The following is a 133,282-nucleotide window of genomic DNA, read 5'->3' as shown; positions in this document are numbered from 1 at the left end:
CTGCCTTTTTGTTGAGTCAGATATGCAGCAGATTTTGCAGAAATGGAATATGATCCTACTTTTCTTGTTAATTTTTTTTTGTTTGGAAAAGAATTATTTTTTCATAAATATATGTTACCTATTATAACATGCAACGAGTTCATTGTTTTAAATGTAAAAAGAAATGGTTTCGGGGTGCCCAGCTTGCTCAAGTCAGTAGACCACACGACTCTTGATCTCAGGGTTGTAAGTTCAAGCTTCACATTGGGTGTGAAAACTACTTAAAAATAGAATCTTCTTAAAAACACAAAACAAACAAAAAAAGCAGAAACAGATCTATAAATGCAGAGAACAAACTGATAGTTACCAGAGGGAAGCGGGTGGGGGGAATGGACAAAATGAGCAAAGGGGAGTGGGAGATACATACTTCCAGTTATGGAATGAATAAGTCACGAGAATAAAAGGTATAGCATAGAGAAGATAGTCAAGGATAGTGAAATAGTGTTGTGTTGTGACAGATGGGAGCTCTGATTGTGGTGAGCACAGCGTAGTATATAAAGATGTTGAACCCCCATGCTGTACACCTGAAACTAATGTAACATTGTGGGTCAACTATATTACAGTAAATTAATAAATAGCTTTAAAATTTATTAATTTTAATTTATAGGAATGTTAAATATCAAAGATATAATCCATAAAAAGGAAAGCCCTAGTAGAGTTTTAACTAATACCTTATTTATTTACTTTTAAATATACACACATATCCTTTTAATACTCTGACAGAATGTGGAAGGATGCATAAAATTCATGCTTTTGGGTGTGAAGTTCCATGAATTTTGACACAAGCGTGAAGTTACACAACCATTCTGTAATGCTTCCCACACCCAAAGAATTCCCTGTGCCTCAGCATTTTGGTCAACCCCTTGGTCCACCACAAACCTCCAGCAAGCACTAATCTAGTCTTGTCATTTTAAGAATGTCACGTAAATGGAATCGTGCTAGAAACAGCCTTCTGAATCTGGCTCTTTTCACTCAGCACAATGCATTTGGACTTCATCCTTGTAGCTGTCTATATCCATAGTACATTCCTTTTTCAGTTCTGAGTAGTATTCTGTTGTACAGATGTGCCACAGTTTATCCATTTACAGTTGAAGGACATTGGGTTGTTTCCTAAATAGTTTTTTCAGGGTGTAAAATCATCCTGAGACCAAAAAATTTTTTTTTAAGATTTTATTTATTTATTTGACAGACAGAGACCACAAGTAGGCAGAGAAGCAGGCAGAGAGAGGGGGGAAGCAGGCTCTCCACTGAGCAGAAAGCCTGACTTGGGGCTCGATCCCAGGACCCTAGGCTTGATCCCAGTACCCTGGGATCATGACCTGAGCCAAAGACAGAGGCTTTAACCCACTGAGCCACCCAGGTGCCCCTTGAGACCACAAATCTTGAGAGATGATCGTAAGAAAAGGTAATGGAGGTATCATTTTTTTAAAAAGATTTTATTTATTTATTTGACAGATAGAGATCACAAGTAGGCAGAGAGGCAGGCAGAGAGAGAGAGAGAGAGAGAGAGAGAGTGGAGGAAGCAGGCTCCCCACCAAGCAGAAAGCCTGATGTGGGACTTGATTCCAGGATCCTGGGATCATGACCCGAGCCGAAGGCAGAGGCTTCAACCCACTGAGCCACCCAGGTGCCCTGGAGGTATCATTTTTCCATGGGAAACCAGTAGATGGAAAGAGCCATATACTGCATGTAGAATGGAAAGGATTTGCAGATGAGATGGGGGTATGGAGGGCCAGAGAAAGAAGAACGAAATTAAGTCTAACTCTGAGGTTCCTGACTTAAAATGCCTTTCGCAGATGGAGAAGACTGAGGTTTTAGTTCAAAGGGAATGAAGGATACAGTTTTGGAGATGTTGAGGTTGAGATGATTTTCAGTTATCCAACTGGAGATGTCAGTATATAGGGGTCTGGATTTCAGAGGGAAATGGCAATTTGGAAGTCATCTGAGTACAGGAGAGATAAATGGGACCTCCAAGAGTGGGAATGCACAGCAAGAAGAGAGGGAGAACTAGGTCCGGCTCCTGAGGAACACGGCTTTCTTGGAGTCTAGCAAAGGAGGAGGAGTCAATGAAGAAGTAAGCCAGAGATAGGAGAACTCTTGTTGTATCACAGAGGCTGAGAGAAGCGAGGGCAAAGTGATCCTGGACACTGAATTCCACCTAGGGGTCAAGGAAGTTAGGGACTGAATAGTGCCCATCAGGGGCGCCTGGGTGGCTCAGCCCGTGAAGCATCTGCCTTTAGCTTGGCCCCTGATCTCAGCGGCCTGGGATGGAGCCCTGCATTGGGCTCTCTGCTCCCCAGGGAGTCTGAATCTCCCTCTTCCCTTTGGGTTCTCTCTCTCTCAAATAAATAAATAAAGTCTTTTAAAAGAATTTCTTTTAATTAAAAAAATGGAAAATGCCCACGGGATTTGGTGACATGACATGGGGTGGGCGGTGGAGTCATTTGTGACCTTTATGAAAATTTCTTGGATTGGTGAAAGCACAGGGATATAATGTCTCAAATCTTCTCTCTGCCCGAGGTCCTAACTCCTCCCGTACATAGTCTTCTCATCCCTGCCCCTCTTGCCTGGAGAATCTCTTATTTCTCCTTCTAGACTTCTCTTCGTAGCACCTTCTCCTCCCTTTCCCTAAAGACCTTGCTTTATACAGACCTCTCTTAGATTTGGTTCCGCCAAGACCTGTCTCCTACCTGTCCTTCCACTCTCTTTCCTAACCCATCCCTACCCTCATTGTCCTCCCTTTATGATGTTCTGGCTCATTCCTCTCCTTAAGCGGAGGCTGCCTTACCTGGACTGCTCTTTTTTCAGGCCCCTCTCCATCCCCCCCACCCATCTAGGTTCACCAGCTCTCAGCAGGGGTCTTAGTTTGGTGACCAAGATACCTCACAGACTCGACACGGAGGAGTCATATGCTCTGGCAGGATTCCACCAGGATCTGACAGTGCTGACCTGTAGGAAACACGGCGTTAAAACCAAGTCCTTGAATGACTGCCAATCTGCTAACCACATCCTGCCAACACAATGCCCTCATCCGCCCTGGCACCTGCCACTGAGATTCTGCCTTTTCCTATTCCCAGTTGAATAGAGTCACCTCGAGCTGATAAGGTGCCCCTCTCCTCCAAATTCTTTCTCGCACCCCACTGAGGTTTTTCGCTTAGAGAATGCTTTCATATTCATTAGTCTGGCCTTGGGAAGTCAGCAGGGTGAAGTCTGGAGAAAGAAGATGTGAAGACTTGCCCTGGGTCTCCCAGCTGGTTAGAGGATTAGCCTGCTACCCCTCCCACCGCCTTCGGTTTTGCTTGCTTTCATGTTCCCCAAACATCCCCTACTCTGGGCCTGAGCTCAGGCATGGCTGCCCTTTTAGCCTGTTGCAGCCTGCCAAGAGGTACCCCTTGGAGAGACCCCTGCTCGGGAGCACTGCCAGGGAGCAGGACCCCAGTCACACTTTGCACTACAGTTCTAGGCCTCCTTGGGAAAGAGGATAATTGCTAGTTTGCTTCACTGAATTCACAGTAGGCAACACATTTGACTATTTGCTTTGAAATGACTTAAAAAATGGAGTAGAGTAATAATTAAGAGTCAAGGGCCAGGGGTGGCTGGATTTGGTGTCCAGGCCTGGCTCAGCTCTGCAATACCCCAGTGAGACAATGTATATGAAAACCCTTCACAGAGTTCCTGACACAAAGCAAGTGTTCAATGAAGAGCGGCCACTAGTCTTACCATTTTTTCATAGGAATCCTTGGGAGGCAGTCAGTGTAGCGCACTGGAAAATTTACTGAACCAGACACCTAGGGACGCAGATTCCAGGTCTAATCATTACTGCTCAGCTCGCGATGCTGGGCGATTCATTCATTTCATCTCATCGGGCCTAGACTTTCTCATCCGCACAATACATTGTATTAGCCTTTAAAGCTCATTCTGTATGTACAAAGAGGTTAGGTTATGGTGGAAACATGGAAATAACAAAAATGCCTACTAGTGAATGGTTAAATAAATTACATTTCCAGACGACAGAAGACAATGCAGCCATAATGAATGAAGACAATCCGTTGTTTGATGGACATGGAAATATCATTGCCTACATGTCATATCATTGCATTACTTAGAAATGATAGAAGGTTACAGAACTGTAGGGTATAATGCGATTCAATTGTGGAAAAATACTTCTACTTGTGTCTTCTACAGTACGTCAAAATGTAAACATGATTAGCAGTACATCCCTGGCCGGTGGTATTATGAGAACCTTTATTTTCCTCTTTATATTTTATTTTCTGAGTTCTTTGCAGTAACATCTAGTATGTTTCTAAATAAGAAAACGACAGCAAACAGAGAAATTTTCTCTTGCTCCAGTCAGAGAGGCAACCCAATCATGGCTCTCAGCTCCACAGAAATTTCGAGGTCCCTAAACAGCATGCGTCGGGTATGGTACTGCTGTGTATGGGACAAAGGGGAGGGAGGCCCATAGTAATCCTGGCTGCTTCAGTCCCAACTTATAGGGAACTGCTCTTTTGAACCCACCAGAGTCTGAACCCAGAGTCCACATGTTCGCCTTTGCACTTTGGGGCTCAACCGCAGGGGTGGGGTAGGGCTGGGAGCTTGCTGGAGAACTGAGCTGGGTGGACGAGTCCATGCGGCCGTTCGAAGCGCAGGGCTGCTTGGGCACTGGCTCACCAGGGCTGTGTTTATGAGACTTACTTCCTGCTGGGCCTCAGGGCCCATAGCCAGGGACACCTAATGGGCCTCACAGAGCCCCCTCCTCTCCCCACCCCCAAAGCTGGAATGTTCCGAATTCTTCCTTCGGCCAAAACCCTCTCCCCCAAAGGCCTCTCCTGGGCTCACAGAGGTCACCACACAAAAGCCCAGCTGGAGTTTTTGACAGGAAAAACACAAAACTCACCAAACTTTTTTTTTTAAGTACCTCAATCTTCCAGACTCCAAGGGTTTAATTCTGATCTGTAATAAGTCTCTGACCCAAGGCTGAGATTTGCAGATGGATTTTGCAAAGCTGTGGCTAACAATTAGAAATCCTTTATCACCTCAGCCTGGGGCCCCTTGCACCTTGCTCCCCTCCCTCGGGATCCTCTCCTCATTCTCCAGGGCCATACATCTCCTCCAAGACTCTGCAAAAGAACTGCCTCGTAAGTGTCTTAATTCTGATTTATTGGCTCCCTCTTAAATTCACCTGTGGGCTCTTGTTTCCTAGTTGCTATCAGTTTGGCCCGTGGCGTCGCCAGCCTCGGCCATCTTGGGTTTCTGAGGGAAGGGCACGGGAGGGAAAGTTCAGGTGGCACCTGGGTGGGGAGCATTTGTTTCCTCAAGGCTACCACAAACTTTCCAGTGTTTGAAACTATGGCGCCAGAGGAAGCACTCTCCAAATCAGATAATACATTCTGAATGGAGCTTTTGAGGACAGAAGGACTGAGCTACCAGGATGGAAGGAAAGGAGCTACAGTTTACCCCTGTGCCCAACTGGAGGGAGGCTGAGGGGGACTGGAAGGGGATGCTTCCCCCCCCCCCCACCCCCAGCCAGCTTCAGTGCCTGAAGCTTTAGGGGGTCCTCGGAAGGTGGATTTCTGAGTGAAGTCCTGGTCTCCTCCTTAACCTCTTAAATAACCCTTCCCCCACCGGTCTGTAAGTCTGTCAGAAATTCCTTCTTTGAAGGAAATCCTGCCATTTGTGACAAAATGGATGGGCCCTGAGGGCACTGTGCTAAACTAGATAAGTCTGGCCGGGAAACCAAATACTGCATGAGCTCTCTCTTGCCTCTCCGGGGCAATCTGAAAAAACAACACAAAACAAAACAAACCCCGATAGATACTCTGTATCTGTGTCTTAGATACCGAGAATTGACTGGTGGTTGTCAGAGGTGGGGGTGGCCGGTGGTGGGTGGGTAAAATGGGTGAGGGAGCCAAAAAGTACCAACTTCCAGCTGGAAGATAAAGAAATCCTGGGACTGTAACACACAGCGTGAATATTGTGTATTTGAAGGTGGCTGAGAGCGGTAGAAAGTTCTCATCAAAAAAGAAAAAGAATGTGTGGCTATGTGCGGTGAGGGATGTGACCTAAACTTACTGTCGAGATCACTTTGCCATGCAGACTTATAACAAGTCATTCTATTGGTAGCCCTGAAATTAATATAAGGTTATATGCTAATTACATCTCAATACAAAAAGAAATTTCTTTAGACTGAGACGTTATTCTCCTCAAGCATCCTCTTGGAAAATGGAGCTGGAAACAAAACATTAACTCCGTTTATAGCTAGAGAGATTGGAGACGCTATGTTTTCAAAATTTGGCCTGTGTTTTCTAGCAGGGTAAAGTGGGAGCGCTTTACTTTGATGGTCAGGACAAAAAAAAAAAAATGAACTTCTTTTTAAAGCAATTAGAAAATCCCTCAATCCCGTTGTAGTTCCCTGAGCTGTCATCCGTCAACCGCTGCAGAAGGAAAGGCAAACTGCTCTGAAGACACACCTTCCAGAAAGTAGGGCTTCAGGGGGATGGCTTTGCCACTTACTAGAGCCCTCAGCAGCTAGAGGGGAGGTGCAGAGAGGAGAGCATGTCTCTCAGAGTCCTGGGAGAGGCTGTCAGATCAGGTGATGGAGAAATGAGGTTCACTGGCAGAAGAGGGCTGTGGGGACCTCCATCTCCCCTCCGCTAGGATCTCATGTCAGCTCCTTCCTTGAGCCTGAGAACCCCACCTGTCTTATCCCGCTTGGTCTTACAAGGTCCCAAAGAAGGGGCACGAGACACAATACCCTTGGGGCAAGAACTCAGGAAAGGCAGAGCAAGTACCCAGGCAAGAAGGAGTTAATTCAGGAGCCCTGTCAGTCCTGACCCTTCTAATCCTCTCTGGCAGTCCAATCCCTCTGCTAAGGAAGATTAGGTAAGGATCCTAAATGAAGCCTTCTTGCCCAGCCCTTGGGCCATGGAGTGTGTTGGCCTCATGCCCAGAAGACAAATTCAACTGTCAAGGCCTAGAGTTTTCTGTTCCTCCCAAGCTGCCAAGGCTGGACTTTTAGGAGGATCCCGGAAAGAGAGGAGTTTCCTTTAAAGCTGGCTGCTTCTAGAAACAGCTGTTCAGTCCTCCTATATTTGTCAACATGGTTTCCTGTCCCCATTACCTTAACTGAGACCCAAAGCCTTAGAGATGAGCAGACTAGCACCTGGAGAAGTTAGGGGATCTTCTCACCAGGTTCCAGGGAGGTCTGAGACTCAAAGTCAGTCTTCTGATTCTCACTCGGGTCGGGACTCTTTCTCTAAACCATCTACTGCCTCATCACACAAACAAAAACAGAATCCAGCCTGACACACTCTGACACACTAATTTGTCCATCCCTGCTTTCCTGACCCTGCTGAAATCTGACCTCCTTCAGGCCATCTCTCCCGACTGAATAAACTCGATTAATGGGTTCTCCCTCTTGTCCAGTCTCCCCAGTACAGCCCAGTCTCTCCAGTACAGACTCCAGAGACTCCCAGCCTCACTGGTGGCCTTTTTTAAATTTTGCCTTCCCCAAACTACTCTTCCTACTTAGGCCTACTGAGTCAGGACTGACCCTGGGGAGAGGCCCTCATCTTGGGAACACTGCTGACTCTCATGGGAAACTCACGCTGGGCTCTTCTGCCGGCTTCCCAACAAGGCTGAAGCGGGAGCTTCTCTTCTTGGAGGCAGCGGGTCCGCTCCCTAAAAACATCAAGGTAGCTCACCAACACTCACGGGGGACCCATAAATAGATCATAAATACTAAGGAAAAGTATGTGACCCAACCTGAGCTGACGGAAGGAGTCCAAAGAAGTTTTCAAGGGGAGGATGAGTCCTGAAGGATGATCAGCAATTAGCCAAGCAAATGTTGGGTAGTAGAATATCATACTCAAGGCCTTAGAGACAGAGAGAAAGGCAAATTCAGGGAAATACACCTGTATAGCCATGGCCGGATTGTGTGTGTGTGTGTGTGTGTGTGTGTGTGTGTGTGTGTGTGAGTATAAAGCTTGAGATTGGAGATTATTGGTGGGAAACGAGGCTGAAAAGGAAATCAGAAGCTAGACAAAGAGGGGCATTCCTGATTTCCTGTGCTAGAGAGTTTGAACTTTGTCTTGAAAGCAATTAAGAGGCCCTGAAGTTTTTAAAGCATGGCAAGGGGGTAGGGTGGTACTTAAGATTAGCTTTCCTATTTAGAAAGAACGCTGGCTACCACATGGGTAATTGATTGCAGATGTGGAACTAAAGAGACCAATTTGAGATGCCCATGAGAGAAGTGGATGCATTCAGAACATATTTTGGAGGTATATTTGATAAGACTTTATAATTGATCACATGTCAAGAAAAGGGGAGGAATCAAGGATGCCTGGCTTGAGTTGCTGGATGAGGGATGGTCCTAGTGAGATGGGAAACACCATGTGAGAAATCACGTGAAGGTAGAGAAAGAGAGCAGATGATTTCAGCTTTTCAAATGTTGAGTTTGAGGTGCCATGAAAAAATTCAGATGGGGTCATTCCAAATGTAGTTGATTATACAAATCTTGAGTTCATGAGAGAGATCTGTGCCGGAAGTATGGATTCAGGGGGCATTGTCATAGGATGTGAAGAATGAGAAGTCCGAAAGTCCCAATGAAACCCTACAGGGAACAGTCAGTATTGTACAGAGGGCTCAAGAAGAAAAACTTATAAAGAAGACTTAGAAGGGGGGGCGCCTGGGTGGCTCAGTGGATTAAAGCCTCTGCCTTCGGCTCAGTTCATGATCCCAGGGTCCTGGGATCGAGCCCCACGTCGGGGCTCTCTGCTCAGCAGGGAACCTGCTTCCTCCTCTCTCTGCCTGCCTCTCTGCCTGCTTGTGATCTCTGTCTGTCAAATAAATAAATAAAATCTTAAAAAAAAAAAAAGATGACTTAGAAGGGGACTCCCAGGGGACTCAGTTAAGTGTCAGCCTGCAGCTCAGGTCAGGATCCCAGGGTCCTGGGGTCAAGTTCCTGTACTGGACTCCCTGCTCTGTGGAGAGACTGCTTCTCCCTCTCCTTCTGCTGCTCCCCCTACTTGCCCTCTTTCATTCTCTCCCTCTGCATGTGTCGAGTAAATAAAATCTTAAAAAAAAAAAAGACTTAGAATCACAGAAAACAAGGGAGAAGACAGTTTTAGGAAAGAGAGGGGCAAAGTGAAATGACAGCTATATGACCATTGGATCTGGGGACAAAACAAATTGTGGACAACCTTAGTTTCAGAGGAAGGCTAATGGCTGGAGCCAGACTGAAGAGGATTGAGCAGTGGGTTGGATGGGGAAGAAGTAGCGACATCAACATGAAACGGTTTGTATAGGAATCTTAATTGTAAGGAAATGATGAGGAGAGAGTAGTAGTTGCATAGCGAGAAGGTCGGGAAAGGGGCTCAAAAAAAAAAAAAAAAGTGGTGTTTGAAGCAGTCACCAGGAGATGCTCGCCAGGGAGAAGCAGAAGGTGCCATTGAGATGAAAGGTCATGATCAGGATAGGGTAGAATCCTGCCAGCTTAATGGTAAGAAAACCAATGCGTGGAAAGGAGTGGTGCAGTGACACACCTGGTGAGCGCCAGAACCAGGATTCAAACTAGATTTCCCTCCCCCTCCCATCAGGTGTGTATTGGCCCCTGTTCCACGCTGCTTGGCATCCACATGGGCCTTGTCAACCTCATCACTGAGGAATAGTGTTGACTGGCAACTCTGTCTGATGCTGCCGAGATCCAATGGACGTGTAATCGAGGTTTACAATATTGAATAATTAACAAGCTTAATGTGTTTCTTCCCTCAAGTGGTTTAGAATTGGAAGAGACAAGCTATTCAGCAAAGGCATATACACAGAAAATAGGAAACCCTGTTTCTTTCACTCTCTCTCTCTCTCTGGCTCTCTTTCTCTGTGTTTGTCTCTCTGTCTCTCTGTTTTCTCTCTGTGTCTCTCTCCCTTTCTGTCTCTCTTCTCTCTGTCTGTCTCTCTCCATATCCCTCCATCCTCTGATTCCCTCTCCCAACTTTCTTTCCCAACAGCAGGCAGCTCTCATCCATTACACTGAAGTCATTGGCTCCTTTAGAAAGCCCACATCTTATAGTCCCTCAAACCCCTTTAACACTTCACTCATTAAGAAGATATTTTCTTAAAGATTTATTTATTTATTTATTTATTTATTTGTTTGTTTGTTTATTTATTTGAGAGAGGGAAAGAGAGCAAGACAGAAAGAGAGAGGGAGAAGCCGGGTCCCTGCTGAGCAGAGAGCCCGATGCGGGACTCAATCCCAGGAGCCTGAGATCACGACCTGAGCCGAAGGCAGACGCTCAACCAACTGAGCCACCCAGGTGCCCCAAGAAGATATTTTTGAACACCTGCTCTGGGTGTCATACTCTGCAAGGCACTTGAGATCCAGAGATGAATACAATACAGTCCTTGCCCTTATGTAGTTCATAGATAAGTGGGGGAGGAATAAGGGTTTAAAGAGGAAATTGCAGTACAGGGCAGTAACTCCTCTTCATCGCTCAGTTTCCTCATCTGTACCATAGGGATGATTAGCACCTACCACAAAACATTGCTATGATGATTAAGTGAATTAACACATATAGAAGGCTTATAATTTATACATAGGTCACGTCGGAAACACTAGATAAGTGTTGCTATTATTATTATTATTATTATTATTATTACTGTTGTTATTATTACTATACTACCATGATGCGGGTAAGGAAACACAGAAAATGCTGCAAGAACACAGAGGAGGTGAACTTGATCCGAGCCCGAGGAAGAGACATAAGAGCGGAACACTAAGTGGTGAGCAAGCACTAAACAGAGAGAAAAGAATGCCAGGCATCTTGCATAGAAGGAACAGCTTGCCCTTGGGTTTGGAAGCAAAAGACAATATGGCATGATTGAGAAACCAAGAGTAATTTAGCTCAGCAAGAATATGAGGAGGACAATGGCAAGAGATGAAGCTTGAGAGGTCATAGAGCACACACAAGTTTGGACTTTATCCTTTAGCCAATGGGGAGCCACTGGAAAGTTTCATGTAGATACTTGATCAGATTAATGTGTTGAAAGATCACCTTGGCAACAACATGGAGAATGAACCGTGGGAGACAAGACCGGAAATAAGACCAGTGAGCAAGTCATTGCTACAGTCTGGGGGAAGGAGGACTGACCCTGGCAAGTAACGGTAGGGATGGGGAGAAGGGTGCCATGAATTTGAGGTATATGCAAGAGAGAGAGTTGGTGAGACATTGACCATGGAAAGTGAGGAGTCAGCATGAAAATAATGCCAAGAATCACTCTCGGAATTTTGGTCTGGCACAAGGGGATGGATAGAGGGACCGTTTAGCGATCTCAGGGGGCCCAGGGAAGAACTGTTTGGGGAAAGGTATGATAAAAGAGATGATGAGTTCTCTTTTGAACCTGTCAAATTTGAGGTGCCTGTGGCATTTCCAGGTGGACATTTTATTCATTCATTCATTCATTCATTCATTTAGTTTTTTTTTTTTTTAAAGATTTTATTTATTTATTTGACAGACAGAGATCACAAGCAGGCAGAGAGGCAGGCAGAGAGAGAGAGAGAGGAGGAAGCAGGCTCCCCGCCAAGCAGAGAGCCCGATGCGGGGCTGGATCCCAGGACCCTGGGATCATGACCTGAGCCGAAGGCAGAGGCTTTAACCCACTGAGCCACCCAGGCGCCCCTCATTCATTTAGTTTTAAAGATAGATTTATATATTTATTTGAGAGAGAGAGAGTGGGGGGAGGGGCAAAGGAGAGGGAGAGAGAGAATCTCAAGCAGACTCCCTGCTGAGTGCAGAGCCCGACGCCCAGCTCAGTCTTATGACCCTGAGATCATGAGTTGGATGCTTAAGCGACTGAGCCAACCACGCTTGAGCACTGCAACATCCTAGACAGCTCTGAGTTTCTCAAGGATAGGCTCAGATACCTTCCTCTTACAAAGCTTTCTACAGTAGAAGAGCTTCCTTTTCCTCTGCCCATCCTAGGTCATCTGTTAGGAGATAGCCTGGGGAATTTCAGGGCTCCCCCCCGCCCCCGGGCCTTGGCAGAACTTTCGCTCCAAAAATCCTTCCCCATTATCGCCGAAGCTGGGGTTGGTAGGGAATCTATTAAGAAAACAGACAGGAAGTGTCCTTAGTCGTGCCTGGTGGAGGGAATTGGGGCAGGGCTGGGTGGATCTGAACTCTCAGCGTGTGGACAGAAGTCTTCTTCGCCGACCCCAGTCGGCTCTGGTGTAGATTACCACATGTGAGGATGATGACCTAGGGCCAGACCCCTGCTCTCTAGGCCCCTGGAGATTCAAGAGGCCTCTAGCAAGCCGGAGTCCAAAGCTGTATCCTAGGACCTGTTCCTCCTGTTCCAGGCTCCTGGAGTTTGGCCTTAGTGTGCAGCTGAGGGCCCCGTGGCAGTGTTGCCGGGCAGTGCATTCAACATCAGGCTCCGGAGACAGAAGCGTGCCAGGTGAGAGCCTGACCCGGAGCTACTGCGGCCAGCATAACCACCACTGTCACCACTACCTTCTCGGAAAGGAGCCACCCGTCTGGCCCCTGGCTTTGTCTGGCTGCCAACCCAACCCAAGGCATGTGCCTACGCAGGAGGCGATGACATTTTGGCTCCACTTTCAAAGTTCTTTTTTTCTTTCTCATGTGTTATTTCTAAAGATAACAAAGGTCAAAAGGCATCCAGCATTTTCTGGTTTCTCATAAGCTTCTGGTCAATATTTAATCTGGTTTATGGATTTTTTTTAGGTCTTCTAGATGCCTTCTTGAGCCTGCTTGTGGCCACCCACAGACACTTGTAAGGAGGAGAGAAATCGGCTTGGGAGAGGCACTCTGAAATGAGGGATTAGAGGCCAGGATCCAAAGAGCAAGCACTGCAGCCTGAAGGCAAGGGAGCAGGCCCCGACGACGCCCCCACTGCCGAGAGGTCTGCAATGGCCTCCCTCGGCCTCCAACTTGTAGGCTACGTCCTGGGCCTCCTGGGGCTGTTGGGCACCCTGGTGGCCATGCTACTTCCCAGCTGGCGAACAAGCTCCTACGTCGGTACAAGCATCGTCACAGCCGTCGGCTTCTCCAAGGGCCTCTGGATGGAGTGTGCCACGCACAGCACAGGCATCACACAGTGTGACATCTACAGCACCCTCCTAGGCCTGCCCGCTGACATCCAGGCTGCCCAGGCCATGATGGTGACATCCAGTGCGCTCTCTTCTTTGGCCTGCATAGTCTCTGTGGTGGGCATGAGATGCACAGTCTTCTGCCAGGACTCCCGAGCCAAGGACAGGTTGGCTGTGGTGGGCGGAGTCTTCTTCATCCTCGGAGGCCTTCTGGGCTTCATTCCTGTTGCCTGGAATCTTCATGGGATCCTGCGGGACTTCTACTCCCCACTGGTACCTGACAGCATGAAATTTGAGATCGGAGAGGCTCTTTACCTGGGCATTATTTCCTCCCTGTTCTCCCTGGTAGCTGGAATCATCCTCTGCTTTTCCTGCCCATTCCAGGGAAATCGCTCCAACTACTATGATTCCTACCAGGCCCAGCCCCTCGCAACTAGGAGCTCCCCAAGGGCCAGCCAACCGCCCAAAGTCAAGAGTGAGTTTAACTCCTACAGCCTGACAGGGTATGTGTGAAGAACCAGGGGCCAGAGCTGGGGGCGGGTGGCTGGGTCTGTGAAAACCAGCGGACAGTGCCCCCCCCCCACACCCAGGGCCACAGGTGAGGGACACTGGCACTGGGTCATGTCAGAAGGTGCTGAGGATAGACTGACTTTGGCCGCTGGATCAAGCGAAGGCAGAAACGGGAACTGGTGTGACAGCTTGCAGGCGGGATTGTCAAGATGCTTGCCAAGCCAGCCTTTCTGTTCCCTTCAACTTGCCCACGGCCCTGCCACCTCCCCCCACCCCCACCCCGGCCCGAGTCCCCAACCCTCAACTCCAAACTCCGCCCCCTAGTCTAGGCCATACCACAGAGTCTCCCCTCTGCCTTTCAGGTGACCTGCGAATCCACCCCCAAACCCACTCATTAATGACATCCCACTGACTAACCGCTTCTGTGCTCAAAGACCCTCCCTCTGGCTCAGGTTGGCTCTGAGCTCATTGCTGGGGGGTGGCGGGGAGGAGGACTGGTGGTTTTTATGGTCACGGCTCTCACCAACTTCCCAAACTTCTCTCCGAAGAAACTGTTTGGCCAGTAATGGAGCCCAGCGCCTCCATCCCATTGTTGTTATGACTCCACAGTGTTCAGACCGGTTTGTGCGTGGACTGAAATAAAACCACCCTGTGGTACCGAGGGAGCAGAGAGCAACTGGGTACAGGATGAGAGGGAGGGAAGGCAGTCGAGGACCCAAAAAAGACCCGACTCACTTCCCAGGGCATTTCCCGGAATTCCCTCCCACTGTGGGCTGGGGATCTAGCCCCCCTCCCACTAGGGGAAATCACGAAGAAAGAAGATATGGTGGAAAAGCTCAAGGCAGCAGTGGACGCTGATTCCACTGAGGAACTGCCTCCAAGCTGCAGCTCCAACTTTCACTGAAGCTCCTGCCTCCCTCTGACCTGGCCTCCTGCTAAGAAACAAGGCTACAGGTCTCCTGAGTCCTGCACAGTGGTTTCCTTAGGAGGGGGAACATGTCCTTTCTCAAGATGGCTCTGGGCTGGGGGATGACAGCGTGGGAGGCTTGGGGTTCCAAAGAAGAGACCGCTCCTTGATGCTGCCCCAGAAAGAATAAGAACTTCTTTGGTCTCTAAGAAGCTGGGGGGAGGGCATGTGAGGTGGCTCCAGTGGGAGTTTCTATCAAGCCAGAGAGAGGCGGCTTCCCCAGGGAGTCTGCAAGCCTAATGGAAAATCAGCCCGAAGTCTGCGATCCATTCCCAGGGGTCTCTCCACAGAGCGCCAGAGAGCCTCTGAAAGACAACAGCCCCCCAGCTCTCCCACCTCCGTCACCCTTCAGAAGCACCCGCCATCCATCGCCAGACATCTCAGAGTTGCCAGAAGGCATCTGAGGGCTTTGGCATGGAACGACAATGCCCAAGGATCTGGGCCCCGATCTGAGCGAAAGATGAGCCACCGCCTGGGATTTCAGTTGGGGAGGGACTGAGGAGAACGTCTCCCCGGCAGTCTCCCCGGCAGACCCTTCCACCTCCAAGGTGTGGAAATGCTCCATTTCCCCTGGGGTGGGGGTGGGAGTCACAGATAGACCAAAGGCCTTTTCTCTCACACACCACCCTACAAGTACACCCGGCTTCGGACAAACTGCAGTCCACCTTCCCAGACCTCAGTACCAGCAGAAGGGGCTCACTCGTCTCTAACACGCCTCTCGCCTCTCCACCTTCTTGCTTATGATTAAGCTCTTCTCCCAAGCTGGAAGGCCCTGTCCCCTTAGCCGAGTCCTCCTGTTGTCTGGAGAACTTGCTCAGCACCAACTCCTACACTGAGTCTCCTCTGACCACTCTGTCCCTCTCCTGCCCTCCCTCCTCCACCCCCTCAGCATATAATTATTGCTTCTTTAATGCTTGTAATTCACAATTTTTGATGGATAGCTATCTTTTCGTGTGCGCCTATCTGATTTCACAAATACGTTATAAACTCTTGGAGGGTAGGGGCCATACCCGAGACCTCTCTGTATCCCCCCAGACTATCTGTAAGAGTGCTGGGCACACAGTAGGTGATCAATAAATACTTGTTGATTGAGTAATTTTGTTACTGTTTTATTCATTCAAAAGGGGCCTTGGCAGGCATGGCAGGTGTGAGAGAGAATTGGGCCAGGGGGAGGGTAGAACGGAAACTGGCTTTTCTTCCCACCGGCTGGATAAAAAAAATTCTTGACTTTATGGGAGACATTAGGAAAACAAGACACCCCCCCTACCACATTCCCAGGGAAACTTCACTTTTTCATTGTGCCCAGGGCTCCTCCCTCTTCACAATTCTTTCATCGAAGTTATTTACTGAATGGCTATGTGTTTATTCCTTTCGCTCTCTGAACCAGCACTGTGAAGAAGGAAAAGTCAATCTGACAATCTCCATTCAGCAGATGGGGAAACCAAGGCCCATGTGAATAAAGAGATTGTTTTTCCCAGAGCTACATTGCTGGTGTTGGTGCCCCAGACTCTAGACTCCCCAAATAGAACTCTGCTGATCCACTCATTGGGAGAGCCTGCCAGGGGTCCCCCCAAGCTGCCGGAGGAGAGCAATTTATGGCCAACAAAGACACATTGGGCACACACACAGTTCTGGAGATCTCCCTTGGAGATGATCTGGGGGAGCAGGACCAATTCACATTTGAAAGAGATGTAATACCTCCGTACTAATTTCCCAAACTCTGGAGGTGTGAGAGTTTGGGAGGCCAATGATTCAGCCGGCCGTTGTTTGAACTTCCTGGGGGAATGAACAAAGCCTAGTTCATAAAGAAGTTAGCTGTGGCAACACTGATGATAACAGCTCCCCCCTGCTTCCCTACCCCCGACCCAGCAAGATTCAACTTACACAGCCCCTGGAGAGAGTGGGTCGCAGAGCACAGGAACCTGTTACAACAGGCCCTGCCTTGCACTTCCCACGTAGGCCTTCTCTGGTGCAGAGGTGAGGACCCCGCCACCGGAGCCCATTTAGAGGGAATGGAGGTGGGCAGGAGTAGGTGTGGAGAGAAGAGGCTCTCTGAGCAGAAGTTGTGCAAGGGGTCCGGTCTCTGGCCTGGCACCAGGAACTCCAGAGTGCTTGACTCCGGTGGGGGGCAGTAGAGGCCGGAAGAAGGGGTCGCTTTGCGGACTGTGTTGTGCTGAGGGGGCAGCCGTCTGGTCTGGGCTCTGAGGACCCACCACAGGGCCACAAAAGCACTTTCAGATCCACAATTGCCTTGCGTTCTCCAAATACCCCAAACGAAGCAGGTCTTTGTACCAGAGACAAAATGGAGGCCTCCCTAAAGTCACAGTGTCAGAGTCTGACTCGAAGCTTAGAAATTCTTCCCCCAGCAATGTGGGTCTGTGATTCTGCCTGGGAAGGTGTAAGAGTGGCTTCTGCTCTTCAGACGGCCGCAGCCCTCCTCTCCCTGTCTGCGCCTGGGCTAGAAGGGCCTTCGAGGGAAATAGGGCCCAGGGCTTCTGTTCATCTTAGGATGAGGCTGCCCGGGGACATCCTCCTTCCCTGTAATCTGGGAAGAGTCTACTGAGGAAGTTAGAATTTCATCCTTAACTAGAAAAACCGGGGCAGAGCCGATAAGGAGCAACTGTTCCCTTTGGCTGAGTGTGCAAGGAAAGCTTTGCTCTAAATAATTTCCTCGAAATATCCCGGTGTCTGAGTTCAAGCTGAATGGCTTTCAGCTCACCCCATTGCCTTCCATCATAAAGTAATTTAGATTAGCCACAACCAAGGGGATAGTGGAGGCCATTGTGTTTATGCCCCAGACTGATGGCTCTGACCCTTGCACAAGGGGAGATGTTTCTGCCCTCCCTCCTTCCTCTGATAATAGTGTGACTCATGTTTTCTCCCCCTCAGGGCCCTAGTGACCTACTGCTATGTGATCATTAATAGGGGAGGGGGAGGCTGAAACTGGCTTCTTGGGGGAAAGGTGAGCTCCAGCTTCTTGAGAGACCTTCATGCAGCCCGTCCGACAGCCATTCAGTAGGCTCCGCAGCCAGGCAGCCCACGCGGCCTGCACCCTCACTCCATGTCGGACGATGAGCGGAAGGCTTCGAGGGCAACAAGTGCAATGAGAGTGAACAGCAAGGTAAAGTCTGTGCCTTGCAGGAGTTGACAGCTGATGCAGGGCCAGATAAGACATGCACACCGAAGCGTGGTGCAACGCATGATACGGTGTGTCCTATGAGAGATAGGAGGTAGGAGGGAAGTTCCAGAAGGTGGGGTCTCAGGGGCTACTTCAGAAAGGCTTGTACGTCCCCTCAAATCCCAATCCATATGAAGGAAGGGTCTGGCATCCCTTGAGCTTCGGTGCAGGGGAGGGGGCGGGCGGGGAGAATGATCCAAAGAAACTGCCTCCTGTAGCTAAAGGACCATGGGAAACAGAGCAAAAAGGTGGAGAGCAGCGCTGAGGAGGAAACACGGTTATACCGCACAGCTCAGCCAGAACCCCTCTGAGTTTGCCTCACAGGCTTCCTGAGTGGCTCCAGTGGAAAGAGTGCCCCTAGGGCCCGGCCCCTTCTCCCTCATCTGCTTCTCTTGGGCAGCTTTTCTGGAAATTGGTGGGGGCAGTGGAGGCAGTGCCCATCCGAGTAACCTGAGACCTTTTGGCCCCGGACCAGAGGAGAAACAGCTGTGGGAGAAGGGAGAGAGGACAGAGAAGGGCACAGTGCTAAAGGCGGGCAGATGGGGCCTGGGCAGAGCCAACTGTTCCCTCCCACTCAGCCCTGGGTCCACAGACAGGAGATTCTTCTGTGCTTGTCGCTAACCACTCTGGGACACAGAGGCCCTCGGCAGGGAAGCGCATGTGCTGCTCCACTGGCTGAAGCCTGGCCTTTGCCCAGCCTGGTCTGCCTGCCCCAGCGGCTGCGGACTTTGATGAGAACTCCTGTTATCTCCCTGACAGAGAAAACCTCAAACAGGAAGTCCAGCAGGTTATCTCTCTCTTTTGCCCTAAGTGGTGGCTCCTCCACGCTGCGATGTGATCGCTGATAAAATATTAACAGGTTGTTATCAGGCCTGGCACTGCGGAAGCTGTAATGGGACCACCCCTCTGCCTCCTACAAGCTGCCGCTTTCCGGAGACCGGCTGCTCAGGAATTCCTAGCTAACTCTTGCCTAACAGTTCCCTGCTCTGGGCCTCATGTCTCCACAAAACAGGTGACGGTGGTGTTGGACTTAACAAAGCAGGAGGTCACTCCACAAGTGCAGACCATCAGGTTGCACTTCCCCATTATTCCTGAAGTCCCAATCCTCCAGAATGGCACCCTTGCTGCTTCACAAGTCACCTCTGAGGAAGGCTTCGAAGAACTTTCTATTTGCAAACATGGCCTCGTGGAGGGAACACTGAGAAAGCTCACATGCTTTCAGACAGATACGTACAATGCAATGGGAAACAAGGTGCTCAATGAGTCTCATAGCGTGGCAGGCAACCCCGAGTTTCAGCGGGGGCCCCTTTCCTCCAACAGCACTTCGTGAGCCTGTGACATTTGACAAAGTTCGTGTGGGTTGCTCAGGAGAAAGGCCACTCCCATCAAAATCACAAGCAGCCTCTTTGTTTGCTTTTATGTAGAATCACAACGGGAGGCAAAAAGGTGGATCAGCATCCCCCACAAAGGCTATCTGCTGACATTGCCCAGACTCTGCTCCCTTGGTTTAAAGGCACTAAGTGCCTTGATGGGAGAAAAAAAAGCACGTATATTTTTCTAGCAAGAGAAACCCCTTCAGTCATAGATTAGCCACTGACGTCAGAATTTGTACTAGTTTCTCAGTTTAGTGCTTTTTTTTAAGAGCCAGAATGAGAAGACAAGCCCAGTGGGCTTAAGAAAAAATAGAACATCAACTCAGAGGCAGTGGACGCTGGAATCACAGGAAGCAGGGGCCTTCTCTAAGTAACGCATGCACTCTTCAACTAAATGATTCAATAGGCTTTGATGGAGATGAAGGAGAAATCAAGAAAGAGGCAGACAGGATGAGAAAGGTGGTGCCATCTTTTTCTCAGCAATTCCAGAGGCACCTCCTGTGGTTAATTTTACTCTTCTGTGTGTAATAATAAACCAGCATGTTCTCAAGAGTCACTTTCTCACTGCCGGAGAAACTTGCCCACCTCAGCACTGTCTGGGGTGGGGGTGGGGTAGCAAGGAGCCAGTGAGAACCCTCACAGGCAGAGGCTAACAAGTCCAAGACCTCCTGGAGTGTAAGAATAAGATTTTGATGGCTGTTTTGATATCAGGAAAGCTGCCAAGTGACAGCCCTGCGTGAAAAACCCAGTCAAGAGGAAATGAATTTCCACATTGTTTGGAGGGATATTCGTTACATAAGTGAACGATTTCCTGATCATGAGGGCAGTTAAACATTGTGTGGGATTGTGGAACTTTCTTCCTTGGAAATTCCTATTAGCGTGGGCTGGCTTTAGCTTTTTCTTATCAAAAGGAAGAAGACAAGACTAATCGTTTTTAAGACAGGCCATACTGTGTTGTGGGCAAAGAGCCTGGGCTTTGGAGTCAGACAAACTTGGGTTTGGTTTGGCGTCTGCACGCTCTCTAGCTGTGTGGCCTGGGAGGGGCACTTCAATTCTCTATGCTTTAGTTCCTACATATGTCAGGTGGAAATGATGCCTGCCTCGTAGTATGGTCATGGCATATGGTAGGTCCTCAACAAGGGGTTAACTATGTTCCAAACATATTGGTGACCCAAAAGGTAGTGTCAAAGTCACACCAAAATGTGTGTCTGTGGGGAGTGGGGGCAGATGACAAAGTCTATTTCCCACTACAGATCTGAATCTACATCAAGGGATATTCTTGCCCAGGTCAAAACTTCTCCAGATTCTTCCCCAAAGTCTAGATTCATAGGATTCACAGGAATCATTCAGATTCCATTAGTAGAGGCCAGAGGAAAAGCAGACTTGAGAAGTTGGAGAATAAAGGAGGGGTGTTGGCTCTTTGCCCTTTATCCAGATCTGTGAAAATCTGAGGGGGAACAGAACCATCATCAATAAGGTCCTACTTCTAGAGAAAATTTTAGTCCAGGGGAACTGCAAACTGAGGTTAATTCCCCCAACTCTCGGACAACTGGGGAGATACAACAAACACTTTCCTAGTTTGTAACCTACAAGGGCGCCACTGGTAGGCAGATTTAGCATAGCCCCTGTCTTGCTGGTATTCCCCAACCCTTGGTCCCTTCTGTTCCTTATGCTTCAAGTTAAAGAATTCAATATTCCTCAGACACACTTGGGTGTTTCTTTATTCACAACCCCTCCTCCCACATAGTCTTGTGACTTTACTTACACTCTTCCCTACAACCTGGAAAATCCTCTCTACCTCAACCTCCACCTTTCCGATCATTACCAGTTTCCAAAGCTTTCTGGAAAATCAGGACTTTGGGGAACACCTTCCTGAGCGTCTGCCTAAAGTCATCTTGCCTCTGTCTCTGAGGACTCAATGGTCAGACACATGCGTTTGGTGAGTAGAAGGCCCCCAAAACATGTGGACTAATCTCCTCTAAAAGGGGGTTGTGTTTTCTGATGACTCACATCAAGACTTTGGACTTGGGGATGGAGGCAAGTAACAAAACACATTCCTTCTGCAAAAAATGAATGCTGCATATGTCTCCATGACTAAGGCTTCAATCTACCCAAGACGATCTAGGTTCGTTCTTTCCAACTGTCTGGTTTATTACCCAACCATGTGCCGTGACTGAATTCACAAGTATGGTTCCTGAATTTCCTCTCTAAGAGAAGTCGTAAGTTAGGGATGTCCTTGTCTTCAAGAACAAGGATTCTTTGGGGGGAAATTACCCTTGACTGGGCCTTAGCTCACCCCTGGATTTCCTGAACATACCCTCATGCTTCACTCCTAACCCCATACTACAGAAAGAACTTTTAATTCATAGTATACAACTCTGAAACATGTTCTATCTGAGGATTGCTCTTTGGGAATAGAGAACCTGCCGATTAAGCCTTTGCTTTTAAATTATTGAAGCAAATCATCTGTAATCACTGGATGTGGACAACTATATCTTTCTGCTCCCCCCTGGGACCACCAAGTCTCCAACTTGGTCCTCTGCTAGGAGCCCATTTGTTCATCCCACAGTACTGACTTCCTCACACATGCCAGGAACTTATTTTCTTGAGGCTTGCTCTGTCTACTCTGTTTATGGATAGCTCCCTTCTCTTTTTTTTTAAATTTTAAAAATTATTTATTTAAAGATTTATTTATTTTTAGAGAGAGAGAGAGCATGATCAGGAGTGGCAGAGGGAGAGGGAGAATCTCAAGCACACTCCACGCCAAGCATGGAGCCCAATGCGGGGCTTGATGCTGAGACCCTGAGATCCTGGCCTGAGCAGAAACAGAGTTGGACGCTCAAGCAACTGGGCCACACATGCATCCCTGTTTCTTTTTCTGAAAGATTCAATCACTGCTCTTGGCAAAAAGGAACAGGAGACCCTTCAGAAATTTTTTTTTCCTCCTTTTAGTTTTCACACTCAACATCTGTTCTCTAGGCTTCTGATTGTATTCTGTAATTCTCAGTATTTTAAAATTGCATGCTAGGGAACTTCCTTTTGATAACATTTGGAGTCTGTGGGAAAGAACACCCATATTCTCCCCCGCCCCCCCCGGGTAGTCTCTTCAAATATTCAAGTGAAAATTCAGATACAGAGAAATGCTGGGTCACCCCAGCTCCCACTGCCTGCCCCCGACCCCCGCCCCCGCAACCTGAAGGACTTATGGTCTGCTTGGCATTCTTAGACTTTAATGTCCAGCACTGTTGTTTCCCTCACTCAGACTGATCTAGCCAGCCCCTTCCACAAATGAGCCACTACTATAGGCTCTCGAGGGAGATGGAAATACGGACAACTTCCCATCATTGACTCATTCAGTAAGAATTATTGATTGATTGCCTACTATATACCAGGTACTACGATAAAAGGGATTGGCCATCACGGGCATGGCCCTTCCCCTCATAGAAGCTTGTTAGGCAGAGGCAGACAGACATCAAGCAGGCTGTGCTCCCTGCTGTCTATCACAGCACACAGTAGGTAGCCGGTGAGTATTTGCTGAACGAGTGAGTGCAAGTCAACAGCCGAATACATAACAGCAAACTGTGAGAAGTGCCAGGAATTGAAAACAGGAAATGACGGCAGAATAAGGTAGAGGGAGAAGAAAGGCTGCACAGAAGGCCTTTCCGAGAAAGTTGAGACTTACACAGACACCTGAAGGATGAGGACTAGGCAGCCATGCCCAAACTGGAGGTGTGATCATTCTAGAGGAGTGGAACAGTGTAGGTAAAGGCTCGGAGGGAAGGAAGAGCCTGACATGTTTCTGTGGGAAGACCACAGCGAGCGAGGGGAAAAGTAAAATATGATGAAAAATTGCAATGAGAAGTCATGCAAGGGCTTTTAGCAGGGAGTTACGTAATCGGACTTGTATTTTTTTCTTTTTAAATCTGGCTGACATGATAAGACAGTTGTGGGAACGAGAGTGGAAGCAAGGACACCAGTTAGGAGTTGCAAAAATGTCTATGGGAGTTGATGGTTGTTTAGACTAAGGAGGCTGTGGTAAAAGTCAGTGAAGACAAGATATACTTTGGTGATAGAACTGGCAGACTTTCTGACAGACTGGATGTGGGGGACTACGAAAGAGGAAGATTAAGGATGACTTCCAGGTTTCTAGCTTATGTGACTGAGTGGGTGGAGGTGCCATTTTCTAAAATGAGAAAACTGGGGGAAGGAACAGTCCCAGGGTGTGTGTGTCACTGTTTATTTTTAACACATTTTATTTGAAATGCCTGTGAGACATGTAAATGTAAATGCCAAGTAGGCAGCTATATATTCGAATCTAGGGCTAATAGGAAGACAGGACAAGGAAGTTTGTGATAAAAATCCTTGTGACACAAAACTTACGTGATCAAAGAAAACATTATGCCTTGCCTGGGTTAACTGGGGGAATTTGGGGTGGGGCGGGGTTGGGGGGGTGCTGGCATTTGAGCCAAAGGAAAGATGATGAAGGAGGATGTTCCAGGTAAAGGGAAGGTTCGAACAGTAAAGGTGCAGGAGGAAACCTCCAGGCAGGTTCGGAAACTGAAAAACAGTTCAGCTTGGATCGAATGAGGTTTGTGTTTGGAATGTTAGAGGACTCTGGAGAGCACAGGAATGGCCACGGGGGGGGGGGGGGAGGGGGGGGGGGGGGGGCGGTGGGTGGGGGGGGGGGGGGGGGACGGGGGGGGGTCGGTACTGTACTTGCGTGGTAACTGGGAGCACTAGTGGGTCTTTGAGCAGAGGCATAACCTGAGGAGGTCATTCAGCGCAATTTCGTGACAGTGAGAAGAGTGGATGGAAGGAGTGAGAACAGGAGGAAAAGGAAGCCAGTTAAGAGTTGATTTCAATTTTCCAGGCATGAGATAATAAGGGCCTAAATGTTGATTGTGGAAATGAAAACCTAAAGGGTAAACAGGAGAGACATTTGAAAGGAGAGTTACGATCTTGTTAGCCCAACAGGACGACCAGGAGCGGGCACCCACTTTTTTCTTCCAATGTCTTTTACCTCCACACTATATACGCTCTGGTTAAGGCTGGGGGACACTTGCGAATCTCTCCACTGTGGCTTTTAACATTGGCTCCAGGGGCCTCACACTGGTGTGGTCTCACTGCAAACAGGTAATATAGGGGCAACTGTGGCATCATAGCAGACAGACTCACAGACCTAACTGTTGCTGGAAGAAGCGGTATGGGGTTGGGTCTAGGAAATGGGTGCAGAGGAAGCACTAGTAAAGAGGAGTTACATTTTCCAACTCCCCCCCCAACATCTTTCTTTTTAAAGCCCAATTGCCCATATTCTCTCCTACTTTGCCCTACACACACACACACACACACACCACTCACACACGCTCACTCTCCTCCCAAAAGGCTGAACCTTCAATGCTCTGAATTTTCTTCCGACACCACCTTCCATCCATATTGTCCATACCTGTGCCAAGTCCCAGCTTTTAACAGCCCCCACCTGAAGAGTAAGTATCACTGAGAGGATAGCTAAAAATGCGCCCCCAGCCCCACTTCTCAGTACTATTTATATTTATTTAGACAATGGGGGCCTTCAATAACCTAGTCCCAATGTCTCCATGAAAACCAACCAGGCTGCAGGCTAGAGGTACGGTGTGGTGAGGGCCTGGGGCCGGGTGTGTGTGTGTGCACGCGCACAAGCGAGCATGCACGTGACTGTCAGCACTCCTTCTGATGCTGAAGCCTGGCTTGGGCCTCCCCCCAGGCCTTCTGGTCTCCCTGGAGTACTTGTGCCGGACCTCCTCGCCAAGGAGGCAAAATAAGCTTGGGAGAGACTTCCAAAGTCGCTCTGCAGGGAAACCAGAACAAATACCCCAAACATCCCTCTGCACCTCCTAATCCTTACTGCGAGGGCTTGAGCCCATTCCACCATCCCCTTCGGTTCCTTCTCCTTTACTTGTTTTTCACTGCTGGCATCGTTTAAGTGTTCATTGTTCAATGTTTTGTGAGGAGTACCTTGAACTCGTTGGAGAGTAGGCGCTATACAAATACAATAAAGCAATGGATAAACAAAACAGCTACTTTTACAAGAGTGTAGGTTTTACTATTTCTGATAATATGAGACCAGCCCCTTACTCAAGCACTAGGCTGAGGAGCAGGTGGGTGGTGAATTCTGAGGGTTGGCAGACAGACCTTTGTGCTCTAAAAGGGCTTCCCCACTTCCTGAAATCCCAGTTCGGTGGTACATATTTTTTGAATCTGAGCATGCATGGACGTGTAAATATCACGTGAGAGTGAGTAGGTGGGTCACGATTTAACCTTAGTTCTGTTCACATTAACCCATCACTGCTATCACATGTCCTTTTCACGTTCCGGCTTTTTTGTTCATGCTATTCTTCCAGAGGTAATGCTGAATGACATGAACTGTAAATATAAAATTACCTTATACATTCAACAGGGTCTCTCATCTGATATCTATATCCAAACCTACTCATTCTTTTTTAAAACAATTTATTTTTTTCCAATGTAAGAAGAATAATGGGTTTATATAGAAAATTTGAAAAAGGCAGGAAGATAGCGAGAAGAAAAAAAAAATATCAACCGTAGTCCTACCCCTAGAGGACAACCATTGTTGCCATTGTTGACAGTGTGGTCATGCTCGTTCTTTAAACAAATCTTAGTTTAGGTCCCATTTCTGATGTGATGCCTGCCTCATCTTCCTCCCCCAGAACTTCTCTATCCATTTGTATCCCTCACTTGTACCAGTTAGTGAACCTGGCGTGTGTCCTGCACTTCCGACTAGGTTGTTGGACGCTCGAAGGCTGCAGCCATGAATTCTACTTCTTAATTTATCCCCAAACACCTACCACATTGGACCCAGTATTTGCTGGCTGATTTAACCTAAATGAATACAAACCACTTCAGAAAGGATATAAAACAGGCCAGTATCTACATCATGAAAATTAAAGCTTTCAGGTCACCTGGCTTGGTGATTACTGTTTTTCTGTTCCTGGAACTCCTGAAAGCCTATTAACTAGCCTCTTTCTCCACATCAAAACTGAATAAGAAGCAGAATGAGTGACAGCCAGGATTTACTCAAAGATTCTCTATATAAGGCATAAAAAGGTGGGGGGGGGGGGAGGGAGAGAGAGGGGGAGAGGGAAGGAGGAGGAAGAAGGGAATGAAGAAGAGAAGAAAAGAAAAGAGAAGACAAGAGAAGAGTAGAGTAGGGTAGGGTAGAGTAGAGTAGGGTAGGGTAGAGTAGGGTAGAGTAGGGTAGGGTACAGAAGGGTATATAGAGTGTATAGTCCGGTGCTCAATCCAGTATGTGATTTGCCTCCAGCACCGTATACAGGATCCCATCCACTTGCTCTGAGTCAAACCCGATCTCACGAAGCTCCAAGTGAGGGAGGACAGAAGTAAGGAGATAGCTGACGTGGATACGCAGCCGCGTAAGCTTTGCCAAAGCCCTGTATGATGGAGTGAGGGGGCAGAAGAGATGACATGAAGTCATTAGCCAACAGAACAAAATGAAGCTCCTTAAAAATGGGCCTACATCTCTCAACAATGACGTGTCCATTAGCTAGACAGAAAGAAGAAAGCACGGTGCCACCAAACACAGGGAGACTGCAGCTCTCTAAGTAATTCCTCGCTCCTTGGTGGCCTCTAAATTAATTAAGGCTTCCTCCCTTAGCTACGGCCAATAACTGGGGGTCCTAAGGGATGCTTCCCGTTAGCACTCACAAGCTGATAACTAAACCCTAGTAATTAACCTTTCTAGGTCATCTCCCTCTGGGGTCCGGTAGGAGACCTGAGCCTTCTGCAGCACTTCCAGGTGCATCTCTGTCTCCTTCAGTTTCTCTTTGAGTTCCTGCTTTTCTTCCTTGGTTCTCTCCAGCTCGGCTTTCAGAATTTGGAATTCAGCTTGGCGATAGCCCATGTGTTTCTTGCTCCAATACAAGCCTTCCGTCTCCTGGGTGGTGTAGGTCACCAATTCACTCTGGACTTTCTTGAATTCAGAATGCCAGTGATTCCTCTCCTGTTCCAGCTCCTCCACCTGCAGTCCAAGAAACAGAAATTCAATGACCCCCACATGCTAGGAGTGCACCAAAATGTGTCCCTAATACATTCCTCCATACACGTTCCACTGAGGGACCTTCTCAATCCCCAGATAGGGGCGGGAAGCCCACTCGGGTTCATTCAGTCTGAGACACGGCACAGAATGAGTCGATGGCTTCTGTTGTGGAAAGGCCTCAGAACGGGAAATCGTCAAGAGCCGCGACTCTCTGGTCTCTTGGTTACATGGATCTCTTATTCCTAGTGGGAAGGTGATGCCCTAACCTTTTGCTGGAACAAGTTCCGCTCAGCCAAAACACGTTCCAGTTTTTCTGTGGTTCTTTTCAGTTCTTCCAGTTCTCTTTGGTTCTTCATCTTTGGCGAACTGCGACCTCCGCCCTCCTCAGAACCTCGGCCCTTCTCCCCAGCGGCTGCGGCAGGGGTGGGACCAGAGGCCACGGAGGGGTAAGGCACGGGGCTCCAGGATTCCACTGCTTTTCTCCTCTCAGCCAGCTCCTCTCTGTTGAAAGGGATCAGTTGAATGGGAGCTCCTGAATCTCTAACACCTTTTGCAACACCGACAACAGCTACAAAAGGTCCCTTGTTTACTTCCTCTTTGTTTATATTTGTGCTGCCTCTGTTAGATTCTTCTGCTACCAATCTTGGCATCTGATCTTCTAATTCTTCAGGGAGCAGGGACCCCTGGTGTTGGTCTTGGGCCCCTGAATACAGGACTGACACCTCCCTACTCTGACTGGGATTCTTGTTTGCATCTGGGTATTCTGGAGAAAGGTACGGTGGTGTGCTTCTCTCTGAACTGGATTTATCATGGCTGTTCTCCCCTTCTGGGTAGGAGACAGCTGCCTCCACCCTCCTATAAGGGCCAGGCATGGAATAATCTAGAGGAAGTGTTGTCATCTCATTCTGGAGCCTTCTTCGTTTCTCCACCGGCTCCTCTCCTAGGATCCATTTGTACTTACTGCAAGAAGAAGAGGGAATTAAATGTTAAGCTGTCAAAATACAAGCTAGGTGTATTCTTATCCCATGGAGCCTCTCTCCAAACTTCCTGCTTTAGAACTGACTCTAGCTGTTATCCACAGATCACTTCAGGTTAGGAAAACACAACTCTACCCCTGAACTCCAAATCCTTCACTCATGCACCTTGCTGAGCTAGCAACCAGTCTGAATGGAGAGATGAAATCAAAAAGTATGAGAGTCAGTATCTGGATATAACAAGACCAAGTTGATCTTGGTAAGAATTCTGAAAACAGGATTGAAAGCAGCCTGACTCCAAAATGCAAGGAAAGGGAGAAACACACACACACACACACACACACACACACACACACACACACACAAATACACATGCAAAATCCCCTAACACGAGAATGGAAAAAAAGGTCATAAAAAGCCTAGTAGAGTATGTGGAGGAAAGCTGAGCCAGCTCGTTAATTTTCAAGTGTCACAAAATGCTCCCAGTATCAAAGACTTAGGCACATTTTTTATATTGCAACAGAACACCATGCAGTTCCTTTGCCAGCCAACTGGATTGTGGCTATAGCCCATTATTCACTTATAAAAGTTAATTAAAACACAGGGCCCTAGTCAGAAACAAACAAGTGGAATCGGCCACTTCAAATCATTTCCCTCTTCGGGTAAAAGAACTGCCCTCTGTCAGGGCAAACAGGCACTCCCTCACTTCTTCAGGAAAGTGCAGGAGAGTAATCGCACCATCGCCTTCCATTTCTGGCTTCTATTTGCACTAAGTGGTGAAGGAGCTAAGGAAATGACTGGCACCCGTGAAATCCACAGGCAATTTAAAATCCTGCAGTAGGACAGGACACCTCCCCCACCCCCGGCACGCCAGCTCATTTTTACCCCATAATTATTTTGTCCTCCCTGCAGAAAATGCAGAAATTTCTAAGTAAATATCAAATTCCAAATTTTCAATGAGAAAGAATCAGGTCATCAGTCACCTTACAGTGTTTCAAGGTTGCCCACTTTTCTTTGCAAGTTCTGAGAACGTTTGTAAGACATCTCAAACCTTAGCTTCTTACAGCGCCCTGAACATTCTTTGAAACTAGTGTTCACCCAGAAAGAAAACTGGTCTGCCTCTTAATAGGTCTTGCTGTGTCAACCTTAGGGGGAAAGCAAAAATATTTAGGGGCAATGTGAGACCAAATGCATTCATCTAGAACCTGCATAAAGGGCCACTGCAGAGGGCCCATTTAGCTGTGGTAGGGAGGAAGAGTCAGTCTCTCAGTACAGAGGGAGGAAGGAAGGATACACGATCCCAGATAGCAAGACCACACTTCTATGAAAGGCAATTAGTCAAATGATATGCTTTCTCTTCCTTTTGCTGCCTCCAAGGGTTCTATCTTTATCTCTCTCCCTGTATTTCTTTTCTTTGGTAATCTCAGACCACCTCTAGGCTATAACCTCTGGTCATTCCCCCAGCCCTGATCTCTAGTATGGAATTTCCAATCACCCAGCACACCCCTTCCTGCCTGTCCCACTGGTGTCTCAGGGTGTAGAAAACTGGCCTTCTGTTGTCAAGGTCAAACCCATTCCCTCTCCTATGTCTGATTTGTGTTATGACACCAGCAAACTCTCAGTAATTTTATATAGTTCAGTAGTATACTCAGGTTTGAGCTCACATTCCCTGTCCTGAGCTACTGCAATGGCTTCCTCCAGTCTCCCCTTCTCTCACTGACAGACCACCTGCTGCCAAGCTACTAATCTTCCTAAGGTGCTGTCCTGTTTATGTTACACCCTTAATTGAAATCTTTATTTATTGCTACCCACAACATAAAAACTCAAATGCCTTAGTTTGGTATTCCATTCCAAAACCCAAGAAACCTTTATTGAGCACTTACTCCATGCCAGACAGTATGGTAAGTGCTTAATGTGCATGGTCTCATTCAGTTTTCCCAAAAACCCTGAGGTAAATGGTATGTTTATCTGCATTGGTTAAAGAGGATGCTCAAATGTAGAGAAGTTAACTTTGTCAGGGTCATGTAGCTAGTCAGGGGGAGGGGTGGGACATTACTTGGCCCCAGCTTTCTCTCTCATTACTTCCCTTCAAAAACACCAGCCAAAAGAAATGCCCATGATTTCTTATGCTGCTTCGTTTGATTGGAATGCCCTTCTCCTACCCAATACTGCACGTCTAAGTCTGGCTCAAATACTACCTCTGAATTCCTACAGCACCTTAGCACTCAATTATAACATATTATCTCTTTTTTACCGTGTGTGTGTGTGTGTGTGTGTGTGTGTGTGTGTGTATGTGTGTGTGTGTCTTGTAAATTCCCTACTAAAGTACTAAAGTATAAGCTCCTTGACAGAAGAGAGCTTAACTAGCTGTGCTAGATGGGAAGGAAGGGACAAAACCTGGCACATAAGAGGAAATAAAAATGAAACTATTATGTGAGAGAAAAATAAGTGGATCTAGAACTTAGTGGTTCTAGAAGTACTTAGCAGTTCTGTAAGTAAAGGTCTGATCTTCCCCTTAGGGAATGATTCTTATTCCAGACCTGTATTCACTCATTTAGTAAGGACTAATTGAGGGTTTATCCACCAGGAATTCTTTTCAAACTACATAGCTAGTTTCTTCTCATTTTCTTTTCTTTTTCTTAAGATTTTATTTATTTATTTGAGAGAGAGAGAGAGAGAGAGCACAAGCAGGGGAAGTTGCAGTGGGAGAGAGAGAAGCAGGCTCCCTGCTGAACAGCGAGCCCCATGCCGATGCAGGGCTCGATTCCAGAACTCCTGAGCTGAAGGCAGACGCTTAACCAAATGAACCAGCCAGGCGCCCCATCTTCTCCTTTTTTTTTTTTTTTTTTTTTGGTCATACTCCTCAACTGTCTGCCTGCAGAGGAGCCAGCTGATATTTTGATAGGGGACTGCATCAAATCTGTAGCTCAATTTGGGGAATATGGCCATCTTAACAACAGCAAATCTTCTAATCCATAAACACGACATGTCTTTCCATTTACTCAGGTCTTCTTTAATCGCATCCAAAAATATTTTGCAGTTCTCAGTTTACAAGGCTTACTTGCACTTCTGTTAAATTTATTCCTAAAGACTATTTTTGAAGCCACTGTAAATTAAATCACTTTACTGTTTTCTTCAAGTTTTTAGTGGCTACTTATGTATTTGAAGTACAGTTAACATACAGTGTTATGTCAGCTTCAGGTGTAAAATATAGTGATGCAGCAATTCCATACAGTACTCAGTGCTCCTCCAGATAAGTGTGCTCTTAATCTATTTCACCCATTCCCCCCCATCACCCATCTGGCAACCACCAGTTTGTTCTTTATATTTAAGAGTCCATTTTATCATTTGATTTTTTTTCCCTCTGCTTGTTTTTTTGTTTGTTTTGTTTCTTAAATTTCACATAGGCGTGAAATCACACAATATTTGTCTTTTTTTATTTGACTTATTTCACTTAGCATTATACCCTATCCTGTTGCAAATGGCAAGATCTCATTTTTTGTGGTAATATTCCACTGTGTGTGTGTGTGTGTACCCCATCTTCTTTATCTAGTTATCTACCAACAAACACTTGGGCTGCTTCCATGTCTTGGCTACCGTAAATAACATTGCAATGAACACAGGGCTGCATATGACCTATTCAAATTAGTCTTTTCATTTCCTTTGGATAAATACCAACAGTGCAATTACTGGATCAAATGGTCATTCTATTTCTAACATTTTGAGGAACCTCCATACTGTTTTCAAGAGTGGCTGCACCAGCTTGCATTCCCACCAACAATGAAGGGGTTCCCCTTTCTCCACATCCTCCCCAACACCTGTTGTTTCTTGTGTTGTTGACTTTAGCCATTCTGGTAGGTGTGAGGTGATAGCTCATTACGGTTTTGATTTGTTTTTTTCCTGGTATGAGTGATTTTGAATATCTTTTCATGTGTCTGCTGGCCATTTGCATGTCTTCTTGAGAAATGTCTGTTCAGGCCCTTTGCCCATTTTTTAGCCAAATTTTTTTGTGGGTTTTTTTTTGATGTTGTGTTAAGTTCTTTATATATTTTGGATATTAAGCCCTTATTGGATATAAAATTGGCAAACATCTTCTCCCATTCAGTGGGTTACTTTGGTTTTTTTGTCAATGGTCTCCTTCACTATGCAAAAGCTTTTTAGTCTGTTATTTAATTTCCACATATTTGTGAATTTCCCAAATTTCTTCTGTTGTTGATTTCTACCTGAATTCCATTGGGATTGGACTACATTTTTTGCATGTTATTAATCCTTTCAATTTACTGAGGCTTGTTTTCGGGTCTAACATAGGTTCTTATCCTGGATAATACTCCATGTACACTTCAGAAGAATATAAAGTGTTCTATACATTTCTGTCAGGTCCAGTTGGTTTATGGCATTCTTCAACTCTTCTGTTTCCTTGCTGATCTACCCATAATGGAAGGTGGGCCATTGAAGTTTTCAAGTATTATTGATATCCATTTCTTCCTTCAATTCTGTCTGCTTTTGCTTCATATATTTGGGGGGGCTCTGTTATTAGGTCCACATATAGGTATAATTACTACATCTTCCTGATGAACTCTGTCATGAAATATTCCTCCTAAAATCTAGTAACATCTTTTTGTTTGAAGTCAACTTTGTCTGATATTAGCATAAGTACTCTAGCTCTCTTATGGTTGCTTTTGCATGGTATATCTGCTTCTGCTTCCACTCTTTTATTTTCAACCTATTTATATCTCTGATTATAAAGTGTTTCTCCTGTATATTTGGATTTTTTAAAAAATCCAATCTTGATATTTTCTGATTGGATAGTTTGAACTAGTCATATTTACTGTTATTATGGAAATGACAGAATTTATATCTGCTATTTAGCTTGCTGTATTCTATATGTGCCATGCCTTCTTTGTTCCTTTCTTCTTCTACTGTTCCTTTTTCACGTTATATGGATATTTTCTGGTTTAACACTTATAAATCTAACAACACATTGCTGTAACTATTACTTTATGTAATGTTACGCCTTTTGAGGAAGTGGAGAGAAGAAAGAGCAACTGCATATTTATAATGTTTATAGAGTCTGCTAATCAACCTTATTTTTCCATTTGAAATTTTCTTCATTTCTTACTATGGTGTTATCTCTTTACTCCAGTACTTCTTTGCTTCCACTCACCTCCTTTGTGCTGTTATTGTCAAACATTTCACATCTGTGGATGAGCCCAACAACGAAGTTATACACATATATAAAATTATATACATATATACACTTAATTTTATGAAATTATTCTTTAAGTTAACTTAGTTAAGAATAAAACAGTAAGGGTGCCTGGGTGGCTCAGTCAGTTAAGCACCTGCCTTTGGCTCAGGTCATCATCCCAAGGTCCTAGGATTGACCCCACGTTGGGCTCCCTGCTCAGCAGGGAGTCTGCTTCTCCCTCTGCCCCTCCCCCTGCTCAGGCTCTTTCTCTCTCAAATACATAAATGAATAAAAGAATGACTAAATGAATGAATGAATGAATGAATGAATAAATAGAAACAGGAAAAAAAGCCATTATATTGTCTTTTATAATGAATTAGTTATCATTTCCAGCACTCTTATTTTTCATGTGAATTTGAATTACTATCTGGTATCACTTGCTTTCATCCTAAAGAACTCCCTTCAGTATTCCTTTTTTTTTTTTTTAAGATTTATTTTATTTATTTGACAGAGAGAAAGATGGCAAGACAAGGAACACAAACAGGGGGAGTGGGAGAGGGAGAAACAGGCTCCCGCTGAGCAGGGAGCACAATGTGGGGCTCGATCCCAACACCCTGGGATAATGACCAGAGCCAAAGGCAGACAATTAATGACTGAGCCACCCAGGCATCCCCTTCAGTATTTCTTTTTTTTTAAATTTTTTAAAAATTATTTATTTGACAGATCACAAGTAGGCAGAGAGGCAGGCAGAGAGTGAGAGAGGAGGAAGCAGGCTCCCTGCTGAGCAGAGAGCCCGATGTGGGGCTCCATCCCAGGACCCTGGGATCATGACCTGAGCCGAAGGCAGAGGCTTTTACCCACTGAGCCACCCAGGCGCCCCCCTTCAGTATTTCTTGAAAGGGATTTTTACTAGAAACAAATTCCATCTGCTTTTGTTTAATGGGAAATGTATTATTTCACCTTCATTTTCTAAAGATAGTTTTACTGGATTTAAGATTCTTGCTTGATACTTTTTCTTCTTTTACTACCATGAATATGTGATGTGACTGCCCTGTGGTCTCCATTATTTGTGTTGGTTGGTTGGTTGGTTGGTTGTAGTTTCCGAGGTAGGGTTTAGTGATTCATCAGTTGCGTATCACACCCAGTGCTCATTCTATCACATGCCCGCCTTCATGCCCATCACCCAGGTATGCCTTCCTTAAAATGGCTGCCTTGAAGTCTGTGTCTACTAAATCCAAAATTTGGGTCTCTTTATGAGCACTTTCTATTATCTTCTTCTTCCCCCCCCCCCCCCCCCTATGTCCAGGTCCCACTTTCCTATTTCTTTGCATGCCTCATGATTTTTTCCTGACAATTGACTATTTTCATTTTTAAAGATTTTTTTTTTTTAATTTTAAAGTAATCTCCACAGCCAACGGAGGGCTTAAACTGACAACCGTGAGATCAAGAGTCACACACTCCACCAACCAAGCCAGCCAGGCGCCGAGAGTTGGGTATTTTTAATAACAGAACAGCAACTCTGGACACTGCTCCCATATGCCTGAGTGGTTGATGTTGTTGTCTGCTTGGTTGTTTAGTGACTTGGCTGAAGAAATCTGAGCAGAATAAATCTGAACAGAAGTATCAGAGGCTGTTCACTGTAGAACAAATTGATTTCTTCTTGGTTTTTCTCTCTTACCTGGCCATGCAGGAGTCACCCCTGGGTCAGCATAGGCCAGTTACTGGTCACAGATTGTGCTTAAGCCCCCACAGCCAGTTAGCTTTTGACCCTCTCCCATTGGGTGTTATGTATGGCATGGAGGCTGCTATCACAGTTCAAGGAATCTGTTTTGGCCCCACTTCCGGCCTGGTAGTAGCAGCTTGGATTTTCCCTCTCGAATCACCTCTGGGAGGGCACGACTTTGAGCATGCACACAGTCTTCCAGTCTGCCAGGATACGTGTGATTTCTTTTTAAGCCTGGTTTCTTAGGAATTGCCCCTGGGTCCGAAAAGCTTATTAATTGGCCAGTGGTTAGACAGAGGCTGTACTTAAGTCCCTAGTGCCACTGAGGGCCCTGTCCTTTTGTTGCTTGATCTGCGTGAGACTCAAGGACTGCCTTAAAGTTCACCTCTTGTCCTAGCCTGACTGCTTCCGGGGAAATGGAGTCTCGTGTATGTGCAGCCTTCCTAATCCCAGGGCTGACTGTGATGCCAGGAGAGGTCTTTCTTGACTGTCTTTCTCCTTGGTTCTCTCTGTTAGCAAACTTCTGACTGCTCAGCCATTTCGCTTGTTGTAACGTGTTATCACAGAGCTACGAGAGCCCTCTTAATTACTGCTTGCCAAGATTTCCAGTATTTTTGACAGTGCTTTTACGAATGGAATTCTCCATGATCTGTTCCGCATAAAAGTCAGGTCCTTCCGGTAGAGTGAAGGAGTTCTTCATCTTTCAGGCCCCTTGACCTAAGCAGAACCTTGGTGCCACTGTCCAAAAGTGGCATAAAAGAAAATTTTCTTTATGAATGTGGATGCCAGGATGTTTTTTGGGGGCTTGCTACTTTAGGCATGAACCTCTGCCCTGTAAGCAAGCTGGAGCTAGAGCAGCAGGAGTCCAGTACTGTCAGCACGCTGTCCTGAGGGGAGGGCTTCCACCCTGAGTGGGGGCTGCATGGGAGAAGAGAGACCTAGTATTCTGGGTTGGCCTGGAATAGAGTTTTTGCAAGACAGAACTAGGGCACTTGAGAAAAGCCGGAGGCCTGTCCAACCCAGGTGAGACCACAGCTCCACACTGGGAGCTAGGGAAAGAAGGAGCCCCCACCTTTTTGACCATACCCATTTGGATTAGAACTCCCTGAGAAGTTTTTGTAAAATACAGCTTGAAGAGGGATGGGAGCAAAGCTGAAGGCTGAAGACCCTTGCAGTTGTCTCTGAGATTTCATAGATTTTCTTCAGTGAATGTTTTTTTGCTGTATGCCTCTAGGACAATTTCAAGGAGCTTCAGATGCTTGTTTTGTTTTGCTTAATAATATTTTCCAGTTAATGAGGTTATTTGTTGGTGAAATAGTCTATCACACTCCTCATTTCTCCATTCTGGAAGTCTCTCCCATTAAAATGTTAACACTGGCTGCTGAATCCATTTTATTCACTTATAAAATTGTTCCTCTCTTTCTCCCTTGTGTTTGTTGTTTCAAATATTCCTTTAAACATATCAGAATGTCTGTCTTCCTCTCCTTCAACTATTACAGTGTAATTTGGATGGTTTCTTTTTGTTATCCTTTTAAAACATGAACTATTTATAATTAGCCTTCGATATATAGTTTATTCAAGGGGTCTCTAAACAACTAAATAAATTATAGCTACTAATTGCCTCCTGTGTCTATATGCTAATGGATACCTTGGACCTTAAGTTTGTAACTGCACATATGAAACCTAGCATGTATTGGGGATACTTACATACAGAACTCTGACTGCCATAAAATTCTTCATTTTTGAGTCCATCACTGCCTTAGAACATTGCCTTTCATACAGCAAGCACTCAAAATATATGCAGTATAAATGAAGAAAAAGGACTATTTCCTTTAACAGAAATAAGCTAAATGATTATGCCCACTTGCATCCTGGCTGAACCCATTCCTCACCGCGTGTCCTCCCATCCCCTTGGCTAGTTTGTGAAACTCACAAAGCTATTTCCAATGACCCCTCGGGAGCCCCTGCTAGGTCAAATAACTTATTCCGCTAAAACTTTAAAAAAGTCTCTTGGATAGTATGGGCTTAATTTTATCTAGTGTTGGAAAGCTGTACTACATGACCCAAGGACCCTTATTAGCTTCAGGTTTTGATAAATAACACAAGAGACCTTTGTAACTGCTGACTAAACCTATTACCTCATTAACATTGTTTTACCAAGAAAGCCATGTATATTTTACCAAACCCCTGCATACCTTCACTTCTCCCTATAATAAGGCAGACTCTTTGCACTCAATCTGAATCCCCTTATCCACGTCGCTTAAAATGACAGCCTCAGCTTACTGACCCTATATAAAACAGGACATTAGCAATATCACGGATCACGTTATCGTTTTCCCTTGAAAGAATAGTATTCTCAAATTAAAATTACACACGAATGATGTACTTTGCCTGTCCTTTATAGCCAAAACCCAAACCTGGATAAGGCTGTTCTATAAATAATTCATACAACAACCTCATTAAAGCCTGATGAAGTGCGCCACCCAATGGCCGTACTGCCATACTGCACTCATTAAATACACAAACACGTATCTGCGTCTATAACTTCCTTTCAGGGACCGGAAACCACTCAGGGTAACAAAAGAAACACTGCAGAAAAAGGAAAAGGCAGTGGTTGCAGCAGGGAAAGGATAGCCTTCAAGAGCTACGACACCTTGAAATGCCAATGGCAATTTGGATGTGTGGCCAACTCAAGGAGATCAAAGCAGAGAGGCAACAATGTGCTTAAAAATTATGCAGCACTCTACTGTATGTCCCTCTTCACCTACAATGGGAGTTGGAAAACTATGGGTGGGAACAGAGTCAAATGAGACTCAAGGCCATGAGACGGACTGGACTCTATTTTGCCACACAGTTCAATCTTAGAAATGGCTCCTGTTGCAGGGCTCTGATTTCACATTAATTACTCAGGGCCTCCTAGCTCCCAAGGCACTGTTCTAGGTGATCTACTGATTCTCATTTAATTCCTTTAGAGTTTTAATAGTGTCACTCCTAAAATAGCTTACTCCCTCTCGAGACCTTCTGTTCATGTTCAGGGGGGTCATGGGGTTCTTCGAATATCTACAGGGCTTAATTGTGGAAGAATCACAGAAGAGGGGACTTGAACACATATGGAGATGTTTGCCTAGATGAGAAACTGAAAAGACCCACCTATGAAGCAAGACACAAGGAAAAGACTCAGTACCATTAGTGGGAAAAGCCAAGAGTCATTTTTGTTTGTTTTTTTACCCTGTTATGTATATACCATTGCTTCTATCCTAAAATATATTAAGAAGATACCCCAAATGAAGAGGGTCAATGAGAAGTTCACAACCCACGATAAAACAGTCACATTACTGACAACTGCAGAAGTTTCTACTTTTAAAGGGCAACCCTGTACCTGCCTTATGGTTTGGCCTTGCCAGAAGGGAGAAGTATAGCGATAGGAGAAGGCAAGTCCTAATTAGGAGTCCTGAGTTCCAGTCTCATGGTAGTGGAGGGGCAGTCATATCTCTCAGCACTTCAAATACTCCTGCTATTTCAGAAAAAGAAGAGTTATGCTCCTTCCTGTTAGAAAGACTAATGAAATCATACCAACTAGGTGCTAGGAGATGGACAAGTGAAGCCCCAAACGACACTCACACTCACAACTGACTCTAGGAGACAATGGGTGAGAAGGCTTGCCTAATGGCACAAACTTCTAATAGTTGTTCTTTGTATGTGGCCAACATGTGCTAGACCTATGGGGCCCCACAGGACCTCAATATTCCTACGGTTAAGGAAAGAAGTAACACTTACCTATGTTACATTACCTTACATTTGGATTGCATATTATGCTTTTCAAAGAGTTTTCACATCCATTATTTCACTTAACACAGTTCCCAACATAATGGGGATACAAAATACATAAAAGTATTTGTCAATTGACTGCCTCAAAAGAGAGACAGACAAACTCGACACAGCAGTTGTAATGCTGAAAAATTGCAAGTACACTCAACACACAATTCTGTTACCCCCGAATCGTGTTTCTCCAACTGAAGTCCATGCTAGGCCTTAGGAGAAGCATAAATATGATAACCATCCCGGCTTACTTCACAGGAAAATGGACCCCGAGGCTTACTACTGAAGGCAGACTATATTCTCTACCCACCTGGAAAGCTGAAAAACACTGGAATCCAGAGGCTTAAGCTGAAGAGAGGGTGTCTTGCTTTCTTCTCCAACAGATGGAGGCCGGCTAGGACTATCCTTTCCCTCATATTCAATTGTCTTATTGTTCAAGTCATCCATATCTCGACTAGCAGGGATCTTCAGCGGATTGGCAAATACCTAGAGCAAAGAAAGAAGTGATTCATAAAAATCCCAATTTCAATAAAATATCAAAAGGATGAGTCAAATCCTTCTGATGCTAGGAGAAAACACTTGGCCAAATAAAAAGAAACTGGTTTCCTACACGAAACAAAAAGCGCGCAGTAACGTACACTAGACCACTGAACCTAGTTCAGTTATAACCTTATCGGCTGGACACCAACAGACCTCCCCAACTCACTTATTGGCTCCTAGATTCACCCCACCCACAACACACACCCAGGCCCCCGAATCACCATCTAATTCTCTCCTGTGACCCAGTTGAGGGCTGGGGGGTCACTCCTCTGAGATCTGTGATGCGGGCAGGGGTGGAGGGAGTAAGCATCGCAGCAAATGTCAGGGCTGGTTTTGGAGAAATGCATGCAAGAGACGAACGCATATTCCCAGTGCACACACACAGAGACATGCATCTAAGATCTCGTGGGAGAGCCAGCTGAGGAAGAGAGTAGAAACGATGAAGGTAGAGGAATATAAAGGGGAGGTAAACTGAATGAGGACAGGGCGGTCCCAGGACATCTCCCAATCTCTAGATCAGATGATTAAGCCAAGACATTAGGGTATGAAACCTGGTTATTCATATGCCTGGGTCTCAGTAGGATGTCAGAAGATTAGTATCGAATTGCCTCTATCCTCACCAGTCTGACCTACCCTGATTGGGAGGGGAGAAGGAGAATCTAACATGCTACTAGCAGATATCTCTGGGAAAGAGGGTCAAGAGGAAGATCATGCAGAAAGGCAAGGTTGGGTGGGGAAGAGACTTGGGTGCTATGGTGGCTGTCAGGAAAGGAGTGTCCCTGAGAGGACGGCCAACCTTATTGCACCCTTCAGCGTCCGGAGCTGGGCAACCATGTCCGAGAGACAGTGCTCCTGAAAATTCAAAACAGCAGAGTCTTTATAAAGCCAGCCAGCCTGAAAGCAGGGATAGGGGAGGGGCAGAGAGAACCACCCCTTCTTCCCAAGAGGAAGGAGGAAGGAATCACCCTTGAATCCTGGAAGAAAGGAGATTGAGGAAAAACTAGACACTCAATAGGAGCAGCCTGTATGAGGATGGAACACAGCCTTGAATATTCTGGGACACTGAACGTGACATTCACACTGTCCAGAATCAGTATGAAATCCAAATCTGAGAAATAAAAGATTTGGCTCTTCTATTTTTGGTGATCTGAACATCAGTAACAGCAGATCAAGGCAAAATCAAAAGATCCAATGGAAAAAAAGATCACCAGAAGAAATGGTTTGTTATTTCTACGCAGCTTTCAAGACTGCTGCTTTCTTCAACCTATGTCCTCTGTTGGGGAAAATTTTCTGTGAGAAAACAAAGATGGCGGACTGTCTCTCACCTGGTTGTTCTCACTGTCCACCAGCAGCTTCTTCTTCTCAACCACTTGATCCCTAGGAGAAGATAAAAGTGTTATTTAGTTCACTCATGAAATTTCTTCATCTGAAATGGATTACCAATTGTAGATTTAGGTTATAAGGTTCCTTCTGAGTTGAGTAACTGAGGGTGCCTTCCTAAACTCTGCCACTGAAGAGAGAGGTCCAATGCCCCATCAAAAGAGAGAGAGGGGGAAAGGAAGGTGAGAGACAGAAGACAATCATGTGTTAGACACTCAGGAGATGATTAGAAGGAAGAAAGAATTAGGAGAACAGAAGTGAGAGGGAAATCATTCAAAGCCAAAAAAGAAAGATAGGTCCTCTCTCTTCTTAAAACTCCCCCTGTCCTGCTAGGAAGGGTCAAGTCCCCTCTACTGTATGATCTAAAACCTTAGGTATACTCAACTGTTTTTTAGCTTTGTTCAAGTACAGGTCTTCATCGATGAGTTCTTGTTCCTCTGGAACAGAGCATCTCCTGCAGTGCAGAGAAGAAATCATCTTTGGGAAACAAAATGTGCCCTTTGGTTTTACCCTTTGCTTTCCTTACAGCTATAATGAGGCAGGTCATAGAGGTTCACAACCCTTTGGCACTACAGAGTTCAGATTCCACCCACATTACAAAACCTGTGTGCCATGTTACCATGCATCAATTCTTTTTCGTTGTTGTTTTAAAAGATTTTGTTTATTTGAGAAAAAGTGAGAGGGAGAGAGAGTGCATATGAGCACGAGCACAAACCAGGGAGGGGGGCACAGGCAGAGGGAGAAGCAGACTCCCTGCTGAGCAGGAAGCCAGATGCAGGACTCAATCCCAAGACCCTGGGATCATGACCTGAGCCAAATGCAGATGCTTTACCGACTGAGGGCACCTAGATGTCCAACATGTAGCAATTCTTACTTCAAGGCATACCATCATCTAATTTTTGGTGCATATGTACCTTTCCCCCAGGACATACAAAGTACTTGACAGCTACAAAATTCCTATGATGGGGCATGGCAAGAAGCATAATCTCTATTTTTACACAATGGATTTCAAGGATGAGAGAGACCTGCCTGAGGTTCCACACACAGAGATGATTGCTGAGACCAGAACCTGGGTCATACGCCTCATGTTTATGAAGAAAGTAATTCCCAAGGTGCAGTCTAGAAGCATGAGACTCCCTAAACTAAGTGATGATACCTGAAGAAGAAAATCAGAGGTGATGACAGAGGGAAGCAATAAGGGATTAGGAGCTTACATTGTAAAAGCAAAATAGTGGAGACTAGAGCAAAAAGAGGATTCTATAAATGGAAATACATCTGTTATATGTAGAGCACAAGAAGAGAATCTTAGGAGTAAACACTAAAAGGAGTACTAGAAAATGTATTCAGTGATCTAAAGCAATCCTAGAACAAATAAACAGAAATCCGTAATGACTGGAAACCCTATGTTATACCCATTTTATAAGGAGGTATTTCTTAGAAGGCTATGTCTCCTGAACTAAAGTGTAAACTGACAGAAGATCCAGGCTTCAAAAATGAGACTCCTGAGCACTTAGTCCCATGTTCTAGTCCTACCATCCTGGTTACTGTCCAGGGAGAGGGGCTTAGGTACATCTGCAGATGATGGGGGAATGCTTACTCATCACACACCTAGACCTCACTTACTTAATTTCCTCCATTTTGAACACTTTTCCTAAAATGCATACCGTGTTTTAGTACCTTTTTTACTATCAGCATTTATCCCACAGGGGGAAAACAATATTAAGAAAGTCAGAGCTGAAGTGAAGCAAACCGTACTATTATTTTAAACCTGTGTGACTACTGAGTCAAATCGGAGTATCTGTTAAACCGAAAGGAATGCTCACGGATATGCCAGGCAGTATCCAGATGTTAGATGCTGCAAGGGACATGTGCACAGACGGCATTAAATGCACAACAGGTATCATGATAGATTTAGGCAGCGGAAGGGAAGCATATGAAGAAAATCATCAACTCCACCTGAAGTGTAAAGCCCTTGTTCTCAAGTAGTTTACAATCATTTGGAGAGCCAAAGTATATACATATGAACACTATCTAAAGAATACAAAACAGTATGTGAACAAATGTCAAGAATTAAACACCACAGGAAGCCAGCATAAAATCACTGTAAACTATTGTCAACAGGAGAAGTACCACACAAGAATACTTTAGCTTCCCAGATGGATAAGATTTCGACAGGCAGATGGAATGCAGAAACACAGTAAGCAAGGAGAATGACACTCTCAAGTCATGGAGGAGGGAACAAGTATGGCGTGTGCAGGGAACACTGGTGCCACAGGCCTAGCGAAAGCATACAATTTGTGTTAAGCTACAGTGAAAACTAAGGCTGGATAGGTAAGGTGGGATCAGTTAGCAAGGGGCTCGGATGCCAGGCTGCAGAGTGTAGACTTGAGATCAAGTGTTTTAAGTGGGCAAAATGAACGTAAGGGAGTGGGGTTCCGGTTATGGAGTAAGTCCTGGGAATGAAAGCTACAGCAAGGGGAATATGGTCACTGATCCTGACATAGTGCTATATGGGGACAAATGGGAGCCACACTCGTGACAGCAGAATGGATAGACTTGTTGAATTACTATGCTTGTGTCAGACATCTGAAACCAATGTAACGTTATAGGTCAACTATACTCAGAAAAACTTTTTTAAAAAGTGTTTTAGAATATAGAGACAAATCAGGAATGTTCCCTAACACAGTACTGAGTCCCAACCTTACCTGTACTTTGGATGGGAATTATAGTAACAAAACCATCTTGCAGGTAATGTAGACGGATCAACCTTGCCAGGAAGCTTCCTCCATTTAAGACACTCGTCACACTGTACCCATGTCTGGTCAGGAATCTTCCTGAAAGAAGGAAAACAGAAATATGACTGCATATATCCTAGATCTGTGCCCTTACGTTAGAAAGTCACACCCCAAAAGTGAAAGAACAAAATTTTATATAGGAAATGCGTTAGAACTGTTATGTTATGGTCAGGGTGTCTAAAATATGCATCTTGGGGGCAGCTGGGAGGCTCAGAGGGTTAAGCCTCTGCCTTCAGCTCAGGTCATGATCTCAGGGTCCTGGGACAGAGCCCCATATTGGGCTCTCTGCTCAGCAGGGAGCCTGCTCCTCGCCCTCTCTCTGCCTGCTTGTGATCTCTTTCTCTCTCTGTGTTAAATAAATAAAATCTTTAAAAAATATGCATCTTGAACTTCACAAATAAAATAATAATAGAACTATATCAGATATGGAGATGAAAAATTATAACAAGTATTAAGAAGGTAAGCTACCATTATTTTTGGAAGTAAATAATATTTATCCAGAATCACTTGTTTTAAACAAACAAGATGATAATTTTAACTCTAAAATTATTAGGAAAAAATCTATATACACATCAATATATAAATATATATATTATATGTTAAATATATATATATATAATATGTTAAATATATATATTTAACAATATTACCAAGAACCAAAACCCACAGAAATCATTTTATTTGCTTCTATCCAGCTGTGCAACAGGCTTAAAGTGCATTTGTAGGAGTCACAGAAGAAACATCATCACAAAATCTCCCCCATTTCCCTACAGACTCCCTAGTCCTCTCTTTTTTCTGTTCAAAAGTCTTTGTTTATACCTCAGTCAAAACTTTATTAGGTTGGTATTCCCAACATTCATCTTAAAAACATCCTATAAATGTGATTAAATTTCCTAACTAGATATGGTAGCTCCAGTCCAACAACTGGTTGAATTAAGGTAATATCCTTCCAGAGTTGTACACAAAGCCACTCCCATCCCTGCCAGGAAGCTTAACCCAGTGAACTATATCGCATTGTGAATGTGTTTCTCTGTGAAAGGAGGTGGTCTGTGTATAGGAGCAGTCAGCATCCAAGGAATGTAAAGCAGACTAGAGGGAAATGACTGGAGAAAAGAAGCAGAAAGAGGGCAGAGGGGCATCAAGGGCTGATTTGAGAAACATGTAAATGTTAGCCTAGAGCAAGATGTGTGTATATTACATTTATACCATTCTTCTAATAGCCATTTCAACAAAGTGATACGGTTCTTTTATGTCTTAGTTCAATGTTCTCCTTATCTTTTTTTTTTTTTTTAAGAGAGAGAGCGCGTAGCACACGTGCAAGCAGGAGGTGGTAGGGAGGGGAAGGGGCAGAGGCAGAGGGAGAGACTCTTAAGCAGGTTCCATGCCCAGCACAGAGCCTTATGTGGGGCTCGATCTCACAACCCTGAGCTCATGACCTGAGCTGAAATTGAGAGTCAGATGCTTAACCAAATGAGCCACCCAGGTGCCCCTTCCTTATGTTTTTAAATGATGCTTTTTTTCTTTCTTTTTTTTTTTTTTAAAGATTTTATTTATTTATTTGAGAGAGAGACAGTGAGAGAGAGCATGAGCGAGGAGAAGGTCAGAGAGCGAAGCAGACTCCCCGTGGAGCTGGGAGCCTGATATGGGACTCGATCCCGGGACTCCGGGATCATGACCTGAGCCAAAGGCAGTCGTCCAACCAACTGAGCCACCCAGGCGTCCCAATGATGCTTTTTTTCTAGCTATAAAAATACAAGATGAGGGCACCTGGGTGGCTCAGTGGGTTAAGCCGCTGCCTTCGGCTCAGGTCATGATCTCAGGGTCCTGGGATCGAGTCCCGCATCGGGCTCTCTGCTCAGCAGGGAGCCTGCTTCCTTCTCTCTCTGCCTGCCTCTCAGTGTACTTGTGATTTCTCTCTGTCAAATAAATAAATAAAATCTTTAAAAAAAAATACAAGATGATAGAAAAACTGGAAAATACATAAAGATATAAAAAAGAAAAGACACTCTTATTTCTACAACTCAAAGACAATGTCCTCTTCTTGTTTAAAACTCTGTTTTAACGAAGAGAGTTCATACACATTTCTGGATATACAGCTTCCTATCTCCTGGTTCCAGGCTGCCCCAGCCTTGTAACCTCTGAGCTCTAAGCTCAGGCCTGACCTCTGGTGTCCATATATTTCCACACAGCCACTGTTTTTGCAAAAAGCACTTCTAGCAGGAGTGGTGGGCAGAGGAAAGGTCCTATTAACTTTGGTTTTACATGGAGGTGCACAGAAGAGCTGCTTGCAGAAGCACGTCAATATTACTGCCTTGGAGGCAAGCATTAGAGACAGCAACTCCTTGCCTCAGGTTATATCAAACCATGGTAGATCCTTCCACCCAGGCAGACAGGAGAGGCATTTAGTTTGTGCTTGCAATAAATGGGTAGTTAAAGGGGTTAGACCATATTTCCCTCACTGCATCCTTCCAGAAGAGTGTCATGGCTAAAAACTTGGGTTTGGGGGGCTGACTGCCTATATTTGAGCCTTGTATCTACCACTTTCTACTTGTTTCATCTTGAGCAAGTTATTTAAGCTCTCAGTGTACCAGTGTCTGCATTAGTAAACAGGTAAAAGTATGATTCTGTCTCCCTCATAGGGTTGTTGTAATGACCAAATAAATGAAACTACATGTAAAGAACTTAGACCAGGGCCTGGCATATAAGTACTCAATAAATAATAGTAATTATTACGATTCTGCCTCCAGAAAAGTTGTGTAACACATACACACACACTCCAGCAATATATGAACATCTGCTTCATTGCATTAATCACCACTTATGTGAAAGGCAAAAAAAAAAAAAGGCATCTTGTCTAGGTTGGCATTTCTTTGAAAACCACAGAGTTAGGACATGAGCAGAGATCTTCAGAATAAGACAGTGATTTACACAATAGCCGATCATGTTGCCTTCAGAAGGAAATTCTGTATCATTCATTTACCTGATAACTTCCATTTAAAAAACCCCCCACAGGTGACAATCCCCAAAATGAACTTCTAACACTCTAATCTTTGTCATGATGGTGGTGTAACTGATTACGTACGTGTTGTTACACATTCTATCCTCTGTTTTATGCTCCCATGCTGGCTCACTGAGGCATGTCATCCTGATCCAAAGTTCTGTAACTCCCTATCTTTGATTCAATAAATTCTACCTTTTTCTGGTATGCTGGGTTCTTTACTTCTACTCTCAAATTCCTTGGTACAGGCCCAACAATGTTCCCTAAGATTAAAGAGAAAGGAAGTTTGCTAACACTTCTGAACACGTACTATATGCCAGGTACTATGCTAAAAATGTTATGCTACCTAATTTCATATTCTCAGGGAGGTGAAGTGTGACTTACTTACCCAAACTCACCAAACCATTAAGAACTAGATCCAGATTTTCAACCCACAAGTGTCTCATTTAAATGGCTTCATCTTCCACTATATCACACTGCCTGTAGGATAAACTCACAGTCCTAAACTCTTCACATTAATGAGCCGAACCACACATGTGTTCAACCAGAATGAAGAGGTCTAGAGAATGATGGAATTAGTACCTGTGGTTTCCTATTATTAGTTCATTAAAGTTGCATATGTGAAAAGCACCATCTTACCCTTGTCCCTTCCACTCGCTCTATCGACATCACCCCTAATACTTTTTATATTCGTATTTACTACTCACGATATTGGCCTGGTGATGGCTGAGGTCTCAAAATTCTCTTGGGATGTCTTTTCCTTCCAATAAGAATTGAGCTTCTGGGCAAGGGCATTTATTGTCAAGCTGAAAGAAAAAGCAAGTAGAAGGACATCAATGCTGAGGATCTGTCAAACAATTTCATGATCTTTGAGATGCTCCCATTTAAGAGAAGCTGACAATGTAGACTATTCAGTCTAAGTCTGAACAACTATACTTCCAGAAACTAGGATGGGAATCCACGGCCTTTGCAAATTACATGTATAAAATGACAGTCATCATGTTGAGTGGTCACGTTGGTTGCAAAGGTAAAATGGCCACAAGTCCTAAAAAGTACTGTGTTCTCCAGATATTCAGGGTTTTGAGAATCATGAGGTGGGAGAGCTGACATTATTGACAATGATGGAAGACTAAATTGCAGAGCGAGGACAGAGCCATACTGATAAGTTGATGGGGAGCTGCTCCAACGGTCCGATAACTCCAGGTAAACAATTTAGGACCCAGTTGAAAGTTAGAGGATCACATATCAAATACTGCACCCTACTTATTACAAATCAATCCAATCCTAACTTAGAAATGTGTATATAGCTCTTCACTCAAATGTTGATCACAGAAGTTAGGGCACCAATGGACAACAAAGCCCCCTTCAACCCTCCACTGAGCATTTGTTAGTGGAGGCTGGACCCCAGCTCTGGCTCTGGCTCTTTCTCCTTTATCCCTCCTCCCCAATGAACAACAGTAAACCTAGGGTCAAACGATGTTATGTGTATAAGTCAAAACCTGAATTTTACTTTTAAAAACTGCCAATTTAAAATGGCTGCTCTATATTTAATTCTATAACCTAGTGTTACACCTAACTGTAGAGCTGTACACACCTGAAATACTACAAATATAGTATTTTTTTAAAAAAATCTCTGGACTCCATGCATCATTCCCAAAGGTATTATAGACCTCTTCTCTCCTTAAGAGGTATTCTTCCTTACTTCCACCTTACTAATATTGTTAAATTCTTTTTTTAAATTTTTTTTAAAGATTTTATTTATTTATTTGACAGAGAGAGATCACAGTAGACAGAGAGGCAGGCAGAGAGAGAGAGAGGGAAGCAGGCTCCCTGCTGAGCAGAGAGCCCAATGAGGGACTCGATCCCAGGACCCTGAGATCATGACCTGAGCCAAAGGCAGCGGCTTAACCCACTGAGCCACCCAGGTGCCCTTAAGTTAGATTCTGACTACACAGAGAAGAGTAATCATTTGTGAGCTCCCCTATAAACACTTACTCCCCTCCAAGCTACTAAAAACTCACACTTCTCTGTCTGTATCTTTCCTTCAAGTCACAGATGAAGAATTATTCCTTGTTTTCTCTTACAATGCTATTTTAAAACTATTTTTTAAAAGATTTTATTTATTTGTCAGAGAGAGAGAGAGGGAATGCATGCATGCATAAGCAGAAGGAGCAGGAGGCAGAGGAAGAAGCAGCAGAGGGAGAAGCAGGCTCCCCACTGAACAGTGAGCCTGACGCGGGTCTCGGTCGCAGGATCCAGGGATCATGACCTGATCTGAAGGCAGACACTTAACTGACTGAGCCACCCAGGTGCCTCTTAAAACTATTTTTAAAAGGAGATTAGATGGGATTCTGGAAAGATGATGGAGTAGGAAGCACCAGGAATCTATCCCCCCACCTAGACAGCCACTGCACTAGCAGAACTGCCTGAACTATTTGGAACTCTAGAGTCTACTGATGGCTTGCAACTTTTGGGAGAAGCCTTGAACAGTACATGGGCAAATTTCAGCTCTCAGAACAGGAATAGCTACCATCTCCCATCCACAGACCCATGGCAGGCAGCTGTGCACACATTTTAGGAGCAACCTGCAGGATCCAGGATAGGCAAAAACAGACTGCCCTCCAAATATTGGGGATATGGACTCTGATAGCTATTTGCTGCTCCTGATCACAGATCATGTAATCCCATGGTTGCCACAAAGAGAACAGCTATAAAATGTACACAAAAAGAAATGAGGAATAAATTTTCACTACAAAACAAATAAACAATACAAAATAAGACAGTAATACAGGAAATGAAGGACAAAAAGAAAATCTTCTAAGCCATACAGAAAACAGAGCAAAATGCAAGAAGTCCTTCCTTATCCCTAAGTGCTTTAAATGTAAATGGTTAAACTCTCCAATCAAAAACAGAGAGTGGTGGAATGGGTCAAAAAACAAACACAAAAAAAGACATGATGTCAATATATGCTGCCCACAGGAGATGAACTTCAGATTAAAAAAGACACAAATAGATTGAAAGTGAAAGGATGTTCCGTGTAAATACTAACCAAAAGAGAAAATGGTGGCTATACTAATGTCCAATGAAACAGACTATAAGTCACAAAGGGCTAGAATGTGGAAAACAACCTAAGTGTCTGCCAATGGATGAATGGATAAACAAAATGTATTGTGTGTGTGCATGTTTGTACACGTATAGATATACACACAGACACACACACAGACACTAGGCCATTATACATCCTTAAAAAGAGGAAATTCTGACACATGCTACAACAGGCATGAAGCTTGAGGACATTATGTTAAAGGAAGCCAGTCTCAAAAAGACAAATTACTATATGATTTCACTTAAATGAGGTAGTCAGAGTAGTCAAAATCATAGAGACAGAAAGGAGAACGGGGGCTGCTTGGGGCTGAGGGAAGTGGAATGGGACTTACTGTTTAATAGGCACAGAGTTTCCATTTTACAAGATGACAACAGTTCTGGGGCTGGATGGTGGTGATGGTTGTAAAACAGTGTGAATGTTCTTTTTTTAAAACATTTTATTTATTTATTTGATAGACAGAGATCACAAGTAGGCAGAGAAGCAGGTAGAGAGGGAGAGGAGGAAGCAGGCTCCCCGCTGAGCAGAGATCCCGATGTGGGGCTCGATCCTAGGACCCTGAGATCATGACCTGAGCTGAAGACAGAGGCTTAACCACTGAGCCACCCAGGTGCTCCACAGTGTGAATGTTCTTAATGCCACTTAACAATACACTTAAAAATGGTTAGGATGGTAAATTTTATGGTACATGTATTTTTCCACAATTAAAAAAAAAAACTGGAGGAAAAAAGGGAAAAGATTATGTGACTGCCAGGGACTGGGGTGACTGCTAATGGACAAGAGGTCACTTTTTGGGATGGTAGAAATGTTCTGGAGTTCAATGGTGGTGATGACTGCACAGGTTATGAATATACTAAAACCACTATAGTGTTCACTTAATAATGGTGACATTTATAGTATGCGAATTATACTTTTACCAAAAAGAAAAATAAAAGTCTGTTCTCATGTATTCAGGTAAAATTTACACAGAGTAAAAATAATCTTGTTAAATGTGTAGTTCTAACAGTTTCGACAAACGTATACAGTCACGTAACCGCCATCTCAACCAAGATACTGTTACCATGTATTCTAAAATCCCTTTTCTTCTCAAAAAACCCTGGCTTGACTCTACAGTTCTATTCATCTCCATCCTTTTACTTCTCCAATCCTGGTATATGTGGCCTACACCCACTAGCCCCTCTTCATTCTCCTGTCTTAACCCGCTATGGTCTAGTTTCCACCATCGTCACTCCACAAGACTGTTCCTTTTCCCAAAGTAGAGTCATTACTCTATCAATGATCCTGCCAATGTCTCAGTGTACTCAATTTGAGTCCTTGCAATGATCTTGGACTCTGCCCTCTCCTTTATATGTCTTACATAGTACGTCACCAAAATCACTTGAACTTTTCTTCACATCTGTCCTATACTTTTCTTCACAGCTACTCTTATTTCAGACATTCATCTCAGACCTATGTTACTCCAAGAGCCTTTAATCCTTCCTTCAATCCATCCTGGGCCCTGTTTCCTGATTTATCAGCTGACGTAATTCATGTAAAGCACCTTAAAAACCATAAAGCAGTATATAGTTATAACATAGTATATCCTTAAGATAGAAGGGTTTCAAGTCATTCCACCATTCAAGAATACACAATGGAGTCTCACTGTCTACGGTATCAGCTACTCTACCCAACAGTCCTGTAAGACAGAAGTTCTCAAACCTTCTCAGTTCGTGGCACCCTTTGTGTCTCAAGTTTTTCACGGCATCCTCAGGTCAAAAGCAATATGTACCAGTTCCAGTTACTAAACAGTTAGGTCCAAACAATTTAATATCGATTTGAAAAAATAATACATATAAATTGAAAAGGAAATTTTTATTTCATTCTTAAACAGCCACAATTACTACTGGGATGGATATGTGTGCATGCCTGTTGGGCAGTGTACCACTGCTCAAACCTTGGAATGAAACGACACGGCTTCCCTCACTTTTTCTTCAATGTTGACTTGCCTATATTACTTTTTATCACAACAACCGCTGAACACCCAGACTTGCAAAGATATGATATAATCAAAAGGAATGCAACAGATTTTGTTATCTGGCAATGGGGTGGTGCTGTAACAAATACCCACAAATGTGGAAGCAGCTTTAGATCTGAGCGGTAGGCAGAGGCTGGAAGAATTTGAGGACCCAGACTGAAATGGCCGAGACTATAGAACCTAGATTCTAGATTGAGCAGATGGTTAGTAGAAATATGGATGTTAAACAGCCATCCCCCTGGTGAGGGCTCATAAGGAAGGAGGGGTGTGGTGGAGAAAATGCAAATTTCCTCAGAATACCTTCATCACTGGGAACCGACCGTTAGCAGAATCACGGATGATAAGATAGGTGCTGCTGCTGAAGGCCCAGGAGGAAATGAGGAACATGCTACTGAGAAATTTGAGGGAACGTGATCCTTGTTACATCGCAGCAGAGAGCTCAGCAGAACTGTGTCCAACAGTTCTGTGGAAAGCAGGACTTGTAAATGGTGACACTGGACATTTAGCTGAGGAGATTTCCAAGCAAAGTGTTGGAAGTGTGGCCTAGTGTCTTCTTGCTGCTTACATAAAAAGGTGGGGAGAAAACAAATATATTGAGAGAGAACTATTGGACAAAAAGGAACCAGGACTTCATGATTTTGGAAATCCTCAGCCTATCCAGACTGAAGAAGATGCTAAAATTGAGACATTCACTGTCAGGAAAGCCTGCTCTAGAGAAAAAGCCAAGGCTGTGCCTAGAAAACCTTTTGCTAATATCTTGGATCAAAAGGTCAGTGTATTCAGTCACACAAAAAGCTCTTTGAAAAGCTTAAAAATGTGACTCAGATCTTCACAGCCATCTCAGCAGAAGCCAAGAATAGAAATAGGATGATCTAGGAAAGACCCGTCAAGAGCTTCTAGTCTGACTGAACGAATATCCACAACATACGTGGGAGACCCACAAGGGAATTGAGGTTGGCATACTGGCACTCACACTGCCCCACTGGACTGAAGGGATGGAGAGAGTATAACACTGAAAGAAGGCTGGTGGACCTCCAAAACTCTAGAGTCAGGAAACAGGCTGATGAGGCTCCTGAGCTGCACAGACATGCTCCCTTTCCTGAAAAAGTTAAGAGGACTCCAAGGGTGCAGCCATGAGCCCAGAGGGTAGAGCATGAGGTCTGCAGGATGAAGATGCAAGCCCTAGATTTGTCACAGGACTTGAAATCCAATGGAATTAGTTTGGCTGGACTTTGAAGTGGTTTGAGACCTGTGGCTCCGCTTTCCTTCCATTTTCCTCCATTTGAGCTGGAATATCTGTAACTGGTATCCTATGCCTGTATCACCATTATATTTTAGAGGGAAATACAAAAACAAATAAAGGACACAGCTGCAGAGGGAGAGGAATTTTGCCACAGGATGCATCAGACCCATATCTGATTTAGATGATGAGATTTGGGGATTGTGAGGTGCTGACATTAAGATGAGGGTTTAGACTTGAGTCACTGTAACAGTTGAGAGTTTGGGGATGTTGGGATGGGGCAAATATATTCTGCAGGTGAGGTATAAGTGGATCTTTGGAGGCCAGGGAGCAGGCTGTGGTAAGTGGAATGATGGTCCTCCAAAGACGCCTATGTCCTAGTCCTGGGAACCTGTGACTGTATCAGGTTACCTGGCAAAGGGGAATTAAGGTTGCAGATGGAATTAAGGTTACTTACTTACCAGTTGACCTTAAAAGAGGGAGATTATCCTGAATTATCCAGTGTAATCACAAGGGGCCTTAAAAGGAGAAGAGTGAAGGGGAAGAGTCAGAAGCAGAGGAGCAGATGTGATGACAGATAGAAGCAAGTCATCGGAGAGATGTGATGTGAGAGGGACTCCACCCACCACTGATGGCTCTGAAGATGCAGGAAGAGGGCCACGTACAGGCCAAGGAATGCCAGCCCTCTCGAAGTTGGAAATGGCAAGGGAATGGATTCTCCCCTTGAGTCCCCAGGAAGGAATGCAGCCCTGCTAACACCTTAAGTTTAGCCTAGTGAGATTTGCATTGGACTTCTAAACTACAGAACTCGAAGACAATAAATGAGCATTGTCTTAAGCAGCGAAGTGAGTAGTGATTTATTCTAGCAGAAAGAGGAAACAACTTCTAGGATTTATAGGCAGAAGTCAAGTATCACTGTAGTTCCCTCAAAATTTTCAAATATCCTATGAATCCTCTGTGACTTCTTTAAGTGCAGCTTGACATGCTGTTTGGGAACTGTGGCTCTAGGACAGGGCTCAGCGTACAGCCTGTAGGCCAAATTCAGGCCATTGCCTGCTTTTGTAAAAAAAACAAAAATAAAACCAAAACACTGTACTGGACACAGTTCATTCCTTTACTTCTTGTCTAGCGCTGCTTTTATAGGACAGCAGAACTGAGCAGTTGTGACAGAGACCATATGGCCCACAAACCCTCAAATACTTATTTCCTGGCCCTTCACAGGAAAAGGATGTCAACTCCTGCTCTAGGAAGACGGCTCTGCTCTATCTAGTAGACTATATTTTCCTTCCCTCTAGCTGTCTCCTCTTAGCCCCACTCCCTATACTCTCAGCATTCTAAGTTCCTGTCATTACTTTAGATCATGCTGTAGCCCCATCCTGGAATTCCCTTCCTCCTGTTTCTAAGTCCTATATCTTTTCAGACAAATCTCAAATCACACCTTCCACCTAAAACCTTCCCTATCTGCTCTATCAGGGCATTTTTTTCCCATACCATATAAGGTTTTGGCTGATGACACGGCCATTTTATTGCTCTCCAAATTGTTTTATGTATGTGACAACTCATTTTTCTTAATTTTTATTTTTTAAATTTCTTTTCAGTGTTCCAGGATTTATTGTTTATGCACTTTTTAAAATTTTTATTTTTTTAATTTCTTTTCAGTGTTCCAGAATTTATTGTTTATGCACCACACCCAGTGCTTCATGCAATTCGTGCCCTTCACAATACCCACCACCAGGCTCACCCAACCTCCCATCCCCGACAATTCATCATTATAAATTGACTGTAAGCTCCTCAAAGACAGCAACCATGTCTTGAATTTCTCTGGAAAATTCCACAAAGCCCAGCCACTGTGCCATGCACCGGGGAGGTGCTCAGTGGTGTTCATTTATTTCTTAAGCTGAAATTCATTCTAAAAATGTTGTCAGTTTGAGCCCTGGTAGTTGCAACTGAAATCTGATATCCACAACTATTAAGAGTGATATTACAGTTGATTTATTTGTAGACATTCCAGCACTGTGATGGCTGGTATCTCTTTTAGCATTTGCAGGTTTTTTTATTTATAATGATTCTTTAGTATTATCACAGAGCTAGTCTCTATTCAAATATCCTCAAATGTCATGCATTTGCAGTTTTAATATCTATAATACTCAGGATGAATTTCTGATAGCAGACAGCTTTCTCTAATCCCCTTCTCAAAGTTCCCTAATTTTTTTTTTAACTAAACATCTTTTCTTTTACATAAAATACAGTAAAAAAGAATCATGATGCCAGAACTGGAATAAAAGTAATGCAAATTTATTATCCTCAAAAGACTGTATATAGCATAGTATACTAGTTTACTGTTTTTAATAAAATGTGTAGCAGATATTAAGCTACTTGAGGCAAAAATCCTAGATGTTTATAGTCAAATAAACCTACTGTCTATAGACTATCTCTGTTTGAATGCCCTGCAACCACCTCAAGCTCATCGTGCTAAAATGAAACATCACAAGCCAAGGTTTAATATCTCTAAAATTTCAAAAGTAGATGGGGGTGTGTGACAGAGAGGATATAAAAGAATGTTAAGTGATGTTTAGTATCTAATATTTGGATGTCACAAGTCTTAACTATTTGGTTAATCAATAGAAAGTCACTGTTCCTTTCACTCAAGAGAAATAGAATGACTTAGCTCTGAGACTTGTCAAACTGACGTCATTTCTAAACTTTCACCCTCAAGAGTCAAGTTCTACTCAAAGATCTCTGTTCTGGACCAGACTCACATTCAAAAGGCCATTTTACTTATATGGAGGGCAGGCAGTTACCATACCCACTGAGTAGCCCTAGAGATCAAGAACCAATTGCCCTGAATTAATTTAGGGTTGCCATCCAAACAGCTGTCTCTTTTTCAAGCACTAAACCTAAAATTCCTATGGTTTCTGACAAATTGGAGCAGAAGAGTTAACTAATTTTGTTACAGTTTTTTTTTGTGTGTGTGTATGCCAAAAGAGATTTGGGGAAATACTTTCCCCCCACTCTAAAATTTGCTACTGAGCCTTCAAGGAGAGCAGCACCAAATGTCCTCATACCTTCTCTCTCCTTATTCCCAGAACATCACTTGCCCCTTCATGCCTATTCTTCCTGGTCCTTAGAATGTCCCTGCCCTATTTGTCCACCTAGCCAACTCCAATTTCTCCCTCAAGTTTAAGCTCAAATAGGATCTGCTTTGTGATGAATGACTCCTTTAGGTGTATTTAAAGGCTCTTCCCATTTTGCATGTATCCTCCATTGAAGCAATTATTTTATAGGTATGTGAGTTTCTTATTTGCATATATCTCATGCCATTTGTTCACAGACATCAAGGATTCTTACCTTTCATTCTTCTGTCCCTAGTACCTAGCACATTGGAGATATCTCATACTTGATGAAAAAGGAATGAATGACCCATCCCTCCTGAAAAGTTTTACAATAAACTATTTTATCCTGGCTTTATTGATTCCTTTTTTTGTCTTCTAAAAATATCCTTGCTGCTTCAGCCTCAACATCAAGTTCCTTTCTGATTCTTTTCTCGTCTCACCTATGAAATCTAGATGCGTCTATGAAAACACATATCTTTCCCGCTGCTTTCCTCTCAATCTGTTCACTGGCTTCAAGAAACTCTTTGGAACAAATTTCAAACTGCGGCTTTTTTCCCCCCAACATATTCGATACCTGCAGATCCTTTCATCCCTTTTCATTAAGATCAATCCCAACTCTTTGTTTCACTACAAGTATTTTAGGAAATGACTCCCATATTCTCTCTGTACTTTTTAAAGGTAAGGTTTATCTCTAGTGGGCGCTCTCTATCAGGTATCAGTAAGTTTTAATTGAAAAGTCAAATCATTTTATCTCTAATCTTGGAAGAGAGATTTGAAGGAGTTCTTAGTTAACTCATCTTGCTGGCTTTTAGAGATGATTTTAGAAGTTTCAGAGAATAGAAGAGAATTTTATCTGAAGAAACTATCAGAAACATGTCAGGCTGGGAGTGACTCACCGGTACTCTTTGGTGTACTCAAAGTCTTGTTTGTTGTAGGCGGGTTTTAAGAAATTGCACTCGATGACTCCAATTACTCCCACACCTTCTCCATGAGTTGGCTTCGAAAAAAATATTAATTTCAACACTTACATTACTGTTGATGGTCTGGAGACATTTCCTTTTTATTTTAGGCAGTAATAGAAAGGTTACATAACTTTCAAAGGCAAGGAAAGTACAGCAACATCTAGAGAAATACTCAGAATGTACTTCAACAAACTGCAAGTATTAGACTGAACTGGCACCTTTGACCAATTCTAAGGCAAAGATTTTCAAACTATGATCCATAGAATCTCTAGGATTTTCCAGGGATTAATTGCCATCTCTACTTAATACACACTATTTCTACCTTCATCCGTTTTATATTATGGGATGGCCATAAGATTTCTTTGAACAAAGAATGACAATGCTAAAAAAACAGAACAAAACAAAACAAAACAAAATCAAGGCCACGTACTACTGTTCTAGGGAATGGAAACCAAACTTCACGTGAAAAACGATTTTAAGGATGCTGCGGGAACATGACACTCTATTAAAAGAAGTAATTTTTATATACATAGGTTACCGAACAGTTACTAAAAGGAGTCTGACTTGCAGTGGTTTTTAATGGGAAGCTGATACAAGAGATTTTTGGATTTACAAAGTCAGGGTGTAATGAGACTGGCATACAAATATGAGTTGCACATATGATAGAACAAGGAAAAGCAGCACAGGCTGTAAACTAGCTGTCCTGAGTCGTCTTTAACTTTGTCCTACTGTGTAATACAAAGTGTTTTATCATTCTTCATGCTTTAGAAATCTTACCTGTAAAACAGGAATGAATAGGATACTTGTGGACATTACTACTTTAAATTGCCAATAAAACATTAAAGATGATGATATTTACACAGTTCAGTTTTTAAAGTATTTTCACATACTTTATCCTATTTAAGTCTCTCAACCCTGTAAGCTGTAGTATAGGCAAAGCAGGAACAATTATTACTGTTTTTTCTATTTTACAGGGAAGGAAAGGGATCCTCAGAGAAATTAAACAATGAAGTGAAAGTTACACAGCTTCTACATGGAAAAGTCAGAACTCGAAACCTGGTCATTAACAACTAAATTTTATGCTTCTTCTATGCTTTACAGTCTCCCAATAATTAGAAAGAGCTACCTTAAACACTAATAAACTGATACACACTGCAAAGTTGCTGGTGTTCTAATACTATCTCTTCTCTATGGCTACCTAGAAAACGCACTGAGTAAAGCTCCTGGATTGATCAACATCTGTGAAGAATGAGAAGTAGAAACCGCTTTTCAACAAAACACAGCTCACTAGTAACACAGAGTTCCAGGATCAGATTTAACAACTATCATTAAGATGGGAGTAAAAGCCATTCATGAGTCTATTCCGTTTGCAAATTTTAAATCCTCTTCCTCCTCTTTTCAGCTTTTTATGGCAAAGAAACATTAACTACTCACCTTCACCTGGCATCCCACCTTCTCAAAAGACTTTATGAGTCGGTTGTTATGATACATCATCATTCCAAACTGGTTATTATTCTTGCAAGAGAACCCAAAAGTTATTTTCACCTGCTTATTCTGAGAAGAAAATCATTAAGGAGACAAATGCCAGGGGATTTAACAGAGAACCTTCTGTACTATGCTATAACAAAAATCATCCAATACCATGGGACAGAAATCGGTATGACCTTTCTATGGGACATTAAAAAATATGTAGAGTAGTTTAAAAAATATTCTTAATCTGTGACCAAGTAATTCTCTTTCCAGGAATTTATCCTAGAGAAACAGTCAGGAAAGTCCATAAAGGTTAATGAGTTAGAGATTTATCAATTAGTTATGACAGAAAAACAAATAATTCAAATGTCTGACAATGAGGGAATGACTAAAAAAATATTGGTATAGTCAGATGGTCTATTATCTACCTCTTAAAATTGTGTCCTTGAAAAATATTTGGGACCATTAGGAAATGTTCAGAACATAGCAATGATCATTATCTAAAAATATGTATATATAAATACATGCATAGAAAAGAGTGTAGGAAAATACATCAAAATACCATCAGTGGTTTGAAATTCATTAACAATCACAAAACATTCCTTAACCTTTGCTAAGTTGCTCAGTTTGCTGTTGCATAAGACAAGAGTCATAACTAGTACAACTCAAATCCACACAATTCCAGTTGATGCTTGAACAGCATGGGTTTGAACTGCACAGATCTACCTGCACATGGATGTTTTTCAATAAATACATCAGAAAAGTTTTTAGAGATTTGTGACAACTTTTAAAGACTCACAAACTGTGTAGCCCAGAAGTACCAAATAAAATAATAAAAAGTTATTATTCTAAGAATGCAGTATTTAGAATCATACAAAATGTATGTCAACTGTCTATGGTATCAGTTAAGGCCTCCAACCACCAGTAGGCTATCAGTAGTTAAGATTTTGGGGAGTCAAAAGTTATACCAGATTTCGACCGTGTAGGAGGTAGGTGCCCTAACTACCCCTGCCCCCGCACTGTTCAAGAATCAACTGTATAAGCAATAAGGTAAGCCCTGCTAATCATACAAAACACAATGAAAGCAAAAGCACCAAGAACAAAAATCAGTTTTAGAGTTAAAAGGACAATGAATCGTCCTGTTGCAATATGTCTCATGAGAAGAAGTGAACAAGCTTGGATAGATGAAATAGAGCGAATTATGATATGTAAAAAATGAATATAATGTGTTTTTAGCAAGTCCTATTTGATTTAAAAAGCAAGGTAAGAGAGGGAGAAAGACAAAGGGGGAGACAGAGAAACTGAAATTTTCATTAAAACAAATATAAAGAAATCTTCACATCCAAATGAGTTAAAAATTATTTGTTACTGACTCAAAAAATGATCTCCATTGTCCCCTCTACATAATAAGCTACTTGCATCAAATCCATGTAACAAATGTGTCAGGTATGATACAAAGGCATCATACAAGTGGGTACATAACACAGTAATGTTTGGCTCAGAAAATATGTTCTGGGCTCCAGAAGTTCCAATCAAACTTCAGATAAGACCCTATTCCAATGAAAAAGCAGGACAAACTCCCCAAAACAAACCAAAACTCTATACCATAAAATCAACATTTTTAGAGATATGACAAATTCTTCTGTTGCAGGCTTTTAAAATCCTAAATCATGGTGGGAGCACATTGGGGCAGGAGGTTCCCTACCCCAAATTAGTATAAGGAAAGAGGACAAGAAGACAAAAGAGGACTTTGATAACTGAGGAATAAGTAAGTCAACATCAGTGATCTCATCCCTTAGTGACCTTGGGGGAAATTTTATCAGGAATTTCATTTCACTCATACCTATAGTGAATTTGTTTAACCCAAATTCTAGTAGGGGAAGGTAACTAGTCTTATAGGAAGGAGGTTTGAAGTATGTATCAAATGCACTGCTGTTGAAAAAAAATGGGGTGCCTGGGGGGCTCAGTCTGTTAAGCCTCTGACTTGTGATTTCAGCCCAGCTATGAATCTCGAGCGTTATGAGACTGAGCGTGCTTGGGGAATTCCTGCTCAGCAGGGGGTTTGCTTGAGATTCTCTCTCTCCTTCTCTCCCCCACCCTCCATGTGTGCATCTCTCTCTCTCTCAAACAAATAAATCTTTAAAGAATAAAGAAGAAAACAAAAACAACCCCAAATCGGAATCATCTGGCACCCCCCACTCCCAGCCCAAGATAAACCAAGACTTAGTTATGGTTCCAACCAATCCCAGGAGTATGACCTTTCAATAGTCAATAGGAAATTTCCTGATCAGCACTATGTACACGATAAAAAACCTGCTGTCCCTTCTCCCACAAAAAGAAGCCAGCCTGGCCTAAAAGAATCCGTTCTTTTCTTTTGCTACCAACTTTTTGTCCCACTCTATAAATACCTTTCATTTTGTACAGCTTCTGGGAACATCTCTTAATTGCTAGATGGGATACTGCCCTAATCACTAATCACTTAATAAAGCCAATTAGATCTTCAAATTTACTCAGGAGAATTTTGTTTTTGAACAATGCATAGGAGTTGCTCTGATAGAAACCCACAAAAGAAAAAAGCTGGAGGCAGAAGTGTGGTATCCCCTGAAACAGCAGTTAGAAAGCACTTCTTTAAAACCAGCTCTGTGAAACCTAGGACACTCAGATCCTAGCCTACATACAGTGATATTACAACTAATTTACCTACACATGTAACAAAGCTAGCTCTGGATTTGTTAACATGGACTTTTGTAGTAGAGAATTTATGTGTTCCCAAAACAGGAGAAAATCAATTGACCTAGGAGTAAGGACTTACACAGCTTTTTAAAAAGGGAACAACAATTTCTCATTTTTGGTCGAGGAAGAAGGACAAAGCAAACTAGATAATGCCTTTGATAAAGCAAATCGAGTGTGAACATGTTTCTTGGGCCAGGAGCTGTGCTTAATTACTAGAAAATAAAGTATAAAAGCAGCTTTTCACAACCACTTAGGAGTTCCCCCCCTTTCAAAAAGACATTATTTTGCCCCCAAAGCCATCAACAGAGAGGGACCTCACTTCCATAGTACAACTTAAGATTTTTCTCAAGCATCTAAAATCCATTCTCACTGCAATGGAGATAGAAGTGAAAATCAGTAATTACTCCTTTGAGTGGCTGCCATTATGACAAGTACCAGGAAATCCATGTCAAACCTGATGAAGGTTTACCTCGCCTTAGAAAATCAACCTTTGATTTCTACTCCTAACTTCCATCAATGTAAGTCTGGACTTGTTACAACAACAATCATACCATGCCCAAAAGATTAGCAAGTTCTAGTCCATATTTGCTTATTTCAATCAATGTAATATGTAACAAAATTCCAGTACAAACCAAACAGCGTGGATCATTCCTTATTGCAGAGGTTCTCAAACCTGGCTATTCATTAGAATTAGATGACAATTTAAAAATAAATATGTCCTATTAAAAAAAGAGATTTCAGAATCTACTGAAACAGAAGCTCCAAAATTTCAGGATGCTGTATGATTCTAACAATTTCCAAGTGATTTCTGATGAAACTGATACATCAACTGCCTTTGAGAAATATTTTCAACAACAAGAAAGAAATACCTTCTCAAAGAATATACAGTAGGGACGCCTGGTTGGCTTAGTCAGTTAAGCATCCAGCTCTTGATTTCACTTCAGGTCATGATCTCAGGATCGTGACATGGAGCCCCATGTTGGGTTCCATGTGGAGCCTGCTTAAGGTTCTCTTTTTTCCCTCTCCCTCTGCCCCTCCTCCCTGTTCTCTCTCTCTCTAAAAAAAAAAAAAAAAAAAAAAAAAAAAAAATAGAACATACTGTAATAGGGTTTATATTATAACACACATTTTTCAATTGGAAAAAAGAAAGTTTTTTGTTTCCCTATGCCAACTTAGAAATCTAATCCTGGAATGAGGAGGTCAGCTTCATGTAGTTGTAAGGATACTGTGAAGGTAGGTTTATATAAATCATATCCTACATTGGCCAGGCTCTTGGCAATCATCTGGGTAGTCACCTTCTTTTGACGTAGAAAAATTTTCATTCGTGGCTTCATATACAGAATGCCACAAAATGCCTATGAAACAGTGAAGGGAAAATTATTATATGACATTGTCAGTTCTATTGACATTCTCATAAAACACTATTAGTGACTGAGATCTATTCCAGGCAAAGATCTCGCTTAGTTTCTATACCTTGTTATGTCAACTACTGCATGAAAATGCTAGTGACTACATCAGCTCTAGCAGAGACAGTGAAAAGGAATCCTAGCAGAGGGCTAAAAGTTTGTCATCTTTATCTAACTAAAGTGAGACCTTGTTCTACAATATTTTCATAGTACAAGACATCTTACCTCTCATTGTTGAAGAAAAATCACTCTTACTCACCCGTAAAGAATACTCTGTTTCTGGCAGCTCACAAGTAACACCACCAGTCTCTTTTTCTTCTGTGCCAAAGTCTGATACCAGGATGTCATATTGATCTGTATCAAAGTCCAACTCAGACTTTCCATCTTTATTTCTGGGTAAAAGAGACAAGTACCAATCTAACAAATACTGGCTCCAAAGGACAAAAATGCACTAGGAACCCAAGAGAAAAGAAACAATATGAGCCAAAACTCAGACACCTATTTCTTTCCCTGACTATCAGTGCAAAGGAACTAAAAATTACTTGGTTTGAAGATCACACAATATTTAGAGGTATTCCCAGTCTAAACAAATTGACTACGTTTCATAGAAGTAGTGATGCCAGTACAGAAGAAAAGGAGAAAAAAAGGGGAAGGTGGAAATATCTGATCCGATAAATGGATGTCAGCTACCCTCACAGTGGGATCTGAAAATAGGTCCCAACTTCTGGGTATTGCTGGGTAGGTCATTCAGCAGCATCTTCTCCAACTGAATAAATAGAGGAATGAAACAAAACCTCTTCTGATTTCAGCAATGGTATAAGGACTAATGAAATATCAAGATTCCCCAGATCTAATCCTATTTCTTAGAGGGGAAAAAAAGGTTGCTATAGAAATAGCATGTATCTGCTAGTCCTCTGGAATATCATTTTTGAATTATCATTTAACTATAAAAGTACTCATATTCCTTTCATAAGGGTCTTTCTTCTTCTCATCGTCTTTTTGGGCCACTTAGCTCTGATCCACTCCAAGACTCCGCATTAGATCACTAACAACTGTCAGGGTAAGAAGGCAAGACCCATCTCTGTTCCTGGGAAAAACGCAAAACAAATGATGGGCTATAGAGAAAACATATATATCAGTTCCCCAAGTTTGTTCCATGGAATCATAGTTCCCCCAAATACTCTTAAATAAGAAACAAGTAATAAGGGTTGTATGACTGAATAAAATTGAGAAATAATTCCTGGCCCTCAGGGCCACCTCAAGCTCTATCGATAGCACACCCCCAGCCCCCCCGCCCACACATACACTCCAGGCTCCAAAGGCTCAGAGCTGTGGTGTTGAAAATGTAGCTCCAGGGCTGGACCAGAGCCATTATGGTCTATATGAAGCCCACCTCACTATAATAGTATATTCTGAAATTTCCAGGATATTCCAGATTCTTGCTACCTCACTCCACTCTCACATACTCTGAGGTGGTTTCCTGTCCTCCCTGTTCCTCACCATTCACCATTCAAGGAAAAGGGGTCTGGAGAAATTATTTTTTTTGAAACTGGGAAATACCACATTCTATATTGCTCTCTTAAACATTTTCAATGCAGATTGAAATAACATTAGCATATGAAAGCCTTTGAGAAGTCCTGCAATAAAGTAACAAGGTAAATTTTGTTTAAGCCAGTTTCCTCTGTTATTTGACCATGAAAACTTTTATTCACATAACACCTAATACCATATAACTTCAAAACAATGTACAAAGAAAAAATTCTGCCTAATATGCCTGAGTCACTGAAAACACCACAGGAAAATGATCCTTTATAATATAAATTACATTACTTGAGATTTTTCCCAGTAGGACACAGAAGGATCTAAATTACCAATGTGTAAAACAAAAAACAAAAAAACCTCCTTAGGTTCTTCTTTTTAACTCAAAGTACTCTGTATAAACCAGCAAAGTTTTTATATCATTTTACCCAGTTAAGAAATGAGGCAAAATACTTCACCCAAGGAGAAAAAGAATGAATATATCTGATACCCTGTTCTACTAAAGATACTGTTATCTTCTCTTTTATATAAAAGATCTCTAGATTTTTGTGGACACTGTTAAAGGTATTCCACTTGACAGAAGATTAAACAAATGACGACATATCCTAGAGTATTTCTAGATGGTTTTATTAGTTCTAAACGTATGATGTGAAGCCAGCCTCATTATAGTGCAAATTTATGTGCTTCAAAGATTTTCACACTTCTAATCTAGCTACTCTGAAAGCACAACTAAGAAGTTCTTATTTTAAAGATCATGTTGTTGTGCTTTGTTATTCTAATTTGTTTTTCTCATACTTCATCTCCATTGTCAAATACGTAAAATAACTATCATTATCTTATCTCCATGAATATAAGATATTCATAATGGATTCTGAAGATCTTAGAATAATGTCAAACTGTTTTGATTATTTGTGGCAACAGCCTCAGGATACACATGTCTCTATTTTTTCAAGCTCCACATTTTACCAGTAAGAACCACTTTCTCAAACAGGAGCTGTGGTTCCAAGGAAATTAAGGAAAGCTATGAAATGAGACACAAATACGTATCAAATTTATCCACTCTGCTTTTCTTAAGAGATTTCTGAAAATGTCCTTCATCGTACTACTTCTGCTTACTTGAATCTATCATCCTTGAGATACTATACCTGCGGATGTTCCAAATGAGTACACGAGTGCCTTTTTTGCCTGGGATGGCATCAAACTGGGAAAGCAGGTCATTTTCACTGTTGAAAATTGAATAGTTCAAGATGGCTTCTAGGCTGGGCAAGGAATCCTCAGTAATAATCATTTTTTGTAAAACCAAATGCAGTCAAAGAAAAATTAATATCTTAAAAGGATGCTGTCAATTAGTAAGATCTGCCTTTTGGGTTGTATCTTTAGACAAAATATAGACACACAGTCAGAAGCACGGGCAGTATTGCTGCAGAAGGAAAGGGGGAAAATGGAGAAAGGCTGCAGGGACAAAACACCAAAGTCAGTTACCCCTATAGACTACAGCTTCAAAGACACAGTGTAAACAAAGGCTATTTAAGAAACAGATCAAAGGCTGAATTTTTAGCCTCTTTGGAAGCAATGAGTTCAAACCTGGCTGCTGTGCTGCTTCGGTCAAGACAACCTGTGGTCTAACAGAAACAACAGCTTGTCTTAGTTGTAGGGAAACAAGCCATTCTTCCATCAGATAAGCTGGTGAATAGTATGTATTTCAAAACAATGGACATTTCAATACAATAAAAAACACATCTAAGCTTCTGTCAATGGCACATTTATTTTTAAAAGTATTTCATATGGTGAAATTCCAGGTAAATTTAAGACCCTTGAATAACGCTTTAAATATGAAAACTTTTGATACCAGGATTTGATCTAAAGACAAGAGCTTTCTATCATAATAGTCTTATCAGGCCCATTTTAACCAACATTCACCATTTCCAGAAAGGATATTGTTTTGCTGGTTGAATGGAACAATTGGTACAATAACTGCCTGGGCCTGGACACATTCCAGATAGGTCTGTGACAGGAGTCCAACAGTGAGAGTACCCCCATTCTTGGTGAAGACGAGAGCATCCTTTCCTAGCCGCATGGAACCTGACTTGAAACCATTACCAAAGACCCCGATGGGACACTGGCTCTTCTTTATTACTTTATCTGTAAAGCCAAAGCTGTAATTAAACAAGAAAAAAAGAAATCAGAAAAAAAAAAAAGAAACCAGAAAGGTAAAAAGCATCCTAAGACAGGCTGACAGGCAGAATGGCTTATGAATAAAACACACTTATAAAAAGTCACTCCTTCTTTTTTCCTTTTGGTACCTCTGGGCAAAACTATTAAGTGAAAACCATAGGAAGTTACTATGATGTAATAGCCCAGATTCTCCTATGTAGCTGGTGTGTGTACACACAGTCATACTTGACAAATGTCAAGATGGCCTACTTCTTGCTGTCTAACAGAACTGGAGGAGGCGGTGGGCAGCTGCCTTTCTTATCTAGACACAATGGTTCTGACTGCTAATAGTGAAGTTAGGGTAGGGTGAAAAGGGCAGTTAGCTCAGAGTGTGCCCAAATGTGGGTCACAAAAGGAACTGATAGCAGTGCTGGTCAGAAGTATGAGATCTAGATCACCCTCTAGAATCTGAAAAGCCAGGGGCTATATATCTTAACAATTTCAACCCTCCACCAAAAGGATAACCCTTCCAATTCTTAACCTCTGCTCCATCTGCTGGGACAGTTCATTGGAATGTGGCCAAGGGATAAAAATAGGTAGGTCCACCACTGAGTATCAGCAGGCAGCTGCAGAATGAGGTCTCTCTTGTTTTATTTGGGACTTACACTGTGTCACCTCAACAATGTCTGCAGCCAGATACTTTCCCTTGTTTAGAGACCCCATTCAAACACAAAACAGAATAACAGAACCAAAAAAAAAAAAAAAAAAAAAAAAAAAAAGGAAAACAAGGGTTTTTCAAAAGTTTGGCTTTTGTGGACATTCTGCCATAAACATTCGGGTGCACGTGCCCCTTTGGATCACTACGTTTGTATCTTTAGGGTAAATACCCAATAGTGCAATTGCTGGATCATAGGGTAGTTCTATTTTCAACATTTTGAGGAACCTCCATGCTGTTTTCCAGAGTGGCTGCACCAGCTTGCATTCCCAAGGGGGTGGGATTATGGACATTGGGGAGGGTATGTGCTTTGGTGAGTGCTGTGAAGTGTGTAAACCTGGTGATTCACAGACCTGTACCCCTGGGGATAAAAATATATGCTTATAAAAAATAAAAATTATAAAAAAAAAGGAAAGAAAAAATGAAAAATACGAAATCCAGAAAATGATGACTGACTTCCTCACGGTCTTCTCTCAACATAAATAAAACTAATTTTAAGGACTGCTTCTCTCCAGACAAAGTGTACAATGCCATACACTATCACTTGTTCAATAAATATTTACTGAGTCTCTACTATGTGCTGCGTATTGTACTCAGCACTGGAGACACAACTGTTAAATAACAACAGAAAAAGATGTGATTTTTGCCTTCATGTATTACAGATTAGATGCTTCTCCAATATCAATAAAACAGAAAGTCTATCTGGCACAGCTGAGTGGCTTGGCCTCGGCTCTTTGGAGAAGGTCTGAGATGCCTGGTTTCTACTTCCTGAAGGCTGTGGCTTATGCTTACTCCCTAAGAAAAAAGGACCACCTTTAAATTTTCCATTAAAAGTGCTACACAATAAAACCATTATGTCCTTCTAGACACTTCCTAGGAGCTTTGTACATCCTAAATAAGTCTAACCACAGTAAAAGGTAATTTCTAGGGCAGCAGTTCCTTGGAAAATACCAAAAGATCATTGAGTTTCTGCCATCTATGGGCCTCAGTAACCCAGGAAATAAACTTATGGAAGCTGGTGAAATTCAGGCATTCCTAATCCTCTTGTGTAAGAAGTGCCTAAAAAAGATGGAGTCATTAGGAAGATTAAATTATCTGAACAGTATATTTTAAATTATAAAGTAGCATTTAAACCTTAATTTTAAACTAACTCTAGAAGTCATTCTGAGACTATCCTGGGCTTTCCTTTCCCTCTACATCAGATCAAATGTTGTATCTGAAACTCAGGGCTCCTCATAAACAGTAATTCCAAAAATACAAAAATCCAATGAAAACAAAATTAAGAAGGAAAAGTCCATCATTAAATTCCTTTAAACTCCACAATGAATTTTCTTTAGCTTTTGGGGATAGTGTGAGGTAGCTAGTCTAAATGTCCAGCTGCCTTTCTCCACGAGAAATAAATCTATATGGTTACGTGGACTTAAACCACCTCTAGTGCCACACAAGCTTCAATTTGGTGCTTAAGGGAAAGTGGTGAAAACAGGAAGAATCTATTCAATCCCCTTAAGTTCCCAGCCATTCCTGACTCTCCTGCCATCTAACCCCTCTTCTTCCTTTTATAAGAAGTATAAATCCTCCTGGTGTTATTTATTTGGAGAGACGTGATAACTATATTAGGCTGAGAAGACAAGTAATAACTCAGGGTCAGAACCAGAAATGAAAAAGGATAAGAAAAATAAGAAGGGAGGAGCAGAAGTTCTAGATTTTGTTATTGTTATGTTCCAGTTAACCTATCACATCCATGTGTTCTTTTATTCCATCTACATTCCCATGTTAGGTATTCCATTTAACTCAAAACTGTGGAACGGATGCCAGATCCCAGTCAAACAAAAGCCCTCACAATGAAGAACAGAATCGTATGGATGCATTTTATATAGTTTTGTGTAGCTCACTAATTTTCCAGAGATCTCTTGGCTTAGACAGGTGGCTTCCCTAAGGTAAATCCTGTTCTAACATTTCATGTAAGAGACGGCAGTCTTTACACACTGGGGGAGGAGGGCTGAATACCAACTCTCTGAGTGGAATGTGGGGAGACAGCAGCTTGCTCCCGAGATCCTTAAAATGTCAAGATTCTAGAATCTAAGGAGATCAATTTAAATTGGGACTCTGACCAATGAAACATACCTCAGTGAACCTGCGAACACAGGAGGGCAGGCAGTGCTGTTTCCTAGATATACTGGTGATGTAATATGGAACATAAAACAGTGGAACACTGCTAAACACAGTTATTCTCTGGCTGTTGTTTTAGAAGAACAGACCTACTAGGAAATGCACTTCTGAGCAGAGGTGGCAAATACCTTTAATCCAAGGATCTGTGGCTCTTTTTAATCCCAGGCCTTTGAAAGAGGTTTTCTACCTTGTGGAAAAAGGCAGCTGGACATTTAGACTAGCTGCCTCACACTATCCCCAAAAGCTAAAGAGAACTCATTGTGGACTTTGAAGGAATTTAATGATAGGCTTTTCCTTCTTAATTTGATTTTCATTGGGATTCTGTATTTATGGGAGAAACTTGCTGCAGTTAGAGAACTATTTTACTAGCCTGGAAATAGGAAGAGTAGCATGAAAGGTTGGAAAATGTAGATAGGGTTATTACAAATGTTTTTGGTGAAGTAGAATTTCAGTGGGCTTAGTCATTTTGCATAATTACCTCTATAATTATACAAATCCAGAAAAATGAACATACTTAATTTTCAAGGCTACCACTAAAGTTCAATTATTTATAATGAAATTATGGTAACTGGAATCCATGGTCAGGAGTTAGGATTGGACTAAATGAACTTTTAAATAAATGGGACCTTCTAGCTCATTCAAATTTGTTTTAAGATATGACCATAAATAAAATCTGGTATATATACTATACATTAATCCAAGACTCATTAAAAATTTTCTAAAATTAATTTTGCAGTATGAAGAACAATTGCCCAGCTCAAATTAGTGGTAAAGATACTTGGTATGATAATGCCAAAAAACACTACAGCTAAGTAATTTTCTGCCTGGTTTGGCTATTTTGTTCTTTGGGGAGGGAACAAAATTACAAACACATAATACTCATCCTTTGTATTTCAATTCAAATGCCCCGTCTTTGGGGGATCTTTTTTTGACTCCCTAGACTAGGATAGATCCCTTCACTATATACTTTCATAGAAACTTTCTTCATAGCACTTACCACTAAGTGAGATAACCTATTTAGTTGTATTACTAGTCAATTCTATTCTGTCCTTCTCACTAAACCCGTCTTTGGGGGATCTTTTTTTGACTCCCTAGACTAGGATAGATCCCTTCACTATATACTCTCATAGAAACTTTCTTCATAGCACTTACCACTAAGTGAGATAACCTATTTAGTTGTATTACTAGTCAATTCTATTCTGTCCTTCTCACTAAACCGTCAGCCCCTTAAGAGCAGGGATCTCTATCTGGTTTACCACTTTATCTCCATTGACTGTCACACAGGTGCTCAGTAAAAATTTCTTGAATGAATCAGGAACAAAAACTGTTGTGATTATTTTGAAACCATCCTCCTCCTTTCTCTTGCCTTGTTTCAAGGATGTAGTTACACAGAACAAATGGAAGGCACGAAGAGTGGCTGGGCCCACTATCAGACACCCATGTCACTGGGACAAAGTGTGGTGGGAAGGATTTATTAAAGAAATAAATGATTTTAGGGGAAAAATAAATATATACCTAATTAGACATACCAATATTTTGGTTCCACCTAAAATTTTATTTTTTAATATAAAACACCAACTCAAAGAGCTAAAAACAATGCTATAAATTAAAAGATAGGGCCAATTCCATACCTTCACCAACATACTGGCCACATCCCTATCTCACCTCTAGAAGATTTCCTCAAACATTCTTCTAATCATTCATAGACTGCTGAATGGTAAAACATAACAATTTCATTGGTTAATGCCCAAATTTCATTTCTTTTCTTTGATGGATCAGATGGATTTCCCTATAAACAGGGTTATAGAATTAGAATATCTTGAAAGAGAACTACAACCAAATGAATGTTTTCCATTTTTATATTTGGAGCCCTCTCCCTCCTCCACAGAACCCCTCTTCCATTGTTACTCATACTTCACACACTAGTTCAGGAAGCCACGTGGAGAGTAATTAACCTCATCTGCTAAAAAAAAGAAGAGAGAAGGACTTGAGGAAGCACTCATCTTTTACTGAGTGATATGTGAAGATAATCAAGTACAAACTAACACTCTCAACTACAAACATTTTTAAAGTAATTAAATGAACTGAGAGTGGCAAAAGAAATCTCTATCACCAACTTCAGCAGTTAAAAGAGAAAATTCCTGAATTTTGCCTCCTACTGCAAAACCTTTCAAAGATTATGTGTATGAATGTCTTCTATTTATCTTTCATGGGCCTTTATTATACCCAGGCATATTCATGGTCCTAACGCACAAATCATCCCGACTGCAATACTTCTGATCAAAGAATGAGTTCAGGCTAATAAAATTAGGAGGTGATCTCAGGTCAGTGAAGGCCTTCAGGTCTTTACACTTGCTATTCTCTGCCTGAACTCTCAACCCCTTGCCCCTTGCTCCTTTACCTCGTTAAATTCTACTACTCACCCTCGGATATCTGTTTAAGTATCACTTCCTCTAAGAGGCTTTGACTGACTTCCTGAATCAGATTTCGTTCCCCTGCTGGTCTATCCCATGGCAACCTATGCTTTTCTAGTGTGCTTACCATTTTTTATTATGATTACTGCTCACTGTCAGACTTGCCAACTAAACTGTAAGTTCTATGAGGGCAAGAAGAGTGTCTACTGCATCATCAGTGCCCTGACACATAATATATGTGCAATAAATATTTGCTGAGTGAATAAAGGGAAAGGGAAATACTAAAGAAAATTATGAAGCCCTAGGTAGAGTTCGTGAACTCAAGACAAGAGAACAAGAAAGAAGAAATTTTTACCTGAGCATTCGGTGTAGTTTATGAGGTGTCATTCCACATCCATCATCAGTAAAGGTCAAACAAGATTTATTCTTGACCTCCTCAACATCTATAAAGACCGTCCTGGCAGATACATCTGGATCTACAGCATTATCTGCAAAAGGTAGAAATCTGTGATATTAGATCCCCTTTTCTCATATTTCAGTAAAATCTCTAGTTCAGTGCCCCAAGACAAAGAAACTGGCCTTTATTCCCTTCAGGTGGATGTCCCCAAAGGTGGGTGGGGAGCTTTGATGGTAGTGTACTTACTGGGTTATTAGGAACAATAGGTAATGATGGCAGATGGAGTTATAAAGCTGATTTCTAGATTTTATATAACGACTGAGCTGTAACCTGCCTTTCTCCCTTCATATTTCAGGGTCTGTGGGAAAAATAACTCCTCTACACAAAGCATTTTGCTCCATTTTCATCTTATTACTTCTTTCTAGTCTTTCAGCCACTTCACTGCTCTTAAACACATACAGGAGAGGGGGGCTATGGAGAAGAGTTAAATCTGCAATTTTGGTGCACACTGCACACATTGCAGTGCATCTGTAAACATTTTCTTTTCTTTTTTTTCTACATCACCTCCTCTGTTAAAGAACACAGACATTATCACCATACCTGTTTGTGGCCTGAGAGGCACTGAGTTAGCAGTTCAAACCGAAACATTTAATTGGTGGTGGTGGTGGGGGGGTGTCCCAATAAATGCTAATAAGCATGCTTACAGAGAGGGCGGCATTCTACCTAAGTACACTGTCATAGTCTTAAAGGTGACACTGTCCCCCCTCATTAAATAGAGAAGGTGGAATCAAAGCAGAAAGAGAAAAAAAAAAAACCTGTAGGTAAAGTTACATGATTCCTCCTGAGTTCCATCTTCAAAACGGGCTTCATCACTCTGAAGTCACCAGATAGAACCAATTCTAACATCTGGGCAAAGCTCACAACTGTCCGGGGGTACCAATGTCTAGTAGCCACATCTTTGTGCTCCAGACTCGAGGTCACACAAGTGTCAGTCACGGACACATGGACGGCAACAGCCTCATCAGGACTTGCTGGCCTGAATGAGAGGGCAGTTTGAACCACATGTCAGATGGGTTCCCTGAGCACTCCTGTCCCTACTAGCTCTTTAATCAGACAGAGACCTTCACTTTCACCCCCTTTCCCTTCCTCTGGCATCCTAGACTACCTTACTGATACCACATGGCTGGGCTGAGAGAGCACGAGGTGGGGTTCTGGCTATGTACTTGTCCCACCGCCACTGTTCAAATCATGGTATTTCTCCACTGGGAACACCCCTTACAAGCAAGAGAAATATTACTCACATTCAAAATATAATCCGCATTTTCAGTTACAACTACTTGGGAAGTGTGGAATGTCCAGCAATGAAAATAAGACATGGATTGATTTCAAGGGCCATAGTGGTGTTGCCCGTGTCCATTGATAAAATCCTCACTGACTGTAAGCCCAACAAGTCTTAACAGCAGTAAACCATTACCAAGAGCTCCAAAAGGGAATTAAGAGGTCTGAGAGGGTCGATCTTTAAGAACTAGGTGGGGCCAAAGCCCTGTATCATGTGGCAAATCAAGTGGGCCAACTTTTTTGGCAGGAATTATAAGTTTGACATGCAATAGAGGCTTTATCACAAATATAGTCTTTTACTTTGTGTGAGAGGCAGTTTTTTTTTTTTTTCCTCAAACTAACAGAAGGATTCAGCACTGTGAAGCTGCCTACATTGTTTTAAGAAACCACTTGGCAAACAGGCCCTGAATTGTTTAAGGACTTATCAGTCACTCTTGCTGGCAGAAAGCTAGGGCCATTGAGACTGATACCTTTACCTTGTCAATGGCCAGGGCGTCATTTCTGTTTTGAAAACTGAACACAGGAAGAAGTCCTTCTAACATTTTATGGACATTCACAACTCAAACACATCACACATGTCCATCCCGATTCTAAGTGTATGTAACTGTGCAGTCAATGAATCAGCTCACGCCTCTTACAAAATCACTTTTCATTCTTTCCTGTTTACTGCAAATTTTGCCCAAATGTTATTAGATGCTTTTTTTTTTTTAAATGAACACATACCAGAGAGTTTTAACACAGGCACTCCCGGAGTTACAAGGTAGCTGCAAAGAAGCAGCTAGGCATTTTATCTCCTTGGCTAGAGGCTGCTGGAGTGGGGGGAGGGGAGCACCCCAGCCGCCAGGGTCAGCTGGAGCAGCATGGAATGAGACAGCAGCCAGCAGCAGCAAGCCCAGCTTTACACTTATTTTCAGTTTGAAGTGACCTTTCTCTTGGCCTCAGCAAATGAAATTATAATAATAACAAGGTCAGCCTCCACAAATGAATATATAATAATAAGGCTCCAATCTGGTAGCTGGTTTTGATCCTCTATATTGCTGCTTAACCTTCCAAAATTGTATTGACATGTAACACATGCTATCCCAGCCTACCCAGCCCACAAACAGGTAGGACAGGCAGAGAACCCTGGAGAACCCCTGCTCCTCTCCCCCTGCCCACCTTTTAGGCCAGAGCTGCACTACCACATCCTGGGATGTCTTTACCTCCTAACCTGGCCTACACAATCTCACGTGCTACCAGATCCCAAGGAGTCTTTTTTTTTTTTTTTTAAGGATTTTATTTATTTGACAGAGAGAGAGAGAGAGAGACAGCAAGAGAGGGAACACAAGCAGGGGAAGCAGGAGAGGCAGAAGCAGGTTTTACACTAAGCGGGGAGCCCAATGGGGGGCTCCATCCCAGGACCGAGATCATGACCTGAGCTGAAGGCAGACACTTAACGACTGAGCCACCCAGGCCTCCTACCAAGGAGTCTTCTCTCTCCTATATCGGCCCACACTACCTGGAGTGTGAAGACCCTATCTCTGCCTCCCCTTACTCCCTGCCCCCACCCCGACTTAGGCAAGAACATGAGAAACCAGATCCCAGGGAATCTATCTTATCCCTTGGCCTGGTCCACCTAACCCCTGATCTTCTAAGAAAGCATTCTAAGTGAATGAAGCCTCAGAGCTCATCAGAACCTGAGCCGCAATGAGAAACTGTCCCATGACAGCCTCCCTGTACAGACAGGACAGCAAGTGGGAGGTAGCTTTGAGGTAGCACTTTACAAGCCCCCCATCCTTTTCTGTTCCAGGAAGACAGCCTGTGTGGATTCCTGCAAGGCTGCCAGGGCCAAGCTGCTGCCCCAAAGACATCCTGCAGGTAACTAAAAGCATTCTTGTCTAAAATTACGGTCATCACCTTCCAACACAAACCAATCTTGCCTCCTGTCCGCCCCCTCCCCCCCCCCCCCCACACCCCATAGCGCCAGCATTCAAATGACCACAAGTTTGAAATTCAAAAATCATTTTTTATCCCTCACTCTCTCTTACCCTATGCATCCCTAAGCTCTCACACATCTAGCTTTTTCTACTCCCCCGTCACTTTCTTAGTTTACAGCATTTATTCCCTCTCATCTAGATTATCACATTAACCTCCAAACCAGTCTTTCAAAATCATGGCTCTCTCTCTTTTGCAATCCATCTTTTACACTGCTACAAGATTAACTCTCTTGAAGCCCAGCTCTGATCAGGACTTTTCCCTGCTCAGAAAACTTCAGACTTAAAATAGTTGGGCCTCCTAGTCACATCCTGGCCCCAGGTACCTTTCTAACCTCAAGACCTCCTTGGTACTTGGGATTAAAAAGACCCACGCTTGAGTCCTAGACCTGCCACTTACTAAACATGTAATCTTGGAAAAGTCAGTTAAATTCCTTGAGGCTCCATATCTTGATCTGCAGGAGGAGAATAATAATGACAATAATAATATTAATTATAATAATGCCATATAATAATACCTCAAAGAGTAAAGTTAAAAATGTACTTGTGATGGTACTTTATAAGCTCTCTAAGGACCTACAGTTGTAACTGTTTTGTAAACTCCACACTCTAGTGAAACTCAGCGACTCTACTCTTCATGCTTTTGTTCATGCAGTTGTTTCTTTTGCCTGGAATGCCCTCCCCTCCCCACACCCGTATCCACATGTCCCAATCCTTCAAATCTCAGCTCAAATGTCACCTCCTCTACAAAGCCTTTCCTAACCCCCCTCTTCCTGGTAAGCTGGAAGTCATCCCTCCTTCCTCTGAACTCCCACAGCACTCGATATGTAGATCTTTGCTGATATACCACTTTCCATTTTGCTGTTATACAAAGCATAAACCTTCTGTACAAGTTTCCTCCCCCCCACTAGAAAAGTGAGTCTATGTTGTTTTCATTTTTGTTCCTACCATGGTGGCCTTGCCCACAGTGAACGCTCCATAAATATTCACTGAATGAATGATTCACTACAAAATTAATGCGTAAATGGAGGAGAAAAAAAAATTGAGGGAAAACCTAAAATGAAAACTGTGGGTTACCAGTTAACCCTTTGCTCTCCTTTTCTTTCTACTGTTAATATTACCACAAATAGCTGTGATTTGTTTTTAAAATCTGTGTTTCTCTATGCATGTGTGCAGGCATGTGTGTCTACATAAATAATACACACACACTTGCACTCATAGGAGTCATCTTGGGTCCAGCTTAAGGATTTAATGCTTGGGACAAAAATAATATAGTATAGTCAAAATTACAAACAGAACACACTCTTCAAGTCACCTCTAAAGTTTAGTATGCACAGTGCAGCTGTGCGGGAGTAACACAACAACTTCTCCCATTTCCCCCTAAGTAAATTATTATTTTTCCCTCTTTTTTCTTTTTGGTGAGTTACCCACTCAGAGGTCTGGTTCCACCCTGCAGAGTTTCGCTCAAAGGATGGTGCAAACCCTTAATGATACAGTCCTTGTTCTTTAGGACTCAAAGTGTGTCGAAGTCACTTTTTTCTTTCTTGCACCTTCAAAAGAACAGTCATACACGATGTAAGCATTCTTGTGATAGTCAATCTAACCATCAAAGTTCTCTGTCACCCTTCCCAATACCTCTTCTGACCCTTCTGCTGCCCGCTGACTTCGTGCTCAAGGCAACTCACACGGAATTGCTTCAGTCGGGGCTGAGGCTCATCTGGCGAGCTTGAAAACCACTCTTCAAGATTTTGTTTGCTGCTACCTCGTCCTGTAACCATCTCTCCCTTCTTTCCATGTCTGAAACATTTACAATGTGCTCTCTGTGCTGCATTTTGTCCGGGAATGCCTTTCTTCTTTGCTTTCCACACAGTATTTAGCACACTACTGCAAAAGCTGGTGTACTTGGCTTCAAGGGATCAACTGAAAATGCTTTAAAAGCAAACATCGGTGGAGCTAGAGGTTAAGTGCTCAGTATTCATTCCAGCGGTGTGAGGGCGCTCGTGGACCACGAACCCAGCCCTCCGCGGTCGCAGGGAGCCAAATGCACTCGTGTCATCTCTTAAAAGATGTCCCATCATTCCCAGACTCTCTGGTCCCAAAAGTTAAGAACTCCGTTTTCCAGACCTTTCCTGAGGACCCTTCCGGGTCCTCCATAATGCCCCTCTGCTAACTTGGCGCCCTCCATCGGTCGCCAGTCCCTGCGGAGCCCAGCAGCCTGGGGCCCCGATATTTTTATGCATCTCCTTTTGATTATTAACTCAGCTATCCTAAAGTGCCCAGAACATCACGATCCAGAGAGAAAAACCACACGGGCGTCCTAACTCTTCGGACACACCTTGTTTCCTCAGCTTTGTCCGCGGTACCTCTTCCCCCTTGGCCAGAGAGGAGTCCCCCTCCTCCGCCTGCGGAGCCGGGGCCGGTCCCAACTCCCCCACCCCAGCCCCGGCCAGCCCGGCGCGGCTCGGCGCATTCCTCTCGCGTCCGCAGCACCACGTTGGCACCACTGCCTCGGGCGATCGCGGCCAAGCCCGCCCTCGCCACTCACCTAGCAGCTCCGCGATGGCACTGAAGGGTCGCGTGTGGCTGCTGGAGTTGCTCTGGAGGTAGCGGGGGCTCATCTGGGGGCGAGAGAAGGTCCCGTCCCGCGTGAGGCCTCGGCCCGCCAGGCCCTCCCCGCGCGCCCCCCACAGCCCCGGGGCCCGCGCGCGCGTCCGCCCCCTCGGGCCCCCGACCTACCGTGCTCAGGCGAATCCCAAAGGCCTGTGGGCCGCCGCCGGGCCGAGCCAGCCCGCTGCCCGGCGCGCCAGGGCCAGCGGGGGCCCCTCGATACAGGAGCATTTTTTTGGCCGCCACGATACTCGCTTGCTGCCGCCGGACTCCTCGCCCGGCCGTCCCGGACTGGCCCTCGCTCGCTCTCCCTCGCAGCTGGCGGCGGCCGTCCGGGACTGGCCCTCCCTCGCTCCCACCCGCAGCTGGCGGGGGCGGGGCGCGCTCCAGCCACCTGTCCCGGGCGGGAGGGGTGAGGCCGGCAGAGCCGAGCGGCGGCCCCGCCCTGTCAGCACCTCTCCCGACCCGCCGACTGCCTGTCGGGCGGCCTCGGGGCCGTACAGAAATATGGCGACCTCCTGACAGCCGCTCCTTGATCCCCGCCCCTAATTAATTCTTGGTGTTTGCCATAGGCCAGGCCGCCGAGCGGGAAAGCGCGGGTGGGGGGAGGGGGGCGGGTGTGTGGGGAGGGGCGGGAATGAGGCTGGAGGAGGGAGAGGGTGTAGGGATTTCTGGAACGGAGTCCTAGTACGGCTGCATGACTAACGGGCAGGATAAGACAAGTCTCACAAGTTCGAAAAACTACAGTTTTGCTATCTGGGAAGATAGCAGTCTTGCGTGATGGGAAAGCATTCTGACTATGCTGGCTCCAGTGCCTCCAGAAGTACCCAGAACTTTCTGGAAGGCAATTGGGAAATCATCTTCAAAGCTTTGCTGGTGTACAGGGAGGCTGTTTATGAGAGAAAACATTGGAATGTACTTACATGCCCCCTAATGCGGGATTGGTTGAGTTATGGAGTATTCATGAAATGGAATACTATGCGGTTCTTAAAGGCCATGTTTGTAGATGAATATTTATTGATGTGGAAAATATTCATGAAGGAATTAAAGAAACAAGAAATTACAACATGTGCAATATGATATCTCTTTTATTGGAAAAACAAGTCTCTATATATGCATATATATTCACACATACATAATACATATGCATGCATATACACACACACACACACAATGAGAAACACTTGACATGATGTATTCCAGGATATCTCCAGGTCTGGAACTATACATTTGTTTCTTATTTTTTTTATTTGTATTTTCCAATTTTTGTGCTATTATAACTACAGTCTTTGATTATAGAAAAAAATTGTTTAATTAAAAAAATACAACATTCCCTGGTATGGATGAAACAGAATTTATTTGACCATCCTTCTAAGACAACTCAGGTTGTTCTCAACTTTTTTTTTTTTTTTTTTTTTGATAACACAGAAAGTGCTGCCTCAGGCATCCTCCTGTATAGATCTCTAATTTCTGGTACTATAATTTCTACAGAATATTGCTGTCTAATGGTATATGCGTGGTTTACTCTTAATAAATATTGTAAGATGGAAGCAATTTGCCCTCAGCAAGTCAGCTATTTTGCCATGCTCATAGTGCTAGATATCTGGTCCTGCTCTTTTGACTTCTTGCAGATCTTCTGAATAAAAGATAGGATCTCCTTATTGTTTTAATTTGCATTTCCCCAACTACCAGTGAAGCTGAAATGTTTGTTGTACATTTGAATCTCCTTTTCTGTAAGTGCCTGTTTATATCCTTTGAGCATCATTTTCCTTCCATTGGGTTCTTTGCATTTGTCCTTTTTTTTTTGTATCCTAAAATTTCTTTTTTTTTTTTAAGAAATTTTTTTAAAGATTTTATTTATTTATCAGAGAGTGGGGGGGGGAGAGAGCGAGCATAGGCAGACAGAATGGCAGGCAGAGGCAGAGGGAGAAGCAGGCTCCCTGCCGAGCAAGGAGCCCGATGTGGGACTCGATCCCAGGACACTGGGATCATGACCTGACCCGAAGGCAGCTGCTCAACCAACTGAGCCACCCAGGCGTCCCCTAAAATTTCTTTTTAAATACGCAAAAGTGCAGAAAATGATATAACAAATCCCCATATACTTATTACTCAGATTCAAAAGTTATCAACCTTGCTAGATTTGCTTTATATATTCTTTTTTCATTTTTGTAAGCATTTTAGAGCAAATCTCAAGCATCATATCATTTTACCCTATATACGTCCGTGTCCTCTAAAAATATGGACTTTTCTAAAAAACATAACCACGATGCCATTTTTACCCTAAACAAAATTCATAACAACTTTTTGATGTCCTCCAGTACAGTCCATATTCTAATCTTCTCCATTGTCTCCAAGGTATGCCTTTTTACATTTGGTTTATTTAAACCTAGATCCAAACAAGATGCACACACTGCATGGGGTATATGCCTTGAACTTACTTTAATTTAAAACAGTCTTCCCTCTTTGACTTCATGCTTTTGAGTCACTGAAGAAACCCAGTCCCTTGTAGTGTTGAATGCCCTACGTTCTCATTTGTCTGTTTGCTTCTTCATAATTACTGTTCAGCTTACTCCTCTTGTTAGAGCAATAAGTGTAACTTAGCTAGAAATCATGAGTTGGCTCTAAAGCCTTCATTACGAAGGTTTTCTGAAAGCAGGAATGCTCGTAGATGGTGCTATAGACTTCCTATTGCATCACATCAGGAAGTACATATGATCCAACACTTAATGATATTCAGATTGATCAGTGGGTTCAGGTGGAGGCAGCCTCAATATCCTGCTATAAAGTTCCCCATCAGCCTTTCACTTTATGGTCTCATCAATGTTCATTGTCTAAAAAAAAAATTTTATTGGGGTTGCAAAACCATGATCGTCTAATCCACTAAGTTCTTGGGAGCTTAGGCTGTTTGGTTGGTTGCTCTGAAATATAATTCCTGTAGGAAGGAGGATAAATGCCCAATTCTTTCCTTTTCATTGACAATTTTTAGGACGAAGAAGCTGGTGCCTGTGGTGGATACTGTGATACGCCAGCCCATCTCCCATTTCGATAAAGGACTTTGGGGCTGAGCTGCTGAGAATACTGTTGGCAAGCTGACTAGAGCTATTAGTCCCTTCAGGGATTGCCCAGGTACAGATACTGTTTCACTCAAGCTCACCAAGTGTTCTGAGGCAGCCACAGTGTTGGACCAAAAACGGAGTAGGAAAGCCTTGACCATGTCAGTCAGACTTGGGACAATTCCGAAGGGTCACTCTAACTCGATCTCTCTGTGTGGTTGCCTGAGGCTGCAGCGCCCCTCCACTCCCCCTCTGCCCTTACAAGCTTCCTTCCACAGCTGCTAATCCAAGACACCTCTTTTCCTTTCTTGTTTTTCCCCCGAACGACACCTCTTAGTAAGGAAGCATCCTGCATGCTACAATCTATCTTGCAGTCCATTTCTTGGGGAACTCAAATGATGATGCTTGAAACGGAGACTTAGTCAAGAAATTGGCACGTAGATGCGACTTGGGAGCTGGGTCACTCACAGCCCAGTTGGCAATTAGGACCACATCACAGATAGTCCCCTGCCACAAGGTGGCAGTCCTATTATTGTTAAGATCTTCACGAGATGGTGAGCTGGAATGGTATATCCGTAGAAGAGAACATACGATCTGGTGTGATAAATATCGACTGTTTGAACAATAGGGGGGGAAATAGTAGCTCTAAGACCAGTAGGATGCAGTGGTTATTGAGCTCCCAAGAAGCTTAAACTCCCCCTGGAGACAGGTTTGCTAATGCCAGATTCAGAATGTTTCCTGGGAAAGAACAGGACCCTGACACATGGTTTGGGGCTATATAGATGGATGCCACCAAAATCTTGAATCCCCAGATTTGCCTACAAAACTCATCTGACTTCCCTACTGATAACCTCCTTACCTCTTGCTTGGAGATGATACAGAATTTCTCCTCAACAAGGCAAAGTGTGCACTCACTCTCCCTCCTGGCCACTGGGTCTATAATGAAGTATGAGCTTGCCTAACAAGGCCTGATGAGGGAGGAAAGTGACTATGCCCCCCAGGAAGCCGCAAATCTAGCCAGCATGGATTGGCAGGAGCTGGAGAAATTCCCATGGAATTGGATTCTGCGAGCGCCTGATCTACGGAGCTAGACTATAATGGTGGATACAAGTGAGTTTCTCAATGCGGGAACACTCTCCTGGAGTATAGGATTTAACACCCTGACAAGGACCACAAGAAATGGTACAAACTCACTGCTGGGGTAGCTCCTAGAAGTACAGGAAGAGTGAGGATCTATGCTAAGTGAGGTTGGCAAGTCAGCATTGCTGGGGCAATCGTGGAAGAAGGGATAAAAGGACTCAGAGGCGAGCATCCTTGAGTGGATATACTAATCAGGCCTGGAAAACTCACCCGAAGGCTGCGGGATACACCATGTAGCAAAGATAAGGAACAAGCTGGCGAGAGGGGCACCAGCAGTTCTAAGAAATTCAGTCCTGGTTCTCTTCCGCAGGTCAAGCCTGCAAGTGGGAGTGTCCACTATGGAGCCAGGCTCTCCAGAGCAGCTCTGACATGATGGAGAGCGTTGGCTGAGAGCAACCATCAGAAGCCAGGTGGGTGGGCGCCTGGGTGGCTCAGCTGGTTAATGGCTCAGGTCATGATCCCAGGGTCCCGGGATTGAGCCCAGCATGGAGCTCTCTGCTCCACAGGAAGCCTACTTCTCTCTATCCCTCTGTGATCTCTCTCACTATTGCCTTCTCTCAAGTAAATAAATAAAATCTTAAAAAGAAAAAAGAAGAAGTCAGGTGGGTGCAGTTAACATAATTAGTAGCAGGCTTGGAGGAGGAGCCAGAAGTGCAGTTATGAAATAGAATATAGCATGGGGGGCAGAACAGATGGACAGGGACAATAAAGGTTATTCTGGTGAGGATCGGACCAGAACCCTTATACCTGGAAGTAGCATTCAGAATTTTCCGTGCCAAGTGACCCACTACCGTTTCTTAAAAACTCGTTTGCCCCTCACTTTTATTTGATTCAAGACTTGGAACTACTAAAAATGCCCATTTACTGCTTTCTTCCTTTTTAAAAATTTTATTTATTTATTTGAGAGAAAGAGAGTGAGCATGCCAGCAAGAGCACAAGCCAGGGGGGAGGGGCAGAGGGAGAAGCAGAATTCCTGCTGAGCAGGGATTCCCAGGAACCTGGGATCATGACCTGAGCCAAAGGCAGACATTTAACTGACTGAGCCACCCAGGTGCCCCTTACTGCTTTCTTCTAAGCTGTGCGGTCCATGTCTCCCGTTTGCTATGGTCATTGGGAATGCTGCACTAAGAACTGGTATGTTTACTACTTGGGGGGTTTGGTGTTTAAACAAAACCTTTGTGTCCTCCCAAGAGTCTGGCCTCCTGACTGGCAGCTGGAGTCAGAGGCTGCCTCTCAGCCCCTCCCCAGCTCTGTAAGACAGAGGGACGGTCCTCAGTGGCCAAGGGAGCTTCTGGAAGTTCAGGATTGGGCCCCCTTGGGGCCTTGCTGCCGCTGCACAGCAAGAAACAAAAGCAGCAAATGAATCCATACAAACCGCATCACTGTGGCTCCACAGGGCAGTAAAAAGGCCATAACACGAGGTTCCACATACTTGGCCACCCAACAGGCCTGCGGCAGCAGCTGGCACATTGTAAGGGAGCACTCCAGCCAACAGATCCTGTCAGGGGGCCGAGCATGGGTGGCGGCTGTGAAACCCTGGGTCTTGCCTCAAAATGAGGAGCAGGGAAGTGCTCAAGCAGGGTGTGGTGGGGCCCTCTGACAGCCTCCAGCCTGCCCCTGTCTGTCTTGCCCCGATCCAGAGCCAGCCTTGTCCTGATCCAGGGTCTAGGGTCTAAAGCCCTGAACCATCGACTTGATCTTTTCTTTTCTTTTTTGTTTTTTAAGATTTTATTTATCTTTCAGAGAGAGAGAGGGAGCACAAGCAGGGGGGAGCAGCAGGCAGAGGGAGAAGCAGGCTCCCTGCTGAGCAAGGAGCCTAACTGGATCCCAGGGCCCTGGGATCATGACCTGAGCCAAAGGCAGATGCTTCACTGACTGAGCCACCCAGGCGTCCCTCCCTGATCTTTTTTATTTCTGCCTAGTCCAGGCTGAGATCCCCCAGCCGTTGTTGCAGGCAAATGAAGGAGCCCTGGGAGAACTAGAAAGGCACCTTGCATTTCCTCCCAGCTGATTCACCTGGAACAGGTAGCTCGATATGTATGACACACACATGTACTTGTTACCATGCAGGGTGCTCCTGGGCGAGGAGAGGCTTCTCCTAGCCTCTTTGACTCAGTCCCTAAGGTCACTTGTCCCAAGTTCCTGGAAGGATGTGCTGGAGAGGGAGCCTAAGAAGCATGAGTGTGGGAGGCCAGCAAGATGGGATAGAAGGGTCGAGAGGCAGAAGGACAGGTTCCTGTCCTGACTCCACCAAACTGGGCTGTGACCGTGGGGAAGTGTCACAGGCCATGTTCCTAGGGCCCCAGTTTTCTCATCTGTCACATGGGTGCTAAGGATGAGCTCTCGGGTGCCTTCCAGCTCTGGGGTTCTCTGATTCCACCAACCCACCCCCTCGGCTCTCACCACTACCTCCCATTCTCTTAAGCTACACTCAGTTTAATATCCCACCCCCTCTTACATTTTTGCAGGGACTCCTCGTTGACTGTGGTGAAGTACAAATTCCTTAGGTGACATTCAAGGCCCACCACGATCTAGCCCTGACCTATGCCCTCAGGCCCCTTCCTCATTATTCTGTCCATGGGGAACACTTTGTTTCTATCATGTTTTCTCAGAAAACACTGTCTCCTCCTTGCCTCTGGTCTCTGAGTAAGGATGTGTCCTTTATGCATTCATGAGCAGAGCCACTGAAAAGGCTATGCAGCCAGAGCTGGGACCTGAGCCCAACTCTTTTAGCTGTGTGACCTTAGACGGGTTACCCAAGCTCTTCAGATGAGCCTCAGTTTCCTCCTCTGGAAAAACAGGAATGTCTTCTTTTTATCGACGTCTTTTCATATGGTTGTTATGAGAAGCAAACATATGAAAAAGGCCTAGTGCAAAGCTTAACATAACTCATGAATGTTCGTTCTCTTCACTCTTCCCTTTAGTGAAATAGATGCACCTAAACAACACCATCCAACAATTAGCTCCAAAAATAGGTAGAATGTATAAATGGTGTAAATAATTTCATATTTTTCTCACTCATCCTTAACTCAAAAAAAAAAAAAAAAACAAACAAGTCACTCAGAACTTTCAATCTGATGCCCAAATAAATCCCGTCTCTGTTCAGCCTGATCCTTGGTCTGCATCTCTCTCCATGGCCAAGGCCCCTCTGCTTGGGCACAAGAACACAGAAGTATTTTTATCCCTTTGGCCAAGAGGTGTCAATCAGTGTCACCTGGGGACTTGCGGGAAACGCACATTCTCAGCCACTGCTATCCCAGACCTACTGATCAGAAGTGCTGGGGCTGTCACCCAGCAGTGAAGGTTTTACCAAGAACGCCCCTCTCCCAGTGACTCCAACACATGCTCAGTTTGGGAGCCACCCCTGCTCTACCGCACAGCTCGTAATGGGCCACATGTCCTGGGGTTTGTTGGTGCCTCAGTTCCCTCCACCGCCCAGGAAGAGAAAGGCAGGACACCAGGTGTTAGAGGACATCTGCAGAGACAGGGCCTTTGACAGGATGTCCCAGCTGTAACTCATATTCTTCAGCCACCAAGGGTGTCCAGGAGTAGGTTGCTGAGCTCTGCCCAAGGCCTGGCTGCATTGTCCTAGAAAACTCCTCTAGATCACATGGCGCAGTCCCTGCTTCTGGACAGGTTCCCTCCCCCAGGACCAGAGACTCCTGACTTTCAAGCCTACTCGGCACAGCTCCTAAAGCAGTGGTTCTCAAAGTGCAGTCCTCAAACTAACAGCAGCTGTACCAACAGAGAACCCATTACGGATGCAAGTTCAACAGGCCCAGCCCAGCCCACTATAGGTGATTTTCATTAAAGTAGAAGTTTGAGAATCACTGACCTAGACATTGCAATCTAGCCTAACTTAGTTTGCTTTTTCAACCTCTCCGAGAGTTCTCTAGGTATTTCTTTCTTTTGTACTACACAAAAGATAGAAAGATAAAACCATTTTGATGGAGAGAATATGTGAAGCCCAGTTTCTTCATTGAAAGAAACTCCCTTTCCACTTTACTGTTTGGATTTCCCTTTCTGACCAGTCATTTCGAATGGGACCTGTGGCTGGTCTAACTTGATTTACATTTAGCACTTGTTTCTCCAGTGGCTACTGGTAAAAGCTCTGGCGCACAAAACAGCATTTGGAATACAAATAGAAGCATTTTGCACAGAGATTTAGTTTCATTACACCACTGGCTTGGTGTGTTCTACAGCTCTGATTTCAGTTCCAGTTGTGAAGACTCAGGGAAGGCAAACAGATTCCAGAAAAGAAAGAAAATGAAGGGCAGGGGGAGCGGGAGAGATATACTCCCCACCTGGCAGATCAAGGCCAGAGGGCTAAAGTAGTCAGGCAGTTTTATAGCAAGGGGAAATATTAAGCTGTGGAGCCCTCACCAGGGAAGGAGGGGGCTGGGGGCAAGGCAGGGCTGGCTGAGGGCCTGGACAGGACAGACCAGGGGCCAGAGGGAGCTCTGTGGGAGAATTCCCAGAGGGCAAATCAGGGCCAGGGGCTCAGGCCTGAGGGCCCCGGGGTGTGGATTACCAAAGCACTTCCCTCTCCAGCCAGGCAGAGGACTCCATAAAAGTCTCACTGAGAGAGGAGTCAGCACTCACTGGCGTACCTGTCAGTGTGAGAGAGAGGACAAGGACAAAGTGTGGAATGAGCCCCCTGCCTCCCTCCCAGTGCCCCCGGGTCTCCACGAGGCTCAGTCCCTTTCCTCAGTTAGTGGACAAGACTGCTTTCCCCAGCTCATGACAGGCATAAGGCCTTCCTACAGAAAGCCGCTCTCCCTTCTGGACTTCGTTGACTTGCTCCTTCTTTCTCTTCCTGGGGTCTTACCAGGAGCCTGAGCAGACCTTGCCTAGGCACCTTGGTCAGCAGAGAGCACGTGTGCTCGGTGATTTCCGTGTTCCCCTCCTGACAAATGCGGGCTGGCTGCCTCCAGGCTCTCACCTGGCAAGAATCCCAGAGACCTCAGGGGGAATGCGAGGGAAACTTCAGCTCCCTGGAAGAATGGCATGGGAGCACCCCTGGTGGGGGTGGGGGTGCCCTCCAGATGAGGCAGGAGTGTGCTGTTAGCTCAGCCCAGGCTGACTCTCCGAGGGGGTGCTCTTGCTGTGAGCCGGCCACAAGGCCAGTCTCCAGCTGTGAGTCAAGCCATGCAGTCCCTGGGTATGAGGGGTTCAGAGAGAAGGCACTTGGCTAATTTATGCAGAAAGGACTAGCTGAGTAGCTTACTAGCTCACTCAGGTGGGGCTGGTCCCAAATGTGTGTATGTTTGGGGGGTGGTAGGTGTGTAAATGGTATGATGCATAGGTTATATGTACTTGTCAAAAGCCATCAAATGGTGTACATAAGATTTGTGCCTCTCATTATATGAAAATTTTACCTAAAATAAGAAGTGTAAACAAACATTGATATACATGATGAATTTTTTCGAGGGAAGTGTTCTGATGTCTGTGACTTACTTTGAAATGCATATTTAAAATTTGAGAGATTGAAAGATAAAAAAATAGATAAATAGGGGATAAACCAAATGCAATAAAATGTAGAATCTAGTTAGTGTCTACATGGGTGTTAGCTGTATAGTACTTTCAACTTTGTGTAAGTTTAAAATTCTTCCGTAATGGAAATTTAGGAAAAATAAGATTGCATTTAGCAGTGAGGTATGGAAATTAATATCATTCGTAACATCTACATGTGCACAGCTGTTAGGTCCTATCATATCTATGTTTAATTCAGTAATCTAACCCTTGGAAAAAAAATGGACAGATCTTAGAAAATGACAGACTATTCTAAACTCAACCAAGTAGCATCCTAACTCTGCCACTGGGTTAGATGTGAAATATTTGCTAAAACATGTAAATATAGCCCCATGCAAATGGTATACTACCATTAATTTGGTGAATGTCTTCTTTTCTATACCATTCAGAAAAAAAGATCAAAGTCATATGGAAAAAACAACATACATTTGTAATTTTGTTATAGATCTATATTAACTCTCTTGCCTTCTGTCTGAAGAGATTCCGACGCCCTCCAGAACACTGCAATGATTCATTATGTGAAAGAAACAGTGCTAATTAGCCTGGATGAGCAAAAAGTGTCTTGCATTTTGGTGACCTTGGTGATAGAGAATCACTCACAACATGGGAGATAAACCCTATGAAGTTTCAGGGGCTTTGCATAACAATAAATTTCTTAGGCATCCATCGGTTATGGGCACAATGAGTAATCCTATCTGAGGTAAAGGACACGTGATCGCACTTTGAACCTCACAGCACAAGGAAGGGCAGCACAACGTCTGGTAGCACAGTACCTGGCCATGCAGACCACATACTCCGCCCTTGGAAATTCTGCTCTGACCCATATATTAGATGATGTGAAGACTGACACCTTTGAGTGGAACTCAAGGCAGGAAGAGCTCTGTAACAGGTCTACACCATAGTGCAAACAGCCCTACTGTTTCGGCTGTATGACTAGAGTACCCTATAGTATCAAAGTTAGCAGTGGTGGAAAAAGGTGCCAGGTGGAGTTCATGGCAAAGCCCATGGGGTATTCACAATGCCAGGTTCAGAACAGAGCTATGACATTTCTAGAGAATTATATGCCTTTGACAAACAACTCCCAGCAGACTACTGGGTACTGGTAGAATTGGAATAAGCTGGTCATGGGACACCAAGTGAGCATGTGGCCACAACCACTCCTCATGAACTGGATTCTGTTAGACCCACCAAATCCAAAGGTCAATCAATCCAACCCACCAATCCTAACAGTAAGCTCTCAGAAGGAAGTGATAAAGCCAGCACAAGTAGGCCAGAGGACACAAGTAGCTACATGAGTGGGCAGCGTAAATCTCCATGTTCTCCACCACTATCTCACTGGCATCTCTTCCTCTGCTCACACTTATGGTATATGGGACCATCCTTTAAGATCAGATGACAATGGAGGGAAAAGCTCGAGCTTTGTTCATGGGTGGATTGCCATGGTGCATGGGTATAAGCTAAAAGTGAGTGACAGCCACACTACAGCTCAACTCATGATGGCCTTGAACAGAAGTGATGAGGCATAACTCTGCAGGGCTGAGACTGTCTTTGGGCCTGCATCACAACCCTACTTCTCCCTCTGCCCACTCCTGCTTCGTTCCTTTCCCTTCCATAGCCATTGATCCAAAGCTTACTTTTTTTCCTTTTTAAAGATTTAATTTATTTATTTGACAGGCAGAGATCACAAGTAGGTGAAGAGGCAGGCAGAGAGAGAGAGAGAGAGGAGGAAGCAGGCTTCCCACTGAGCAGAGAGCCCAATGTGGGGTTCCATCGCAGGACCCTGAGATCATGACCTGGGCCAAAGGCAGAGGCTTTAACCCACTGAGCCACCCAGGGACCCCCAAAGCTTACTGCTTAATTAACATCCTGCTTACTCACTCCATCTTTGAGTCTACTTCTTACCACAACAGTGCCCTTTAGAAAAAATTCTTGATTTATAAGACCTCTTTGTATATCAGCAATATTAATGCTCAGTTATATGTGCTGCATCTCTTTTTTCGTCATCTGTCTTATATCGTTTAATATTGCCTACATTGTCTTTTGCAAAACAAAAAATGTGACTTCTTTTTATGATCAAATCTGTTCATCTTTCTTTACATCTACTGAAAGATCGTGACTTCAATGTATAGGCATTAAGCCGAAAGGATGACTGTGTTGTATTGTATTGTTGTATTGTTAAGATATAAAAGCAAGCTGTAGAATAATACAGAGAGCAACGTTAATCAAGCCCTTCCGATTATAGAACTCACTAATTAGCCTAGGGTGAGCCCCAGGAATCTGCATTTTTAAAAAACAAACACTCAAGGCAATTCTGTGACCAGACTCCTTTGCGTGTAAAGTAACACTCCAGTTTTGTAAAGAACATAAAGGGAAGAGGAACTGTCTTTTGGTGTGTGTGTGTGTGTGTGCAGATTACTATATAAGCATAGAGAAAAGTGTGTAAGGATACACATCAGATTAATACTGGTTTTTCCAAGTGGATGAAATCAGAAAAAAATGAGATTTCCTTATACACTTTTGTTATTCTTATTACAATGGGCATGAATTACTCATGACATTTTAAGAAATCCAGTAAATTTTTAAAGCCATTTTCAAATTGCCTTTTGTCCTTTTAAAAGAATAAGACAAAGAGGAAAAAGACCCATTCAGAAGAGTTGTCTTAATTCTTGGCTAAGCCTCCCCGCAAACTCCACCATTGTATCAGGAATCCCCCCTCTGTTACAGCAGCCAAGGCTGGCCAGTGGTGGATGAGGTTTATACCTATGTGACCATGAAATAGTTAACAGTCTCTATGTTGTTAAAATTTTGGTTCACACCAAAAATAGTTTATACAGGTTGTGTAACAGCTGCTGTTGCAATTATGTCTAATGGAAGGTTTTGATTCACACCAAAAACACTTACATGTGTTTTGAGTGGCTAAAACTTCTGGTTTCCTAGGAACTAACTACACAAGTCTCCCCTGGGGACTCTGAAATCATCCTTCTTACTTTTGCCTGGTTCACTGCCTTGGAAACATTCAAAACAGATCGCTGGTCTGCTTCGAGGCACTGAGCTTTTGAGACTTGCTTGTCCCTTTTATTTAGAAAAAGTATTTTTCTGATTATGCAAGTGATTACATGTTCACTGTAGGAAATTTGAAAAAGACAAAAAAGTATAAAATGAAACAGAAAAAAATTCACTCACAACCCTACCACTCAGAGGCAACCGCAGCTAACCTTTTGGCATATTTCCTTCCGATTTTGTTTCCATGTACTTTTTTTTACATAGGGGAGCTCATCCTGGGTATATAATTTTATATACAACTTTTATCATGTAATGCAATAAAACAAGCAATTTCCCACAAACCGTGTTTCTATAAGATTCCATTCATATGGTGTACTCTAATTCACTCTACTATTCAATAGTAGAGTAAATTTTATTTTTACTTTTATTCAATAGTTGTTTCTATTCTGCTGTTCTAAGTAACATTGAAGCTTGTATCTTTAAGAATAAAATTGATTTGAATTTGAAATCATTGTCCATTTGTAATGCTGAAGATGGTATAGCCTAACAATTATATCTCATTAAGGTCTAGAACTTTTCACCTTGTAATCATCACAGTGAATTGCAGGATCCCTTAAGCCCACCAGCCAAGAGATGGCTCTCTTGAAAACAGGAGACAAGGAAATAAATGAAATCATAGTTCCAATGACAGAAAGGACAAACGTGTTACCTTAAAACACAAAGCTAGTGAAATTCCCAAACAGCAACAACAGTGGTATCCTCGATATCCAGCCGAAACTCCTACGTTTCTATGTCTGAGTTGTGCTTTGTTCTTATCTGAAGTGTTCAGTCAAAAAATTTTTCCATTCTGTTTGTTCTGGCAGAACACTTTTAAAGGGAGAAGGGCCAAAAGACACCTTGTCCAGTTGAGTTGTGTGTTAGCTGAGCTAATGCCATAAAAGAGACTTTGCTAAAGCTGGAATAGTTTTTTTAAAAAATCATGCTGGCAATTTAATTAGGGCTAAAGACCCAGGAGATTTGGAAGGACATATATTTTCTCATTCTAATTTCACACCCCTTCAAATCTTTCTCAAAACTAAGACTGTAGTTTCTTTAAAATGCTCCAGGAAAAAAAAAAGAATGGCTGTGTGAAAAAAACAGATGAAAGAGGATTAATAAAGTGTTGATAATTGTTGAAACTAGATGATGGGTATGGATTATATTATTCTCTCTCTTCTTGGGTATGTTTAAAATTTTCCAAGAGAGAGAGAGAGAGAGAGAGAGAGAGAAAGAGGGAGAAAGAAACACTAAAAGGTATCCAATAATCAAAAGTAAAACAAAACACCATAAGATGTCCATGCAAAAGGTAATATTTGATCTTATTTATGCCAGAATATTCTCACCTGTAATTCACTTTCTAAAAAAGCTAAGAAACTACATAAAACAGTTTAGGGGGCACCTCAGATCATGTAGTTTCTCACCTATAATAATTTAGCTATTTGTGACAGCTATCCTATTGGTCCCTATATGTTTGATGACCTGATACTGCATTTGCTTAGAAAAATGTACTTTGGTTATTTACTAAGGCCTTTCATACCTCGCAGAAGGAAAAGTTAGATGAACGTGACTGACTGCAATTTTTCGGAGGCCAATAGCCTATCATTTACAGCACACACAAAGCAGGTAGATGTTCCAGCAGCATGGACAAAGCATGGCCTTTGAGTCGACTGTCACACATGGCCTCCTTTTCATTCTGGTTCCCTCACCAGAACCAGTTATTCCACCCAGTTTGTCCAAGTCTCAAGTCCAGTATCCGGCATATATTATGATATATCTCTCTACTGTTTTTTCTTCTCCTCTAGAATGTCAGAATTTCAAAGTCAAGACTGTATCTTGTTCAGTGTTTGTTTTCATGGTGCTTGGTACAATCTCTTGAAATGGATAGGGAGCATTAATGTATGATCAATGAACAAAAGAATAAATATGCAAAGTTACCGGAACCAGAATATGTGGACAGAGGGTTAAGATTTGGCTTTGTTTTTGTTTGTTTGTTTATTTAAATTCAATTAATTAACACATAGTGTATTATTAGTTTCGGAAGTAAAGTTTAGTGATTCATCAGTTGCATTAACACCCAGTGCTCATTACATCAAGTACCCTCCTTAATACTCGTCACCCAGTTACCTCCCTTCCAGCAACCCTCAGTTTGTTTCCTGTAGTTTAAAGTCTCTTATGGTTTGTCTCCCTCTCTGATTTCATCTCATTTTATTTTTCCACCCCCTTCCCCTATCATCCTTGGTTTCTTAAATTCCACATATGAATGAAATCGTATGATAATTATCTTCCCTGATAGACTTATTTTGCATAGCATAATACCCTCTAGTTCCATCCACGTTGTTAGAAATGGTAAGATCTGGCTTATTTTTATGAGCTCGTACAGTCTTAAGAAAGTTCCTTAACCTATGTGAGTCTCGGCTGCAAAATGGGAAAGACAATGCCAAGTTTTCCTACTTCACAGTGTTATTGCAAGACTTAGATCAACTTAAAGTAGTGCATATGAAAGGATTTTGGAAACCAAAAGGAGGGAGGGCCACCTGTGTTGTGTTAAGGCGGGAGACCATATAGCATGGTGTTTATAGCTCCTATCATTGGGTTACTGTGAGAGTAAAATGAGGTGATATATGTAAAACACTTGGCAAGGTACCTGGGACAAATAACTTTTCCAGAAATGGAAACAGGGAAGATTATTCTCTTGTATGTGAAAAGGTTCATGCAGCTGAGAGTGGTGGGATTCAAAATGGACCAGATGTTCTTTAAAATGACCCCTTGACCCTTTTGACACTATGGAGAGCAATTCAGAATCCTCCATCTTGCTTACATAACAACAGACCCACATACAGTCTCTATGGCTGGCTGGTGTCCTCACTGGTCCTGAGAGCAACTCTTTCATATATATATATATATATATATATATATATATATATGTATATGTTTATCTGTGTGTCTGTATATACCATGTATGTTTGTAGGCATGTATGTGTGTTGGGCCTAAGGACTGCCCCAAATAAAGGGCATGTGTCTCTATCTTCACATATTTGTTATGTATGTATGTACATGTATGTACATGCATGTATGTTTATGTACACATAAGCATTAGGTTAGTGTTTGTGTAGATGTGGGTATGGTGTTTGTTTGCATATATCAATGTGTATTTGTGGGTATGTATATATATGTTGATCAGGGCTGTTCACCTTGGCTGACCTGAGTGTAAGGGTGAGCAGAAGCTACAGGCTCCACCAGGTCCCAGGCTGGACTAGGCTATAGGCCTGTCAGCAGTGCTGTGAGGTAGGTGGCAAGGTATTGATATGGAGGTTATGTGAGGATTCTCAGCATGTCAGGTGAACTTAGCTCTGGCAGTGCTGAGTGTGAGGTAATGGATGAGGAACAGGACATTTGGAGTACAGGAGCTGTGATAGAAGGTAAAATTACAGGCTGGTAAGTATCTTGTGTGTAGGAACAGATCTTGCCTTGGGGTCTTCTACTGAAGAACATCGGTAGAAGGGGGGAGAAACATTAGAGCGCCAAGGGTGCAGAGGGGTCAAGAATTACATCTGTAACAATTCCCAATTTCCACAGAGTTCCCTCATAGAATAGTACCCTGGGAACAGGAACCTAATGTTAATGAAACTGGATTTGACACTCTGAAGGCTCAGACCACATTCCACTTCAGGGGGATGTTGTGCAGAGGTGCAAAGTCACCTTCTCTGGAAAATAAATTCAGCCTGAGGAAAACTGTAGTTCTGAGAACTACATGTTCAAACAGCCTAACTGGCCTTTCCCCTAAGTTCATATATGGATAATTTCACTGTGTTCATTTTATTTCAGAGACCTGAAAACCTTATTTTTAAAAGCTGAAAACTTTATTCAATCTTCAAGTCAGAGATTTCTCCATGTCTTGTTTTAGATTATACATGACACCCATGAGAAAAAGTGGCAAAGAACTCAAGGAACAATAAATTAGTTGAGCAATCTTACATTTGCATTTTCTTATTGTGTAACTTTAGTTGGAAGTCCAGAAAAGCTGTTAGTAAGAGGCCCTTTTAGAAAAAAAAAAGGTTTTTGGAAAAATGTCTGTGATCTCAGATAATTCATATTGGAAAAAAGAGTACTTTATGTGCAAGGCTGGGAAGTTCAAACAGAAGACGGTAGGTTATGATAAGTGGCAGTCTTCCCTTTCCCCTCCACCAGAACGTCTCCCTGAAAATACTTTTTATCAGTTTCTTATAGCTCTTTCCAGAAAAGAAATATTTTGCTCAACTTATTAGCACCATTTGTCTTATAGTTGTTCACTTCCTCCCTTTAAAACATGTATTCACTTAGCTTCCAGGCTCCCAAGGCCCTGTGGTTCTCTTTCTCTCTCCTGGGATGCATCTTCTCAGTTTCTTTTGTTGTTTCTTTCATCTTTCCCACACATCCTTTCCCAAAACAAACTTGATAATGTTCTGCTTCCTCATCACCCAGGGACTAGCAAATGGAAATACAGTCACATCAAGCTCTAGCAAAGATAATTGGGTTCTGGGTCCAAAAGCTCACAATCTATCTATGGTACATTGTTTTCAAAGATAACTATGACAATCCCTTCAATCCTGAAGGCCCATTTGCAGTATGACTTTGCTGCTCCTCCCATCAAGAAAAAGAGTCTATTTTCCTTGTCCAAGAATCTAGGCCGGCCTAGTGACTGGCTTTGACAAATAGAATGTCACAGAAATGATGTTGTTTAATATCTGAGACGAGGCCTGAGGAGGCCTTAGTAACTTCTGTTTTTGCCTTTTGGAGAGCTACCCTACTGGAAAGAGAAGCTACATGGAGAATGAATCAGAATCAAGATCCCAGACATATGCATGGAGCCAACTTGGGTCTTCCAGCCTCAGTTGAGCTGACTCAGCTGACACCATGTGGAATGTAGGCAGCTTCCTGAGCCTTGTCTGAGTTTCTGAGCTTTAACATAGTGAGCAAATAAATGGTTATTTTGTCACTACATCTTAGGGTTGTTTGTTATACAGTGATTGGTAACAGAAATAATAGTACAAAGAACCCATATTCAACCAACTGAACATTAGTCTGATTCCTACAAGATATGACCTATATGTGCAAGTCCATCCACTTACCACAGCAAGCCAGATGAGCCCTGACCAAAAAAGGAATCATTAGTCCTATTTGTACTGATATCAACTAAATAGAATTATTTTTCTTTCAATCTTTGCTTTTAAAAGTAATCAAAGTCAAGTTCTTAAAAGTTAAAGATTTCAAAAACATTTTCTGAGTTTATTGTATTCTGTTTAATCCAAGTTAGAGGTAAAAATAGCACATTATCCAGGAGTAGTGGTAATGCTGAGCATATTACAGGTCCCAACTTATCTAACCCCAACCACTCACCTTAAATAATGCTATTCCCATTTTACAGATGAGAAATCAGAGACTTAGGTTAACTAAGTTGTGCTCAAGGTCACACGCACAGCTGGAAAATGTTGTAGGAGGGAATCATATTAGGTTTTCTAACTCCAGATATCTTACACTCTTAACCAGCATATAGCATACTTCCTATTCCTTAAGAAGATGTCTGATCTTGGTCCTTAGGGTATCAAGACTGTGTTATGATGAAAGGTGTGTCAGGATAGAGGGAAAGAAAGGGTCATAGCAAGCTCGCCTTCACCTCTTTCCACTATTGTTCTCACTTTCCTCTCCCATCCCAGATGCCAGATGGAAAATTCCATGTCACCTATACACACCCACAGATTTCTCTTTATTTGAGTTGACTCTGAGCTCACTCAATGTGAAAAATCTTTTCCCCTGTCGAAAATAATCAGTGGCAATTGTTCAACATAGTGGTTGCCTAAGGCAGTGACAATAGTTGGGGCAAACAACAAACTGCCCAAAAATTAGAAAGAAAGAGCTAGAGAATGAGATGTGCAAGGGAGCTTTGAATAAGGTCAACACATTCTTGGGAATCTAAAAGGCCATGCACATGTTTAGAGCATGTGCCTGTCCAGGGAAGACATGAGAAGACTGTAAGTTCTCACCTCTGGCTGTCCTTGAGGCTCTGTATAAGTAGGAAGTGAAGCCTAAGGCATGGTTGTCAGTTGCCTGACTGAGTGTCAAAAGTGTGCCCCAACATGTACGAAGAGCCCCATAGCAAAGACTGGGAAGTTTATTTGTCCCAAGCATTTAAGGAAATCATTCTCTAATCCGTACCTGACCACTAATAGCTAAGCAGAGACTTCAATGCCATGAATAACAAAGAATACAGACCTCACAGAATTTGTTCAGAAAAGTCACTAAACAAACAGAACAGCAAATACTGTGGAGGGAGGGATCCAATTTCCAAAGCTGTCACACTATATTATTTTAAATGTCCACTGTTAAACAAAAATATGAGGAATACAAAAAAGGGTTTTATTATACATAGAGTAAAAAGTAGTAATTAGAAGCTGTCCTTCAGAAAGCACAGGCATTGGATTTAATAGATGAAGACTTTAAACTATTTTAAATGTATTCAAGTAACTGACTATGTCTAAACTAATATATGAGAATGATGTTTCATCAAGTAGAGAATGTCAATAAAGAGATAAAAATTATGAGTCAAATAGAAATTGAGTTGAAAGTTATAATAAGTGAAATAAAAAATTCAGAAGGCTCAATGTAGATTTGAGCATGTAGAAGGAAGATTCAGTCAACTTCAAATAGATAAATTAAAATTATCCTATGTGAGGATCAGCAAGAAAAAGAATGAATTAAAGTAAACAGAGCCTCAGAGAAATGTGGAAAACCATCAAGCATACCAATATATAAATAGTGGAATTCCAGGCGAGGGAAAAAGGGCAGAATATATATATTAGAAAATGTCAAAAACCCCTGAATGTGATTAAAAAAAAAACACAACCCAACAACATCTTAATCTGCACATCCAAAAACCTTAGCAAACTCCCAAGCAGGATAAACTCAAAGAGATACATCATAACTAAATTGTCAAAAATTAAAGTCAAAGGGAGAACCTTGAAGCAAGAAAGACAAAGGTGACTCACACATACAATGGAACTTCAATAAGAGTAACAGCTGATTGCTCATCTAAAACCATGGAGGCAAAAGGTGGTGGGATGACATATTCAAAGCAATAGTGAAGAAAGATTATCAGTGAAGAATTCTATATGCAGCAAACCTATCCTTCAAAAATGAAGAAGTTAAGACATTGTAAGATAAACAAAAATGTAGAGAATTTTTTGCTAGCTGATCTGTCCTACCAAAAATACTAGAGGCTGAAATGAAATGAATAAATATGTCAGGCTGAAATGAAAGGACATAGTAACTTGATTCAACATGAGGAAATAAAAAGCATACATAATGGTAACTTCATAGATAAATATAAAAGATAGTATAAATTTTGCTTGTAACCTTTTCTCCTATCTAATTTAAAAGATATATGCATAAACCACTAATTATAAATCTACATTGATGAGAATACAATGTAAAAAGGTATAACTTATATGACAATCAATAGTACAAAGGAGAGGGAGAGAGAATGGAGTTACATAGAGGCAAAGTTTTTCTAAACTATTAAAATTAAATTGATGTTAGTTCAAACAAGATTGTTATAAATTAAGATATTAATTTTAATTCCCAGGGCAAGGGACACTATGCAGAAAATGAAAAGACAACACACCAAATGGGAAACATTTTTGAGAACTATATATTCAGAATATATGAATATGCAACTCAACAAAAACATGATAAATAACCCAAGTTTAAAATGGCCAAAGGATATGAATATACATTTCTCCAAAGAAGATATACAAATGGTTAATAAATGCATGAAAAGAAGCTTGTATTTTTATGATTATTTTTCATCCCTAATTATTACTGGGGAAATGCAAATCAAAATCACAGTGAGATACCACTTCATACCCACCAGGATGGCTATAATGACAAAGAAGAGAACAAGTGTTAATAAAGATATGGAGAAATTGGAATACTCATATACTACTGGTCAGAATGTAACAGGGTACAGTCACTGTAAAAATTATTTTGCAGTTTCTCAGAAGGTTAAATATAGATTTGCCATATGACCCAGCAATTCCAATCCTAAATATACATACTCAAAACTTTCAAATAAATATTCATAGCAGCATTATTCATAATAGGCAAAAGTGGAAACTACACAAATGTACATCTATTAATAAATAAATAATCAAAATACATTATATTCAGGGTACCTGGATGGCTCAGTCAATTAAACATCTGCCTTCAGCTTGGGTCATGATCCTGGGGTCCTGGGATTGAGTCCCACATTGGGCTCCCTGGTCAGTGGGAAGTCTGCTTCTCCTTCTCCCCCGTGCCTTCCCCAGCTTGTGCTCTCTCTCACTCACTCTTTCTCTCAAATAAATAAAATCTTTAAAAATATATGTTATATTTGTACAGCAGAATATTTTTCATTATTAAAAAGGAAAGAAGTTCTGATATATGCGATAATAAACCTTGAAAATAACATGCTAAGTGAAAGAAGCCAAAAATAACATGCTAAGTGAAAGAAGCCAAAAGACCACATATTATGATTCCACCTATATGAAATGTACATAATAGGTAAATCTATAGAGATGGAAAACAGATGAGTGATTGGTTAGTGCTGGGATGTGGAGAAGGGAATGAGGAGGGTGAAGAAAATTTTTTTTAAATTGTGGTGATGGGGGCGCCTGGGTGGCTCAGTGGGTTAAAACCTCTGCCTTCGGCTCAGGTCATGATCCCAGGGTCCTGGGATGGAGCCCCGCGTCGCGCTCTCTGCTCAGTGCAGAGCCTGCTTCTCTCTCTCTCTGCCTGCCTCTCTTCCTACTTGTGTTCTCTGTCTGTCAAATAAATAAATAAAATCTTTTAAAATAAATAAAAATAAAATAAAATTGTGGTGATGGTGTATTAATTATATCTCAAAAAATATAATAATAGTTACACAGGCAATACTGTCGATAAGAGCAGGATTTCCTGGAATGCCGTAAGTGAAGTCTGGGCCTTAGAGACCAGAGCCTTCCTGCAACTGACTGTACCAGTATAATGTCAATTTCACCACTACCTCCTTCACCATCCCCAGAATGGAAAAAGATTCTGGCTGAGGACAGGGCTGATACTTTTTGAGATGTGTTTCTGTTACTTACTATAATGAAAGAGTAAGGTATAGAGTCCCATTAAGGAAGGAGAGGTGGTAGCCCCTTTCACACAATTGGAGTCAGTTCTCTGTTAATCCTAGAGCTATAGGGTCTTTTGGCTTTGCTGGACCAGCCCAGTCATTTGGCAGGTAGAGCATAGTCAGCCTCTTTACCAGTGGGGCTGAGGCCCAGGAAACAATAACTTGCCAGAGTTAGCTATGCGCTATGGAGTGAAGATTGCCAGGGTTCAGTTGAGTCCAGGCTGAGCTAGGATTTGGATCTAGGTTGTCTGCCAGCTTCTTGGGAAAAATAGATGTTTTCAAACAGTTCGGTTAAAAATGACCCCTAGGCTAGGAGCCCTGTGGGAAATGAGAGGAAGATTTCAGAAAAAAATGGATAAGAACAAAGGGAAGAAAAGTATCTCTCTCTGTTTTTTAAGACTGTATATATTTATTTGACACAGACAGGGAGATCACAAGGAGGCAGAGAGGCAGGCAGAGAGAGAGGGGGGGGGGAAGCAGGCTCCCCGCTGAGCAGAGAGTCCGATGTGGGGCTCGATCCCAGGACCCTGGAATCATGACCTGAGCCGAAAGCAGTATCTCTTGTTGTAGCAGGAAGAAGCCTAGATAGTTGGGAGATCTGAGTTACAGTCCAGCCATATTAATTCAAGAATGACCCAGTATGTTTCTGGGCCTACTTCTTCATAGGTAAAGGAAGCAGGCTGAATGAATTAGATTAGTTTTTTTTTTCTTTGTCCAACATGTTTCAGGAAACTTTAGGGCATTATTACAACTAAATTATGACAACAAAATCCATATGTTGAAGTCCTAACCCCCAATGTGACTGCATGTTGAGATGGGGCCTATACAGGTCTAATAAAGTTTGAATGAGGTAATAAAAGTGAGGCTTTTGTTCCAAGGACTGGTGTCCATATAAGAAGAGGAAAAGACACAAGAGATCATTCTCTATCTTTTCTCTCTCTCCCTCTCTCTCTCTCTCTCTCTCTCAGTGCATACAGGAGAAAGGCCACGTGAGGACACAGTGAAAACATGGCCATCTATCTACAAATTAGGAAGAGGGTTCTCACCAGAAACCAACCCTGACAGCACCTTGATCTTGGACTTCTAGCCTCCAGAACTGTGAGAAAATAAATTTCTGTTGTTAAAGCTCCCCCCGCCCCAGTCTGTGGTATTTTGTTATGGCAGCCTGAGCTGACTGTTATAGCTATAGTAAAGGTGCATCAGTTCATAACCTTTCATTTGACTTAACTTTTTAAGAGTTTATTTTAAAAGCTTAGTTAAAGTCATGAATATATAGCATTGCATGCCAAAAGAGTTAGAGACCACAGATTTTTGTTAAATTCTTCTGCCAGGTTAGCTCATTTTTAGAAAGGTCTTTTGAATGAAGCTTCTTCTCCTAGCATTGTAAATGAAGAATATAAGGCTATTTGGGGGGTAAGCTGTTTTATTTATTTAAAGATTTTATTTTTAAGTAGTCTCTGCACCCAACGTGGTGCTCAAAGCCACAATCCCAAGATTAAGAGTTTCATGTTCTATTGACTGAGCCATCCAAGTACCCCCAGGGTAAGTAGTTTTAAATGAGTGAGTTAATAAGCATAGATTTAAGGAGAGGGAGCACAGACCCTTCCTATCAATGGGAAAATGTGAAGTAATTTGCACACATTGTTTAAAACAACCACAATTTTATAGATATTTATCTGTGTGAGTTTAGTGTGTTCTCAATGCTATAAAACCACATTCAATAATAAATTCAGTCCTGCACCTGAAAAGAAAGAACCATGGCAATAGAACAATTTTTTCAATGAGAATATTAATGAAAGCAATCCAGCAATGTATTCAAAACCATTATATCATGACTCAGAAATATTTACACAATAAGTTTGAGAAAATCAATGCAAAAGAATCTACTTATGTTAACTATAGTAATCTCTGGATGGTAAGACTATGTAATTTAATTTTCTTATTTTTGCCCTATTATGTTTTCTGATTTTTCTACAATGCAAATGTACTGCTTCCATAATAACAAAAGATAATACAATTTTAAAAAGAGAATCTGGGAGAAATAATTTACAAAATTCATATCATAGCGAAAGGACAATATTCCAAAAACATGAAAAAAAGTTTCAACAGAAGACTAAAAGACCAAAACTTCTAGTTTTTCTGATATAAGTGTGACTACTCCAGCTTTCTTTTGCTGTCCATTAACATGATAGATCGTTCTCCACCCCTCCCTTTGAATCTACAGGTGTCCTTGGATCTAAAATGAGTACCTCATAGACAGCATATACACAGGTTTTTTTTTTTTTATCCATTTTGATGCCTTATGTCTTTTGATTGGAGGGCTGAGTCCAAAAAAAAAAAAAAAAAAAGAAAAAGAAAAACTAGATTTTAAAACAAAGACTGTAATAAGAGATGAAGAAGGGCACTGTATCATAATAATGGAATCTATCCATTAAGAAGATCAAACAATTGTAAATATCTATGCCCCCAACATGGGAGCACCCAAATATGTGAATCAATTAATAACAAACATAGAGAAACTCATTATTAATAATACAATAATAGTAGGGGGCTTTAACGCCCCACTCACTGAAATGGACAGTTCATCTAAGCAGAAAATCAACCAGGAAACAATGTCTTTGAATGACACCCCAGACTTAAGAGATATATTCAGAGCATTTCACCCTACAGCAGCAGAATGCACATTCTTTCTGGGTGCACTTGGAACATTTTCCAGGAGAGATCACATACTGGGTCACAAATTAGGCCTCAACCAGTACAAAAAGATTGAAATCATACCATGCATATTTTCAGACCACAATGCTATGAAACTAGAAGTCAAACACAGGAAAAAATTTGGAAAGACCACAAGCACAGGGAAGTTAAAGAATATCCTACTAAAGAATGAATGGGTTAAACAGGAAATTAAAGAAGAAATTTAAAAAATACATGAACACAAATGAAAATGAGAACATGGCATTCCAAAACCTTTGGGACACAGAAAAGGCAGTCTTATGAGGGAAGAATATTGCAACACAAGCCTTCCTTAAGAAGCAAGGAAAGTCTTAAATACACAATCTAAACTTACACCTCAGGAGTTGGGAAAAGAACCCAAATAAAGTTTAAAACCACCAGAAGAAGAGAAATAATTAAAATTAGAGCAGAAATCAATGATATAAAAATAAAAAGAACAGCAAAACAGATCAACTAAACTAGGAGCTGGTTCCTTGAAAGAACTAACAAAATTGATAAACCCCTAGCTAGACTTCTGAAAAAGAAAAGAGAAAGGAACCAAATAAATAAAATCACAAATGAAAAAGGAGAGATCACAACCAACATCACAGAAACACAAACAATTATAAGAGAATATTATGAGCAATTATATGCCCCCAAATTAGGCAATCTGGAAGAAATGGATAAATTGCTAGAAACATACAAACTACCAAAGCTGAAACAGGAAGAAATAGAAAATTTGAACAGACCCATAACCAGCAAAGAAATTAAATCAGTAATCAAAAAATCTACCAACAAACAAGAGCACAAAACTGGAATTCTCAAACATTTAGAGAATTAACACCTATTCTTCTGAAGTTGTTCTGAAAAATAGAAATGGAAGAAAAATGTCCAAACTCCTTCTATGAAGCCAGCATTACTTTGATTCCCAAACCAAAGACCCCACTAAAAAGGAGAATTACAGGTCATTATCCCTGATGAACATGGATGCTAAAATTCTCAAAAAGATACTAACAAATCAAATTAAGTACATTAAAGGAATTATTCACCATGATAAAGCTGGATTTATTCATGGGGTGCAGGGGTTGTTCAATATTCCCAAATCAATCAACGTGATACACTGGAAAGCATTAATAAAAGAAAGCATAAGGACCACATGATCCTCTCAATAGATGCAGGAAAAACATTTGACAAAATACAGCATCCTTTCTTGATAAAATCCCTCAACAAAGTAACTACAGATACCTCAACATCATAAAGGCCAAATATGAAAGACCGACAGCAAATATCATCCTCAATGTGGAAAAAATGAGAACTTTTCCCTTAAGATCAGGAACACAGAGGGATGTCCACTCTCACCAGTGTTGTTAAACATAGTACTAGAAGACCTAGCTTCAGCAATCAGACAACAAAAAGAAATAAAAAGCATCCAAATCAGCAAGGAAGAAGCCAGACATTCACTCCTCACAGATGACATGACACTCTATGTAGGAAACCCAAAAGACCACCAAAAATATTGCTAGAACTGATACATGAATTCAGCAAAGTCACAGGATATAAAATCAACATACAGAAATCTGCAGCATTTCCATACACCAATAGTGAAGCCGTAGAAAGAGAAATCAAGGAATAGATCCCCTTTACAATTGCACCAACACCCATAAGTTACCCAGGAATAAACCTAACCAAAGGGGTAAATGATCAGTATCCTGAAAACTATAGAACACTTAAGAAAGAAATAGAGGAGGACACAAAGAAATGGAAAAACATGCAATGCTTATATATTAGAAGAACAAACGTTGTTAAAATGTCTGTACTACTCAAAGCAATCTATGCATTCAAAGCAATACTCATTAAAATAACACCAGTATTTTCCACAGAGCTAGAAAAAACAATGATAAAATTTGTATTGAACCACAGGATGCCTGAATAGCCAAATCAACCCTGAAAAAGAAACACTAGCTGGAGGCATCACAATTCTGTACTTAAAGCTCTATTACAAAGCTGTAATCATCAAGACAGTATGGTACTGGCAGAAAAACAGACACATAGATCAATAGAACAGAATAGAAGACCCAGAAATGGACGCACAACTAGACAGTCAACCAATCTTTGACAAAGCAGGAAAAAAAATACAAAAGAAAAAAAAAAGACAGTCTCTTCAACAAGTGGTGTTTTGGGGGCACCTGGGTGGCTCTGTTGGTTAAGGGTCTGCCTTTGGCTCAGATCATGATCCCAGGGTCCTGGGACTGAGCCCCACATCAGGATCCCTCCTCAGCAGAGAGCCTACTTCTCCCTTTCCCTCTGCTTCTCCACCTGCTTGTGCTCTCTGTCTCTCTCTCTCTCTCCCCCAATCTCTCTCTCTCTGTGTCTGTCTTTCAAATAAATAAAATCTTCAAAAATATGGTGTTGGGAAACCTGGACAATGACCTGCAAAAGAATGAAACTGGACTACTTTGTTATACTATACACAAAAATAAATCCAAAATTGATAAAATACCTAAATGTGGGAGAGAAAACCATCAAAATACTAGAGGAAAACACAGGCAGCAACCTCTTTGACCTTAGCTAGAGCAACTTCTTTCTAGACACATCTCTGAAGGCAAAGGAGACAAAAGCAAAAATGGACTTCAGGGACTTCATAAAGATAAAAAGCCTCTGCACAGCTAAGGAAACAATCAACAAAACTAAAAAGCAGCCTTTGGAATGGGATAAAATATTTGCAAATGACATATTTAATAAAGGGTTAGAATTTTAAATTAAGGGCGCCTGTGTGGCTCAGTGGGTTAAAGCCTCTGCCTTCAGCTCAGGTCATGATCCCAGGGTCCTTGGATTGAGCCCCACATGGGGATTTCTGCTCAGCAGGAAGCCTGCTTCCCTCTCTCTCTCCACCTGCCTCTCTGCCTACTTGTGATCTCTGTCTGTCAAATAAATAAGATCTTAAAAAAAAAGAATTTAAAATGTATAAAGAAATCAAACTCAATACCCAAGACACCAAATAATCCAGTCAAGAATGGGCAGAAGATATGACCAGACGTTTTTCCAAAGACAACATCCAGATGGCTAACAAGACACATGAAAAGATGCTCAACATCCCTCATTATCAGGGAAATACAAATTTAAACCATGATGAGACACTGCCTCACACCTATCAGAATGGCTAAAATTAACAACTCAAGAAACAACAGGTCTTGGTGAGGATACAGAGAAAGGAGAACCCTTTTGCACTGTTGGGAGGAATGCAAGCTAGTGCAGCCACTCTAGAAAACAGTATGGAGGTTCCTCAAAAAGTTAAAAATAGAACAATCCTACAACCCAGCAAATTGCCCTCCTAGGAATTTATCCAAAGGATACAAAAGTGCTGACACCCCAATGTTTATAGTAGCATTAACAACAATAACCCAAACTATGAAGAACCCAAATATCTATCCACTGATGAGTGGACATAGAAGATGTGGTGTGTGTGTGTGTGTGTGTTGGAATATTACTCAACTAATAAAAGGAATGAAATCTTGTCATTTACAATGACATGGATGGAACTAGTGTGTATTTTGCTAGTCAAAATAAGTCAGTCAGAGAAAGACAAATACCATATGATTTCACTCATGTGGAATTTAGGAAACAGATGAACATGGAGAAGGGAAGAAAAAATAAAATAATGTAAAAACAGAGAAATAAACCATAAGAGACTCTTAACTATAGAGATCAAACTGAGGTTTGCTGGAGGGAAGTGGGTAGGGTTTGGCTAAATTGGTGATGGGCACTAAGGAGGGCGCTTGCTGGGATGAATACTGGGTGTTATGTATAAGTGATGAATGACTAAAGTGTACTCCTGAAACCAATATTCTACTAAATGTTAACCTACTTTAAATTAGAAAAAAAGAATCGGAAGGCTACTTTTAATTACTTATTATTTTTTTTAAAATTTTACCACCTTTTTAAGTGATTTACTTATTTATATTAGAGAGAGGGAGAGAATCTCAAGCAGAATCCCCACTGAGCACAGAACCTGATGTAAAACTCAATCTCACAACTCTGGGATCATGACCTGAGTTGGAATCAAGAGTTGGATAGTTAACCAACTGATCCATGCAGGTACCCCATAAAACTTTATTTCTTTGGAGCAGGTTTTGGTTCACAGCAAAAGTAAGAAGGCACAGGGATTTCTCATATACTCCCTGCATCCCCACATGCATAGCCTCTCCCTTTGTCATTATCCCACCAGAGCAATAAATTTGTTATATTTGGTGAACCTACACTGATATATCGTAACCTAAAGTCCATAGTTTACATTGTGATTCATTCCTGGTATTGTACATCCCATGAATTTGGACAAATCTTTAATGACATATATCCATTATTATATTATCATACAGAGCATTGTCACTGCCCTAAAAACCCTTTGTGCTTCACCTGTTCATCCCTTCCTCCTCACAACTCCTGGCAACCACTGATCTTTTTTAGTATTTTCATAGTTCTACCTTTTCCAGAATGTTATATAGTTGGAATCATTCATTAGGCAGAATTTTCTTCTTGACTTCTTTAACTTATCAATATGCAATCAAGTTTCCTCCATGTCCTCTCATGGCATAAAATCTTATCCTTTTTAGTGCTGAGTAATATTCCATTATCTAAATGTGTCGCAGTTTATTAATCCATTCACCTACTGAAAGACATCTTGGTGACTTTCAGTTTGTGGCAATTATCAATACAGCTTCCATAAACATCTGGGTGCAGGTTTTTGTGGGGATATAAGTTTCCAACTAATTTAGGTAAATCCCAAAGAGTGTGACTGCTTGATCACATGAGAAGAATATGTTTAGTTTCATAAGAAACTGCCAAACTATCTTCCAAATTAGTTGTACCATTTTGCATTTCCATCAGGTATAAATGAGAGTTCTTGTTGTTCTACATCCTTGCCAGCATTTTGTGTTATCTTGTAATTTTTTAAAGCTTTTTTTAGGTAGGTTTTGGAGGCCAAGGGAACTTTTCAAGAAGATTGCATTTTTGCTTTGAGATTATTCTCAGTCTCTCAACTCTCAAGAACAAAAGGTTAAGAATTCTCCTAGTGCTACTAACCTTTAATTAATTGAAACCTACATCTAATTAATTGAAACCTGCATTTAAACCTTTATGATTTGTTTCAAATGTTTGTGAAGAAATATTCAAATAAACAGAATATCAATTTATAAATACTAATTGACATAGAAGATTGAAGAGACACTATAAAAAGTGAAAAGAAAAGACACAAACTGAAGAATTCTAAAGCCATAGGTTACATTTATACAGACTAGATAGAGACAACAAATCAATAGGACAAACATACCAATAGGAAATTGTGCCAAAGTTGAAATTTAGTATTTCATAGAAGATGCACAATGGGACAAGAATCATGTAAAAAAAATTCAACCTTGCTACTAATTAGGTAAATGCATATTAAAATGATTGTTCTCTTTATAGCCATCTTTGAAAAAAAATGACTGATAACATCAAGTGTGGTGGCCAGTGTTAGGAAGTAAGAACTCACACACTCTGTTTGAGAGTGTAAATTGATTTAACCACTTTAGAGAGCCATTCATAAACACCTGATATGCATTTCTAAAGCTCAGCAATTACACTTCTAGGGATAAACACTCCTTAAGTCTCAGTATTTACATTTGTAGATGTGTGAATATAATTTCTAGATTATAGACAGGGGATGTTGCTATGGAAAAGTGAGGAATACAAAATAGTTGTCAGGCAGTTATTACATAGTACAATCAGTACTAAAATGAAGGTAGTACAAGATGCCATTGGAGTATCCAAGAGGAAAAACTTCCATTTTACAAATGAAAACATCAAGATTTAGGTTAACTAAGTTATGTTCAAGTTCACATTGATAGGAAGAATCGAAGGAAGGGATTCCACTCAAGTTTTCTAATTCGGGGTATCCTTCATGTTTAACCAGCATGGGTATTATCTCCCATACATTAAAGGCCTTGCTTTTTTAAAACAAGCCTGTTACAGTCTTATATTTTTCTCAAAATTACCCAAGTGTGAATGTGTCAGTATCTTCTTGATTGAAATCTGTTAATATGAGGTATTTTCATTCTACCTTATTATGACTAAATTCACTGCTCTCTTGGTGTGTTCAAAGGGTTCCCATACTGAGGAATACAGTAATTAATGATACAATAATCTCTGCTTTGTATGGCAGAGACCCATTCAATTCAGTGATTATGTATTCAGGGAGTATCACAAACATGCCAGGTATTGTAGTAAATATATTTTGGTCTCAGTTCTAGAAGTCTACATGGGATCCTCTAGAATAGAATGACTCTTCTTATTTTGAGAAAGTATGGTTTCCAACAAAATATACAGCTTTAGGAGGCACATAAAGAGCTCCTGATAAAGAAAGGGGATTCCTCTCTAGCCATCTACTGTAACCAAATCCTGTTGATCAATTGGGAGACACAGATCCCCACCAACTCATCTCAAAACCTAATTTCTAGTAGCCTTTATACCAAAGTGACATGACCTGTCGTGTCCAGATGCCAGCTGTGACACATTTCTAGAACTTGTCTCATTCCTTGCTAACCAAAATGGACTGCTTAATTGTTTTGTGAGTTTTTCATTCGATTTCTCTTTCAGTTTTTCCTTTAAAAGCACATGAATCAATAAACAGGATGTGTTCATTAATTTTAGTTGTTTTTTTCTTTTCTGTATGTCAGTGATGCCCAAAGTCACTGAGTTGAGTAGCTGTAGGGCTGCATTATTACAATTTGTAGTCAAATTTTTATTTGGTTAAAAAAACATAGTTATGCAGGGCTCCAGCTCATCTGATATAGGAATTACAGGGAAGATTTCTCAGTGTTTGTTGTAGGAGGCCAAGAAGGATGAATGAGCAATGATGCAGCTATGACTGTGGATTCAGGAAAAAGAGAAGTAAGTTTGAAGATCTCATTTATAAAACTGGTAATTTACGTGGATGGCATTTTATTTATTTATTTTTCATATTAAACTTGTAGATTTTTTAAAAAGATTTTATCCATTTGTCAGAGAGAGAGAGAGAGCGCAAGCAGGGGTAGCAGCAGGCAGAGGGAGAGGGAGAAACAGACTCCTTGCTGAGCAAGAGCCCTATGTGGACTCGATCCCAGAACCCTAGGATCATGACTTGAACCAAAGGCAGATGTTTAACTAACTGAGCCACCCAGGCATCCCAAAGTTGTAGCTTTATGTAGGTTTGATTTTAAATAAATGTGTTGGAGAGAGAGCCCACGGGAAATGATGAGGCCCATGGCAGGTGGAGGGAAATTTAAATCCTGTTTACTAGCCTGTTATTTGCAGAGTATGAGTGCCTTTGGAGAAAGGATTTCTAAGAGGTAAGTGGACTCTTTAAGGTGTATGATCAGAAGAACCCTCGACGCTTGCAATATGGAGCATGTTGTCTGTAAGGATCATTTGACTGGAACCAAGGAACCAAGGTCCAATCAAGCCGGTTGTGGGAAGAAAGTGGCTGGCTATAAGAATACTTGTAGAGTCAGGGTTCAAATCCCATCCTTTTCAGTTGAGGCCTGGAGTATAAAGCCTAGAAAGTTCCCCATAACATTCTCAAATATACTTCTTAGTCCAGACTCTTCTTAAGAGTCTATGTTCCATCTGACCCCACCACACTTTTTTGAACCCCCGACTTGGCTTACCTCTATTCACAAAAGAAATTGACCTTGACAGAGGAATTGGCTCTGCTCCAAAGACCAGAGCATCTCCACCACACCTCTGAAGGGAACACAGCCAGATTTCCAGAATAACTATCTCTATTCAGTGTCCAAATGCCAAAAACAAACAAATAAACAAACAAACAAAAAACCCTGGCATTTTGGTCTAAGACATCCCTGAGAAGCTAATGGAGTTGGTTAGCAGATAGGTATCCACAAGAAGCATTTTGGAGAAGTTGAGAACATGGGCTCTGTGTTCTAATTGTGGATCTCCTTTGCTTCTTTTAGATTCAACCTAGAAGTATAATATGAATAATAGTTATATTTTCCATAGGTACTAATAGGCAAAGCTCAGTTCTCCGTGTCTGGCATATAAAAATTGCCCAGAACTATGATGTATCACTTACATTCATGCACAACAGTGGCCACAAAATAAGAAGGACATCATTCAGATCGAGATTGCCAGCTTTTTCTTCATCCTTCCCACTTCATATACAGTACCTAGAATCTGCTTAGAATTCAGTCATGCTTATGTACCGAATTATAGGTCATTTCTCATCATACTGTTTGTCTCAGTCTTGTGGTTTATGGAATTGAGGCTGTCAGCTGTTTCTCAACAAAGTGTGAAGCTGACTGGTTTTCCCATACATTTTGGAAGACTGTCCAAGGTCTTTAAAAGTCCTAAAATTGACCCTGAGTCCAAGGAAAACAGCCTGTGATGGTAGCCTGTATGTGACCCAAACCAGCTTTCCTATCAATGGTGCACCCTCTTCTATATGCCAGCATTTTACTTTTATAGACAATGCCCCTTATTACTACAACTTTACTGGAAATTCTGAAGTTGATCAAATAATAAAGCTATGGTTAGCAGGGACATAGCATAGTCGTGGATTTCCTCAAGCTTGTATGTGTGTGTTAACAATTTTTAAATTGAGATTCAAACAACACAAAATTTATCATTTTAATGTGTACAGAGTTCTTAGTATGTTTACAAAATTGTACAATCTTTACCACTATTTAATTCCAGAACATTTTCATCACTCTAAAGAGAATATTTTTATGTATTTGCAGTCATTCTCAATTCCTCCTACCCTTATTCCCTAGAAACCACTAATCTACTTTCTGTCCTTATGGGTTTGCCTATTCTGGACAACTTATATAAATGGAATCATATAATATGTGGGCTTTTTTGCATTTGGGTTCTTTCATTTAGCATAGTATTTTTTTATCCCCTTTTATTATTTATTTATTTATTTATTTAGATTTAATTTTTTTTTTTAGTGTTCCATAATTCATTGTTCATGCATACTTAGCATAGTATTTTTAAGGTTAATCCACATGGCAGCATGCATCAATACTTCATTCCTCTTGATGGCTGAATAATATTTCATTGTACAAATACAACACATTTTGCTTATCCATTCATCAGTTTGGACTTTTGTGTTGTTTCCACTTTTTAAGCTATGAATAATAATGTTTAATGTTTAATTCTTTGTGAATACAGTTCATTTTTCTCCCTCTGATATTGGGAATGTGGGCTGATATTTTCAAGGCTACCCTGACCTAGAGGATGAAGGATAGGCCTAGAGTAAGTTTAAGCACCACAAAACTTGCTGTTCTTACTGGAAATCAGCTGTTTTTCTAGAATAAGTGCTCCCCATGTTGCTGAAAGCCTTTGGTTAGTTTTGAGATTAACTAAAAAGTTGATTCTTATAGTTTTGCCAGTTTCATAATTGTTTTTATGGAGGTACAAAATTCCAGTTTCATTTTTTGGTGTTATGCCACATCAAATGTTAAATAAAAACAGTTCAGTTCTACCTGGAGATTTGGTAACTGGACAAGACCAAGAAATCAAGTTCTTTTGTTCTCAAAGTGCAAATGCCCCAGGTATCATAGTCCTTTTCATTGTTGAGGTTGGTAATAAGTTCAGCTTCATCTCGTGCTAGAAATCCAACTTGTACAAGTCTACAGAGAACAGCCTTTATCCAGCTGGCATAAAGCACTGGAAAAGGGATAACAAATATGACCAGTTTGAGAAACCCCAAAGCTCAACTGACCAGCGAGGAGGAGGGCCAGCAACTTTCTTCAAGGCACAGACTACTGCTGCAACCTGGCTGACTTTGAGCCTCTTAGGAAACTGCTGAGTCATAAAGTTGGCTCCATTAATAAGTGGATTTCGAGCAAATAACTGAGGACATGTCATCAAGTCAGATATGCAAAGCCATACAGCAACTCTGTGGGGATGATGAGGTATACATTTTGGACCCACACTCATATCAATAGTCTCCACAGAATTTATTCTCGATCAGAATTTGACCGAGAATTTATAAAACCAAAAATATAGAGGGGATTTCTGTGCAATATGCTGAGCCAAATTTAAGGATTAGGGTCCTAAAGTTCTTTGGCTCTTCTGCAGTTTTTTGGAAAGTGAATTAAACAACTAAAAACATAAGAAAAAACAGAAAGCTGTCCAAGACTATTTCATGATTTTGGGCAACTGATGCACTAGACATGGGGTTGACATTGGATCTGCAGAGACAAGAATATAACCCAGCAAACCACTTGATCTATCAGTATTTAGATAGTCATCATAATGTAATGCTGGTTTGGGTTTTTAAAATTTAGAATCTACCTATATACAAGACAGGTACGATTTAATCTGGTTATAAGATAGAATATAATATTATCAGTTTTGCCAAGACAGTTGGATGGGGTGGTTAGGGAAGGAGTAGTAGCAGAGAGGTAAGAACAAGGTAAGAGCCTGAATGCCAATATTTTCATTTCACAGAGTGGGAGTAATAGGTATTGTTAAGAAAAAATGAGATAGGGCACCTGGGTGGCTCAGTCATTAAGCATCTGCCTTCGGCTCTGGTCATGGTCCCAGGGTCCTGGGATCAAGCCCTGCATTTGGTTCCTTGTTCAGCAGAATGCCTGCTTCTCCCTCTCCCACTTGTCCTGCCTGTATTTCCTCTCTCCCTATCTCTCTCTCTCTCCATGTCAAATAGATAAATAAAATCTTTTTTAAAATGAGATAAGGAAGGTCAAGTATATTGTTTTCAAAGAACAAAAATAATATAGCATCAAAATTAAGAATGGGATTAGTGAATTAAATCCTTTGTAAGCTCATAATGATATCATAATTATAACATCATTATATCATAATACATAAAATTGGTAAATAAAAAATAGAATAGATATGGAATTAAGAGTTATAAAATATACACAAGACAAAATGAAAAAGAGAAATAATAATTCTGGGTTGTGAAGCTGGAGTTACAGAGTGGTGGCTCTTTCCTTAACTGTGAATAAATATGTAAAAGTAACATGGATATGTTGTAAAAAAAAATCTTACAAGCACTTCCCAATTGCTTTCAAGGTATAATCCCAAGTCTTCACTATGGCTTCATTTGTGTTTATCCTTTGCTAACTTCCTCAGCTTCATCTTTATTTTTCTCCTCCCAGGATAGTTCACCTATACAGAACTAGTCTTTCCCTAGCACGCTAAGTGTTGCTCATCTTCAAGTTTGCAAGTCTGATGTTCTTTCTGCCTGGGTCATTCTTACCTTGCTTTTCTTCCTCCTCACATAATTAGCTACTTAGGCTGATGGCTTTATTGTAGACCTAACTGCCTCCGAGAAGCACCTATGATCCAGACAGGATGAGAACCTCTCCTACATGCTCCCACAGAATCCTCAAATGTCATGCACAGTTCTCAGGTGGACACCAGAAGTAAATGCACAGTTCCCTGTCCTACTGAAATCCGGGAGAAAGCTGTGCACGAGTTAGATGCAACTTGTAGCACATTGAGTCTGTGCTACAAGAGATGGAACCAGGACCCTGTGGCTCTCCCTTTTTATAGAGCAACTGAGAGAGCAGCTTTGCCAGAAAATAAAAAAAGAATTCGAGTTTTGACAACAAATGATCTGAGCTTAAGTGTTAGTTTTCCTGGGAGTTGCTGGTAATGCCAACTTCTTAGTATCTGGAGGCCTTGGGAGAAGCTGACATCAGGTGCAGCTTCTATCATTGAGGGGAGAGGGAGCCCATATAACTCATCACCAGACTAGCCTGAGAGGATTCATGGTGTCATTCATCTCACCACTATTTTTAGTAATTATCATACTACATTAAAATTGGGTATTTACTTTGTTCTTCCAACTAGTCTGAGTGACTTTTGAGGCCAGGGACCTTGTTTTATTGATCATTATATCTCCAGCTCTGAGTCAGGTTTTATAAACGTTGGTTCCTTTGAATGAATCAATGTATAAATGGCATGCCCTCTGAAATTATGATTAGAAAGAGTTGTCCAACTACTTTATTTAATAGAACCCTTCTGTTTATATGTACGTTACTGTCTAAGCCTTTAAAGGAATTCCCTGGTGACCAGAAAACTTCCTTAACAGCCACATGAGAAAATCTCAGAGTTGGCAAACTCCTTGGTATTATTAAGATGGAGAATGATGTTCCCTTGACTCCTTACTTTGTGTGTGTACATATACATGCATGCGTCCATCATTCTTCACTGGCCCCAGTCATAATCACAGAGAAGAGGAAAACACTTATATTAGAACTTGAGCTTAAGTCTTTTTAACTCCAAGCATAGTCTCTGAAGACATAAAGATAATGTGAAACATTGGTCCATGTAATGCAATAGAATCTCCCTTATGAATAAATTTAAAACTTTTTTAAAAAAATCTCTAAACTTTTTTGGAACATGCTGCTCTCTTTCTACATGTTTGTTGGGTAAATTATAAAGCCATAGCAACAGAGGAACTGTTTATTTTAGTACGGAACAAGGCTCTGAATTGTCCCTCCCTTATCACCATGAAAGCTCCGGCCAGGTCTATTTTCCCTTTCCTTCTGGGTAAAACAGAACAGCACCCCCTCCCTGAAATGATGTAGGGAAGGGTCCTTTCGTCTGTGCATTGCTTTGACTCTCCTATAGTTTTCTCCTGATCCTGACATAAACCTAAGATTCCCCGAGAGAGATAACAGATAATTCAAGGACTACTTGTGGTAGAGGAGGAACCATAGATCAATAGTAATTCTTGGAGTCTAGTCAACTGCAGTGAGGGATATCATGGAATTGCTTAACAGAAAGAGTAAGTTTGTGAACATTTAGACCCACCTTAAAGAAAAGTCTCATTTACAAACTGGCTAGTGGGGACCTACCCTACTTCTTTGAAATTCAGGGATTAAATAGGACAAGATTGGTTTTATTCTGTCTTGAGAAAAATTAATTAGACATTTTCATTTTTTTGTTTTGTGTGGAAAAACACTAATTTAAAAGTAATGGAAAATTCAATTTATTTTTTAAAAAAACTATTTCTTCATGAACACAATGACTTCTGAACTTAAAACTCAATGAAATGAAATTATTGCTTTTAAGTCTCTGATAAAACTGCTCACTTGAAGGGTTTTACTTTCCCTAGTCAAATAGGCTCCCACTGTAAATGGGCTGATTTCTACAATGTGAACCTTATCACAAACCTACCAAAAAAACCTGCCATAATTAACTTATACTTGGTAAATATTTTATTTGGGCAACATAAGTGCTACTCACTGTAAATATGTGAATAAGATCAAATTGCTAAATAATGAACACCCCATAAACAAATTATTCTAATCAGGTAGTGATATCTCAAGGTACTTCTTGGTCTATGACTCATTAAACATCTAAATATGTCATATAGAGACATGTACAGAAAATATCAAAATAAATCATGACTAGCACATGAGGTGGTATCTGGTTTCATACATATATGTGCATTTATTATTGAACTGGAGTTACTGAATGTTGTATGAGCCAGGAATCTATCTCTTACTCTCAGATATTTGTAAGAGGAGGTGATCAGGAGTAACTCATATAATGAAAATGTTAGGGGTTAGTCATACTTGATCTAGGTCTCTGTGAAGAATATTCTTCAGGAAGACACACATAATACTTAAGTGCTACAGGAACTATTCTCTTTGAGCACAAATGTTAGCCTACATTCATCTCTTTCAAACTAAACCCTGGTTGGAAAAGTCTGAACAGTCTGCAGAAAGAGACCAACAATTTCCCAGTTTTACCATTGAGAAAATGTAATGACCCATTCTTTTTTTTTTTTTTACGTTAGCTGTACATAAATTTGGGGGGCTTTCCTTCCATGATATACCTATAAGTAGCCAGAGAAAGTAGGATATCTGGCCTGGAATAGGTATGTGTATGTTTTTCTTTTAATAACTGGAACTTCAATAGTTTAAAGTCAATTTTTCTAACTGCTAGAGGATTCTAGAACATCAAAATGAAATAAATACTCTTTTTTCTGAATTATAAGAAATGCAACTTATAGTATTAATTCAATGTTTACCTTGCCATCCGTGCACAACGATTATTTTAAAATGGGAAGCACAATTAAACAGATAGTTAAGTGACACAGATCATATTTGGGTCTCGAAAAGTTGTTTGCCTTAATGAGCCTTGCTCTCCTTGGGAGTAAGTTGGCACTTAAATTTCTTCATAGCGTTTATAATTTCATAGTTGTTACTATATACTTCATCAGCAATTTTCAGAGTTGTTTTTGCTTTTTCCTACAGAGAAGAGAATGGAGCTCAATAATACATATTATTTATAAACTACCTTTTTCTTTTCCCAATGACATTACTATTTTGACTTTGTACTCTCCCTTTCTCTACTTCACTATATTATTCTGTAAACTTCCTCTACTATTTCTACATCGCACTATGCAATAGTACCACTTTACAACAACCTTGGACCCAGAATTTTCCCGGTTGAGTTCCTCTTGGCTACTTTCCAAGCACACAGTGAACCACTGTCATCAAATGGTCTCAGTTTCTTTTTTCAACCTTCTCTGCCGTGTGATTAATGCCAGTTGGTTTGTATTATTGATATTGCAATTAAAATCCTTCTTTGTTGAATTTATAACTTCTACACCTCCCTGAGCAACACATTCTTTCTGATCCTTTGAAAGTGATTCTCCTGATCTATATTCTGATTCCGATCTAATTCATTTCTGAATTTCTTTGATCCTCAAAAATATTTTTCAGGTCCACCAGCTGGGAGCTGGAAGGAGAGATACTGTAACATCTTCCAGGAAAACTTCAAGACTAGGGCCCTTAAGGGAAGAGGGCCACCTCCAAGCTGTAGGTTCATTTATTTCAATAATAATAATAAGGTTTTAATACTTGTTAAACATGGTGGGAATAATAACAGAACCACCAATGTGTGACAGATTCCCCATGGGCAGCCCTTACTCAGTCTCCCAGAGCAAATCCTAAATAAATGCAAGTGCACACCGCATTAATAAAATTGTATTTCGGTAAGAATGTGTTTTCTTTCTCTCTTCTCTTTCCTCTTCGTCGGAGCTTGGGACAGGTAGCATGTTAGCATATCAGGAAACTGTCAGAAAAATCAACTGAAGGTCTGTTTACTTCACAGACCTCTGAGGATCTAAAGCACCTACATAAAGTCATTACAGGTGAAGAACTCCCAAGTGAAAGGTAGGGGTTAAGAGCAAGACTTAATGAGATCTCTTGGAAGTAGAGGAGGTGGAGGAAAAAGGTGGGATTCCCAAAAGCACATCAGAAGAAAATTTTAGATTGACTGATGATTTGATGGGGAAAAATAAAGCAAGGTTGATTTCATCCTCTTGACTCTGTTCATGAGTGATTGGCTAGCAGTAAAATCTGATTTATAGTGATGGCCTTCCTTATACCTTCCCAAATGCTATTTCAAAAAAAGGGGCTATAGATTCTTTATCAAACATTTGGGGGAACCAGGGAAATAGTTTATATCATGCATCTTTATGAAACTTCATAAAGATAGTTGTAGAACACTCTTTCAGTGAAGAAGAATTCATCTGTTAGCAATCCTTCCTTCTCCTTCACAGAAATTATTTCTCAAAATTACACCAATTTTCTATAGATATCAAACTCTTATTTTCATATTGGCATTCCACTTAGGTTAAAACAAAAACATCCTGGCAGTTGGTAAAAAAGCAACAATCTACTCTGAAGCCATGCCCCATGAGAATCTTTCTCTAACCCAACTGGCTTTTCAAAATACTTTATCCAGGAAAGACTACTCCCATTTATTTACCTTATATATCATTTTATTGGTTACTGTAGTGCTAGTCCTTTTATATACACTTGTAATAGCCACATATTCAGATTTAGTACACAATGAGAAATGGTTTTCCAAAGTGGTACCAATTTACATTTTTACCAGAAATACATGAGAGTTTCTGTTTTTCCATATCCTTATTATTTGCTTTTGTCACTCTTTAATATCTGACATTCTGGTGGATGTGTAGTGATATATCTTTGTGGATTTTATTTAAACTTTCATGATGACTAATGATATTGCACACCTTTTAATATGTTTTTTCATCATTTGTATATCTTCTTTTATTAAGTACCTACTCAAGTCTTTTGCCCATTTTTCTATAGGTTTTTCTTTCTTAATGATTTGTAGTACTTCTTTATGCATTTTGTGTATGAGTCCTTTATCAGTTTTATATTGTGCAAAACATCTCTTATTCTTTGACTTGCTTTTTCACTCTCTTCATGGTGTAATTTGATAGTCATTCTAAATTTTAATGTATTCCAATTTGCTAAGCTTTTAACTTAATGTGTTAGTGTAATTTTTGTGTTTCATTTAAGAAATCTTTGGTATTATAAAGTCAGGAATATATTCTACTATGCTATGTTCCAAAAGCTTTATAGTTTTAACTTTCACATTTAGATCTTTCACATTTAGATCCACCTTGAAATTATTTTCATATAAGTGCATGGCTGAGGTGTAGATTCATTTCTTCCTTTAATGGCTATTCCATTGACTCAGATGATTAATTTAAAAGAATTCTTTTCTCCAGTGCCTCATAGTGTCACCTTTGTCATAAATCAAATGTCCATGCATATGTAGGCATACAGGTTCATTTCTGGACTCTACTTCATTCTATTATTGTATAAGTCTACCCTTTTGAAGACAAACTATCTTTATTAAAGTAGTTTTATGAGACTTGCAATCTGATATTGTCAATTCTTCAACTTCATTCTTCTTTAGGATTATCTTGGCTGTTCTTGGCTCTTTGCTCTGCTTTATAAATTTTAGAGTCAGCCTGTAAAGTTTCACACACACACACACACACACACACACACAGAATGTGCAGAGATTTGGATTGGTTTAATTACATCTATAATTCAGTTTGCAGAGAACTGACATCTTTACAATATTGACTGTTTCTGTCCATGATCTTAGCAAATTCCTCCCTTTGTTTACATTTGCTTCAACATTTTTCAGTAATATTTTGTAGTTTTCTGTGTAGAGGTCTTGTTAGATTAATTCCTAGGTATTTCATATTGTTGTAAATGTATCTTTTAAAATTGAATTTACAATTGTTTGTTGATAGTATATGGAAATAAGATTGATATTTCCATACTGATTTTTCACCCAATGAATATTCAAAATTCACTTATGAATTATAACAATTATCTATAGATTCTTTTGTGTTTCTACATACATTTTCATACAAGCAAAACATTTTTTTAAAGATTTTATTTATTTATTTGAGAGGAAGAGATCACAAGTAGGCAGAGAGGCAGGCAGAGAGAGAGGTGGAAGTAGGCTCCTTGCCGAACAGAGAGCCCGATGCGGGGCTCGATTCCAGGACCCTGAGATCATGACCTGAGCCGAAGGCAGAGGCTTTAACCCACTGAGTCATCCAGGCGCCCCCAATCAAAACATTTTTTAAAGAATATGTGTATATGTTTATATGTATGTAATACAAATGTCTGTTGGGAGAGTGTAGCAAAGAAATGCCTCACATGAGACTACAAACTAATTTGTCAGCTGTGATTTCCACTTGGCATCTATTTTGTTCTTTCTTCCTTTTCTGGATCCCATTTGTCTGTACCCGCTATCATAAAGCTACTCAGAAAAGCATCACTACTGACACCAGGTACAGTCCCAAGTAGATTATCTTTAGCTGATTCTAAAATTCCCATACTTAGGATATCAGACCTGTATTGGGTCTGGTGGAAAGGCAAAAGGAAGGGCTTCTCTACTCTGTATTAGACTGTATTTCTGGGTTCTAGAGCCAACTTGCTTGTGGCCAGAGTTTCAGAGCCTTTCTTGAATGTCCCATTTCTCACCTTTCTCTAACTGCAAAGGATAACTTAGTTCCCATGGCTGGGGACACATTCTGTATCATCATCCTCATTCTCTATTTTCATCTTTTTAAGTTCCTCTCTCAAGAATAAAAACAAAAACATCTCCCAGTTTGTGAATAGAAGAAAATGGATACTGGTATGTATAGGGTGGAAGGTAGACAGGGACCTCATTACACTATCTGCAGACAACATAAAATTCCCATTATAATTTCACAATAGCAAAATATTTGCAGTCTCTTGATTTAATTTTTCCTTTCTTAGAATGCTGTGTGTGTGTTTTTTGTGAAGTTGTGGGTACAAATACACAGAAACTGGGATAATAGAAGGGGGCTATTTGAAATGCAACTGTAAATAGACTAAAGAGACTGAGAATTTTTAGCATAGTATCTTATAGCAATTATGTTCAAATGCCAGACTGACAGGCATGGCTATCCTTCATCCCATCCTCCATGCACATGGAGTTAAAAACCTTTCCATCTTTAATGAAAGAGTTAGATGGAACAAATGACAACTCACCTTGGTCAAAGACTGAAACAAGTAAAATATAGGCGCTCAGAAGAGGGAAACAGAGGTTTAACAATAAGAGAAGCCTGTGAAGGAATGAGGAAAGAGATAATGACTCCAAAGAGGGACAGTTTCCCTAAGAGAAAGGTGACTACATGGGTGGTTCCAGTAATCAAGATGAAGACTCAACATACCTGTAGTGGAGCAGGCAGGATGAGATGCAAAGTGTGGAAAAGCTACTTCCAGTTCTCCCACAAAGGTAACACTCTCTTGCACATTCTTATGGATTCTGAGCATGTGGCTGAATGGCTGAGAGTAGGATTTGTCTCTTTGGGAATGCATTTTATTGTGCTCCGTTTGGGTATTCAGGACACAGTAAGGAGGCTATGCTCTCTAACTCTCATAGTATTTGGCTTTGAGCAGCTTCCAGGAAAGCCACATGTTGGCAACATTTTTCATTAAATGAAATTTAGAAATTTCATATCTGACTCTGATGTCCTTTGTCATCTTCAACCCCAAACTAGAGTCTATGTATATAGTTCTTTCCTTCCCCAAACAGCTAATGCCACCAAATAAAACTCTCACAACCATGGTAATAGCATTCTTGAGGTTTAACCAGTTGTTCCCATTGCCTATTGTCCTTTCCTCCAGGTCTGACTTCTAGTTGGAATGTTTAACAAGTTTCCATGACCACAGAGTTGATCCACACCATAGACCCAGTTTCTGGAGGCAGCATCAAGCTTTTGGCTATATTTCACTCAGTAAAGTTTCCTATTCTTTGGCAACTGCAGATAGCCCTGAACCCTTCACTGGGGATAGTTTCAGTTGCTTATTGGTATGTGTTATGAGAGGTGGCATCAATATCTTAATCATGATCCCAGGTTTATAGAAAATATTATATTGAATAATAAAATTAAGTTTTATTAATACTATTGCTGATAGCACTGAGCTTTGTCTTGGTAAGCAGTACATCTGAAAAGGCACATGATGATTAAGGGGGCAATTGTTATGATGAACACTACGTGTTATATGTAAGTGATGAACCACTAAATTCTACTCCTAAAACAAATATTACACTATATGTTAACTAACTAGATTTAAATAAAAATTTGAAACAAAAAAATGAAAAGGCACACCATAAACATATTCTCTGTAAGATCCCATTTTAAAGTCAAGAATTTTATTTTGCAAACAAGATATTGAGTCTCAGCTTTAGACAGACTTACATTTATATAGCAATAACTATATATAATATCTTCATAATTTTCCTGACAAACCACAGTATTTATTTTAAAAGAATGTTAAATACAGGGTTTGGTGAAGCCAACAAACAGGAGCTTAAGCAAGTCATCAATGACTGAAGTACCTATATGTAGGCTTTTTCAACCAATGTCTAAAGGGGTAAAATTACTATATTACCCTCTGTTTGATCATTTAACTTTCCCTCTTTTTAAAAATTTATTCTTATTTCAATTCAATTAACATATAATGTATCATTGGTTTCAGAGGTAGAGGTCAGTGATTAATCAGTCTTATATAATACCCAGTGCTCATTACATCACATTCACTCCTTAATGTCCATCACCCACTTACCCCCCCAAAACAAGACTAAATCAGAGAGAGAGACAAAGCATAAGAGACTCTTAAGCATAGGAATCAAAGTGAGGGTTGCTGGAGGGGACAAAGGTGGGAAGATGGGGTAACTAGGTGAATTTTCCCATTTTTATCTGACGACTCTGAGTTGGTTTGTGAAGGGGTTTCACAAATCTACAGTGTCCAATGAAACCCAAGAAGATTCTTAATTTTCTCTAATTTGTGAACAGGGCTAGTTAATAAGAGTAAAACTCTTAATTGAATTTGTGATCACCACCAGGCACAATATACTCTACATGATCCAGGACTAGTAGAACTGGCCTTTGTCAATGGATACTTTTTTTTTTAAGATTTTATTTATTTATTTGACAGACAGAGATCACAAGTAGGCAGAGAGGCAGGCAGTGGGAGAGAGAGAGGAGGAAGCAAGCTCCCCACGGAGCACAGAGCCTGATATGGGGCTCGATCCCAGGACCCTGGGATCATGACCTGAGCCAAAGGCAGAGGCTTTAACCCACTGAGACACCCAGGCACCCCTGTCAATGGATACTTTTAAGCTTGCATCTTCCAGTTGGTCTCATACCAGAAACAGTCTTCATTCGTGTTTCTCCAAGTTCTTGGCTAATATGATTAGGCCTTCTAAATAAATTAACACCTCCAGGTAGTTCAAATTACCAGGCATTTTCCCCCCATCAACTGCTGGAACAAAGCAGCCTCTCTCCCAGGAAAACTTAGGGCATCCTTTCAGATGGGTGAAACCCCACAGGACAGAGGAAAACTTTCTCTTTGTTGCTCACTTCATCCACAGATGTTTGGTAATACTTGCACCCCCAGACCAATACACATTAACTCATTATAACCCTATGTGGTAGTTGTTAGATTAGGAACCTGAGGTACTGAAAGGTTGATGAACTAGCTCAAGTTCACACACTAGTTAATGGTAGAGCTGAGATTTGAACCCAGACCCAGAGTCTGCACTTTTAAGTTTGAACCTATTCTTTACTCCTCTCCTTCCCCTCAAGTTTTAAGTACATGGTGTCATACTTTATATCCTTTTATTTTGTGACTCCCTTGACTGATTTTTTATAGATATACTTAATTTTACTTCTTTCGTGTTTCCTATTTTTCTTACTCTTACTTACGGACTTTCCTTTTTACTCAGAGTCCCTTTTAACATTTCTTGTAGGTCTGGTTTAGTGGTGATGAATTCCTTTAACTTTTATCTGGGAAACTCTTTATCTCTCATTCTAGTCTGAATGATAGCCTTGCTGGATAGAGTATTCTTGATTGCAGGTTTTTTTTTCTTCCAGCACTTTGAATATATCATGCAAATTTCTTCTGACCTGCAGAATTTGTGCTGAAAAATCATCTGATGGCCTTATGGGGTTCCCCTTGTGTGCAACTGTTTTTTCTTGATGCTTTTAAACCTCTCTATTTATCTCTACGTTTTGCCGTTTTAATTACTATGTCAGGGCTCTCTTGCCTCTGGAATCTGGATTTCTGTTTTCTTCCCCCAATTTAAGAATTTTTTAGCTATTATTTCTTCAAATAAATTTTCTACCCCCTTTTCTCTCTCTCTCCTTTTGGGATCCCTATAGTGCATATTTATTATGCTTTATGGTGTTTCTTGGTCTATTTTCATTTTTATTATTATATTTTCCTTTCTCCTGTTCAGCTTGCTTCTCATTATTCTGTCCTCCAGGTGACTGATATGTTCTTTTGCTTCCCCTAGTCTACTATTTACTCCATATGGTGTATTTTTAATTCAGTGATTGAGTTCTTCATCTCTGTTTCTTTTTTATGTTTTCTATCTTTTTGCTGAGGACCCACTGAGATCCTCCACTATTTTCTAAAGACCAGCAAGTATTTTTATGGTCATTACTTTAAATTCTCTATTAGTCATATTACTTATTTCCATTTCACTTAGGTCTCTTGCTGTGATTTTGTCCTATTCTTTCATTTGGGACATATTTTGCTGTCTCTTTATTTTGTCTAACTTTCTGTTTCTATGTGTTAGGAAAGTCAGCTTCATCTCCTGCTCTTTAAAGTAGTGGCCTTATGAAGAAGAGGTCCTGTATTGCCCTTCAGTGTAATGATCCCTGTTCACCAGAACCTAGTGCTTCAGAAATGTCTCCTATGTGCGTTGCAAGCACCCTACTGTTGTGGCTGTGCCACTTTTGTCTTCAGTCCAGTCATCTACGATGACCTTCTTTGTCTCTTGTGGGCATTATGTATGTTGTTAGGGTATTATTCTGGGGCTGCCTTGGGCTTGAGTTGAATCATACCAAGCATTTTCCAGATATACAGAACCACTGAAATACAGGGCAATCTCCCTGTGTTGTCCTCTGAGAAACTTTTATTGATGGGCGGGGCCTGCAGTCAGACTCAATGTATACCCCCAGGCCACTGCTGGAGCCAAAGTTGTATTGGTATGTGTGGTTATTTCCCCCTATCTCTGGGGCAGAAGTCACTTTCAAGTGGTTCTCACCTCTGTCAGAGCCTTGCACACTGCTAGGCTCACAGCACCACTTAGGATGGGCTCCAGCCATAGGTGTACTGGAGGGGGCAGGTCTGCAGGAGAAGCTGGTGGTTAGGTGTGTAGTGCCAGGGAAGTCCATGCTGGTACACTGTGGGAGGGGATGCACAGCCACCTGGGAAACTTCTGCCAACATGGGCTGGTTTGGAGGGGGCAGAGCCACAGAAGCAGGCAGGGGCAGGGTGTACTGTTCGTAAGCTAGGTGGATAGTGTTGGGTCTGGGCTGGCACATGCTCATGTTCCTGTATTTAGGCCAGGGTTGGGGGACAGAAATGGTACCCACCAGCTCTTTTGTTCTTGTAGAACTCTCCCAAAGATCCCTGTCCCTCCAGCACATGCTCTGAGATAAGTAAATAAATCTCCTTCTTGTATACCTAGACATTTTTCAAAGTACTGCTTCTATGCTGTGTTTTTACTGTTAGTTTTGCTATCTCCTTAAGAATGGGACTCAGTTTCCTACCACCCTCCAGACTCTCCCAGAGCCAAGTCTGCTGATTTTTTAAAGTTCCAGATGTTAAGCCACACTATTTGTAAGAACTCATGAAGCCAGGTCCCTCTGGTTTTCAAAGCCAAATGTTATGGAGATTTGTCTTCCTCATGCAGGTCCCCTATGCCTGGGGTGCCTGTTGTGGTTGTCTGTTTCTCTCCCCTCTTTGTGTCTACCTCATCTTTCCCTTCTGTGACTAGTGTAGTGGGTCCTTTTAGCTCCCAATTGTTTCTTTGCCCTTCCTACCCACTTTAATATTGCCTCTTCTCTAACTTTAGCTGAGGAGAGTCTATTCTTCCAGTTTTGGGGTCATTCTCTGGGTTATTTACACTGATATTGATGTTATTTAGTTGTATCTATGGGCCAAAGTGAGTTTAGGACCCTGCTACTGCACTGGTTCTTCCTCGTTGCTGAGTATGCTCTCTAAATATCTACTTTTAAATCTCTCTAAATAGCTTCTCACATAAGAAAAGATTCCTATAACTCCATCTTATGCCTATAATCTTGAGCACAGCCCCCATCCAATTCACAGAGGGAGAAAATTCTATACTTAGAACTTCCTCCTCAATCTCCCCATTCTATCCTTAGGTATTAGTAGGTCCTCCTACTTATAATTTTGGATTTCAAATAGTGGAAAGAACCCAAATATCCATCAACTGATGAATGGATAAAGAAAACATGGTAATGTGTGTATATATACCATATATACACACACACATACAAACACAATGGAATATTACTCAGCCATAAAAAGAATGAAATTTTGCCATTTATATGATTTCACTTATATGTGGAATTTAAAACAAATGATCATGGGGGGAAAAGAAAGGGGAAAACTAAGAAACAGACTCTTAACTATGGTTAAAACTCTTAACAGACTCTTAACTCTGATGGATAGCAGAGGGAAGGTAGATAGGGGGATGGGTAGAATAGGTGATGGGGATTAAGGAATGTACTTGCTGTGATAAGCATCTGGTATTGTATGGACGTGTTGAATCACTAAATCATACACCTGAAAATATTACATTGTATGTTAACTAACTGGAATTCAAGTAAAACTAAAAACTAAACAATAAATAAATAAACAATCAAACAAATAAAACAGAATAGAATTCTGGATGTAATTTAGGAGACCAAGAATTATTCACTTCCAGGATGGAAACATGGAGTGGGGCAATGGGACAATCCCAGAAAAAAAGCTGTGAAAACCACCACTACACTCAAGACAAAATTGGAAAGAGTAAACCCCCACACATCAAAAGCCGTTGACATATAGGCTTTGCCAAGTCTACCACTACTGGCCATATGGCTTACAATTTTGGTGGAATTGATAAAGGTTGCTGAAAGGTAGCTGAAATGGGAAAAACAAGCCAAGGTCCTGGATAACTGAAGGTTAAGCATGAAAGTGGTGGCACCGCTAATATCTTTCAGTGGAAATTTGATCCCATCAAATTCTATGTGATCTCCTTTGATGTTTCAGAACAGACATGTTTTATTTTATACACACACACACACACACTTCAGCCTGTCGGAACTGCCAAATATGAAACAACTGGTTGCCAGTTTTAATAAAATGGATCTTACTGAGGTACTCTACCAACCAAGAAATATTTGAGGAAATTGTCAAAAGATCTAGCCTTTACTTTTCAAAAATTGGATACCACCTAGACACTGTAGCATTTGTTCTAATATCTGGATAAAACGAGAAATACGTGGGAGTCAAGCTCTAACATGACTTCATCAAATGGATGGAAATTCATACATAAGGATAACATTGCTGGTGGAAATACACTGCTTGTTTTGTACTGCATCTTTTTAAAAAAGATTTTATTTATTTATTTGATAGGGAGAGACAGCAAGAGAGGGAACACAAGAAGGGGGAGTGGGAGAGGAGAAGCAGGCTTCATGCTGAGCAGGGAATATGATGAGGGACTCAATGGAGGGCTCAATCCAGGACCCTGGGATCATGACTGGAGCTTAAGGCAGATGCTTAACGACTGAGCCACCTAGTAATGTGATTGCTGGGTCATAGGTAGCTCTATTTTTAACTTCTTGAGGAACCTCCATACTGTTTTCTGGAGTGGCTGCACCAGTTTGCATTCTCACCCAGGAACTCTCACCACATCCTTACCAACCCCTGTTGTTTCTTATGTTGTTGATTTTAGTCATTCTCACAATGTGAGGTTATATCTTATTGTAGTTTTGATTTACATTTCCCTTATGTAAGTGATGATAAACATCTTTTCATATGTCTGTTGGTCTCCTTTGGAGAAATGTCTGTTTGTGTCTTCTGCCCATCCATTTAGGTTATTTTTCACCACAGACAATTTTTCTGAAGTTTACTTTGGGTCTTCCATGTCTCAACATATTCAGGCTTCCTTCTACCTTTTTGAACAGATGGCGTATAGTTATAATAGCTGTTTTCATGTCTGTGTCTAATAATTCTATCATATGTTTCTCTTATGTGTTTAGCTATTGACTCACTTTTATTCTCATTATGGGTTGTATTTTTATGCTTCTTTGCATGCCCAGTAATTTTTTATTGGATGTTTTCCATTGTGAATATTTCATCGATGGGTTCTAGAGATTTAAAATTTTCCTTTTTGGGCATTTTGTAGGCTGATGTTTAGTTACTTGAAAATCATTTGATTCTTTTAAAGATTGCTTTTAACCTTTGTTATGTGGGGGGTGCCTGGGTGGCTCAGTGGGCCAAGCCTCTGCTTTTGGCTCAGGTCATGGTCTCAAGGTCCTAGGATTGAGCCTTGAATCGGGCTTTCGGCTCAGTAGGAAGCCTGCTTCCCCTTCTCTCTCTGCCTGCCTCTCTGCCTATCTGTGATCTCTCTCTCTCTCTCTGTGAAATAAATAAGTAAAATCTTTAAAAAAATAACCTTTGCTATGTGGAATGCGAGCAGCTTCTAGTCCGGAGCTAGTCTGCTCTCATTACTGAGGTAATACCTTTGTGGGTACTGAACCTGATACCTTAGAATTGTGGAGTTTTCCAGTCTGGCTGGTGGGAATACTACTATTCTTCCTAAATCTTCAACAGTGAAGAACAACAAACCCTGAGAAAGGGGAAGAATTTAGTCTCCAGAGTTATCATATAATATTCAAATTTCCAGTTTGCAATAAAAAAGTTACAAAACTTATAAAGAAATAGGATATTATGGTTCATTCAAAGGAAAAATAAAACAGTTCCTGAAGAAGCCTAGACATTGGACTTACGACAGATTTTAAATCAATTGTCTCAAATATTCTCAAAGAGGTAAGAGAAGCTGTGGAAAACAACAACAACAACAGCAGCAACAAATCAGGAAACAATGTATGAACAATATGAAAACATTAATAAAATGATAGAAAATATAAAAAGGAGAAAATAAGGAAGTCTAGATGGTGGAGAAATAGCAGGCTGAGACTACATCAGGTAGCAGGAGATCAGCTAGATAGCTTACCAAACCATTGCAAACACCTACAAATCCAACAGGAGATCGGAGAGAAGAACAGCAATTCTAGAAACAGAAAATCGGCCACTTTCTGAAAGGTGGGACCGGGGGAGAAGTGAATCCAAAGCGATGGGACGATAGACCATGGTGGGGAGGGGCCAGCTCCCTGCAAGCAGCGGAGCAACGGAGCACAAAATCAGGACTTTTAAAAGTCTGCTCCACTGAGGGACATAGCTCCAGAGGCTAAACTGGGGAGAAGCCCATGCGGGGCCAGTGTGGCCTTAGGTCCCGCAGGGTCACAGAAGGATTGGGGGTGTCTGAGTGTTGCAGAGCTCGCAGGTATTAGAGCGGGGAAGCTGGCTACAGAGATAGAGCTGAGGAGTGAGCCCTCAGCTCAGGGTTACCTTGAACTGGTCACAGGCTGGGTGAACTGGGAGCGCAGCCGGAGGCCAGGGAGATGCGAGTGATTGAGCGCTTTTCTCTGTGGGTGCACTGAGGAGTGGCGCCCCGTGCTCTAGGCTCCTCTGGGCTGGAGATTGGGAGGTCGCCATTTTCATTCCCGTCCTCCAAAACTCTACGGAAAGCAGCGTTCAGGGAACAAAAGTTCCCAAAAGCGAACCCAAGCGGATTACTTAGCCTGGCCTCTGGTAAGGGCGGTGCAATTCTGCCTCGGGCGAAGACACTTGAGAATCACTACAACAGGCCCCTCCCCCAAAAGATCAACAAAAAATCCAGCCAAGAATAAGTTCACTTACCAAGGAGAGCAGCAGAATGCCAGAGGAGGAGAAAGCAATGCATGGAACTCATGGCTTTTTTCCCATGATTCTTTAGTCTTGCAGTTAATTTATTTTTTTTTAAATTTAATTGTCTTTTTCTTCTGCTAGATTTTTTTTAACTTTTACCCTTTCCTTTTTTAATGTTATTAAACTAGTTTATCTTAACAATACCTTTCATAAAAAATAATAATTATCTTTTTGAAACTTCATTATAAAAGTTATATTTTACCCTTCATTGTATCTAACTTTATTTTTTGTATAGAAATAGGGTTTTTTCTTCTAAAAAATTTGGGGTACAACTTCTTCTAATAGATCAAAACATACACTAAATCTAGATCCGGGCTTATTCTAGTCTCCAGCCCGAGAAAATTCTCTCCACTTTCTTTTTCTTTATTCTACCAACCAACTAACTTTATCAATTCCTTTTTTAGAAATTAAAAAAAAATTTTTCATCTTTATAGGCATATTCCATCACTTAATTGTGCTTACCCTTATATATGTTTTTCATTCTTTAAAATTTTTGGAGGTAGCTTCTTCTAAGAGACCAGAATACTCCCCAAATTAAGTGGGCAACCCTGTTCTAGTCACCAGTCTAATATATATATATTTTTTTCTTTTTTTATACTTTTTATTTATTTGTTTTCTTTTAAAATTTTTTTTCCCTGGACTTCTTTTTATCCCCTTTCTCCCTCCCCATGATTTAGGGTCTCTTCTGATTTGGTTAAAGTGCATTTTCCTGGGGTGTCTGCCATCCTTTTAGTGTTTTATTTGCTCCTTCATATATTCTTATCTGGACAAAATAACAAGACGGAAAAACACCACAAAAAAAAAAAAAAAAAAAAAGAACAAGAGGCAGTACCGAAGGCTAGGGACCTAATCAATACAGACATTGGTAGTATGTCAGATCTAGAGTTCAGAATGACGATTCTCAAGGTTCTAGCCAGGCTCGAAAAAGGCATGGAAGATATTAGAGTAACCCTCTCTGGAGATATAAAAGCCCTTTCTGGAAAAATAAAAGAACTAAAATCGAACCAAGTTGAAATAAAAACAAGCTATTAATGAGGTGCAATAAAAAATGGAAGCTCTCACTGCTAGGATAAATGAGGCAGAAGAAAGAATTAGTGATATAGAAGACCAAATGACGGAAAATAAAGAAGCTGAGCAAAAGAGAGACAAACAAGTACTGGACCACGAGGGGAGAATTCGAGAGATAAGTGACATCATAAGATGAAGCAACATTAGAATAATTGGGATTCGAGAAGAAGAAGAAAGAGAGAGGGGAGCAGAAGGTATACTGGAGAGAATTATTGTAGAGAATTTCCCTAACATGGCAAAGGGAACAAGCATCAAAATCCAGGAGGTGCAGAGAACCCCACTTAAAATCAACAAGAATAGGTCCACACCCCATCACCTAATAGTAAAATTTACAAGTCTTAGCAACAAAGAGAAAAATCCTGAAAGCAGCCCAGAACAAGAAGTCTGTAACATACAATGGTAAAAATATTAGATTGGCAGCAGACTTATCCACACAGACCTGGCAGGCCAGAAAGAACTGGCATGATATATTCAGAGCACTAAACAAGAAAGACATGCAGCCAAGAATACTATATCCAGCTAGGCTATCATTGAAAATAGAAGGAGAGATAAAAAGCTTCCAGGACAAACAAAAACTGAAAGAATTTGCAAACGCCAAACCAGCTCTACAGGAAATGTTGAAAGGGGTCCTCTAAGCAAAGAGAGAGCCTAAAAGTAGTAGATCAGAAAGAAACAGAGACAATATACAGTAACAGTCACCTTACAGGCAATACAATGGCACTAAATTCATATCTCTCAATAGTTACCCTGAATGTTAATGGGCTAAATGCCCCAATCAAATGACACAGGGTATCAGAATGGATAAAAAAATTAAACCCATCTATATGTTGCCTACAAGAAACTCATTTTAAACCCAAAGACACCTCCAGATTTAAAGTGAGTGGGTGGAAAACAATTTACCATGCTAATGGACATCAGAAGAAAGCAGGAGTGGCAATCCTTATATCAATTAGATTTTAAGCCAAAGCCTATAATAAGAGATGAGGAAGGACACTATATCATACTCAAAGGATCTGTCCAACAAGAAGATCTAACAATTTTAAATATCTATGCCCCTAATGTGGGAGCAGCCAACTATATAAACCAATTAATAACAAAATCAAAGAAACACATCAACAATAACACAATAATAGTAGGGGACTTTAACACTCCCCTCCCTGAAATGGAGAGATCATCCAAGCAAAAGATCAACAAGGAAATAAAGGCCTTAAATGGCACACTGGAACAGCTGGACATCACAGATATATTCAGAATATTCCATTTCAAAGAAACAGAATACACATTCTTCTCTAGTGCACATGGAACATTCTCCAGAATAGATCACATCCTGGGTCATAAATCAGGTCTCAACCAGTATCAAAAGATTGGGATCATTCCCTGCATATTTTCAGACCACAATGCTCTGAAGCTAGAACTCAAAAACAAGAGGAAATTTGGAAAGAACACAAATACATGGAGACTAAAGAGCATCTTTCTAAATAATGAATGGGTCAACCAGGAAATTTTTTTTACAGCTTTTATTTATTAATTTGACAGAGAGAAATCACAAGTAGATGGAGAGGCAGCCAGAGAGAGAGAGAGAGATAGGGAAGCAGGCTCCCTGCTGAGCAGAGAGCCTGATGCGGGACTCGATCCCAGGACCCTGAGATCATGACCTGAGCCGAAGGCAGCGGCTTAACCCACTGAGCCACCCAGACGCCCTCAACCAGGAAATTAAAGAAGAATTGAAAAAATTCATGGAGACAAATGATAATGAAAACACAACGGTTCAAAATCCGTGGGACAAGCAAAGGCATTCCTGAGAGGAAAATATATAGTGGTGCAAGCCTTTCTCAAGAAATAAGAAATATCTCAAATACACAACCTAACCCTACACCTAAAGGAGTTGGAGAAAGAACAAGAAAGAAACCCTAAACCCAGCAGGAGAAGAGAAATAATAAAGATCAGAGCAGAAATCAATGAGATAGAAACAAAAAAAAAATAGAACAGATCAATGAAACTAGGAGCTTGTTCTTTGAAAGAATTAATAAGATTGATAAACCCCTGGCCAGACTTATCAAAAAGAAAAGAGAAAGGACCCAAATAAATAAAATTATGAATGAAAGAGGAGAGATCACAACCAACACACAAGAAATACAAACAATTATAAGAACATAATATGAGCAACTCTACGCCAACAAATTTGACAACCTGGAAGAAATGGATGCATTCCTAGAGACATATAAACTACCATAACTGAACCAGGAAGAAATAGAAAACCTGAAAAGACCCATAACTAGTAAGGAGATTGAAACAGTCATCAAAAATCTCCCAGCAAAAAAAAAAAAAAAAAAAAAAAAAAAAAAAAAAAAAAAAA

At 41.7% G+C, this 133,282-nt stretch overlaps 2 protein-coding genes across 6 annotated transcripts; one reads left to right on the top strand and one right to left on the bottom strand.

Annotated features, from left to right (window-relative positions):
- The first annotated feature begins 12,790 nt into the window (after positions 1-12,790).
- CLDN2 (claudin 2) lies at positions 12,791-15,714 on the top strand. Of its 2 annotated transcripts, XM_059385152.1 has the most exons (2): positions 12,791-13,414; positions 13,526-15,714. In XM_059385152.1, the coding sequence occupies exons 1-2, from the start codon at positions 12,962-12,964 to the stop codon at positions 13,652-13,654; spliced, it is 582 nt and encodes a 193-aa protein (XP_059241135.1). In that variant the 5' UTR covers positions 12,791-12,961; the 3' UTR covers positions 13,655-15,714. The 2 variants fall into 2 exon arrangements, with proteins under 2 accessions (XP_059241135.1, XP_059241134.1); XM_059385151.1 differs by having other exon boundaries at positions 12,792-15,714.
- Positions 15,715-25,236: 9,522 nt separating this feature from the next.
- Positions 25,237-78,500, bottom strand: MORC4 (MORC family CW-type zinc finger 4). Of its 4 annotated transcripts, none has more exons than XM_059385017.1 (17): positions 78,113-78,500; positions 77,922-77,994; positions 72,024-72,156; positions 66,155-66,372; positions 65,362-65,509; positions 62,937-63,069; positions 62,498-62,626; positions 58,503-58,622; positions 57,003-57,103; positions 47,344-47,442; positions 43,549-43,677; positions 41,229-41,297; positions 40,789-40,840; positions 39,234-39,409; positions 27,486-28,179; positions 26,956-27,201; positions 25,237-26,614 (listed from the first exon to the last, which is right to left on the bottom strand). In XM_059385017.1, the coding sequence occupies exons 1-17, from the start codon at positions 78,212-78,214 to the stop codon at positions 26,534-26,536; spliced, it is 2,703 nt and encodes a 900-aa protein (XP_059241000.1). In that variant the 5' UTR covers positions 78,215-78,500; the 3' UTR covers positions 25,237-26,533. The 4 variants fall into 4 exon arrangements, with proteins under 4 accessions (XP_059241000.1, XP_059241002.1, XP_059240999.1 ...); XM_059385019.1 differs by having other exon boundaries at positions 26,918-27,201; positions 27,486-27,720; XM_059385016.1 differs by having other exon boundaries at positions 25,238-26,614; positions 26,918-27,201; positions 78,113-78,499.
- Positions 78,501-133,282: the final 54,782 nt, after the last annotated feature.

Source organism: Mustela nigripes, chromosome X (assembly GCF_022355385.1).
Source record: "Mustela nigripes isolate SB6536 chromosome X, MUSNIG.SB6536, whole genome shotgun sequence".
NCBI classification, from domain to species: domain Eukaryota; kingdom Metazoa; phylum Chordata; class Mammalia; order Carnivora; family Mustelidae; genus Mustela; species Mustela nigripes.
The sequence above is the reverse complement of the archived record's forward strand: the minus strand, read 5'-3'. Positions and strand labels throughout refer to the sequence as shown.

Coding starts and splice junctions, on each gene's coding strand:
- CLDN2 (XM_059385151.1), top strand. CDS start 12,962: ATGGCCTCCCTCGGCCTCCAACTTGTAGGCTACGTCCTGGGCCTCCTG.
- MORC4 (XM_059385016.1), bottom strand. CDS start 78,214: ATGCTCCTGTATCGAGGGGCCCCCGCTGGCCCTGGCGCGCCGGGCAGC. Junction 41,298..43,548: donor AATTCCCATCCAAAGTACAG/GTAAGGTTGGGA, acceptor TCTGCACTGCAG/GAGATGCTCTGTTCCAGAGG. Junction 27,202..27,485: donor GGAACTTGTTCCAGCAAAAG/GTTAGGGCATCA, acceptor CTTGGACTGCAG/GTGGAGGAGCTGGAACAGGA.